The following is a 144179-nucleotide window of genomic DNA, read 5'->3' as shown; positions in this document are numbered from 1 at the left end:
CCAGAATCGCTTGGCAAATTGCAAAGTCTCCCTAACACTGGGAACAAAGATTGTTCAGAAAGTGGAGACTTACCCGAGCAGTTAATCAAGGCTGCACAGCTGGGGCGGCACAGGGTGGGGGTTCTCTCTACCCCTCCCTCCCGCTCCCCAACCTTGTGGTTCTGCTCCTGATAACATCTTAGGTCAAGCATGTGGCTAAATATAGCTGCTCTCCCAGCTGGGCTGTCATCAGCACTGTCAGTGATGTCCCAGGGTTTCAGACTTAGCGTCAGGCTGTGACTTGACAGCCAAGTTCAGTTATAGGGTCGGGATTTTGTTTTCAGGAGGCCTACCCTCCCTCCCACTCCAATTTTAGGCACTGGGATGGACCCCACAGAGAGGACTGGAAGGCAGGTGTGGAATGGGGTGGGGCTGGAGAGAGCCCAGTGGGCTGAGTCTTCAAGATCAAAGTCTCTGACTACTATCCCCCTTGGCCTTGGGCATACCGCTGCCTCACAGGAGCTGTAAGGCTCATCCCTAGGGCCAGGTACATCACTGTCTCACCGCCAGCACTGTGGGAACTGGGGCAGCCGTTGACCCTTTTGAACTACAGTGAACTCATGTGCACGAAGGAATAATGGTAACTTCGTGCTCGCCATCATGGTGACTGCAGACCAGCAAGTGCGTGCTGACTCTCTTGTGAAGCGAAGCTCCTCACACTGGTGGAATTGCTGTGTTTCCCATCTCTCCACCAGCCCTGCCATAGGGATACCCAGTTCAGCCCAGTTCAGATTTTCTGAGCGTCTCTGTGCGCTGGCAGCCCACGGCCCAGAAAAGTGATGCGTTCAAGGGCACACAGACCGTAAGCAGCAGAGACAGGATTGAAGGCTGGGTTTGATCGTGCCCAAGTCTGCACAATCCCTGTCTGATACTCCATCCTTCCTCCTCCCCAGGTGAGGATCACTTGAATTTTTCTCTGGTTTATTGCTCTGAGAATTCTTAAGAAGGAAACCAGGTGAGGGCAAAGGAGCACAGAGGGGTCTGGACAGGGCTGAGGGAGGGGGCTCAGTGGGGGCTCACTCCCAATGGAGCAGGTTGGGGGTGCCAAGGCTGCTGCAATGCCCCACCTGAAAACTCTAGGAGCACCCTATGCTGTATCAGTGGCATTCCCAGATTTGTGCAGCCCACAGCCTGTGCAGCTGAATGTGGTGGCCCCTCTGCAGCCACTTCTCTTCCAGGCCACCTTGGCCCCTTGGAAATATAGTTGGGTATGCACAAACTCTTTCCTCACTCCCCTGAGCCCCACAGGCTCCCAGTTTAGGAGGAGGAATTGAACTTAGCTTAGGTGCAGTGATTTATTTTCATGAGTGCCCACTGCCCCGTTCAGTGGTACAATGCAATATATAGTGAGTTTGCCTGGGTTTGTGGCCTTCTTTTATTCTAGAAACATTTGTCTTGTAATCATCATGGGCCAGGCAATGGGGATATAGCAGTGAAGAAGACAGACAGGGTCCCTGCTTTCCCAAAACTTAAATTTGGGGGTTAGGGTGGGAAGTTCGAGTTGAGAGTGTGGAGCCTTGGAGGCCAGGCACAGTGTTTGCATTTCATCCAGTGTTATGGGAAGCCAATGGTGGGTTCACTCAGGGGGCCAATAGGATCTGATGTGCATTTTAAAAAGATTCCTCCAGTTGCTGAATGGAATACAGAATGTAGTAGAATGAGACGGGGGCAGGGGGTCAGTCAGAGGGACATGTACAGGTCCTGGTGAGACAGACGGTGGCCCAGAGACTCAAGGAGACCAGGGAGGAGATCACTTGGGATAGAATCTGGCTCTGAAGGCTTGGGTGTGAGGGACGAGGAAGAAGAGATTCAAGCAAGCCTCCTAGTATTGAGCATTTACTCACTGTTTGCCATGTACATGTGGTATGTGTATGTTTTGGGAAGTCACCGTGCAATGGCCCAGTAGCCACGGTTAACAGGTGGTGACCATGTGTCTGTGACTGAGTGATCGCTATGTATTAGCTCACTTCAATAATCACAGCAATCCCATGAGAGAGGGGCTATTGCTATGCAAATAATTTGCTCTAGTCACTTGGCAGTTGGCTCCTCGAGAAGATTGGTCTCAGCAGTGGCTGTCAGCTTCTCCTTGGGCCACCAGCTCTGGTAATCAGCTGGAGCTTTGCTCACACCCATGGCTAAGCGGTCATGTCTGCACTTGATAAGCGGACATTCGCCTTCTGCAAACATAGGTTTGTAATTCCTTTCGTGAGTTTGCTGAGGGTTAAACGTGCCATCCCTACTCCCTGTCCCTCAAACAAGAGATGAGCCTTACCCTGGAGAAGGGGTCGGATGGCAGGGCTGCCTTGTACCTTCCAGGGGGCTGGGCCCCAGAACGATCTGGAGTCCCTGACCCCAGGGACCCCAGAAGCACCTTCGGGCCTGTTTGGAAGTTTCTGCACAACAGAAGGGCTCTCATTCAGGTGGCCCCCTCCAGACGCACACACGCAGAGGCGGCTCCGGCTGCTAGCCGTCCAGGAGAGCTTGTGATGTCGGCTGGAAGTTGGCCATGGCCATGCTGGTTAGCGCCACACGCTGTGGGGGAGAGGGGAGAAGTGCAGAAGCGGACGGGCACAGAAGCCCCAGGCCCCCGTCCTTTCTCTTACGTTGCAACTTCGTCCCAGTACATCTTTGCATGGATCATTGGGCCGGTTCCCCGGTCATAAGTGCCTGTTCTTCAAAGTATAGTGGGACGCGCCAGCTCGGAGGCCGGGACTGAACCGCTCCCTGTGAGGTTGAACCCACAGGAGGGCTGCGAGGGAGGCAGGATAAAGAGATTGGGATTTGGGGCATCCTTGGCAGAGATGAGGTGGTAGTGCAGCCAGAGATCCAAGTAAGGGAGGACAAGGGTGTTCCTCAGGATCTCAGGGCCATCTGTGAACTAGGTGCCACCATCTCTGTTCTCCAGAGGAAGAAACTGAGGCTCCGATTCACAGTGGCACCCCAGCCGGGCTCGCGTGGCGTGCCTCTTGCCGTTACCTCTTTGGCTCCCACACGGCCATCCATTGTGTTAATTGAGTGCTTCGCAGCGTTTGAAGGCCGGGTTTTGTGCTTGAATATATTGCCACATTAATAACTTCAGAACATTTCAGGCAGCGTCGAAATAGTAAATTAGGACACGACGGGCCATATATTCAGGGCAGAGAGCTGAAGTGCCATTTTATTACATGTGCCATGGAATTAAAGGCTTAATTTTCTTTTAAAAGATGGCGATGCATCATTTCCTGCAGCCAGGTAAAAACAGTTAGCAGAAATGATTTATCCTTCATTTCATTTAAAAATAAGAAACCGGAATCCTAGGATCACGCTCTCTGTTATTTATCTCTGCCTGGAGGGCACTTGAGACTTTGATCTGCCACCCTGGCTTGAAGGACACAGCCAAGCCCTGGGGGTGGTCAGGGAAGGGAAGTGAGGACAAAGCGGTGGCCGTCCTTATGGGTTCCTGGGCCCAGCAAGTCTCAGATGGCAGGTCGGAGACGGTCCTCTCCCAGATTTGGCCCCAGGTTGGCTCTGGGGTTGGGTCATCACCTCTTGGTGCCTGGTTTTCTCACCTACAGAATGAGTAACAGCAGGAACGACCCATGGGGGTGCTGTAAGGACTTTGCTGGAAGCAAAGTGGGCCTCTAAATACTCTTGCACAACTCTGATAGATGCAGGAAGAAAATTCCAGGATAGCTCCTTCATCGTCTGTAATAAAAGTAATACTCACTGAGGAGAATTTGGAAAATACAGAAAATACCAAAGAAGAAAAGAAAGAACTGGTGTCATATTGCCTAAAGACCATCAATGTGATTTTTTCCCTTTTTTGGCAGACTTTGAAAAATAAAATTGGATTTAGGTTTCCTGGGTGGCTCAGTCAGTTGAGCGTCTGACTTCGGCTCAGGTCGTGATCCTATGTTCCATGGGTATGAGCCCCACATTGGGCTCTGTGCTGACAGCTCAGAGCCTGGAGCCTGCTTCGGATTCTGTGTCTCCCTCTTTCTCTGCCCCTCCCCCACTCACACTCTGTCTCTGTCTCTGTCTCTCTCAAAAATAAATAAACATTAAAAAAATAAAAATAAAATTGGATTCACATACATTTATAATTTAATATTCTGATTCTCTGGCTTGATATTATGATGTGTACATCTGTTTCATCCCTGACAATTGTCCCTAAACTTCTTGTACCGCTGCGTACTATTCCTTTACAAGAACGCGCGTGACCTATGCCGATCTCCTAGTGTTGGATGCTTACATTCTTTCTTTTATGAACACTCCCTTTTTAGTCCTCTATAACTTGTAACTGGAAAGGGCAGATATTATTAACCTGTTTTATATGCCACTGCACTGCGGCTGTGGTAACAAATTATCACTGAATGGCTTGAAACATAGAAGTTTATTCTTTCACCATTCTGGCGTCCAGAAGTCCAAGATCAAGGTGCCTGGAGAGCTGAGCTGCCTTCCAAGACCCTACCGGAGAAATGTCCTGCCTCTGCCAGTTTCTGGCGGCTCCAGGTGTTTCTCAGCTTGTGCCCACATCACCCCAGTCTCTGCCCCCATCTTCACATGGCTTCACCTCTGTGTACGCTTCTGTCCTCTGAGTGCCTCTTGTAAGGACACTTTGCCACTGGCTTTAGGGCCTGCGAAGACTCTCCAAATAAAGTCACATTCACAAGTTCTCGGAGTTAGGATGTGGACATATATTTTAGGGGATACCATTCAGCCCACCGTAGCCAGGAAACTTGCCCAAGGTCACAAGGCTTTATAGGTAGAGGAGCTGGGATTCTAACCTAGGCATGGACCTAAGCGTATTTAATTTGTCTGAACATCTTTTTACCTACGTGAGAGTCATGTTTTAAATTTTTTGTTCTAAAGACCTCTTTGTCAGATGCCACTGGCTCTCTCTTTCTGTCCTTCCCAGGCCCATCCTGGGATGCCCATCTTCAGAATCATCCCTACCAGTGGATGGGGCCGGCCTGGCCACCTGGCCACCCAACTGTAGTCTCCCATCCTCCTGTGGGTGCCTGGGCCTTAGCATCAATTCTAATGGGATCCAGCACTCGCAGTTTAGCAGGCATGAGCTTGCCCTGGGATTTCTGTTGTCCCAACCCTCCGTCTACCCTACCAGATACCTCAGGTCTCAATAGCACCACCTGGATCCAGACCACCTTTGCCCTGACTGCTCCGGGCTTCTCTCCTTCTCCAAGGAGACCCCAGATCAGGTCTACTTTGCCTTCCTATTGAGGTCTGGGGGACACAACCCTCCTCTGCCACAGCACTGTCCCTAGACATTGACCTCCCCATGTGGCCAGAGCTGCTGAGAAGCTCAAACGGGGCAAGAGTGACACTGCCCTGTCCACTGCTTTGCAAATCTGATTAATATATGAGAAGACTTTGTGGGATTTCCTGAGGATGAATGAGAGGCCGGGGGAGGCACCTCTGAGAGGACCTGGCTAGCTGGCTTGCCCCCGCTTCTTACTGTGGCTCTGAGTACCGTTGGCTCTGGTAACCACCGAGGTTATTCTCAGCTCACGTTGATTTATGGCTGTCCACACCTGTAACCAGGTCTGGGTTCAAATCCTGTCTCTACCGTTCCTGACAAGGCTTGTTATTATGATAGTTATTAATGTGATGGGCCGGAGGGAAGACTGCTTGATCCCAGAGGCTCAGCTGCCTGGGTTTCTGCTTCCCGGCAGCCCCCAGCCAGAGGAGGAGCAAGTTTGGCTGTGACATAGAGGATGCTTTGAGGACCGGATGTGGTGGTGTGGGGGAGCTCTCCTCATTAGTCAGTGGAGGAAGTCTTGCTTGAACACAGATCTGGGACGTCTCTGAGAATGTGCCTCTCCAGCAAGGGCCCAGGGGGTGCTGTCCTGTAACCATGGTGCCCACAGTGGGAGCGGCAGCTGGGATTGGGGCCTGCTCAGAGCAGGTGCTCTAGATGTGCTGGTGCACCGCCTTCCTGTCCCACGGCCCCGGGGACAGACAGGGGGAGTGAACCCGCATCGCCTGGCCAGTGCTGAGCTGCAGCCATTAGAGTCAGACTGGGCTCTCTCACAGGCTGTTGGCCACTGCCGTTCCCCCGTGTGAGGGTCTGGGAAGAGCATTTCCCAAGAGTCCTCTGGCGGAGATGGAGGCAATGGGCACTCTCCCGAATGTGCGGGAAACACGGTGGCCAGCCACTCGCGAAGGTGGAGCTTCTCATTCCCAGCTGGACACAGTGGGGGCACGGCCCCTCCCTTCCGCCTCCCTCTTTACCTGCCATGCAGACAGATGTGTAAGAATATATGAGTGCGTGCACGTGGGAGTGAGCATGTGTGTGTGTGTGTGTGTGTGTGTGTGTGCGTGTGTGAGCATGAGTGCGTGTGTTGGGGCAGGTGCTGCTGTTGGCTCCGGGTCGGTTCCGGGTGTGTGAGGAGCCAGCTTCTGGGACGTGGAGGGAGTGGGTGCCACGACAGGCACCCTAAGTGGGTGGTGGAACTCTTCTCCGGGTTGTTTGAACGTGCAGGTGTGGGTCTGTTTCTCCAGGCTCAAGGTTGTAAGACAAATGCAGGTTCCAAACCTAAGCATTCTTAGAGACCCTCCTGTACTGCAGGCTGAGGGGCAGTGTCCAGATCCACCCAATCGCCCTGCTTTGTTCTTGGAGCTGCCTGTCGGGGAGACCTCCTGATGTGGGGTAGTCTGGGAAGGGCAGGGGCAAGGCCGATGGAGCTCTAAGAGGCTGTTCTGACAGCGTGGCAGGTGCAGTGAGGGTCTGACCTGAAGCAGCAGAGGGAGGAGGGAGGCAGCCAGAAGTCCCACAACAGGTCTTGACAACCAAGGGGACATGGGGGCCGAAGAGAACTGGCCGGCCTCATACCCGGATGCTCCAGAGAATAGGGGAGGTGGGGGGGTATGTGTGTGTGTGCGTGCGTGTGTGTGTGTGTGTGTGTGTGTTGCAGGGGGTGGTCAGGAAGAAGATCAAGTTCAGTTCTGTCTGAGTGGGATGATGAGCACAGCTCTGGACAGAGGAGTGATGGCGTCACCCTTTCTCCTGCTATTGGAAGAACTCCTTCAGCTGAGTGCTGACTTGGGACAGTCAGCACCCAGGAAAGGGAGGTAGAACCCATCATCCTTCCTTGGGTCTCTTGGGTCCTGAGCCCTCCTTGAGCCAGCTTGTGCTTGTGCCTGGGGCCTGAGCCATGCCACGGTGTTCATGCAAAGTGGAATTCTGGGTAAGAGGAGAGGGAGCAACGTAATGTTAACTGAGCACCTACTATATGGCGGTGGCTGACCAGGTGAGGAAAAATCAATGTATGGTCCCTCTGAGATATAGGCATAATTATGCCCATTTTAAAGATGAAGAAACTGAGAAAAAAAAATGACTTGGCCAAGGCCATGTACGTAGCATGGAGCACTGTCCCATGGCTCTGTGGTGGGGGGTGGCAGGTCCTTTTCTGTAGATACTCCCTATCATATGCAGATTCTGCATTTACTTCAACATGAGAAGGTCATGGCCATCAGACGTCTGCAGGAAAGATAGAGCTTGACAAGTGAGTGAGAAAGATACAGGTTTGGTCTTAGGCTTGAAATCCCGGTTCCCTGATGGGGACCAGCCGGCAGAGCCCAGAGTCAGGAGGAGAGAGTGGAGAGGGAGTCTGTGGGCTGCAGGTCCCACGTGAGATACATGAGCGTCCCCATGAGTGTCCACAGCAAACAGAGGCCAGTCCTGAGTACAAGGTGCTGTGCTGAGTGCTCCATGAGACTGGGTGCGCAGCTAGGATGGACTGGGCCCCGGAGGCTCTGGTAGACTTTCTCTGTCACACATACTGTCCCATCTAACCTCCCCAGCAGCTTGGTGGAGTGGGCCATGCTATCCTCATTTTACAGATGAGAAAATGAGGCTCGGAGAGGTTGAATGACTTACCCAGGGTCACACAGCAAGAAGGGGACGAAGCAGGGACTCAAGGCTTACTAAAGCTCGTGTCTTCCAGACCCAAGCAGGTGAATGTTTGCCCCTGTTCTTCCTCCTGCTGCAGCTACTCAGTCAGAAATTTACTCCTACAGGCGGAAGTGCTTAAAACGTACACGACTCGGAGATGTGATATGGTCACAGATGTAAACGAGGCAGGCCTCCTAACTGTGTTCGAGGCTGCTCCCGACATGGAGGAAAGCCTTCTGCTAGGAACCCTGGTGTAGGAGAGCCAGGCATCTCCCAGGCACAGGCCTGTGGGAGGGGCTGAGCGAGGCAGCCTGTGTGCCGTGACCTCCTCTGGACAGCTGGGGCCGGCACCCGCTGAGCTGAGAAAGGACCCTGGTCCAGCTCAGCCACTGATCAGAGTCTCTGTCCACCCACATCCCTGGCACTTCTGTGCAGGTTCCCACCCTCCGTGGGACAGCCTGGCTGGGACACCACCCAGTACGTCCCTCTGACGGGTCCTGTGAGAGAGTGGTCTTTGTAGTGAGAACCACAGAGGGGCACGGTCCCCACTCGTGGTGACAGCACTGCCCTTGAAGCAGCAGGAGTGGGAGGGGGGCGCACAACAGCCCACAGACGGGACACGGGCCGCTTGCAGGGTGCCTGCCCCGGGCGCTCACACTTCCTTTCTGAGAGCAGCAATGAGGCAACGGGAAAGAATCCCCTCCCACCCAGCCGGGCCTGCCCTTCACCCGAGACACCAGATATGACTTGGAAGCCAGCTGGACATTCCTGCGTTAGGCTGTTCAGAAATGGGCCACAGCTCCACTGCTCAGAGAGGCCCCAAGTGCCCCCTGCTCTCACCCGCTTCGGCAATGTCCCTTGTCCCGAGGGACTGGGCCTCTGACTTTGGTAAAGCCCTTGGCCAACCCCGCGCCTGCCCTCTGGCTCTATTTGTTTATAAATAGGCCCATTTCTCATCTTGCTCCAGCCCAGAGAGGCAGAGGCAACCTCGGGATTCCCTTTCCAGCCAAGGGCAGAGCAGGACCCGACGGGCTTGTGGGCCTGAGGGATGAGGTCACAAATTCTCCCACAAATAGCTACTTGCCCTGCACAGCCCCAAACACAAGCCAGACTGTGCGTTCCTTTCCCATGACCTTCCGAACAGATCATCACATATTCTCACAGTTTTGGAGGCTGCAAGTCCAAAGTCAAGGGGTCGGCCAGGCCACTCTCCCTCCCAAGGTTCCAGAGGGAGGATCTTTCTGTGTCACCTCTGGCTTCTAGTGGAGCCATTCACTCCTTAGCTGCAGACACACCATTCCGATCCCTGCCTCTGTGGCTACGTCACCTCTTCCTCTTCTGTCTTGAATGTCCCTCAACCTTTCTCTTATAGAAGGACACTTGTCTTTGGACTTTGGGTCCAGCAGGATACTCCAGGACGATTTCCTCATCACAAGATCCTTAATAGAAATCCCCAGAGAGAAATCTGCAGGGAAGGTTTTGTTCCCATTTATAGGTTCTGGGGATTAGGATGTGGACGTACCTTTGGGTACCAGCATTCAGCTCGCTGCAGCTTGTCACCAACAAAATTTATGGAGATGGTCATCAGGTCCAACGAGGAAGCCCAAGCGAGGAAAGGCATATGCAACAGAGGGCTGTGAGCACGGAGATGCCTTCTGGTCTGCTGTCTAGGGCACCCCCGGCCAGGTAAATCATGCTGATTCGGAAAGCAGTTCTACTGGTGAGCTACCTCTGGCTGAGCCGAGGACTCAGGAGAAGCCTGTGTCGTCTTCGGCTTGGTAGTCTGTGGGTCAGCCGCCCAGCCTCGGCTATCGGCTGGATTAGTAAATCGTCAATAGATCCGGTTGAGCTAAGACAGCTGGAATAAGCAGACCACACATCAGCGCTTGTTATTTTGGCTTTCGTGGTGATGCGGCTTGATTTGTAGTTTGGCACTCAGCCACTCCAACACTCACAAAGCCTGGTCAGCTGTCACCATGTCATGCTCTTTGCTGAGCGAAATGACCTGCGTGGGATTTCACGATGCACGGGAAGAACATGGTCTCTGGAGTCACTCAGACTCCCTGAGTCTGTCCCCCTCAGTCATCGCTGCTGGTGGGAACTTCTTGAGGCTCCAACAGTTTTCTCCTAGGTAAAATGAGGAGGGACAAACCCACCTGGAGACATTGCTATAATTATGAAGGTAGATTGTATTTCAAGGGCCTGGCATGTAGTAGGCACTCATTAAATGGTTGTTTGGATTTCAGGATGGGGACGGTGCCACCCTCTGGCATCCACAGAAGCCTGAACCTTTCCACTGTCTCCTCCCTTATCCTCCCCCCTCCCCTCCTCCCACCCCTCCTCCCTCTCTCCTCCCTCCTTCCAAGTTATACCCTGTCTTTCTTGCTCCCCTGAGTCCCTGCAGCAGCTTCCTGGCCACTGTCCCTGCCCCAGACTCCTCGGTCTAGGCCCGCCTCTCATGGCAGCCAATGCCAGGGACAGCTCCGGTTTTGTCACATTCCCCGGTTAAACGTTAAACGTGTTGATGATTTCGCACACTTGCTGGATCATGTCCCTCAGCATCAGCCCCACCCACGTGGTAGCCTCAGGGATTGCTGCTTCTCCTTCACTCCATGCACCCCAGACAGCTCTGAGCAGGGCTCTGTCTCCTCCCCAGCCCCCCTCAACCCTCCCTTCTTCTCTCATCCCTCCTCTTCCCCCTCATCTCTCTCCTTCTTCTCCTTAGCTCTTCTCCCCCCACTCCTCCTTCCCTTCCCGATTGTCCAGGCTGCAAGACATGTCCCTTCTTCTGTGTTCCTGTAGTGCCTCGCCCTTCCTGTAGCCACACCGCGGCTCCCTGGGCTGAGCACTGGGCTAGGTGCTGTGATTCTGCAGTGAATGCAGCACTCCCAGCTGGCTGTCCTATAAGACAAGGAGGGTCATGGTCCAGGGCCTCAGCTCTGGAGCCACAGTAGCTGGCATTGAACTGCCTGTGTGACCTAGGGCAAACCACTTTACCTCTCTGGGCTTCATTTTCCTCAGCTGTGAAGTTTTGGTGTCTTGGGTTGCTGTGAGTTAATACATGCAGAGCACTGAGAATGCTGGTGTTTGTTCGTCTGTGTGAGTGCTTTTCATCATGGGGTTTATAGCCCCGGGGGGAAGTTGAACAAGACAAACAGTCAAGGCTCCATTTGATAAGGGGAGTGTGGGCACAATAAAGGGACAAGAAGGGGTGCCTCACCAGCCAGGGGCACTGGATACGGCAACAGCCTTGCTCAAGAGGCCATGAGGTGCTCCGGGACCGGACTGTGTCATGCCTGTTGATACATTCCAGGGCCTGGCACCCCCTGGTTCCATGGTGTTGGATACCTTTCGAGCACCATGTCAATCTGATGGTATATACCTCACCCTCTGGTTCCTGCTGCCTCCGTCTGTGACAGACAAGCCCTGTGGGGACTGCCCCTCCCTTTCCTGGACCCCACACTGCATGCCTCTCAGTAGGGGTGTGTATACCCAGGCTACGTTTGCCCTGTGGGAAGAGGACAGACAAAAGTTGCGCTGCTCCCCATTTGAGCCCCAGGAGGATATCTCTGAAAGTCATTTAAAGAAGCTCTTCGGAAAGTTCTGGCCAGATGGACTACCACCTCCCTCGGCAGTAACCTGTCATGCATCCTTGACTTGCCTCTCATGTTTTCTCTGCCCAGTCCCCCAGTCCTACATTCCACATCCCTGGGAGTCTTCCCAAAGGCATTACGTGCATCAGCCCTTTGACTTGGTGTCGCTGGGACCACCCAAGGAGATCCCTAAGAAGGATTTAATAAGGGCTGACGGAACACCGCAGCCAGGAAAGCTGCCACAGCCCCTAATGCCTCTTAGTAGACACGTCCCTTTTGGTACCAAAGTGAGGAAGTGAGGAGGGGGCGCGTCAGGCTGGGAGAGAGACACTGGGTCCAGCCAAGGTGGACCTAGCTGAGCCCGGAACCCACGGCAGTGACTGGAGACATCGAGTCCAGATGGAGAGTGTGAGACACCGCCTCCAAAGGCCAGTTCAAGATCAGGGCCAGCAGGTAAGTGACAAGTAAGCCATCAGAACCAGGGAGCTCACAAGGAACACTGCCAGTCTCCTCCCAAAAGCTTCTGACTGACCCAGCTTCACCCCAAATCCCCCGAGAGTCTTACAGGACTGGCATCAAACAGAACCCTGCATCTGGCATTCAGGGACTCCCACTACCCAAGTAAGAAAGCAAGTCTTGAGAATACAGGTGGCATTTTCATCTTGCTGAAGGACCGGCTTTGAAAGGAGGGGAGGCCCCTGGAGGTGGCCGGCTGACCTCATAGATGAAGTTGTAAACTGGTCCGGTTGTTCTCAGCTTCCAGAGTCACTACAGAACCAGTTGGGCTCTCACAAGGACAGGGGGTGTGGCAGGATACAGTCTTCCTGATCCAAAAGGCTAGAAACTGGCAGTGGAGGGAAGAAAAATGTGTGCAGAGATCCCAGGTATTTTGAAGGACGGCTTCTCATACTAAGTGAAGAAGCAGATTTGAAGATGTGCTAGCAAATTAAGGGGGAAAAAAATCACATATGGCCTTGCCCGGCCTCAAAACAGTGAGAGTATAAGTAAAGTCCAAGTATACCTCCTGCCTATCCTTTTTGGTGATGCCTGTCCTATCTGGTCGTGGCTTTTATCCATTTTTTAATTGGATTATTTGTTTTTACTCTTTTTAATTGGGTTTTGATAATTCATTATATACCTGGATATAAGGCATCTGTTAGATGTTTAGTTTGCAAATATTTTCTCCCAGTCTTTCTTCCTCTTAGCAAAAGCTTTTAATTTTGACACAGCTCAATTTTCATTTTTTTCATTTTATGGATTGTGCATGTTATATCAAGTTTAAGAATTCATTGCCTAGCTCTAGAAACCAATAATTTTTTCCCTAAAAAACATTGATTGTTTTGGCTTTAACATTGGAGTCTGTGATCCATTTTCTGTTAATTTTTGTGTAAGATCTGAGACTTAGGTTGAGATTAATTTCTTTTGCCAATAGATGTTTAATTGTGCTAGCACTGTTTGTTGTAAAGGCTGTGTTTCCTCCATTGAATTGCTTTGATCCCTTTGTCACAAATCAGTAGGGCGGGGCACCTGGGTGGCTCAGTAGGTTAAGCATCGGACTCTTGGTTTCAACTCAGGTCACCATCTCACAGTTTGTGAATTCCAGCCCTGTGCTGGGCTCGACGCTGACAACATGGGAACCTGCTTGGGATTCTCTTTCTCCTTCTCTGTCTGCCCCTCCCCTGCTCATGCTCAATGTCTTTCTCTCCCTCTCTCTCCCTCTCTTTCAAAATAGATAAATAAATTTAAAAAATCAGTTGGGCATTTTAATGGCTGAATTATATCCCTCCAGAATTCGTATATGGAAGTCCTAACCCTCAGTATCTCAGAATATGACTGCATTTGGTGATAGGGTCTTTAAAGAAATAAAGGTAAAAAGAGGTTATTAGGATGGGCCTTAATCCACTATGCCTTGTGTCCCTATAAGAAGGAAATTTGGACACAGATACATAGAGAGGGAAGACCATGTGAAGACACAGGGAGAAGATTGCCATCTACAAGCCCAGGAGAGAACCCTCAAGAGAAACCGACCGTGCTGACATATTGTTTTCAGACTTTTAGCCTCTGAAATTGTGGAAAAGAAATTTCTACTGTTTAAGCCATTCAGTCTGCGTTACTTCATATGGCGGCTCTAGCAAGTTAAAACAGTGTGGGTCCGCTTCTGGGTCCTGTATTATATTCCACTGTTTTATTTTCTATCTCTGCACAAACACCACACTGGCTGTATTACTGTAACTCTGTTGTAAGACTTCATAGTGAGTAGAGTGATTAGTCCCATTTTATTCTTGTTTTTCTTTATGTTCAAGTTAGATGAGGGTTTATGCCTTCATTATAAGTTTTAGAACAACCTTGTCTACAAAATAACCTGCCTGGAATTCTGATAGGAATTACATCAGACCTATAATTTAATTTGGGGAGAAGTGGCATCTTTATTGTGTTGAGTCTTTTATTTATTTATTTTTTAACGTTTATTTATTTTTGAGACAGGGAGAGACAGCATGAATGGGGGAGGGTCAGAGAGAGAGGGAGACACAGAATGTGAAACAGGCTCCAGGCTCTGAGCTGTCAGCACAGAGCCTGATTCGGGGCTTGAACTCACAGACCGTGAGATCATGACCTGAGCCAAAGTCGGATGCTTAACCGACTGAGCCACCCAGGCGCCCCTGTGTTGAGTCTTTTAATCCATAAACATGGTATGTCTCCCTTATGTAAATTTCCTTTGCTTCTTTCCTCAGCATTTCATAATTTTAGCATACAGATCTCTTACATGTTTTGCCAAGTTTACACCTAAGTGTTTCATTTTCCTTGAAGCCATAGTCAATGGTACTGTTTTTAATTTTTGTTTCAAATGCTTTATTTGTGTATGTAGACATGTAACCTTGCTGAACTCGCTTATTAGCTCTAAGTTTTTGTGTGTGTTTGTGTATTTCTTGGAATTTTCTATGTAGACAAGCATGTAATCTGTAAAGAAGAAGAATTTTATTTCTTCCAATCTGTATGGCTTTTATTTATTTTTCTTATATTATTGCAGTGGATAGAACTTCAACTATGTTGAAGAGGAGTAGGTGAGACATTCTTCCCTTGCTCAGTTTTTCACTATTAAGTATGTTGTCAATTAAAGGCTTTTTGTAAATGCCCTTTATCATGTTGAGGTGGTTTAATTCTATTCCCTAAATTATTGGGAGCTTTTTTCCCCTATTATTATCATAGGTGAGTATTGCATTTTGTTAAATGTCTTTCCTATGTCAGTTGATATGATCATATTATCTTTTTAGTCTGTTGATATGGTGGATTACATTGATTTATTTTTAGATGTTGATTAAGACTTGCATGCCTGGAATAAATAAATTATGGTGCAGAATTCTTTTTATACATCATTGAATTAGACTTGCTAATACTTTGTTGAGGGTTTTTACCTGTAAATTCATGAAAGATATTTTTCTATCAGGATTTTAAGGCATTGTTTCACAACTTTTAGCAGCCAGTGTGGTTGATGCAATGGTTAGAAGCATGGATGGTTTTCCTTCCTTTATAGGTGACTCAATTTTATTTTTCCTCTCTGAAGACTTTAAGATATCTTTGTTTATCCTTATGCCAAAACCACACAGCATTGATGACTATCGCTTCATGGTGAGTTGTGAAATTTGGTAGTGTAAGTCCTTACATTTTGTTCTTTCTCCCCCCAAGATTAACCTGGCTAGTCTAGGTCCTTGCATTTCCATGTAAATTTAGGATCCCTTGTTAATTTCCACAAACTGGGATTGGAATAAATGCATAGATCAATTTGGAGCTAATTGGTATATTAAAAATATTGAGACTTTCCAGACACTAACAAGGTATGTCCCTTTATTTCTCTAGTTGTCTTTTATTTCCTTCACTAATATTTAATAGTTTTGAAAAGATATATATCTTGCACATTTCATGTTAGGTTTATTTATAAACATTTTATAGTCGGGTTGTACATGGGACTTTTTATCCTTTTCTATTTTTTTGACTGACTGTTGAGATCTCCCCAGGGCACTAGATACCCAGAGAGCCCCTTTGAAGTCTTGGGCAGTGAAATAGGTCTCACAAGGGCCTCTGGGACCTGGGGTTCCCTTGTCAGTTTAGCTGACAGCTCTTACGGATTTCAAGGAGTTGTGAGCAGGAAAGGGACATGGTCTGATCTAAGTTTGGGACAGAGTCTTCTGGCCATAGTGTATATGTTCAGAAGCATGGGGAATGGGCCCGTGCCAGAGGCAAGGACACTGGTTTGGAGAGCGTTGTCACAGGAGTGGTCCCAGACTGGATGGATTTGTAGTGGGGGGAGGGATCTCTCCCTAAGGAGACCATGTTCATGATCCTGACTGAAGTTGCTTTCCCAGCTGTAGGCACTAAAGGGCTTCCCTTCCCGCTTCCCTGTTGGAAGAGCAGGAGGAGGTTCTTCCCCACTAGAAACTCTGGAATGGTTTGTTTTCCATCTCCGATATGAGTCTTCATGATTGCCTCTTTCTCTTGCCCCCATGTATGTGGCCAGTTTGCCTCTCTTGTTCCGTATTCCCTCTCTGGGTCTCTGCTGGGGCCGAGGCACATTGGCTATATATCTGAACTTGGACTCTCACCACAGGCTCAGCACTGCTGCTCCACACAGCATGGCCGCTAAGTACTGATGCTGGCCATGCTGACATTGTGTTCATCATGTGTCCTTGGACATTGGGGATGCCGGCCTTTCTTGGAGATGCCCATTGGGAGACTGACCTCAGTTTCTATCAGTCATCACCCAATAGTTTGGAAAATTTCTGGAAATAGGTGAGGCATAGTTCCATCACGCATCAGTTTTCTGTTGCTTTTCTCTTCCTTTGGAGACGCAGAGAAAATAGAGAGGCATTGGAATCCACCAGCAAACGCCTAATTGTTCCGCCATACAGCCGAAGCTGCCCTCAACACGAACCGACCTGAACCGGTAGCAATGTTTAATCATTTTTCATAGTCACTAATGAAAATAGCTCTGCCTCTGGATGGGTAGTCCAAAGTGCCCAACAAATGAATTCTGAGTCCCAGGTGAGAACTCTAGATCTAGAAGGTCTTGGATCAACTAATGACATACCTTGTGCAAATTTTAAGCTTCCCAATAATGTCCGCGCATGTGCCCTAATGGTACTATAGAGATTTTAGGATTGGTACATATATTAGTCACTGTAATTAAAATCCTGGAGTTATATTATATCTTATTTGTATGACAGTTTGTGATGTGTTTAATGCTCCCAGTTTCAAAATTATTAAAGCTGCTGTCCCTGGGCTGGCCAAAGTGATAAGCAAAGTAAGAATGTGATCTTATTCCCTCTCGATGGGGCAGGCAGGGAGGAGGATGCATGTGGGATTTTCTTATAGAGACCAAATGCAAAATAAAAGAATTCCAGCTGTGCAACAGGAAAGTTGAAATGGTTTGTTAGGATCATTAATATCGCAATGAAAACTAATTAAACCTGGAGCTAGAAGGAGTTTCATCAGTGGTTTGGAGCCCAGGATTCTGCTTCTGCCGAGTTGGTTATAGCACTGTGGAACTTGGAAAGTTGTCAGCTGGCCTCGGGGTCAGGTGGCTCTTTCCTTTTTGTGGCTTCTGGAATTGGGCTTGTGCTAACTATAGGTACTTAACAGGCACGAGGCAAGAGATCTCCTTGCAATGTCTGAAGTATCCTCAGCTCCTGTCCCCAGAGGGGACCTGGACAGTGCCACACCTGTCTGAGTGAGTGACCCCTTTCAGGCTACGGAGAATGAGTTTTCGAAGCTAGGGAAGAAGTGTGCCTGTGTGTTGTGGGGGGGGGGGTAGTTGGCAGATTTTCTTTCAAAGCAATCAGAGGGGTTTTCGCATTGCAACGTGACTCGCTTCAAACCACTAGAAAGAAAAGTTACCCAAAGCTTCAACGGTGCTTTCATAAACACCCCACTTGCTATTCTCCCCAGTCCTCATGAAACGGCTTTATCATTTCTCTTCCCAAGTTGGTTGCCTAAGAAAGGGAAGGTAGTTTTTGTTGCAGGCTGGGTTTCCCAGGCAGCTGCCTCTGAGATGGGCTTTGGTGGGCAGGATGTCAATTAATGAGGGTCCTTGGGACCAACCCTCGTAGAAGGGAGGGGCTAGAAGCAGGTGTGGGTGGAGGGAGAATCAAGCTTTGATCCTGTCCAACATCTCTGGGAGCTTTGGGGCTGGAGTGGCCCCTCAGAGGTGTCCTGAATTGGTTGAGATAGCCAGTTCTTCATTCTTTGGCTTTGATCAGTCATTGGAGGGGAGCTGCTGAGATGAGACCTTGTGCCAGGTTGTTTTGCAGTGACATGGCCTGTGAAGGGGCTGACAGCTGAGACCCTCTCCCACCAGTACCCCCCCGCGGCTGAGGCAGCAAGTCCTTCTTCGAGGGGGATTCTGAGTGACACGTGGCAACATCCTCTGCAGTTTTGTTCATCAGAATCTCCCTTGCCTCTAACATAGTACTTGATACAAAGTAGGTTTCTAATAGATATTTGTTCATGTGTCTAGAATATTCTCTTTTTTTTTTATTATTTTTTTTAAATTTATTTTTGAGACAGAGAGAGACAGAGCATGAACGGGGGGGTGGGTCAGAAAGAGAGGGAGACACAGAATCTGAAACAGACTCCAGGCTCTGAGCTGTCAGCACAGAGCCCGATGCGGGGCTCGAACTCACGGACCGCGAGATCATGACCTGAGCCGAAGTTGGACGCTCAACCGATGGAGCCACCCAGGCACCCCTAGAATATTCTTGTTTCACACAGAAAAACATTAAGACTTAGGAAAGGAGAGTGAATGATGGAACTAGATTTAGAAGAAACACCCCTAACAGAATCCTAGCCCTGGTCACTGCCTCCTGTCTCTACTCACAGTGACGTACATGAAGGAGGACATCTGGGTGATGGTCATCCAGCCCCTGGTACAAACAAAATGAAGTTCATCTTGCAATGCCCAAAAGCCTTTCTCTCTTTTAAGTCTTTTCCCTGAATCCACAACCTAGGCTAGACTTGGGGGTGGAAGATTCATTGTTATGGTCTCAAGAGGAAGGACAGGGCTTGTCCAGCAGGCTGAACAAACTTGGCCTTGCGTTTGAGGACCCTCCCCACCCCATGAAGGATGGGTCCCGTTGTCCACACTATGGCTCAGCAGCTTGGGCCAGCTCAACGGGCTGCCTGGGGCTGGAGTCCTGGCAAAGAGGACGGAGGCTGTGGACACACAGGCCTAGACTTTCAGGAAAGTTTCTCTGACATGCTTTTGGATAGTTTGTTACGAGGTCCCCTTGTAACAGCCCTTTTGGGCAAAACAAAAGCAAACAGTAAATCTGATAACCAGACAAATACAGCAGAAATGTTTACTCTTCTTGATTTTCTGGCCCTCAAATTTGGCACCTCTCACAGTGCCATGCACAGGTTATAGAAGTGTTAACATACTGCTCCCTGCAGCCTTGGGGAAGGAGGGAGGCACAGGGAGGTGGGCAGCTGGGCACCTCTGATCACAGGCAGCCTCTTCTTTCTATTCCCATGCTACATGTGTGCCATAACCTAGGAAAAGGTGGGTTATAAGACTTTCAACTTGCCACTGAGAGCTCGCTTTGAGTGTTGGAAGCAAAACTTCTCCCAGAAGGAGATAAATCATTTTTGCCTTGTCGTAAGGATCTTTGTCAGTTTTCCAAGTCAAATCCCATGTCCCAGAGGAAATTGTCCTCTTTCTGCCAGGGCCCAGGACAGCCACGTGTTACCTGCCAGATCCATGAGATCCAAAGGCCCCTGAGAACAGCTCGCTCAAGCCCCTCATCTCGTAGATGAGGACACTGAGGTCCAGGAAGGTGAATGCCCGGGCAATGGGCATGGAAACGAGGTAGGCTTAATTTGACAACATTATTAACCCTGCTCATTATCCTGGAATGATCCCATAAGAGCTCGTGAAAAATGGTAATTATTTAATTGCACACTTTATCTACATAGTGTATTTTATGCATTATATAATTATCACCATCATAATTAATGGTGGTTAATTCTTCTGTAGCTGAAAGCAGTCTGCTGAAGGAAGTCTTTAAATATCTTTTCTTTCTGCCTTCGAAGTTAAGGCTAGACAGCCCATTGCTATTTGTTTAACCACAGCCAGCATGGAGAGGCATGAAGAACACGTCTGTGGGACATCACTCACACACCCCAAGTCTCGATGGTCAGCTATCATTTCCCACTGTGGTGGAGGAGCACACTTCTGCCACACTCCAGAATGCTCTGTGGTGCCTGAAGATTCAATCTGACTTTACTGGAGGCCCCCAAATTCCATAATTTCAGGGGAGTGGAAAATTCAACCATCAACTCAGAAACTTCCTGGTCTACCTTTCAGAATTATTGAGATGATTTGTAACATTTTGGGTTAAGTTCAACTGCAATAGAATAGGGAAATCAAAAATCTTGGTGGTTTAAAGACATTTGGAGCCGGGCAGCCCTGCAGTAGAAAGGCAATCTCCTGGAGTCACTGTGATGCATCCTGATGTGTAGTTTTCACCCTCCAGGGCATCTCATGGTCCACGTTGTTTGCAAAGTTCCAGCCATCGTGTCAGTATTCCAGGCTGGTGGTGGGATGGAAGGTGGAGGGGGGGGGGGGGGGGGGGGGTTCGGCGTAGCGGGGAGAGACAAGGCTGCTCTTCCCAGTTGAATAGATTTTCCAGCTTTCCCATAGAAAAACTTGTTTCTACTCCATTGGTCAAGATCCATCACAGACGACCTTTAACTGCAAGGGAGAGAGGTCAATAAAGGTTTTTGCTGCTGTGTTTTCTCCTAGCTAACAAACCACGGCTCTATAACTAAGGAGGACAGAAGGATAATGGTTGGGGTCGACAATCACTGTCTCTGTCGTGAGATTCCACGAGATAGCATACACCAAGCCTTAAGCACAGTGCTTGTGTATGATCAGGTAGTGGTTCATTTAGCAATCGTTTATGGAATGCCTCCCCCCGTTAGGGCAGAGTCTACAGAGAGAGAAGGCTGTCAGTGTTCCCAGGGAATTCTTTTTTTGATTTTTTTTTTAATGTTTGTTTATTTTTGAGAGAGACAGAGACTGAACGTGAGCAGGGGAGGGGCAGAGAGAGAGAGGGAGACACAGAATCCGAAGCAGGCTCCCGGCTCTGAGCTGTCAGCACAGAGCCCGATGCGGGGCTCGAACCCACGGACCAAGAGATCATGACCTGAGCTGAAGTGGGAGGCTTAGCTGACTGAGCCACCCAGGTGCCCCATCCCAGGGAATTCTTGATCTAGTACTCAGCACACAGCACACAGAGGCATGCACATTCTTCAAGCAGACAGAACCTCTTTGACGGGTCTGCTTTTGCTGGATGGCACCTCTGTGGTTTTCAAAGCATAAGCTGTAGAGCCAGTGGGTCAGGGATCTGGGGGTGGCTATGGTCTGCTTGAGTCCTGTTGCCATAAGAAAGTTTTGGGGGCTGCTGAAAGGGGCATGGTTTGGTGGGAGTGGTACAACTTGGGAGCCAGAAAGTCCTGGGTTCAAATCCTACAATGATGCTGGTGCCAACCGCCAATGTGCTGAACCTCAGGTTCCTGGTCTGCCAAAGGGGGGTAATGACCCTGGTCTGGCAGGACTGTCTTGAGAATTACATCTGGCCTGGTTCTTGTCAAGATGCTGCTGCTGCTGCTGCTATTAATCTGGAAGACCCACTCTGAGAACCTGTAGTTTAGGGAAAGTACCTAACTTCAGAAATCCCACTTTCCTTATTTGTAAAATGGGACCACAATTCCCACATTTTGGGCTGCTGTGCAGATTGAATGAAATGATGTGTGATGGGCACCCTCGAATAAGGATGCATACATGGTTCCCTTATCCTAAGCTCCTAGGTTATGCAAGGATGCATTTTTAAAAAAAAATTTTTTTTAACATTTATTTATTTTTGAGACAGAGAGAGACAGAGCATGAACGGGGGAGGGTCAGAGAGAGGGAGACACAGAATCCGAAACAGGCTCCAGGCTCCGAGCTGTCAGCACAGAGCCCGACGCGGGGCTCGAACTCACGGACTGCGAGATCATGACCTGAGCCGAAGTCGGCCACTCAACCGACTGAGCCACCCAGGCGCCCCAAGGATGCATTTTTTGACATCCCCAAAGCATGAGCTTAACATCCTCTGCTTAAAAACTTCTTAGGTCAGTATCTCCAAACGCAGACCCCAAGATGAGAGTTTGTTAAGAAAGTGTTCCCAGAAGACAGTGCTGAGGGAGTATAGGGAGGGCAGGGAAAGGGAGGCCAGAATGGTGTAATTTCAGGCAAAATCCCACAGCATTTAGCCTCAGACTGATTCCAGGGGGCTCTGGAAGGTTAGTTCTACCTCAGAGCTGTTCCAACGTATGACCAAGAGGATGGCTTCCAGACCCCGTACCTACCAGCTATCGGCTAAGGGACACTTCTGGCACTCGGCTCTGCTGGCAAAGGGGCTCCAGCAGCCGGAGGACAGTCTTCTTTCAAAGGGAAGGGGAAAGCACAACTGAGCTGGGGGAGAGAGCAGAGATATGGTCAAAGAGATCCAAGGGGACCTGGGCAGGGCACTGACATGTCCACTATGGAAAGTTAAATGCACTTCTCTGTCTGTGTCTCACACAAGACCACAACTCCACAAAGGGATGAGATGCACACATTCTAAAATGAAGTCTGGGACATAACCTCACATGGCCAACTACAACAGGGTCCCGCTCCTTTAGCCAACCGTCAGTCTCTAGTGCATGTTCAGGCTAGAATGGCTCAGAGTAAGGATTCTTTGACCAGGGGCTGGAGGTGATTTAGGAGAAGTTGGCCTGAGGGTCCTGGGGGGCAAAGGGGCAGCAGTGATGCAGAGGAGAGAAGGAGGGGAGTAGGAAGAGAAAGTTTATTTATTTACTTTGAGAGAGAGAGAGCATGCTCACTCACATGAGTGGGGGAGGGGAACAGAGAGAGGCGAGAGAATCCCAAGCGGGCTCTGCACTTTCAGCACATGGAGCCTGAGGTGGGGCTTGATCTCATGAACCTTGAGATCATGACCTGGGCCAAAATCAAGAGTAGGATGCTTAACCGACTGAGCTACCCAGGCACCAGCCGACCCCCCATTATACACATTTTAAAATGACACTGAAAAATTCAGTTTGCCATAATTTATTTAATTATTTCCCTGTTGTTGGGCATTTGAATTCATGTTTATTTTATTTTATTTTATTTCACTTTATTTTATTCTTAAGAATAATACTGCAAAACCTGTACACAACTGTTCCCAGCAGGCCCAAACTGGAAGCAACTCAAATGTCCTTCAGCAGGTGAACAACTAAACAAAACTGTGGTCCATCCATACCATGGAATCCTTCTCAGCAACGAATAAAATATTATCACATGGAACAACTTAGATGGTCTCAAGGGAATTATGCAGAGTGAAAAAAAGCTAATCCCAAAGGGTTATGCACTGATTCCATTTATCTAACATCCTTGAAATGACAAAATGATAGTGTTGGAGGACAGAGTAGTGATTGGGGTTAGGGGCTGTGGTAGGAGGGCGGGGGTGGGGCTAAAAATGTAAAGTATTCTTGTAGCCTTGTAGAGACAGAACTGTTGGTACTTTGGTTGTGTGTAATCTACACATGTGATGAAACTGCATAGAATTACACACACACACACACACACACACACACACACACGATTGAGAAATATGAATAATGATGTATCTCTTCCAGGTTCCTGGTTATACAAGTTGTTACTGTGGGGGAAACTGGGTGAAGGGTACGCCTGATCTCTCTATTATATCTTCTTATAACTGCATGGGAATCTCAATTATCTCAAATGGAAAATTAAGAAATAACATTTTCTAACTAAAAATTGTGAATCAGTGCAAAGGATGCATGATGTAATTAAAAGTAAAAGTACTTGGGGAAAAGATAATATTGTATTTATTGTTCCTGTACTTATATCTTGTGGCTCCTCTCTGATGATTTTTTCTTAGTATAGATTTGTAGAAATGGAATTATTGAATCAGAAGGTGTAATTTTTTAAAGGCTCCTAATAATGTTATCAAATTGTTTCCAGAAAATGTGTAGAATTTACACAACCCACAGAGTTTGTTTTCTGCCCATACTGGCATTAATTGTCCCTTTCAATGTTAAAAACAAGAATAAAAATTACTCCCTTCCTCATCGCCAATTCCACCTGCACGAGGACAATATCTCTTTGCTATAATTCTCATCTCCTTGATTACTGGGGGGGGTGGACATTTTTCCATATATTTATGGCATATTGGCCATTTTCCTTTATACTTAACTCATGTCTCTATTGGGATCTTGATACATTTTTCTTTCTGATTTTTAAAGAGTTCTTTATATTATAAGAATGTTAACCCCTTTGTCATATTTGTTGAAAATATTCTTTTTTAGCTTGTCTTGGCCTTTTATTTTTTAAATGTGGCATTTTTGATATGACCTATATATGATACACATTCATAGATCATGCAGTTTAATTTGTCAGTATTTTCCTTTGTGGTATCTGTTGTTGCTGATCTGGGAAGTGCCTCCCCATTCCAATATCAGTTATTATTGGCATGCATTCACCTCTCTTTTTCTAAGGTTTCATTATAAATAAAAATTCCATTTGATGACTAATCCATTCCTTTCCCCTTGGGGGTGATGTTCCCTTTTCTCATCTTCTCAATTCTTATATAATTTTGAGATTTCTTTCTGTGCTTACTTTGTCTGTTCCATTGATCTGTTTGAAATTCTTCCGCCAATAAAACACTTAATTGTTGGAACTTTAGAATACACTTTAAAATTTGGCAGAACAGTTTCCTCTGCTTTTTAAAAATGCTGCCAACCTTTTCCACTTGTTTATTTTTCAGATACTGTTTAGAATTATTTTATAAATATTCATCTTATGAAAAAATTCTACTGATGCATTGATAGTAATTGTATTAACTATTTAAGTGTAAAACAATATTAATTAATTAATCGATTGATTGATTGATTGATTAACTAATACCCAGTTATGGAACCCTATGACAACGTTGCAATATATTTTCTCCACTTATCAAAATATTACTTTATATATTTCAATAAACTCCCATGTTGACTACACATGTGTTGTAATAGTTACTTGTGGTTATTTAAAAAATCTATAATGGGGGCGCCTGGGTGGCTCAGTCGGTTAAGCGGCCGACTTCGGCTCAGGTCACTATCTCGCGGTCAGTGAGTTTGAGCCCCGCGTCGGGCTCTGTGCTGACAGCTCAGAGCCTGGAGCCCGTTTCAGATTCTGTGTCTTCCTCTCTCTGCCCCTCCCCTGTTCATGCTCTGTCTCTCTCTGTCTCAAAAATAAATAAACGTTAAAAAAAATTTAAAAATCTATAATGAAGATGTCATTTTCTTCTTATTCCTTTTTAGTAAGTACCACCAATCTTTAGCAATGTTCTTGATTTATGTTTATTTATCTTGCACCCAAGATCTTATTGATTTAAACAGTTTTTTGGTCAACCCTCTGGAGTCTTCTTAGTTTATAACCATATTGTCTGTAAATAACATGATGCTGCACTTTCCTGGAGTCTTTCCACTCATCAGGCTTCATGCTTATCGCACCAGCCGGAACTTGCCAGAGTTCACCCATACGGCTGGTAGAGGGCTTCTTTTGATGGGCTTTATTTCAAAGGCAATGAAGCTGCATATTAATGAACTAAGTATTGCTTTGGCTTAAAGTTGGCCTTTACCATTCAAGAATACACCATTCAGCTTTTAAAATGGTAAGAGTCATCTTCAGGAGCAATTTTCTCAAATGTCTTCTCAGTGTCTTAACACCATCATCTTACAATACATCTCATAGATCAGATTTCCTAACATTTAACCTTCCTTGAATCCTCGCATAAAATAGTCTTGATCAAAGTAGAGAATCTTTTATTGTACCAGCATACTTGATTTGCCAAAACTTTTGCCAGGACTGGCTATATATATAATTTGCATAGGTAAAGCTCAGTGTAAAGCAAAAATGTGGGGTCCTTTGTCGAAAAATTATTAAGAATTTCAAGTGGGTGACAGCATTAAATCAAGCATGGAGCCCTTCTGAGCACAGGGCCCTGTGTTATGCACAGGCTGCATGCCCATGATGCTGGCCCTGATTTTTGCTTTTATACTTATACATGAGGTTGAAATTGGTCCTGGTTGCTTTTCTGTGCTCTCTTGGTCAAGTTTTGATATCAAATTCATATTCATTTCAGAAAACGAATAGGGTGGCTCCCCATAATTTTTGTGTTCCAGTAGAGTGTATATACCATGGGGGTCAACTGGTCCTTGAGAATGTGCAGGGGGACACGCAGACATGGTCATTTGGCCATGGGGAATTCTTGAGGAGTTTTTCTGAAGTATTACAAAATTTTCAACATGAATATTGTCTCTTCTCTACTCCTCCTGCCCCAATTTCCTAGTTTTCTAAAGCCAGTTTTAATCCTCTGTTTTCTTCCAGAAAATTTCTGAACTTTGTCTGGATGTTTGTACCCTTTGGAGTAAATTTCAGTGTGAGATTTCATAACAATTTTTGCAATTTCCTTATCTCTGTTACATCTCATTTCACAGAACTCATATTTATTTGTCTAGCTCGCTCTTCACTTGATTATATTTGCCAGAGATTTCTCTATTTTATAGTGATTTTTACCACCCCCATACCCCGCCCCAACCAAAGAGCCAATCTGAGAAGGATTTATTAATTATGTCCTCTTAGGATGAGGGAATTTCTGCTTCTATGTTTTGTTTGTGGCATTGATTTCTGCTTTTATCTCTATTGTTTCCATCTATCTGTCCTAATTAGGCTTTTTTCCCCCTGCTAATTTCTAATGCGTCTGACTAATATTCATTAATATATATATATGTGTGTGTGTGTGTATTTAAAATATTTAAAGAGTATAGAAAATATAAAAAATATAAATGAGAGCACTTAAGATTATAAACTTGTTTCTGCTTCCACTTTGGGCCACATTATGTTCTTCGAAATTCAGCGATTTTGTTTTTATTGTTTCTTTTTTCCCCAAGAATCTGTAATTGCAAATGTGACCTCTACGATTCAAGTTAGTTAAGAGCTCTCTTTTTTATTTCCATGGGGCTACATATCATTTGTTTATTTAAAATTTGTCATCAACTCTGGTCTTGGTGTATTTTGTTTCAGACTATTGTATGTGTAATTTCTGCTTCATGGGTTTTTGTGTCTTCTTTCTTTCTTTCTCTCTTTTTTTTTTAAATGAAACTTATGGTCAAATTGGTTTCCATAAACACCCAGTGCTCATCCCAACAGATGCCCTCCTCAATACCCATCACCGACCCGATCCTCCCTCCCACCCCTCATCAACCCTCAGATTGCTCTCAGTTTTTAAGAGTCTCTTAAAAGGTTTGGCTCCCTCCCTGTCTAACTTTTTTTTTCCCTTCCCCTCCCCCATGGTCTTCTGTTAAGTTTCTCAGGATCCACATAAGAGTGAAAACATATGGTATCTGTCTTTCTCTGTATGACTTATTTCACTTAGCATAACACTCCCCAGTTCCATCCACGTTGCTACAAAAGGTCATATTTCATTCTTTCTCATTGCCAAGTAGTATTCCATTGTGTATATAAACCACAATTTCTTTATCCATTCATCAGTTGATGGACATTTAGGCTCTTTCCATAATTTGGTTATTGTTGAAAGTGCTGCTATAAACATTGGGGTACAAGTGCCCTTATGCATTAGCACTCCTGTATCCCTTGCGTAAATTCCTAACAGTGCTATTGCTGGGTCATAGGGTAGATCTATTTTTAATTTTTTGATTTTTGTGTCTTCTTTCATAAATGTCCCAGGAGGCCTGGTCACTGGGCGCAAAGTCAAAATTCTGGCTGCTAATCCAAACTTAGCCATTGTAATTTTCATTTCTATGTCCCTTGTTTTTAACTGCTTGGTTTGTTGAAGGTTAAAAGATGTATGTTAAGATCAACCGCAGTGAGTTTTCCTTCCATTATTTCTGTACTTCTTTCAGTGCTTTGTATCTGCTATGCTCTGTTCTTCTGAAGGTGAAGTTTCATGGGTGTTACGTATCTATTCTGAGTGGTTTCTTTTGTCCACTGCAGTGTTCCCTTCTAGAGTGGCTTTCTCTGAGGTGGGCACCCTCTGTTTTCTGCAGAACACTCCCTGACATTTGTGATGCATTCATCTGTCCCTGGTTTAGTTTCTTGTCGCCCATCTCCCCTTTACTCCTTATGGGTACAGAGCACCAGGTGCTGCCTGCCAGGTTACCGCTTCTTCCCTGTGGCCAGGCACAGCTCCTGGTCCAAACAATGCATTCAACAGGGGCACCTGGGTGGTTCAGTCGGTTAAGCATCCAACCTGGGCTCAGGTCATGATCTCATAGCTTGTGAGTTTGAACCCCGCATCGGGCTCTGTGCTGACAGCTCAGAGCCTGGAGCCTGCTTCGGATTCTGTGTCTCCCTCTCTCTCTGCCCCTCCTCCACTCGCTCTGTCTCTCTCTGTCTCTCTCTGTCTCTCAAAAATAAAAGAAAAGAAAACGTTAAAAGATAAAATAAAGTTTATAAAAAAATGCACTTGATAAACATGTTGTCAGTGAATGGGTAACAAATGACCCTCTCGGACATGTTAAATAGTTAAATGGGCTTTTCTTTTTTAACCCTTGCGCTTTATTTTATCTGGAAATAATCTGATCACTCTCGCTTTCTCTCCTCTTCTCGCCCTGGTCCCTGGCGGGAGAGCAGGGTCTGGTGGCCGCTTGCTCCTGGAACTGTAGCTGCCTCCTGCTGCACGAGCCTCACTGCCCACTCCCGTTTGCTCCCCTTCGCCTGCTGGCTCTGCTGTTGTCCCGCTGGGCCCTGCAGGCAGAAGGGCACAGCAGAAGGAACTCTGGGCTCGGAACCAGCGAGCAGGTCTCGAGCCTGGTTGGCCAGCTGAGAGACCTTGAGGACACTACTGAACTCTTTTGGACCTCAGGGTCCTCATCTGCTGTTAGTGTAAGTCAGATGGCGTGTGGAAGGCACTGACCCCACGCAAAGCTGATGATCCCCACTGCCTTCCAGTCCCCAGCTTTAGGGGAAAACAATAAAAATGCCACTGTCAGAAAGTTGCTAACTGATCTGTGGGTGGACTGGTGGTCTTGGGATTATTGGCCGTTAGATGTGTCAGGTGCTGTCCCTGGGCCCGGGGAGAGGGACGTTAGTGCTGTCCTAGCACCAGAGAATGGCCTGATACTGGGGTGCCATGGCTCACGAGCCCATTAGCTTGTCTGGGCATCTGCCCTCCACACAGCGGGGCAAAGCAACAGCGGTGGTTATCTGCATTTTATCGTTGGGAATGGGGTTAAGGGTTCATCCTGTGTCACACAGTGAGTCGGTAGGGAGTTGGGGTTATTAATACGTTCAATTAACTCAGTGCCTGCTTTGGAGGAGCCGAGCGCCTCATCTCGTCTAGGATTTCTTACCTGGATCGGCAGCATCACAAACAGTGAAGGGAACTTGAGTCACTTCTGATACTCACGTGTTTTGGGGAAGATGGTGGACAGGACTTTCCATCCCCCTTCTCAGGGTGAAGAAACCCAGGAAGGAACCTTGGGAAATCTGAGGTTTCAGAGGAGGGAGACAGTGTCAAAACTGCCTTGAGGAGACGTAGGGTCTGAGTGCCTGGGCTCCCCAGCAAGGACCCCTAGAGTAAGGAGCATCCTAACGCCCAGCTGCTAGGGGCCCAACCTGTCCTGAACCTCAGGCTCCTGGACCTGAGTCCCATGCAGCAGCCTCTCTGAAGGGTGAACTCCTGCTCTGACACCTGGGAAGTTAAGACTCTCCAGTTTCCCCAAGCCTTGCCTCCCTCACCACGGTCAGGGTATGCACTCTGCTTGAAAGGGCTTCTTCCTTCGAGGGCTGGTGGACTCCAGACCGTCCCTGAGGTAGGGGAGTCCCTGGACCTTGTGTGAGAGTGGTTGAGTTCAGCGTCTTCTTCCTGTAGCCACCCTGCACTATAATCACCCCTCCTTGACTCCTCCCCATCTCTGAGGCCTTTGAAGTGTCCAACCTACTCAAGGCCAAGTGCCTTGACAATAAGAAGCCACTGTGAATTTCGCACTCTCAGCTATGTTTACTCATTTTCCTGTGCCTCTCACTCTTCTAGGTCGTGCCCTTTAGCTCCAGGGCCTGACAGACAAATGCCCGACCAGAGCCCCGGGGAGCATAGGCTCACTCTTAGCCCCAGGCAGCTGGGCCCAACCTGGCCCAACACAGAGGGCTATGGCAATCCAAACTTGGCTTTGCAAGGACTCCTGGCTGAGCAGCCCCAGCAAATGTTGGATCTCGATTCCTCTCAAGTAAGAGGAATACTTTCTCACTTCCCTGGGGTGCCCTGAGAATGAATTATTTACTATTTGTAAAGCACTTTGTAGGGTTCAGTATCATTACACAGGGACCACAGGGCTCAAAAGCAACCCTGGATGCCTGACAGGGTGGTTGTTACTATTAAGCATTTATATAGCACTTTACATTTGCCGAGTGCTTCCCAATCATTTATTAGTTAATTCTCCCAGCACTCTGGAGCTGTCAGTGGACTTCAGACACCGTGTTCTCCCACCTGGAAGTGAGGTTGCTGAGGTCAGGAAAGACCGGCGGCCTTGCCCAGGTTTACCCAACACAGGTGGCTGGTGACTCAGGCCTCACTGTGCAGGCTGGACCTTGAGCCTGAAGACAGCTGCAGATTTCATTTCTTACAGCCTTGTCACCTACCCCAACCCACCCCAGTTCCCTAGTGGGGCCCCTTGCAAGGGATTGCTATAATTCATGACCTTGGTGACACTCTCAGAGTGCTCTCAATTTATGACCTACTGTACCATGAAGCAATGGGCACTGGCTTCAGAGTCAATATCTGCTTGTACAACTTACCGGAAATGTGACCGTGAACAAATTTCTTTAATGTTCCTGAAGCTTGGGGGCCTTGATTGTCAGTTAGCGATAGAAAAACCAACGAGGCTATTGTGAGGATCAGAAATATTTGATGGAGAGAACTTGGCATAAAATAAAGGTTGAAGACTTTGTCAACTCTGTCAAGGCAGAGGCGGACTTCAGCCTCAAGGAAGACACGCGCGAGCCCCTGGGATGTGCTATAAAGAAAAGTGTTGGATCTAAGAAGCCCATTCAGAACCTAAATAGTTCCTGCCTTCGGCTTAGGAGCCTAGGAGTAGCAAGGGAAGGAAAAGGGAAAAGCTGGAACTACTATTATTTCCACTTTACAGTAATAAATCACCTTAGTTTGAAGCCACACTATTCTTCAAAAATTTTTTTCATTAATAACAAATGGCTAAGTATCTGCTGTATACCCCAGGCAGTTTTCGGAGTGAAGGTTTGGCCATGAACAAGAGAGACAAAGTGTGAAGGAACACTGATCAAGCAATTAGCAGGGGGGATGGTGGAGTAGAGGGAGGGAATGGTATGTGCAAATGCCCTGGGGAAGGGAAGACCTGAGAATGCCCAAGGAACTGAGAAGAACACTGAGACTGGGGTAAGGCAGAAAATGGTGAGGACATGAGCAGGGTGAGGACAGCAGGAGCAGCTCCTATGGAGCCCTGAACCCCAGGGTGCGGGATAGGCTTTTATTCCCCATGCAACACTCTGAGCAGCTCTAAACAAGGGGGTGACATGATACTTCAGGTTGCTGGGTACATCATCACACAGACAAGAAGTGGAGAACCCATCTCCATCAGACTGTCTATCTCCCAGCTCTAAGAAGTCCAAGGTGTGTGTGTGTGTGTGTGTGTGTGTGTGTGTTTGGTGATATAGACTGAATGTTTGTGTCCCTCCCCTGCCCCCCAGTTCGTATGTTGAAACCTCATCTCCAGTGTGATGGTATTTGGAGGCGAGGCCTTTGGGAGGTGATTATGTCATGAGCATGGAACCCTCGTGAATGGGATTAGCGCCTTTGTGAAAGACACCCCAGAGAGCTCCCTTGTTCCTTCTGCCATGTGCGGACACAGCACCAACACGATCGTCGATGAACCAGGAAGCAGGCCTTTGTCGGACATCAAACCTGATGGTGCTTTTTTGATCTTGGGCTTCTCAACCTCCAGACCTCTGGGAATAAATGTTTGCCCGTTTATAAGCCACCCAGTCTGAACAGACCAGCCACTTCGAGCATGTCCAGAACAGCGAGCCCAGTGAGGAAAGACCTTCAGATGGGGGGCTTCTCACCTAAACCCTTTGACACCAAGCAATGATCATTTCGGGGGTGGCCTTTGCAAAGACCTCGCATCCACGATCATCTGTTAATTCTCATAAAGATCCAAGAGGCTCAGTGGAAAGTAGAAACCCACGTGGACACCACAGTTCCCAAGCGCTGGTACCAAGGCTGACTCCAGATCCCGAGACTGAGACTGAGACACTCCTCTTACTGCCCTCGATTGTCTTTTCCTGCCTCCCTTTGTGCAGTTTGCCCACCGACTAGTGGGGGAAACCTAGCCATCTTTCTTTCCTTCCTGCTGGACTGGAGGAACTGTGCCACCTACCAAAGTACTTCCTCATCTCAGAGCTATGATAGACAACTGTGGGTCCCCGATCCTCTTCCTGAGATGCTGGCGTAGAGTCTCCTGCAGGACCATTTGTGTGGGAATGACAGAGCTTTCTAAGAAGGCTATCCTGGTCAGCTAGGAGCTGCAGTCTGGATAGGGAAACATGTCTTAGAAATTGCATTTGTGGAGTTGTAAAATGCTATGGCTGCAAAGAATCTTATCATCTTCTGGTTGCTCAAGATAACAGCTGCAATTACCAGGTCATAATTAGTTACTGGATGTGTCATCCTGACGATGTGTGGTTAGGAATCTGTGCTGAGCCTAACGGTGAGTGTCCCTGAAGCCTCAGCAGTGGGGAGGCCACGGCTGAGAAGCTTTTGAGAAAAATAAGGCTGAGGTCTGAGGTCACAAATGAATCCACGAAGAACCGTAGATACATTTTTTTAACCTTCAATACGATAAAACAAAGGCGGCATACTAAATAAAGGCAAAAGCATTGGCCCCTTCTACAACATAAATTTGTAATAGCAGGAAGTTTATAATTAATTTCCATTTACCATCCCTTCCTCTCTAGAAACTTTTGATATCTCTTCCTCCCAATTGCAGCAAGATGCTTGTACATTCCCTTGGCTTGCACTCAGAGAACATGTTTAAAGGCGACAATCTTTCTGAAATATTTTCATACCCCGTGACTCTTCATGCCCTGGGCTCCCCACCTGTGTTGGACAGAGTTCTTACCAGCAGATAACGAAACCCATAGTAGTTAGTTCAATCAGAAAAGGGGATTTAAAAATCATATTAGTTTGCCTACGGGATCTCCTGGGAAACCAGGGAATGAACTTGGCTGCCATACAGCCAGAAAAAGTGCCCAAGCATCCGCAGGACTGTTCTAGCAAAATACCACGGCTACCACCACCCACTGCTTGACACCTACACCACCAGGCACTGAAGATCCCATTTCAGCTGCTGGGAAGAGCCAGTTCCTTCCACAGTCAAGTTTTCTGGAAGATACCATGTCCTGTTGTGTGGCCAGAGACTCTTGTGGCTCACTTCTTTTCCCAAATCTTGAGTAGGCATGTCAGCGTGGCGGATGCTAGGTCATGTGTGGAACTCTATCTGGACATGTAGTGTCTAGCCTGTGGACTCTACAGAACAGGAAGTCTATGAGAATGGAGTTGGTTGACTTCCTCCATCGTAGCAATAGGCTTCAACGCTTCTGATGGAAGATGGATATTAGGTAGAACACCATGTAGCTACTCGGCTATGGCTTTTCAGATTGAATGCGTGTTTTTAAAGTCTCTAGCAGGGCAATAGTCTTGAAATCCAGGATTTGTAGAGAGAGATAGCTTCTTATAAATCCTTGAAGCTCCCGTTAACATGTTAGCAGCCAGGCTGGGCCAACATTAAGGTAACTAAAACATGTGGGGTGTGGAAACTCATGCAATAATATAATCATAGACTCTGCTACACAGGAAAAGGAAATAAAAAGCTCACCCCTGCCACTCTGGTGGGTTGTAGAAGGAGAAGAGAGAAAGAGGTAGGACAAATTGGTCAGATGCAGTCTCCGTCTTCCCCCTTTTGAAGACACAACTGTGAGCTGGTGAACAGCAGCCCCAGGTAGGGACCCGATTGGCCAGGCTGCAGCAGAGGGCAGTGAGGACTCAGCCTAGGCCCAAGGTCCCCTCTCCCCTGCTGCCATGAGGCCATGTGAGTCTACCCCATGCCCAGATTCCATCTTGGTTATGAGGGGATGGTCTGTCTTTCACCTCCCCTCTCCCACCCTCCTTTGGTTCTACTTCCTATATAATCGGGAAGCGAAGGAATAGCTAAAGGAAAGGGCAAAGTTCTACATAAGTGATGGGTAGTGTGCCCTCTATTGGGCATTGCTCTTGCTTCTCTGGCTAGAATCCCTGTTGACGAATTTGGTGTGATTAGTATCCACATGCTGGTGTGTGTGAATTCTCTGAAGGCCTCTGTCTGCAGAGCCTTTCCTGAGAGAGGAAACCCAACTCTGACACAGTCTCCTTCATCTCTCTCCTTCAGCTCCTGCAACTATGGTTTCCTCCATTGCCCCTAGCAGCTGCTTGTTGCTGACACCCCATCTCATGGTGGGTCAAGCTTGGGTGGTGCATCAGCAAGACAGCTCAAGCCTGTTCATCTTTAGGGGGCCTTGCTTGACCCACAGAAGACTCGCACGTTCTTGCTACTCAGCTGATAGGAGCGTGGGCTGCTTTGCTGTCACCCTTCTCTTGGCCGTTATGCCTTCCTTGCATTCCATTTTCTCTGGCTTAGAGAGGTGTAGGGTAGACGAGCAATCCCAAGCAGGTGAGAGGAAATGGAAAGTCAGTCATCCTTCTTTGGAGGTACCTAAATCCTAGGAGATCTTCTCACTTACTTGGCCTTGGAGGTAAGGGAAGGCAGATTCCTCCTAAGTCCAATGATACATGTCTTTCTTCTCCCTAGTCCTTGTCTTCTGCTTATATAAACTTTATTGGGGTTAAGGTAGGCTAGAGTGAGGGTTGGCATGTTCAACAGGATTCTCCAGAGCCAATAAGATGTGTGTGTGTGTGTGTGTGTGTGTGTGTGTATACACATATATATGTATGTATGTGTTTGTTTAAAATTTTTAATATATATTTTTTTGAGACAGAGAGAGACAGAGCATAACCAACTGAGCTACCCAGGCACCCCAATGTGTATTTGTTTATTATAAGAGATTGGCTCATATGATCAGGGAGGCTGACAAGTCCAAAATCTGCAGGGGTGTGCTAGTAGGCTAGGGACCCATAGAAGAGCTGATGATACAGTTCAAGTCTGAAAGCTCTCTGGGCAGGATTCCCTCGCTCAGGGGAAGTCAGTCTTTTGTTCTGTTTAAGCCTTCAGCTGATTTGATGAGCCACCCACATCATGGAGGTAAATCTGTGTTATAGGAAGTCTATTTATTAAAATATAAATCTCCAGTCGGTTGAGTGTCCGACTTCAGTTCAGGTCATGATGTCGCAGTTTGTGAGTTCGAGCCCCGCGTCAGGCTCTGTGCTGACAGCTCAGAGCCTGGAGCCTGCTTCAGATTCTGCGTCTCTCCATCTCGCAGCCCCTCCCCTGCTCATATTCTGTGTCTCTCTGTGTCTCAATAATACATAAATGTTAAAAAAATTTTCTTAAAGCCACATGGCTTCTTTAAAAAATATATATATTATTATATTATTATTTATATATATAATTTATATAATATATTTATATATTTAAATATATATTTATATGTAAAAATATAAATATATATGTATTTATAAATATATATTTAAATATACATATATATTTATAGGCACCATATATATTTATTATATTTATTTAAATATATATATATAATATTTAGGCACCATGGCCCAACTAGGTTGACACAAAATTAATCATCGGGTAATTGGGTGTGTTTCATCCTTTTCATTACCTCTGAGGGAGTAGTCCGTCCCCAGTCGTTAGCCATTTCTTTGTAAGTCCGTATTGACTCTTCAGAATGAAGGACACTTCGCACTTCTTGTCTCTAGCTTCTGTCCACAGTCACAAATTTGGGGGGAATAAAAACAAAGTTGCAGTAGAAACGAAACAAGCACTCTCTCTGTGTAATTTCCCAGAGGTAACAATTATAGATGGTTGATAGCCCTTCATATTGTTAAATGACATATATTCTCTCCTCTCTCTCCCTTCCCTGATTAAGTCTATATCTGAGTCTCTATTTATTTTTTGTCTAAACAGCTTTACTGAAAATAATTCACATACCATACAATTCACCCATTTAAAGGGTATATAGAAAAATATGTGCGATCATCACCACACTCAATTTTAGAACATTTTTATTATCTCAAAAAAACCTCCTATCCTTTAGCTGTTACTTCTCTATTTCCCTGTCTCCATTCTCCACCCTGAGCAACCATTAATTTACTTTCTAGCTTGCTAGAATTCTCTATTTTGGACTTTCATGTGAATGGAATCATATAGTATGTGGTCTTTTGTGACTGGCTTATTTCACTTGGCATAATGTTTTTAAGGTTCTTCCATGTTGCGGCACATATCAATATTTGATTCATTTTTATGGATGAATAATATTCTATTGTATGGATGTACCATATTTTATTTATTGATGAATCAGTTGATGGACATTTGGGTTGTTTCCACTTTTTGACTATTATGAATAATGCTGCTATGAACATTTATGTGCGAGTTTTTGTGTGGACATATGTTTTTATTTCTCCTGGGTATATTCTTAGGAGTGGAATTGCTGAGTCATGTGATAATTTCTATGTTTAATCATTTGAGGGACTGCCTGTCTGTTTTCCAAAATGGCTGCATCGTTTTACATTCCCATCAGCAGTGTGTGAGGGTTTTAATTTCTCCTTGTCCTTGATCACTGTTGGTATTGTCTCTAGCCATCTTAGTATGAAGTGGAGATCTCATTATGGTTTTGATTTGCATTTCTGTGATAACTAATGATGTCAAACATATTTTCGTGCTTGTTATGGAGAAATTCTGGCTGGAGTATTTGGCTGCAGCTAAATTCTGTTTAGCTTTGCTAGAAAAGTCAAGGGTAGAGGTAATGCCTGGAGTTGAAGGGTGGGCTTGGCTGACAGAGACAGCTTTTCCCTTTACTGCTTTTCCTATAGAGATCATTTGTCTAGAACCTCAAGTCACCTGGCTGGGTAGAGTGGCATCCCCTGAATTTGCCGTAAGCCCACGGCCCAGATCTCTCCTGCGGTCCCCTCCTCCACCTGCTTTGGAATGTTTCTTCAGCTCCCTAGCCTGGACTTCCCAGGCTTCCTTCCATACCTCAAGATGGCTGGAGCCCATTAGCAATATCAGAAGATCCAGTTCCATTGTTGTGGCCATAAAGGTCATTCTAGTAAGGGCTGAGTGTGCCTATAAACAGATTATATGCAATAATGTATGTTGGAGCCAACTGAAGTGCTCTTTTCTTATATATACCCCCTTGCTGCCTTCTAAGAAGCATGGATGTGCTAACTGGAAGTTCTTTTGTTTGCTGAGTGCAAACAGTTATCATGCTCTGTGTAATGGCTTCCATAGGCTTGAGTACAGTATTGATTCGGGTGTGTAAGGTTAAAGGCAGAAACCAGAAAATAGTCAATTGCTCTCCTTAGTAAGGAAGGAGTGGCAAATTGAGTGGTCCTAAGGAAAATCTAGGAATTAGAGGTAGTGGTAGAAGAGAATTAGAGCAGAGGTAGGCACACTTTTTCTTAAGGTCCCGATAGTCAATATTTTAGACTTTGTGGTCCATTCAGTCTGTCCCAGCTACTCAAGTCTGCCATTGTAGCTCAACAGCAGTCCTAGACTGAGAGGTAAATGGGCAGGTAAATGTGGCTGTAGTTTGCTGGGCCTTGGGAGTGTTGAAGAGATAGGAGAGAGAGAGAGAGAGAGAGAGAGAATGACCTGACTAGTAGCTGAAATGTGACTCCTAGGAAAAGAGACATGACTAATAGAAAATTTTCAACTGCGGTGGTGCTTACAAAATGCTTTTGGTGTGGAAAGATTCTTCATGATGAAGGCAAGAAATTGCTGAGTATGGCTCCATAGTCAGTGAAGGGTGAACACAGAAGCTGTACCTGGGGCAGCCGACATAGGGGTTACTAGCAGAAAGCGCTGCCTACCCAAGCTCTTGGCGCTCAGGAAACTCTCAGTATAACATTCAGCTGACCCTGAGCAGAACCAACACTGTGATCCAGGTGGCGGAAGTCTGCCTTGGTCTCTGGAAGGCCCTGTTGTTGCTGGAGAAGGTGTTTAACTTATGAAGCCTCTACCGTCTGCCCACCACAGAACCCCATTGGACGGAAGGCCACATCCCCTGGAGCGGGTGACCTGGGTGCCAGGGGAGGGAGGGGCACCCACTGGCTGGTGGTGCAGCCTAATCGCACATCACCTACTGGATGCACATGGACAGATAATTGGGACAGTGGGGGTGTCAGACCCTGGTGCTCTTTTCTACCATAAGCTCAGGCTGGTTTATGTAGGTAGAAACCCATCCCGGGAGAAATAGATCTTCTTTTTTCCTGTGGGGAGGTTGTAGCACCTTTTTTTTTCTTTTTTTTTTTAATGGGTTAGACTTATCTGGCGACCATTATGTCCTACTTTTACTAGTCATGAGACTATTAATTTGGTTGTTAAGGAAACAGGACAAAGACTACATCAGCTATTTTTAAAGGTGGTTATTTTGATCATGAAGACACAGCCAGGACCTTTGGTCTGTTTTGCCGTCTTTGGAAAATTCTCTCAGGAGACAGTCTTTCATACTATTTTATGTTCTAGATAAATATAACTATCTTGTTTTCTTTTATTTATTTATTTATTTATTTAGAGCATGGGGGTGGGCAGAGATAGGGAGAGAGAATCCCAAACAAGTTCCACGCTGCCAGCACAGAGCCTGATGTGGGGCTTGGTCTCATGAACCGTGAGATCATGACCTGAGCCAACAATCAAGAGTCAGATGCTTGACCGACTGAGCCATCCCGGTGCTCCTAACTATCTTGTTTTCTAAATAGGTGACTGCCTTGCCAGGATGTGGAGCTCGTCTTACAGAGAATGTGGTATGTGGTATGCATAATGGCTATCTATGTCTAGCCACTGTCTAGCCAATGTCTAGTTCCTTACACATCCTTCCACTTAAAGTGAGTTTTTCAGGAAAAACATTTGAGGCAAATACGATATGAAAGGTAATACCTTTATTACTTAAAGAGCTCATGACGAATTTGAAGACCATGAAGGTCCCAATACAGGGATGGAGACAGAACACTCACAAAAGAGGAAGCAGAAAGATGTAAGTAACCCAAGCCCAGGACCAGTAAAAATTTAATGCCAAGTCCCAATGCTTAGTCTCATAAAATGTAAGTTGGTACTACTTTTTGGAAAGCAATCTGGCAAAATGCTTCAAGATTCACAATCATGTCTAAGATCCAGAAATTCCACTTCTGGAAATCTTTCCTAAGAAAAGATCCCATATGTGAAAAAGCATGATATATTTGAGTCTGCCATTCAAGCAAAGCAACAAGTTCAGCAACAGGGAAATGATTTAATAAATTATCTGGCCCATGAACTAATATGCAGCCACTGAAGAGCCAATTGGGAAGACCTTGGTAACTTGAAAAATGAAAGAGTCAGGATTTGAATCATTTGCACAACAAAATATATGCATCACTCTAAAGACTAGATGGGAATATTCAAAAATAGTATTCCTTTACAGTCTTTGGAGAGATGCACATGGAATTAAGAATGCCTTAAAAATGTTTATATTATGAAAAATTTCAAACACAACATGGAGGCAAAGAAGGTAATAAACTCTCATAAACCGACTGCTTAGATTTCAGTTACTAACCTTTTTCAATATTTGCTTCATGTGGATTAAAAAATCTCTAATAAACAATGATTTTTAAAAAAAGTATAACCAACATGACATTGTCACTACCACCAAATAAAATAATTTTTTTGTGTGTATGACTTTTTAAAATTTTTGATATACTATTAGATGTATAGAAAATTCAAAGAATTTCTATAGACCCCTATTCTAAAGTCTCCAAATGTTAATATACCTCATTTGTTCTGTTATCCTTCTCCTCCATATATACACCCATTTTTTTTTTCTAAATCCTTGATCTAAATCTGTGCAGGCTGCTATGACAAAAGTACTATAGACTGGTGACTTAAACGACAATTATTTAGCACAGTTCTGGATGCTGGGAAGTTCAAGATCGAGGTGTTGGCAGATTCAGTGTCTGGTGAGGATCCATTTTCTGGCTCGTAGACAGTTGTGTTCTTGCTGTCTACTCACATGGTGGAAGGGGCAAGGGAGCAATTTGGGGTCTCTTTCATAAAGGCACTAATCCCACTCATGAGGGTTCCACCCTCATGACCTAATCACTTTCCAAAGGCCCCACCTCCAAATATGATCGCATTGGGGATGGGACTTCAACATATGAATTTTGGGGGAAACAAACATTCAGTCTATAGCACCATTTGAAAATAAGTTGCGGATATAATTCCACTTTATTCCTAACCACTACAGACTGTACTTGTTAAAAAGAAAGATGTTGTCTTGCATAACTGGAGTCCACAGATTACAACCAGGAAATTTCCATGAAATCATGGGTATGTGATCTGTGCAGTGGGTGCCCAGCGGTGACTTGTCTACTTTTAAATTTTATTCTACATTTATTAGTTGGTCTTTTGCTGTAAGGAAGATCTTTTTCTTTCCATTGATTGATTGCCCGATTGACATCAGCATGAATTTTCAGATTCTTAATTTATTCAGTGGATTATTATCCGTTATGCCATTATTTATTTTGATGTTCTAAGTGTCCCATGTTTGGTCACTGAAAGCCATTCACATTGAATCCTGTGTCCTTTTGACATATCCATAGTATTTTGAGCACTTTCTAATTTTCTGACATAACAGTATATTCCAGTTTGATTCTGTGCTTTTCATAATCCAGCCTTGGAATCAGCTATTTCACCAAGGAGAGGTGGCTCCTTTGATTGGAGATGGTATTTAGAAACTAGGATCCGGGTGCTAGGTGTGCGGATTACTTTTGGGGTATCATTTCTTTTGGGCTTTCCCAGTGGGCGATGCTAGGATATATGTGTATGCACACACACCCACATCCACTCATACACCCACATACATGCATGTCTTTATATCGGCATAGCTGTTTTTTTACACATACACTGTTGTATACATAAGTTTACACTGATACCTCTAAGTCCAATCCCGCACCACAGATTTCATTTATCTTTCTCACTTGCCATATTTGTAATCCATGCCTCTGACCATAATAATAAATTTAGCTCCCACTGCCTATGATACATTTACTATTTAATCAAGTAATCTGAAGTTGCTGTCTTCTAATTCTATGGACAGTATGGGTTTTGTGAAGTTTTGTGTAGTGTTATTTTTTCCTTCCTCCCTTCCTCCTTCCTTCCTTTCCTTCTATTTGCAGGTTATGTTGGGAGATTTAGATTTAATCATGTTCATCATCTTGGCTACCAGTGATAATTTCTTAACATTGTCTAATAATCCCATTTGTGTTCAGTTTCCCCTGATTTTCTATAAAGCGTCTTTATAGTTGGCTTGTTCTAATCAGGATCTAAATAAATTTCACGCTTGCTGTTTGGTGATAAATCTCTTAAAGCTATTTATTTTTCATTTTATTTTTTAATGTTTATCATTATTATTATTATTACTGTTGTTTTTGAGAGAAAGAAATAGAGAGTGCAAGAAGGGAGGAGCAGAGAGAGAGAGGGGAACAGAGCATCCGAAGTGGGCTCTGGGCTGACAGCAGGGAACCTGATGTGGGGCTTGAGCCTGTGAACCATGAGATCATGACTTGAGTCAAAGTTGGATGCTTCACTGACTGAGCCACCCAGATGTCCCTCTTAAAGCTATTTAAATAATCCAATAATCCTTAAAAGTACCCCCTTTGCGTATCATTTGTTTGTGGAAGAACTGATCATCTATCCTGTGAGCCTTCTACATTGTGGATTTGGTTGATTTTATCCTAAAGATAAAATGTGTCATTTAACATGTTTGTCTAGCCCCCCAATTCCCTTTAACTGGCAATTACACCTAGATTCTTGCTCATGTTCAGGTTCGGTTTTGTTTTGTTTCAGAAGGAATCCTTGCTAGATGATGTTGTGTTCTCCCTATCACATCATATCCTATCACTTAGGGAGCACCATGTCAGTGGAATCACTGTGAGTGCTGATTGATCAGTCCCCACTGACGAGTGATGTCAGCTTCTGTCATTATCAAGTTCCCTGTCCACCTTCCACGTAAGGGACTTGTAGTCATTGACGAGTGTTGCCTAGACTCATTGTCTTGGGAGTGACAAAACTGTGACTTCCAATTCTCTGTGAATGGCACTTTATCTCCTCCCACGCTTGATGTCACGTTATACTTGTAATTAAAAATATAAATACATAAGAATAAAAGTTGATACTAATAGCAGTAAGCTGAGGCCAAGTGGCACTCTCCACGTGAAAGATTTTTAATTTAGTTTCCCAGATAGCATCTTTACTGTTCCTCTCGAGAGCGCACTAAAGTTTCCGAAGGCTGAGGGGTTTATTTCGGGAGAATGTATGTGGCCAGTTAAATCCTTTCATAGAAAAGAAAGGAATTAAAGCGCACATACCCTCTCACTCGACAATTCCACTTTGGTAGTAGCCCCTGTGAAATAATGATCTTCGGGTAATGGTTTCATAGCCACAAAGTGATTTGTTGTGTCAGTTTGAAGGTAGAATCCGGGAGAGTTATACCAGGATATTCATTGCAGCACTGTCTGCAGTAATGACGCACTGCAACAACCTAAAGGTAGCACGAGAGGGGGAAAGGACAAATTAAATGTAACCCGTGCAGATGTGAGAACGCCGCACGGCAGGCAGAAGTCACAGATTTGAGCTATTGAGTTGATGCGGACAAATCTTAAAAACCTGATGTTGATTGAAAATAACCAAGTACAGAAAAATCCATTTTCGTGTCCGTTACCAAATAGAAACATGCCAAACACAATTATTTATCTTTTAGGGGTATATATGTATCTATGTAAAACTGTAAAAGTGAGTGGAAAGCAATGTGAAATTCTGCACAGAGGTGGCCCCTGGGTTGGGGTGAGGGTAAAGGGCCTTTATTTTAGCTGACATGCTCTGATCTTGGTAAAAAAATAAAAATAAAAAGAATTAATATAGTACTCGTGCAACTTTTTAAAAAGTATTTCAGCACAGAAAAAGACAGAGAGGAAATATACCAAAATAGTCACGATGGTTAATTTTAAGAGTTTGAAATACCATATCTCATTGTTTTTTCTTTGTATTTTTTTGTATATGTACTTACTTTTTTATTCCAAAAATTAAAAAAGAAGGGCAAGACTTTGCCCAGTAGCAGCAAAAACTTGTCCCCAAAGTCATGTGCAGCAGGTCCCCTGAGGGGTGAGGACTCTTGCTGCAGTGTGAAGGCTCTGTCCCGACTGGTAGGTGTCACTGGAGTGGGCACCAGCCCTGGGAAGGTGGCATCTCCTGGGGGCAGAATGCGCTCCTGCAGTCTGAGGCTATCTTGAGCGCCTCTCTGATACAAATCTCTCTGCCCTTTTGTCATTGGCAAAGACCTAGATTCCCCAGCTTCCTTCTCCGTCTGCAGAGGCAGACATTGCTGTGTGCTGTGACGCCACGTCCTCACGGCTGACCCCCACCCCCACCTCTGGCTCTCCCTCCCATCCATGGTGTGTAGGATTCCAGACGGCCTTCCCAAATGCCACTGCACAACTGCCATCCTCAGGTATAAAGATTCTCCGTGATCACTTATGGAGGGCGGGACAAAAATCAAAATAGCTTAGCCAAATAGTTGGGGTCATTTCTGAATCTGAGCCCAACCTTCATGTCTTCACCACCTCCCCATCCCTCTCCTTCCCTTTCTCGCCCCCCATCCGCCACTACCACCTGCAACTCCCTTCTCCTGACAAGAACCTTTTGCCAGGGCCAAATAGTCCACACAGTGTTTCCCAAACCTACGGCACACCTCCCCACTCTGGGTCTTAGTCGGGGCCATCCCTGGCCTGGAATGCCCTCCGCATTCTCCCGACTCTGATCGGCTCCCCCGTGAGCCTCCCCTTGTGCTCGGTAATCTATCTCCCCTCTGAGTTCCTGTGTCATGAATTATCCGTGCCCCACGCATTTCTTCCATACCTACCATAAAATAATAATAAAGTAATAGCTACTGCTTATTGAGTACCTCGATGTCAGGTGCAGACGGAGTTATTAACCAAAGCCATTAGTTTGATGGAAGGCCAGGGGGATGAGAAGCCAGAAAAGGGTTGGCATGGTCCCAGGCATGAAGCGATGGCTAAAGATGGGCTTTCTTCGGCCTGTGAAATTCCTTGGGTCCCAAAGAGCCAAACAGAAAAGGGTCTACTTGAGACCACCAGGGGAGCCAAGGTGGGGAATACGGGAAGAGGTTCCTTTCAGATGTCTAGAAGGGGGCAGGTTTGGGACATAGCCGGTGGCTGTAAAGGGGCCCTCTTGACAACCGCTTTCACGCTGACCCATAGAGGGTCCAGGGCTCCAGTGACAGGAAGGGAGAAAGGAGCAGATGCCAGCTTCGCCCCAATTCTCTCTCCCTGGCTACATTTGCCTGTCTGCAGGGTCAGGGGACAGGCCCTGGGCTAGAAGCCTGAACAGGATCTTACTTAGGGCCCCGTTGGCTCATGCGGCCCAAGTGTCCTTCAGGGCAAGAGCTCTGAGTTCTCACCACCAAACATCCTCATAGAAAAAAAGCAACAGCACAATTCCCACATAAAGGCAGAGGATGGGGCCGTAGCCATAGGTCAGGGGGCCAAAGCCAGAGATCCCCAAGGAGGCTACGGGAGCCGGTCTCGGAGGGCAGGGGCCACCTGAGGAGCAGGCTCTCGGCCCCAGGGTGGACGTGTCTCCTTCCAAATGCCCAGCCTCCTGCCAGCAGCCAGTGGCATGAGGCCCTTACCGAAAAGCCTTGGGAAAGGCGGTGCATTTGAGGGAGCGTTAGGAACGCCGTCACCTTCCGGAATGGATGACGTGGAGTTTGCACACGGGTAGTTTTATTTTTACCCCATGTTTCTAGAGAAAGCCTAATGGCTTCGAGTGCTCCTCTCAGATCGTGAAATTTAAAAGGGGGGAAAAAAGAGAGCACATAATTATGATCCCACAGCAGGGCAATTGGCTTGCCTCTGACTATTAGGTCCCATTAAAGATGTAATATCTGTGGTGTCTCAGGAGAAATTCCTACTTATTTATGCTTAGTATTAGGGCAAATATTAGTTAGCATCAAAACAGGATGCAGTTAAGTCTAATCTGATGTCACCAGCAGACCTTGCCTTACAAACAAAATAAGTGGCAATTACTTTCAAGCTGAACTAATAATTTTTTCAAGTGATTCCATTTTGTGTTCATCAGAAATGCCCACCAAAGGAAGGTGTGTTTCAGGGAAATGTGCAGGGTATGCTTTTTAATCACACTTTATTTAAATGTACAAATGAAGGCTGCGGGGCTGGCTTCTTTCTCTCTCCTTCTCACTAGGTTTTCCTCTGGGACAGTAATTAGGAAATACGACCCAATATAGGAAATGAGCATTGCTGCTTTTATGGGGATTTTAAACCAAATGGCCTTGCTCCTATGACTGAAGGAGCTGCTCCCTCACAAGCCCTGCAGGCCAATCCATGCTACCTGGTACTTCAGGCCTTTTGGAAAATGACTCCTTGGCCTCCTGGAAAGGCATTTCCTGAGAGAAAGTTGGGAAAGCCCCGCGGTGGGTCTGAGGGCAGGACCTCTGGGTCAGGAGCAGGTCGCAGCACTCAGCCCGGCCGCAGGTGACCAGACGGGCCCTCCAAGGTAGCAGTTTGGGGGCAAATCCTCTCCCTTCCTTTCCACATTGTGGTTTTCCTCAGCAGCTAATGGCAATGGCTGCACACGCTACTTCTTTACCTCCGACGTCAGCGGCTGGGTTTCTAGCACTTTCTCCTGAGGCTAGAGGGTCCTTGGCTCAGGCTTGTTTGCCAAGAACTTTCTCAGGTTCCTCCTCCCAGGACTCCCCCTGTGCCTTGTCAAATATGCCCTTGTAGACTGAGCACATGCACATAAGCACCCAGAGATACCCACATGTCAGGTGGGAGGGGATCCCACAGGACAGCTCCCAGGCCTACTGCCAGAGAGAGCTCTAATCACTCTGGACAGATAGGGCCAGAAGTCTGTCCATGCTCCCAGGAGGGGCAGCTGCTCAGACTCTGTGGTCCCACCCAAGGGCACTTTCTCTGGAGTGGAAAGATGCCCAAAACCTTTCACTGGTCGGCAATGGGGCCCGTGAATCCAGAGCTGTATGTGGAACTGAGCGCTGTTTCCCATGGGACCCTGATTCTATGTCCACACCTCTGCCCAGGACTGGCCAGGGCTGTCCAGGGCACTTGAGCACTTCAGATCTTGGGTCCCATCCTCTCTTCATGTACCCCCTGCTGTTACAGCAACAGTGAGCATTTTCCCCGTGTGAGGGCTGGTGAGGCCCAGTGACAGACAGATTCAGAGAAGGAGGCCCAGGTTCTGCCTACAGAGAACCTACAATTCTAGTTGAGAGAGTTGGTAAAAGGTAATTTCCTAAGACCACCAGACTGAATAAGGTAGGTGCCATATGGTATTAGGTAGAAGGGGGTCTAGGGAGGGATCATATCCATTGGGGAAGACCAGAAGACCTTCAGGAAGGAGGCAGAGTTTGAGACCTTAAAGGTTGGATACAATCCCCCCACTGGGAGTGGCTTTTCCAGGGATAACATCTCAAGTAGAGGCAGCTGCCGGCAGTGGGAGGTGGGGGGGAGGCACTTGGACAGTGCCACGTTGGTAGCTGAGTTAGTTAAGTTTCTTTCATTCAAGCAGCAGAAACTCAATCTAAGCTAGTGACACAGATTAGCATATCAGCCATCATGGGCAAAGTTGGGGTACAGCAGCACAGGTGTTGAGAGGGGCAGAGGTCCAGGTCATGGGGTGCCCTCAGAGGGCAGACCTTTCACGGGGCACTGCTGGGAGGGCCTCTGAGCTGTCAGGGGAACAAGCAATCATGAGCAGATTAGCATGTCAGGTATATCCCCTGACCAAACCCACCAATGGCTTTTCATTGCACATAGGAGAAGTCCAAATGCCTTTGCTTGGTGTACCCCAAAAGTCTATCCCCGAGCCACCCCTTCTCACCTTCCATCTGTTATTGCTCTTTAGAAATTATTTCCTTTGACTATAGCAGACCCTTCTTGGAGGGTCTACAATTCTTTCTTCTCTAGGAATACAGATACCCCAACGAAAACCTGCCTCCATGGTCCATGGGGAAGCACCTGACCAAGTGTCCAATCATATTCTTTCTAGGAACTCAGAGAAGGGCAGAGGCTTATGCTGGTCCCATAGCTGGGCTCCAGAGGAAAGGCCAACGAGGTTCTGCTGAGCCCAGGGATGCTGCTACTGGCCAGGTTCCTGTCTTCTGAATCCTAGTTGATCATGTCTTTCTCAGATTCCCTGATTTCTACACATATATATTTTTTACCTCCTATATTGAAAATAAGCATTTAAGTGCTGATTGCATCACCAAACACTCTGCAAGATGTCTTCTAACAATGAGTCTAAAATAGGTAGAAAAGTGTTTCAAATAGTGCAAAAGGACTGGGGTTGGTGTAAAGGCCTAGCCTCTGGAGTTGACTCGTTGCTTCCCAGGGCCAGTTGTTGAGTCTCTGCTTACTTATCTGTGAAGTGGGCTAAATGGAGCCTCCCTTGACCCATGGAGTGTCATGGAACCCTGATGTTAATGTCACTAATCCACAGGAGCTGGTCGCATGTTGCTGCTGGCTGCCAAGTTCAAGCCCCACCAACTTTCTTCCGTAGACCACGGGTGGGAGGCACCATGTCACCATCCTATACTATCAAAGAAAGAGAGTGACCTTGTTAGGTTAAGGAATATGCCCAGAAAAAAATCTTGTAAGAACTCCCGTACACGGTCATGCATGTGTGGAAATATTTTCCATGCCACATTGGGTTGTTAGAAATAGAATGTAATGAAGCAGCAGAAATCCGTGGATTTCCACAAACATATCACAGTCAGCAAGATAGCAGGAGATGCGATGCTGATAAAGAGGAAGTGACTCTGTGGATCCGATGCTCTCCCAGCCTCGACGGAGGGGTGGGATCCCGGAGGCCGAGTTGGTGAGAAGTCCTGTAGGAGACAGAGATGGGCTCTCTGGGGCAGGCGGGGGCACACACTGAGGGGGCACCGAGCCTGCCAGCTGGAGAGGGTCCCGAGTAGGCGCCTGGCTGTGCCTCCATCACGGTCATAGTGATCACTGTGTTTGCTGCATGGAAGGATACCGGTGCGGGGCTGGCAGCGCTCATTTCCTTGTGGCTCCTCGGAGCTGCGTTCCTTGCCAGCTACAGGGGTGGCCTCCTGCCTCTACTCCTCTTTGCCTATCCTTTCCCAAGGGAGCAAGATACAGAAGAGGCCCCTAGCATCCAATTGTATCACTCTCTTTACCCTTTGCCTTGACATGTTTGAAAGTGACAGCATCTACTGGAGAACTATTTTAAGAGCCACGTGGTGTTATCAGAAAGCAACAATAACATAGTGGAATTTGTCCTGTGTCTGTCTGGAAGCTGACCTAGGAAGCATTCCAATTGGAGCCAATTTGTCATAGCTCACGGGCAGGAAAGAGGACAAATAAGCAGGCAAGCGCTTTTAGGTTTGGTGCTCAAAGCTCTTTGACTAGAGGAAAAGAAACATATGTTTTCAAAGTAATATTTCATGGGTCACTTCATTTTAAGACTAGAAACTGCTTTGTTTTCAGAATCACCTAATCACAATGGGGTTCAGAGAGGGGTATTGGTCTGCTTGGAGCCACTCAGCAGGCAGCAAGGATTCTGATCCTGGTTCTACATTCTATGACCCCAGTCCATTGCTCACCTATTAGTTCACGGGTCTGGTGTTTGTCATGTCTCTCCAGGAGGGAAGTGACAGGTCCTCGGGAGCAAACATTACATCAGATGTGGCTGGAAGGTCTGGAGAGACTAGTTGGCCACCTACTCTATTTTACAAATGAGGAGGGAGGTACAACAGGCACACAGCATGTCAGGAAACCATTGCACTAATGATGAGCAGAGGACACTCTTCTCATGAGAAACAGCACCCTGGGGACGGGGTGGGGGACAGGTACTAGGTTGGGGAGATGATGAAGACCTGCCCATCTGCTCTGGACCATCCTGAGTTGGCCTCTCTTATCTCCCCCATCTCTCCAGGTCTGCATTCCCCTGAGAGTCCTTCCTGAGCCCATCTTCCTGACCTTGGCCAAGAAGTTCTGACCCTCAGGTTCCACCTTCACTGGCCATCTGGTGCTCACTCTCAGCCTCCTGAGCCTGGGTGTTATGTGAGAGAGCAGACAGATATTCCTATGCTGGAGAAGGGCATGGAGCATTGGGATCCAGAAAAGATTTTGTATCACAATGCAGGTATCATGAAGTCACCTGCACCAAATGACAGGAGGCCCCATGCCAGCTCCATCAAGGAAACAGGCATAAGTCAGAACAGATGACCTTAGGGGAGGGCTGAGAAATGATGACCTAATTCTTCGCCCAAGATAAGGCACTTTGCAAGAATTCCAGAGTCCAGAAGCTATGGAGTGGGAAACCCTGCAATATCAAGGTTCTGGTCCTGGCTTCCCACTGGATCTCCCTGTAGCTACTCTGATGGGGGTGGGTGAGCAGGTGGGAACTGCAGCCCATCCTTGGGCTAACTGAACCCCCCTCCCCACCCAGTGTTATCTGGAGTCTGTCCAGTGTACCAGTCCCTCTGCCCATCCTACATCCTCTCTTACACCCACTTACTTACTCTTACTTACATCTTTACTCTCTATCTCTCTTTTTTAAAATGTTTATTCATTTTTGAGAGACAGAGACCAAGCACGAGTTGGGGAGGGACAGAGAAAGAGGGAGACACAGAATCTGAAGCAGGCTCCAGACTCTGAGCCATCAGCACAGTGCCCGATGCAGGGCTCGAACACGTGAACCGCGAGATCATGACCTGAGCCGAAGTCGGCTGCGTAACCAACTGAGCCACCCAGGCGCCCCGTCATCTTTACCCTCTCTTACTCAAAACCTTATTGTTTTTGACATTCCAGAGCTTTATTTGTTGGGGGGTGGGTGGAACGTGCAGGATGGGGGCATGACTCTGAGTGACTTATAGCATCACATAGCCCTGGGTTCAAATCTGGCCAGACTGTGGTGCCACTGTTTGACTTGGGCAATCAGTAAAGCCCAGAGCCTTGGCTCCTCTGTGTGCAAATGGTGGTAATTAGAGTACATTGGCCCATAGTGCACTGCCACAGAGCAGGGTGATGAGTGTGAAGCCTGTGGTACTGCCTGCTATGGGGTGCAGGGCTCAGCGACCACAACAATTTCCACTACTCACAGGCGGTCACATGGAAAAGGGCAAAGAGGCTTTAGAATCCAGAAGACCTGAGGTGGATGCCTGGGTGGCTAAGTTGGTTAAGGGTCCGACTCTTGATCTCAGCTTAGGTCTTGATCTCAAGGTCATGAGTTTGAGCCCTGCACTGGGCTCCATGCTGGGTGTGAAACCTACTTAAAAAAAAAGAAAGAGGAAAAGAGTCCAGAAGACCTGACATTGCGTCCTAGTTCTGCCAACACACATTAGCTGTATGTCCTTGGGCAAATCACCTTCCCTCTCAGCCTCATCTTTCCAACATAACTGACATTTAGTTGGCTAGTTGGCCAAGTACTTTACCTACTGCAGGCATTCTCCAACTTAGGAGACACTTGGAGGGTTGATGATGTGAATACATAGTTTAAAACCCTCCCTTTATCTTTAGTTTTGTGAAACTTGATGCCGATGTTAATATTAGGTAAGTTTTGGTTGACTAAAATCTAAATGCTAAAGGAAACACATTTGCCTCGTGTATTTGGAGATACTCATTCAAGCTCATCAATGAAGCTTTTTAAACTCCGATTCATCATGAGTTATGTTGCGATTTATTTATTTGTTTGTTCTTGGTTCCTGAGGTATGATAAATTAGGAATTTCAGGTTTGATCATTGTGGAAAAAGAAATGCCACAAAGAAGACCTTGCATAGTGTTGTGGTGATCATTTTGCTAGTATATACATGTATCAAATCATCATGTTGTACACATTACACTTATACAATGTTATATGTCAGTTATCTCTCGATAAAGCTAAAAACCATCAAGTTTGAATTTTATACTGAATGGATACCATTAAAGGATTTTCTGCTTGTGTCTTGACTGAGGGTCATGTCTTCTCTCTCCAAGTGACCCACTCTGCATGACTACTTCTAGATTGTTGTAACTACTTCATTATTTCCTCCCTGGTAGCTGGTGATTGGTAAAAGCGTGGAAATACTGGTGTCATATCCTATTTTAGCCAACTGGATGGTTTTTTTAATCTGTTGTTCAGTCTCCTCCTCCTTCTTTCTACTGATTTTATTTTCCGCTTGTTTTGTCAGTTATTTTGGGAGATGTTTTAAAATTTCCCGCTATGATCCTGGATTTACCCGTTTCCATTTGAGTTCTGTCAGCTCTTCTTGGATATATTTCGAGGCTGTCTTGTTAGATAAAATGTTAGGATTATTACATCTTCCTGGTGAAAATGTTCTTATTATGAAATGTTCCTCTTTATTTCTAATACCGCTTCTTCCCTCAAAATCTGATGTAAGATGGCCACCCAGGTGTCCTTTTAGTTGGTGCTTGCATGACATATCATTTTCTATCTTTCCACTTTCAACTGTTGTGTGTCATACAAAGTGTGTATTTTGTAAGCACTGTGGTCTTGTCCAGTCTGATGACCTGTGTCTTTTAGTTGAAATATTCCTTATATGTACACTTACTGCATTTACCCATGTATTTAGGTTTATAACAGTCCTCCTGCCGCTCCTTGTGGCCATCCTCTACTTGTTTTGCCTATTCTACGTTCCTTTGTCCTTTCCTTTCTTGTCTTCTTTGGATTAAGTTTTTTTTTTTTTTTTTTTTAAATATTCTGTTCTTTCCCCCTTGTTAGGTGGTGTATTACATATCATTTAACTGATTTGGATGGTTACCTCAGAGACTGCATTTTATTTATGTCTACTCCAGATTGATACCTTTACCACTTCTCAGACAATGGAAGGATCTTACTCTTTCACTCCATAACGCCCTCCTGACCTATGTGTTTGTTGTCGTGCATTTAAATTCTATACTTATTCAAGTCCCATAGGCAAGATTATTATTATTATTTAAATTTTTTAAAACATTTATTTACTTATTTTGAGAGAGAGAGAACATGAGAGCACGAGTTGGGGAGGGGCAGCAAGAGAGAGAGAGGATCCCAAGCTGGCTCCACGTTGTCAGCACAGATCCCCACTTGGGGCTCAACCCTGTGAACCATTTAATCATGTCCTGGGCTGAAATCAAGAGCTGGATGCTTAACCGACTAAGCCACCCAGGTACCCCTTTATTTTTTTATCTTAGAGAGAGAGAGAGAGTACAAGGAGGGGAGAAGGGAAGAGGGAGACAATCTCAAGCAGGCTCCACACTCAGCACAGAGCCCCACACAGGCTCAGTCCATGACCCTGGGATCATGACCTGAGCTGAAATCAAGAGTTAGATGCTCAACAGACTGAACCACCTAGGTGCCCTTCCCACGGGCATTATTATTATTGTTTTACACAATCAAGAGTCATTTATGTTGACTTACATTTTTTTCTTTCTGTTGCTCATTATTCTTTTTTGCATATCTGCTTCTATCTGGAATCATTTTCCTCTGTCAAAAGGAAACCTATTAATACTTCCTTTAGTGATTAGTCTGCTGGTGATAAATTACCTATTTTTGTTTGCCTGAAAATATTTTTATTTAGTTTTTATTTTTGAAGGATATTTTTGCTGGGTATAGAATTCTAGTTCTGCAGTTGATTTTCCTTCAGGACCTTGAAGGTATAATTCCCATTATCCTCTGGTTTCCAACATTTCTGTTGAGAAATCAGTGCTTGGTCTTATGATTGTACCCCTGAAAGTAATGTGTCTTTTTCCTCCTCAGGCTTCTTTATATATTTCCTATTTGTCTTTGATTTACTATAGTTTTACTTTGATGTGTGTAGGTGTGGGTTTCTTTGTATTTGTCCTGCTTGAATTAACCCCCCTTTTGAGTCTATCCTTATTGTTCTACTTTAGAGGTAGGGAAATTGAGCCAGAGCAAGAATGAAGGGTGGTTCATGATAACCCGTCTTTTGGTATTTACCAACCACTCACGGACAACATCACATCCTTCTCTACCCTCCACCCCCACACCATGAACTTCAATCTTATCCCAGAGGTTTTAGTAGAGAATGTAAACATTGATCAGATTGTGAAGAGTTTGAGTTGAGAAATGTTCTTCCAGATCATCACCATGCTCAGGCTGGTGTGATGATATCAGACATGGCACCCCAGCCATTTATTGATACCCCTTTTCAGAGATAGTTTAGAATAGCAGTTAAGATCCACCTTCTAGACCAGACTACCTGAATTTGTATCCCAGCTCTGCCACTCCTTCCCGCAGTAGCTGTGTGACCTTAGGAAGTAACTTCTCTATCCCTCAGTTTCCATCCGTAAAATAGAGGACACTAATAGTGCCAGCTCAGGATGATACTACTTCATAGAGGTTTTTTATTTTCCATTGAACAGGCAAATTAATATCAAAAAGGTATCAGAACCGTGTCTGGGACAAAAGCTTTCTGCAGTTATTACTTACTGTGTTTATTATGTGTAAGAGCTGGTTCCTGCTTTCAAGGTATACACTTTCATGTGAACATTGGGGCTGGTAAACACATATAATGACAAACAGCACCACAATACAGGAAGCCTACAGTGGCAAAGGTTCAAAGTGGAGCATCCCTAGGGTCTCTGTGACCTGAGTTTGGCAAAGTGGTCTCCACCCTCTGGACCACATATGTGTGCAGCATGTGTGGAAAGGCAGGGTCCTAAACTAGCTTATCAAACATGTTGGGGACATACTTCCAAGGAAATAGAGTTATGCTTTGTCCAAATGAGATCATGGGACCAGGGGTGTGAGCTACTCACAGTCTAAGCACTAATAATCTCAATAGTGATTTGGCTTCATTTCTATATCCAGCAGACACTACAACTCTCATTTTCCCCTCCAGCAATTAATAGAAGAGACATGTAGAGCTATTTTCGGAAATGTGAAGAGCCACTCAAAGTGGCCAAATTGTTAGCAGCCATGCTTGGAAACACAACATAGAAATAATGCTTCATTCCAAGGCAGACGCCCTTCCTGAAACACCAGGAAACAGACGTTATCCTCAAGCTAACCCTTTTGCTGACTTTACCATTAACGTTTCTCCTTTGGAGAAATATCATGTTGTGAAAGGCAAAGATTTTGGAGACAAATATGCCTAGATTTGGATTCTGGTTCCCCTTTGGGTTAACAGTGACAAATCCCTAGCCCTCCCCACCATACCCTTGAAATCTTCAGTTTGTGCCTCCCAACACTATAGGAGGGACTTCAGGGACTTCAGCTGGTCCATGTGGGGAAGAAGAGCTCATTCCCCAACTCCACCTGCCAAGAAAGCTTTGCATCGTTTCTGGTTCTCTTTCTTTAAGCTTACAATGTTTCAGTAAAGAAAATGAACAGAAGGCAGGGTCAGGACTATGCACAGCAAGGAGAGAAAGAAAGAACACTTTGCAACAAGGATCCTGAGCGACAGGTAGGATGGTGAATGGCAAACCTGAGAGCTATTTTGTCATTTCAGATACCTCAAAGCTTCTGGGTGTGACATCTGTGGAGTGAAGTTGTGGGGAATAGGCTGATCATAAGAAGGTCATAGGAAAGATTCATCTAACCTCATCACCTTTCACCTGTGACTGCTCATCTACTGTTCTAGACTTGGGCCTAGGTGAATTTAAGCTCTCTTCCCAAATCAAATTCACTTCTGGAATTTGCCTCCTTTGAAGAGAAGCAGAGGAGATCAGATATACGATCAACAAGATATGGTGCTAAAAGAAGGGAGGCCTGAGCTAGGCCACCTGCCGACTCAGTGACATGGGTGGGTTCTTTTACGCATCCAGGCCTCATCTGCTCCAGGTAGGTGGACTTAGGCATCCTGCAAGGTATTTCCTGCCTGATCAGTCTGTGCATCCTCACCTGGGAGGGATTTCATGAATATCAGTTGCCTGGGGGATACACAGCCCTTGGGCACCGTGGCACAAAGAAGACATTCAAGATGGGGCACCTGGGTGGCTCAGTCGGTTGAGCATCTAACTTTGGCTCAGGTCATGTTCTTGCAGTTCGTGAGTTTGAACCCCACATCGGGCTTGCTGTTGTCAGCTCATCAGTGCAGAGCCCCCTTCCAGTCCTCTGTCCCCCTCTCTCTGCCCCTCTCCCAGGTGCATCCTCCCCCGCAATAAATAAATGTTAAAAAAAGAGAAGATACTCAAGGTGTTATGACAAGATGGAAACCAATTTGTAGCAAGAAATACTTTTGAAGGTGAGGGATGGAACACATTTGAATGATCAAGAGCTTTTCCCTAACCTCACCCAGGCTTGAGACCTTGTCACCTCCACCCTAAAGTAGTGGGACCTTCATATTATCTTTTCTTTAGAACCACACCCAGAATCCCATGTTGTTCTAACCAGCTCTCAAAGAAACTGACCCACAGAATTCTGACTCCTCACTGCCCACTCTCACACATGCATTTCTTCTGATGTCAAAGTCCTCTGTGCAGTGGCTCTTCAAAAAAATCAGAGGTAAAGACGTATTAGACAGTCCAGGTAAGTCAATATGGTGGATACGATGATGGTTCCTTTTATGAAACGCCTTTGAAATGCTAAATAACTTTCCAGTTGTGCTTCAGAAATCATCTGCTCCCTGTAATCCCAAGCCACACTGAAGATCACAGCTTATTTGCCCTTTAGTTTAAATCCTATCATGGGCTTGTGGCTAAAAGCAATAAAATCTGCCCCAAGCTGTAAGCCGTTTATACAGAGAACTGTACAGATACACTTCTTTTTTTCTTTTGTATAATTTTGTATATGATGAAAAACAATATGGTGAAACAAAATTATTCTGAGCAGAAGCTTGTATTAAGTCCATCCTGGAACTGTTATCAATTTCCTTCCTAATGGAGAAAATCAATTCTCAGGAAGGCTGTGAGGCTGTGCCTGATAGCTTCCCTTGGTATTGAGAACTGAACTCAGGTCTCTAGTATTCTTGTTTATACAGCCTTCTGCCCAGTCTGAGATGATTGACTCCAAACCTGCTAGGCTGTCTCCTGCCTTTGAAATGGAAAGCAGTTTCTACAGACCAACTCAATGACCATTGGATAAAGTGATAGCTGAGACAATCGTGAGGTAAGCTAGTAAACTCCCTCTCCACCATTAGCAAATCAGGCTCATAGCCACTGTTTCTGTACCATGTCTTCTCCCAGGAAGAAAGGCCTGGAAAAGTCCACACTGAAAACTGCTGACACATGACCTATGCTGCATGAATGGCTTCAGGCCCTGGGAGGTGCATACGTGATCAGAGGAATTGCTGTAGGAGTAATATCCTCCAGTACTGCCCCCTCCAGGGTACTCTCCATTGATGAGGGCCTGGTTCATGAGGCAGAGTAGACTAGAGATTTTCTTCCATGAGAGCTGTGTGGAGGATGATGGATGTGCCTCCACGAGGTTTCCTGTCTCCCAAACAGCACCAGATGGTGGCAGTGGCCATATACTATCTTTTAGTTTCTACAGGTATTTTTAATGCTTCACTGCCCCACCAGGGGGCATTTGCATCAAAGCTACCAAGGAGGAAACCCACCCAGGACAGACTGGAGGATGACATTTCCAATCCAGAACACCGGAGAAGAATTTCCCTCCTAGGTTTTCTACAGGGGGAGGAGGAAGGAGTGCAGCACTAGTGGAACCCAGGGTTTTCTCCGGGCAGAGGAGAGGCCCCATTTTGAGTGTGGTTGCAAAGCTGGGAGGGGAATCACTTTGCTCTTCAGTCTTCCAGCTTAGTGATGAGGCTGGCCAACAGTAGCCAGACAGAGTCTGAAAGCCACTCCCTGTCCCAACAACAGTGCCCAGTTGCCATGCTTTAGTCCAAGTGGCCATTCTGGGCTGAAGGCTATCAAAGTCCCTGGATCTGCCTTCACGAATGGGCTCCGAACTCCCCTCCAGCAGCACTGGGGATCGTTCGTGTGAGAGGAGCACACAGGCTTGGGAGTCAGCAGGCCAAGTTCCAGTTTTGTTGACCCTGGGCTCAACTCTCTGAGGATCAGTTTCCTTACCTGGGAAAGGGATAGCAGGGCCAGGGGCTTTACTCAATACATTGATAATAGCTACTATTATAAATGATGCTTCTGAGGAGAAGCAAAGAGAGGGAAATGTGGGGTTCCCCAGAGGAAGAGTTTCTGCCACCCAGGCCCTGAGGGATGGAGAATCTTCTGTATTAGTTCCTGTGAAAGCTTTGAGGCCCGAGAAAAAAATCTTTCTAGAATGTTCTCTCTCACCGCAGCCATTCTCACAGGAAGGGCTGTGGCTTTGTTGCGGCTCCTCTTTGAAGGCAGCCTGTCTATCAACAGGGGATTCCACCTCCTTCCCCGGCTCAGTGTCTACATGGGCAGAGCTAGAGCTGCCCAGCTTGGCAGGGTGGGAGCACACGGGTGGGCTCAAACCAGACACGGCTGGATTTGGGGCCAGAAGGAACCAGGAGGAGAGAAGCCCAGATGTGCCCTGCTTCTGAGGCAGCCGGAAGTCCGCGAGGACTGAGGTCGGGGAGACTCCGTGTGAAGCTGAGGTGCTCCTAGCGTGGGCCAGAGAGTGTTCTGGGTCTGTGAGTGAACATCGACGTGTGGCAGGTGCAGTCCTAATTGCCTTAGCGTGTCAGCTAACTCTGACCATCGTCCCGATGTTACAGATGAAGCAACTGAGGCCCCGGGAGGTTATGGGTCTTGCCTTAGGTGACACTGTGCCTGAGTGGGGATGTGGAGGCTGGGCCCCAGACAGCTTGGCTCTAGGGTGGAGCTCCTAGCCGTGCACGAGGCTGCCTGCCTTTTGGGGCTGGTGCTGCCTCATGACAACCCTGTGGAACAATCGTGATTCATCCTGCTTCACCTAGACACAACTGGTAAGGATGGAGCCAGAACTCAGAGCTGGCACTTTCTGGCTCTAAAGCCTGAGACCCTTCTTTAGGCCCCAAGAACGGCCTGGACCCCCAGGGTCTCAACCCCAGACACTTAGGTTACAGCTCAGCTTCCTCTATTTTTTCTTTTTTTTTCCAGAGAGATGTATCTCTAACCTAATCATGCGCACTTCTTCCTGCCTGTCTATTTTTGACTGTGGGCTCTGCATCCTCCCTTAGTGTCCCCCCAACCCCCAACTTTAATTAGAGCTCACAATTGACTCATGATCTTGTTCCTCCCATCGGCTCCCCTGGTACAGACTACTTTTGTCTCTTGGTTCCTCACAGAACAAATGGCGCAAGGAGAGGGTCCGTGGCTTAGAGCTCAGGTAATTGGTGAGACAAACCTCCCAGCAGAGCAAAGGATAACGCCGCCCCCGGAGCCACCCGAGCCGTGCTAGAAGATGATGTTTGACACTGGAGAAAGCTCTTGCCAACTGCTCAGAAGCAGGTGGAGCTCAGAACAGGATATGATGAGAGCACTAAATTCCAGTGGAAATGACGGAAGGATGCAGTTAAGTGGTAGATAATTGTCCCAGTTGGGATCCAAGGCAGAAGTTTGAAACAAATGGAGCCTTGGTGACTTGCAGAAAATAAAATGGAATAAAATCTTGAAAGTAAAGGGGAAATACATGAAGCTTCATCCAGCTTCATGCCTTAGAGCTGCTGTACATTGTCAATAGGGTTGGATTTGGGTGTTTGTGAGCAGCGGTCACCAGGTGGGCGGTGGGGCGGGGCGGGGGTTGCTGAACACAGGAGGCAGTTCTCCTGTGAACACTTCACTAAAAATTCTCCTGGGAATCTCCCCCCGGGGAAAACCTGCTTGCCGGTTGGGCCTTTGGGTTGGCAGGCGTTCTGTGGCTACCCATGTGGACTGGGCTAAGGGCTCTTTCAGAAGTGGGACACCTGCTGTGGCGTTGATCAAAGTTTGGAAAATACAGAAAAGTTGAGAGGAGGAGACATTGGTTCTCCTGTAGGCTTATAGTCCAAACACAGCTGTTCTTGTCATTTCGATGTTTTATGACAGTCTTTTTCTTCTTTAAAAATTTTTTTAACATTTATTTTTGAGAGAGAAAGAGAGAGAGACAGAGACAGAGATAGGGTGTGAGTGGGAGAGAGGCAGAGAGAGAGACACACACAAACAGAAGCCGAAGCAGTTTCCAGGCTCTGAGCTGTCAGCACAGAGCCTGATGTGGGGCTGAAACTCACAGACCGTGAGATCATGACCTGAGCTGAAGTCGGACGCTTAACCGACTGAGCGACCCAGGTGCCCCATCTTCTGTGAGTTTTTATAATCCTGCTGTGTAAACAAATTTTGTGTACTTTCTCCTCAGATGGGCTTTTCCACCTTATGACTGTATAAAAATTATTGTTATTAGTTGCACTATATCCCATTGAGTGTGTGTGTTCTGTTTTGATATGGTCTTCTTTGAACATTTGGGTTATTTTTCATTTTTCATTGTTAGAGGACACATTTGTGCATAGGGCTATTTTCCATCTTTGAGTTCCTTTTCTTAGAAAAGAACTCCAGCGGTACAGTTTGCAGGTCAAAGAGCGTATCCATCGTGAAAGCTTTTGTAAGACTTACCAACTGACCTCAAGGAGGCCCCCCCAGCTTATCCCGTTTACCATCCAAGGGTGAGCCCTGAGTCTCCATCAGATCCCACTTACAGCAGAGGCTTTGGCTTCTCTCTGCTACTTTCTGATCCTGTTCATTTGTTCGTTCATCCATTCATTCACTCATTCAACAGTTATTGAATCTCTGTTGTAGTCCAGGAATTGCTGTGCATGTAATGAAAGCAAAAATGGATCTGACACATCCCTGTTGCTCAGAGAACTCATGATCTCCAACAGAAGGCAGGAAATGGACGAGCATGGTCTGTGGAGGTGGAGGTGGAACCGGGTGCCATGTTTTCCTGTGTCTGCTCTTGCCTAGTCCATCTCAGTTCTGCAGCTCTGCTCCCACCAGGCTTAGGTTCCCATTCCCTGATCCCAGTGTTCCCTGGGGCGGCTCCCATGCCTCTCCTTTCTCCAGAATCCCTCTCCTTTTGCCTCCATCCCAGTGCTCCTTGGACTCTCCTATTTATACCACGGAACTCTTAGCTCCCCTGAGTTCATAACTGTGCCTTCAGCCTCCCACCCAAACCATCCACCTTCTTCAGACTGACTGTAGTTGGATCGTCTAACCCATTTTATCCCATGGGGCTTCTGACTTTATTTTTCGGCAGCCTGGGGACTCCTACATAAGCTCCCAGTGCCTCTGGGCTGCTTTCTCTATACATTTAAGCCTGTGCTGAGTCCCCGGCCTGGGGTGCAGAGGGGATATTTGGGTAGAGGCAGCAACAGAGTAGCAGAGATATGCAGAAGCCCTTCGAGCATTTCCGCCATCATCATGCCACTTGGATGGGCTTCGGGAAAAGATGTGGGCAACAGCCCTTCAGAGAATTCAGCAAATGTGGATATTTCAGGGAACGGAAGATTGCTTCCTTGCAGCTTCATCAGGTGCAAGCTGTTGCCCTGAAGTTTTCGTGTTCTTTTCATTTTTTTTCTGTGTCATAACCTGTTTTGAGATAAGAACTATTCATTCAATTCAATTCCCCCCTTTTTTTCTTTTTGGCCAACTCTTGTACAGAGGCAAAGTTGATAAGAAAGTAGTTTCTCCCCAGTCCCAGAGGACTGTAACAGTAACGCTTTAGCTTGCCTCTAATTACAGCCACCATGACAGTTCATATGTTGTAGCAATAAAAATAACCATAAACCTTACATAATCATTAAAGTTAAGCAAACAGCCCCTCACTGCATCATAATGTACAGGTAGTTGCTAATAATCCAGGAACAGCATTGGGGCATTCAAGGAACATCTTTCCTATCTCCACAGTTTCTTAAACAACTTTAGAGACATATTTTTATTAAGTATATGCAAGGCAGATGATCTTAAACCTCAAGAAGAGTGTGCATAATAATTGTGTACTCTTCTAATGCTCTCCAAAGACCTATTCAGAGTCCATTCTGAAAGACAATAATATATCAAGAAGTTCTGCAAACTTCCTCCTAATGAAGACATGCCAATTTGAGACCAAGAATGTGGCCTCAAAGGACAAAATAACCACCGCTCTCAGTCTCTCGGTGTTTTGCTACTTTATTTCAGAGTGATTCAAAATCTAATTAAATTTCTAAACTCTAATGAAATTACAGAAGAAAAATCATTTAGGATTATATTATGTACAATTACTCACAGCTGAAAATTACAGTTACCCTTTTTCACCAGGATGGAGTCTCTGGGGAAAATGCTTGTTATTTATCCACCATATAAATCTGACACTTCTTCCACTATTTACAGGTTGGAGGTAAAGCTGAATTAATTAAATGTATATATCCTGAGCTGCAGCAGATAAGTGGGGAGGGAATCAAGAAAGAGAGGGAGAACATGTTGGCTGATATTCTCTTTTGCAAGAAAGTCTGGGATTGGATGAATAATGACTGACACTAGATTCCTTGTGGTAGAGGAGATGCTCAGAGTCTGGGATCTCTTGGGGGAAGAAGCATTGCTCATCTAAGAGGAGGTCAAAGCTTTAGATGATGAGCTTAGGGTGTGAGATGTTCATTTCAAGTTCCGGTTGGCTGAGAATCCTAGTGTATTTGTCTGTGGATAAGAGAAGACCTTGCTACCAGAAGTTTGCTTAGGGATGGTGGCCTAAATTTCTATTAAATCTTAAATTAAATCCTGAGTTTATCTTAAACTGATTTAATCTATTGATATTAACCTGATTAAGTTTAATCAGTCAATGCTAATGTAAATAATAAGACTCTTTTGAGTCTCCAGCAGCAATTTCATGATATTCATCCACTCAAAGTCTTTAGTCTCTGTGAATAGAGAGCTTTGAGGAGGGTGCCTCCATACTCACAAGTATCATCTTGTATGACAACAAGTTTGGCTTTGGAGGAGTTGGACTTCTGGGAATATAGACTAAGTAATTTGGATCTTTCCTCTCATTAAGAATGAATGGAAAAGCTAGACAAAATAGATACTTTTAAATATCTGTTGAAATTTATCAAAGAGGTAAAAAGGCAATGAAGAAACATAAGAACAAGATAAGGGAAAAGAAACTCCAAATTAACCTGGAATTTGAAAAGTTTTTCTTCCAGAGGCATCTTTCCATCCCAGAAGAGATGGCTGAGAAGCTGAGAAGTGAGACAAGCTCCCAGTAGCTTTGAGGAAATAGAACTCAGAACCTATTAAGGAAGCTTCCTAACTTTTGAGTCGCAATTTTGAAAGGCTAATCCCTGGGAGAAATGGTAAACCAGAAATAAACCGGCCCTCAACAAGACTGAAATCCAGCCTTCATTCATCTTAATCTCTGGCACTGTATTTAGGTGTTGCATTTTTTGCTAGTAAATCCTGGAAGATTTTGAAAATCCATATGGGGGAAGATAACATTACCCTATGCTTACAATTTTATTTCTCTAATTTTTCATATAAGGACTTAATAAAAAAATGGGCATATGAAAAGATAAAATACAGTGGAAAGGATAAAAGCAAGAGAAGCAATAGGCAGTAGAAACAGACCCATAGAACAGACCCAGGAAATGGAGCTATCAGAATATATAGAGTCTGAAAGTCTATATTCTTTACTTACTCTGTTCAACAAAATAAAAGATACAATTGTGAATTTTGTCAGAGAACTAGAAACTATAAAAAAGGGTCAAGTAAAAACCGTAGAACTGAAAATTACAATAACCCAAATTAACTCATCAGATTCACACATCTGAAGAGAGAGTTGGTGAGCTGGAAGATAGTTTTGTAGAAAATACCTATACTGAAGCATGGGAAGATGAAAGGATGAAAAGTGTGGAAGATATTATAACAGACATAAGGGATACACTGAGATATTCTAAAATATATGAAATTAGAGTGCCAGAAGGAGAGCACAGAGAGAATGAAACAGGAACAATATTTGAAGAGATAATGGCTAAGCCTTTTCTAAAACGAATGAAAACCATCAAGCCACATATTTAAGAAGTCCTAAAAACTCTAAGCAGGATAAATCAAAAGAAAACCACACTTAGACACAATAGAGTAAAACTGGTGGAAAGGAAAAAAACAAAGGAACCTTCTTTGAAAAAAACAAAGGCAGCAAGAAAAAGAAGAAAAGAGCAGCAGTAAAATAGATTGCCAGGGATGGAGTTCTGTGACACCAGTGAACTTAAAACTCCAGGCTCCTCACTCTCTTTGGTCCCTTCTGAGGCATCTATTTACCTGGTCATAGGTTGTTTTTTTTAAACCTACTAGTAAGATAGTGATTGACTGCTCTTTTCCTCTCTCTAATTTTCCTCTATATGCTAGTTGCCATAGTGGATGGTGTTAGAGTCGTTCTGGGGTTTTTGGAGATCAAATCAAAGGGAAGGTGAGTTAGGAATTCATCTAGTTTTGTTTAATAGAATATAATTATGTGGCTTGTGGTCACTTTCACATATACCATTGTAATGTATGAACAGTTTTCAGGAGTACTGTGTCCTTCTGATTATGACGACTTGCCATGACACAAAAGTATATAAGGTTAAAGGTTGCATCTTAGCATAAGCATATGCTTATGGTGGCCATGCTGGAAGTGTACGGGTAGTAGAGAAAAGCAAGCAAGCAGAAACAAAAGATTTGAAACATATGGAAGCCAGAAACAAGTCTATGGGAAATTCTTCCAAATCATAGTTCATATATGAAAGACACTTGATGTGGATTTTCCCAATTTTGACAACACTCATAAACTTTTTTTTTTATTGCATTAAGAATAAAGGATGATGCTAAAGAAACTTCTATAAACAATCAGTAACAAAAAATAAATTTCAAACACGCTAGAAGAAACTTTTCTCTTAAAAAGTATTTATATGCAGAGATATCCAAGAATTTACAGCAAAAAAAAATGGCGGTAATAGTATCATTTTGTTTCTCTAGATTTCTGATGCTTATAGTATTTTTAGATTTTATAAATTTGAATGTTTTGTGATTTATTCTCTTATTCTAAATAAATATTCATTTTTGAATCTATTTTGTGTTAATGATGTTATATTCTTTTTTGCTTAAAGCGCTCCTCAGTTTTATAAGCTTCAGATAACATAAAACCTGGATCTTTTACTGCTGATAGTCGACTTTTAAGCAAAAATAATGTAAGTCAATACAATAATATTTTTCAAATAGTAAAAGCAAGAATGATTATTTATCTAAAATTCCAGCAATACCTAGCAAAAAATATCTTATAAAAAGGAAAGTGACATAAAGGCCTTTTCAGAAAAAGCATTTGTCATTAGCAGACCCCCAATGAAAAGTATACAGAGGGTGTTCTTTCAAAGGGAAAATGATCCCAGATGGAAGCTAAGAGATGCAGTAAGGAATGAAGGACAATGAAAAGGATGTTTGATTGTATAGAAAATTCATCACCATCATCATCATCATCATCATCATCATCATCATCTTCTCATTACTATCATTCCCACTTAGTACGTGTGAGTATCTGTCAGGGCAAGTTTCCCTCCACCAATAACCCTCATCCTTGCTCTGCCTTCATGTGTCCTTTTAGCAAAAACCTCTAGCTATCCTTGGGCTTATATTTTTCCATATATGTTTTAAAGTCAGTATGCGAAGCTCCTAAAAACTTTATCTGGAATTTTTGTACTCTTCTTGAGTTTACACATTAATTTGCAGGCAATTGTCATATTTATAATGTTAACTTGTCCCACATACAACCATGGTGCTCTTTGCATTTATTTGGTTTTCTTGAATGTCCTGTACTAGAGATATATGTCTCCATAAGTGAGTTGTACGTTCTTTATTAAGCAGGCTTTTAGATAATCTATCATTTATGTTGCTACAATGAATGGTATCTTAATATTTGAATGTATTTTTGAATTTATTTTTGCTGCTATAAAAGAAAGCCATTGCTTTATACAGTCACTTTGAATTCAAATACCTACCTTAGCTCCTTTATTAATTTCCACGATTACACATTCTGTTGAGGTTTTATTCAGGTAATCATTTCATTGGGAAGGAATAGCAGTTTTATTTTTTCCTTTTCAACATCATTTTTTGTTGTTGTTTTTAAAAACCATAACTAGGTGTTGGACTTAATTAAATTCATTTGTAAGATCTACTCAGATCATGTAATTTTTCTCTTTTGACCCACAAATACAAAACATTGCATTGACAGATTTTTCTGATTTAAATCATTCTTTAATTCCTTGAATAAAACCCTGTTTGGTCAGAGTTTATCAGTTTTTTTAAGGTAAGAAGTTGAATTTTATTTGTGAATATTTTATGTAAAGATATATATCTATATTTATATATGAATGCTCTTTTTATACTTCCATTATCTGATTTTGGGATCCAGGTAATAAGAGCTTTTATTAAAATGAGTAGGATACATGTTACTCATTTTTTTTCTGTAAAAATGTATGTAAGAATTATTTATTCTTATAAAATTTGGTGGAGTTCACTTACAAGGTCATATAAATATGGTTTTTAAAAGGAAGAATGTCTTTGATTCTCTTTTCAATTTTTTGATGGCCATTGGTATCTTTATGTATTTCTTCTCATGTTAATTTTTGCATTTTTAAATTTTACCCATTTTTGTGCATTTTTTGAGGTTTTTGATTTTGGTCATATAGGCCTTTTTAAAAAAAATTTTTAATGTTGATTTATTATTGAAAGACAGAGAGAGACGGAGTGTTAGCAGGGGAGGGGCAGAGAGAGAGGGAGACACAGAATCTGAAGCAGGCTCCAGTCTCTGAGCTGTCAGCATAGAGCCCGATGCGGGGCTCGAACACACAGACCGTGAGATCATGACCTGAGCCGAAGTTGGGTGCTTAACCAACTGAGCCACCCAGGTGCCCCAGTTATATAGGTCTTTATAAAATTATTATTTTTTAAATGTTTATTTATTTATTTTGAGAGAAAGAGAACAAGCCGGGGAGGGACAGAGAAAGAGCGAGAGAGAGAATACCAAACAGGCTCTGCACAGTCAGTGCAGAGCCCCATGCAGGGCTCAATCTCAGGAACCATGAGATCATGACCTGAGCAGAGATCAAGAGTCAGTTGCTTATTTTTTTTTTTTTAAAAGAGTCAGTTGCTTAATCAACTAAGCTACCCAGGTGCCCCTTTATAATTTTTTTTTTAAAAAACTATCAATTACGTGATAGTATTTTATTTATTTTTATGTTATTTCTCTTTTCCCTTTTCACAGATCTTGTTAGAGGTCTATTGTATTAGTAATTGTAATGAACCAGTTTTGTGAATAATTTGCTCTGTGTGGCTTTTTCTCCTCCCCTTTACCTTAGTAATAAATCCCTCAATTTTATGCAGGACATATGCATTTAGACGATGTTTCTCAGCCTCTTTGCTGTTAGTTCTGGTCATATAATTAAGATGTTGCCAAAAGATGTGAGTAAAAGGATGTGTTGCAAAATTTATATTGTGTCTTTGTTGAGTATAAATGTATTAGTATGAACTTATTTATAATGTTATTCAAATTGTTTCCTTCTTGCTTATTTTCGTCTACTTGATCTCTCAGTTTCCAAAGACATGATATTCTCCACCTATAACTGTTTATGTCTCCCTGTGATTCTTTCATTGGTGCTCTATATATTTTTAGATCATATTTTTAAGTTCCTACATTTGTATTATCATTTTATTTTCTTACCCTATTTTTTTTTTTTACCAAGATACGTAATATCCACCTTTCCTTCTTATGTTTATTTAACATCTTAAATTCTGTTTTATTCAATATTGAAATGGCTACCCTGCTTTTTGTATTTGGCTGCTATTTTTTTGTTTCTTATATTCAACTTTTATGAATTTCTTTTTAAAATATGTCTTTGTTTAACATCAAATAGATGACACGGAATTAAAAAAAAATCCAATATTAATGTTTCTGTCTTATAGTTAGTGAGTTGTCCCTATTTATATCCTTAAATTTGTACTGAAGTTCAATTTATATACAGAAAATGTATATAGATCAAAATACAGAGCTCAAAGAATTTCATAAAAAGAACACATCCATGCAAAGCCCCCAGTTCTTTATCAGGACCCCAGAAGTTCTCTTGTGTTCCCTTTCAGGCATTACCCCCTGCAACAGAAAACACTATCCTGACTTAGGAAAGCATAGATTAATTTGACCTGTTTTTGTACTTTACTCAAATGTATCTGTCTTTTGCTTATATTAGGTTTGTGAGATCAGTCCACATTGTTGTGTAACTATTTTGATTGTTCAGGTTCACTGCTCTATAGGCTTCCATTGTGTGAATATACACTATATCTACTTAGTTATTAGGCATTTTAATGATTTCCTTATTTTTGCTATTATTATTTGGACGGCCATGAACGTTCTAGTGCATGCCTTCCGGTAGACACACGTAAACACATATCTACATTTCTCTTGGGTATATTACCTAGAAGCAGAATTGCCAGGTCATAGAGTATGTATATATTTAATCTTAGCAGATGCTGCTAAGCATGTTTTAGTTGTACAAATTTATACTCCCATCAGTGATATATGAGGGATCTGGAGGCTCTACATTTTCACCAACCCTTGGCATTTTCTGCTTTTATCATTCTAGGTGGGTGGGGGGTAGCAGAATTATGCTGAAATATTACTTTGTATTTCTCTGCTAATAAATTTAATTGAGCATCTTTTTATATACTTCTTGGCCATGAGTGTTGTTTTTTTATTTCTTTGTTTGTTTGTTTTTTGTGAGTGTGAAGTGCATCCTTAAGTCTTTGGTCCATTTTTTCTATTGAGTGTTTGTGTAGTTTTACCAATTTATAAAAATATTAAGGCCTCGAAATGAGAACTGTGTCAAATACATGCATTATCAGTATCTTCTCCCCTTCTGCAAGTTGCATTTGCGCTCTGTTAAATGATGTCTTTTGATGCATGAAAGTTCTTAGTTTTCATAAATTACAATATATAAAATTTTCTATATTATGTTTTGTGTCTTTTTTTTTAAGTTTATTTATTTATTTTGAGAGAGAGAAAGCAAGTAGAGGAGGAGCAGAGAGAGAGGGAGAGAGAATCTCAAGTAGGCTCCACAGGAACAGAGCAGAGTCTGATGCGGGGCTCCAACTCATGAACTATGAGATCATGACCTGAGCCGAAATCAGCCACCCAGGTGCCTCTGTTTTGAGTCTTTTTAAAGAAATCTTAAAAAGATTTCTGGGGCACCTGGGTGGCTCAGTCAGTTAAGCATCCGACTTCGGCTCAGGTCATGATCTTGCAGTCCGTGAGTTCGAGCCCCGCGTCGGGCTCTGTGCTGACAGCTCAGAGCCCGGAGCCTGTTTCAGATTCTGTGCCTCCCTTTCTCTCTGGCCCTCCCCCGTTCATGCTCTGTCTCTCTCTGTCTCAAAAAAAAAAAAAAAAAAAAAGTTAAAAAAAAAAAAGAAATCTTTGTTTTACTTCAAAGTCACAATGTTATTTTTACACATACATTTATTTTACTTATTTTGTGATTGTTTTAGGTTACAATTATTTCTGTCCTATGTTTTTACCATTTCCCTTCACTTTGTTTTTTGTTGTTATTTGTTTTTTATTCTCCTCTCTCATATTCCATTACAATAATTTTTCTTCTCTTCATTTAAAATTCACATAGTCATGAGCTCCTGGGTGGCTCAGTTGGTTAGGCATCCAACTTCAGTTCAGGTCATGGTCTCATGGTTCATGGGTTCGAGCTTGGCCTTGGGCTCTGTGCTGACAGCTTGGAGCCCGGAGCCTGCTTCCAACTCTACATCTCTCTCTCGTTCTCTGCCCCTCCCCGACTCGTGCTCTGTCTCTCTCTCTCAAAAATAAATAAACATTAAAAAAATAAAATAAAATAAAATTCACACAGTCTATTTTTGTTATTCTGATGCTTATCCCTAAACCTCTCATGATTATCCCTATGATTTTCTCCTAATTTCTTGAGCTTGTCAATACTTGTCTTCCTGGGAATAGGTAATTACTTTAGAGTATGCTTACTTCCATCTGATATTCTCCCCATCTTTATCTTCACTCTCCCAACCCCACCCCATGCATATCATCAGAAATTTTAATTATTAAAACATGTGTGTATGTGTGTGTGTGTATGCATATGTATGTGTGTATCCTGAATTATTTAAAAATAAAAAGAGATGGAAAATGAAGAATGGAGAAAAGACATTTTAAAAATATACATATTTAAAATGTGTTTATATATATTTATATTTCTCTCCATTCTTTTGGTAATTCCACATTTGGGCAATAGACTTTTAAAGCATTTTAACCCTAACTTCCAGTATCTTTTATTGGCTTCTTAACTATTTCTTTTTGCTGGAGTATTTCTTGTCAGTGTTTTGAAAGAGACTGTGAAGTTTTACACTACTGAGAATATCCTTACTTTATCTTTGCATTTAAATGAGAGTTTAGCTGGATATAAAATTCTTGATGTAAAGTCCTCTCTTTTGAGTACCCCATTTTATTGCTGCATCCATTGTTTCTCTTGAGATATTGGCTATAACCTGATCTGTTTTCCTTTGTCAGTGATGTACGTTTTCTCTCTGGAAGCTCTTAGAATTTTTTATTTTTCCGTGAAAATATTTAATTTCAATAAAACATACTTAAGTCTTTTTTCTCCCTTAAGACATCCTTCTTAACATTCTTTGAGCCTTCTCAGTCTGAAACCTTTAATCTCTGTATCTGAGAAAATTAATGTGTCATTACTCCAAATATCCGCTCAGTTTTTTTTTCTCTTCATTCAATACTCCAATTAATGGATGCTGACACTCTCATTTCTGTCCTTCAAGCTTCTTAGTATCCATCTTATTATTCTTTTTGCTCTTTCTTACCTTTTCAGAGAGACTTCCTAAACCTGATTTTTCAAAGATTGCTGATTGCTTTTCCTGCTGTATTTTCCTTCTACTCATCTCCTTTCTAGTGTTCCTTAATTACATACTTTCATACCCAGTGATTTCATTTTTCTTCTTTTTCATAACTGCTTGTTTCTGCTTAATGTTTCCAATATCCTCTCTTATCTCTTTGGGTATGTTTTTTATGCTTATGCTAAATTATTGTGCTTTTTACTGTTCCATTAACTCTGATTCTTCTGTCATCATATGTTTAGCTTTTCTGCTTTTCATACTTAGTTCTTGTGCTGTTCAGATATCTCATTACTTCTCCCTGTGAACGTATGACCTCAGGACGACCCCCTGCCCTGGCTTGTGACATGAACCAGAGCAGCAACACAATCCCAGCTCATGTGAGCCTCTCTGAGAGAGTTGAGGGCAGATTAGGTGGGGCTGCTTGGCTTTCTGACCTGGGTTCAAGCACTCGTTTGCATACCTCCCCTCCTCCTGAGCCACCAGGCTTAGCAGCCTTCATGGGACTGCTCAGTAACTTGGCTTGCCTTTCAGTTCTAAGAATCATGTGGCCTCCATGATGAAGTCTTTTGTGTATAGAGGGTGAGGAAGGGGTGGAAATAGTGTTAGAATGTGTAGGCCCGTCAACATCCACTGCTGTCACTGGCACCCTTCCCTTTAATGCAGCACTGATGACAACTCATGACTCTGGCTGGCCCTGCTGTCTTTTTGTTTCATCTGGGCAATTTAGGGGAGGGTAGCTCAAGTAAAAAGCTCCCCACCAGCCTAAACTGGGTCTGGGGTGCCCAGACCTTTCATTTCACCATTTCCTACATGCACACCCTGAGACTTCTGTCTCCACGAGGTTTCCCCACAATTTTCACTTTAGACCCTTGGGATTCCCTAGTCTTCTCACTTTTTTGTGAGAAGCCCTGTCTGGTCTGTAAGGGACCCTATGCTAATCTATGAGGGAATGCAATAAGTTTCCAAGTTTGTAAGTCCCCCATTGTACAGATTTGTAATATTTATTTTATAGCTCACTCACACTTGAGTTTACTCTTTGTAAGTCAACATTACAAAAATAACAATAACATCGACCACTTACACTTACAATGTGGCAATCATTTTTTTAGGACGTTCAGATATATTAATGCATTTACTCCTAATAACAACCCTCACTCCTAATAACCACCCTTATAACATTTTTATTTCTCTTTTACAAATGAAGAAACTAAGATGCAGAGAGGTTAAGTTCAGGGTCAAGGTCATCTGACCTCAAGTCTGTGTTCTTAATCATGACATTTATAGCTGACTCTAAATTTCTTTTTTAAAAGCCTGACTCAACTCCAAATGGTTTCTCCAAAAATTTTGTCTCCTCCATCCCACGTCTTAGTGCTTTAATTAGCAATATCCTTGTGGGAATATTCCCCAAGAAGTTAGATCTCTGGGTGTGTGTTGATAAGAAGAGATTTTTCACGTAGGTCACATTTTTGGAATCTTTATTTATATGGTGACATTTGTTAATACAAAGAAAATGGTGTTTATGTTAAACTCTTGTGATTCCAGGACAGAATCCCATCTGCGAATTGGGACTTTGTAGATGACTCAAGGCTCACATCCTAGGCAGGGAACCTAGGAAAACACTTAATTCCTTCTGAGAAAATGAGGCAGAGTGTGAGATGTTTGCTAGTGTTCTTCAAGAAGCTTCACGCATCGTCACCTGAGATGCCCAGATGCTAGACAATCCTCTACTAAAGGTTGAAGTCAAGAAACAGGGCGTCTGGGGGGCGCCTGGGTGGCTCAGTTGGTTAGGCGACCGACTTTGGCTCAGGTCATGATCTCACGGTCTTTGAGTTCCAGCCCCACGTGGGCTCTGCGCTGACTGCTGAGAGCCTGGAGCCTGTTTCAGATTCTGTGTCTCCCTCTCTCTTTTGGCCCCTCCCCCACTCAAGCTCTGTCTCCGTCTCTTTCAAAAATAAATAAACATTAAAAAAAATTTTTTTAAAGAAAAAAAGAAAAGAAACAGGGTGTCTGAGTAGCCTGTATTTTTGCTGATTTTCTATTTGATAAATTGAAACTTTTGCAATTTTGTAAGACATATGGGCTGAGAATTAAGTTCTTTTCAACAGTGTGGGAAATACTGCATACACCATAATGTCCTAATTCTCACACAGGCTGCACATGGCCAAGTATAAATGAGGTTGGATGCTCAGCCTGAGAAAGATGATCCATTCCCTGAGCTCCCTTTGAGCTGGGATGTTAACAGGCCATTCCTAGATTTCTTTGGCCACGAGACCCTGAGCCAAAGGGACTTCCTGTTGTTGAACATGGCTTTATTCCCCAAAGTTGCTTTGGTGAATGTCCAGCTCCTTAGCTCCCATGGGGCACTGGAGAGAAATTCAGAATGAAAGTTGCTTTTAGTTTTGGTAGTTTCATTATTTCAAGATCGATTACTTTAATAATGAAATTTGCATTAGTACTTTAATGGACTTTATACTTTTTATCATGACCTGGCTGTATTCGAGAAAATTTAGAATTACAATATTATTCTTGGGTCAGCAACAGACCTATGTACAGCCATGCAAAAACAGGGGAAGAAATTAAGCCATATATATGTAAAGGCATAAATATAACTTTTATAATCAGGAAATAATATTAAAACAACAACAACACATGTAATTACTTACGGTAAGATGGGATCACGTTTATGTACAGGATTCCCTGTAGCCAACTTCCGAATGCACACATCTCTTACTTTACCTTATTACTTCTGCTAACCATAGTCCAAAGTCGTGCTGTTCTTTATTTGCACAAAGTTTTGGACAAGTGGGCTGTAACCACTGGCCATGTTTGTCTATAATCTTTACCGTCCTTCTTTCCCTGGAAACAGATACATATGCAAATTTGCTTAGCAACTCAAGCCAGTTGATGAAGGTAAAGGTATAAGTTTACCGCTACACGCTATCCTGTCTGCTATTTCGTTACGTACATGGACCAATTTAGGTTGGTTCTTGTCTTTATTTGTCGTTTGATTTTTAATTTTCGAAAATTGTGTGGTGAGCACCCTTATTTACACATCCTTCGTTTGCTCAATTATTTCCTTCAATATGCTTTTTAAAGTGGGATTAATGTGTCAAAACTTGTGTAAATTTTTAAAGCTATTGACACTTATGACCAGAATGATTGAAATAATTTAAATTTCTATCAAAACAATTCTTCTAGCATTAATATTTTTAATTACATTTAAATTATGGAATCTTTCAAAAATAAACATTAAAAAAATTTTAAAAAGGGGGGGCATCTGGGTGGCTCAGTCGTTAAGTTTCAGACTTCGGCTCAGGTCATGATCTCATGGTTTGTGGGTTCAAGCCCCTGTGTCAGGCTCTGTGTTGACAGCTCAGAGCCTGGAGCCTACTTTGGATTCTGTCTCCCTGTCTCTCTGCCCTTCCCCCACTCGCACTCTGTATCTCTCTCAAAAATAAATAAACATTAAAAAATTAATTACGGAGTCTTTAACAAGGAGTTATGAATAAAGAGACCATATAATTTATGATCTAAACTTTTTGGCCTTTGTCAAACCTTTGGGAATGAAAGGAGGGGCTATTATAGCCGCACCAAGATAATGCACATAAACCAGGACTTATCTGGAAAAAACTCGCATATAATCTTCTACTAACGAATCATAATAATAACACAAATACCCATGCACCCACTCACAGTTAAAGAGCTAGAATATGACCTCTGTATCCTGCTGCGTGTTCTTTCCTTATCTACCCACTCTTCTGAATTTTGTGTTTATCATTCTAATGATTTTAAAAATATTATTTAATGAAGAAAATGTATGTATTCCTTAAACTCTCTATTGTTTAGTTTTGCTTGTTTCTGTGCTTTGTAAAAATGGTATCATTCTAATTGTCACCTTTTGCAATTTGATTTTTCACACAATACTATATTTCTAAGATTTATCTAAGTTGTCCATGTGGCAGTAGTTTATTCATTTTTATAGCTATATAATAGTGAACATTTGCCCATTTTTTGTTGATGGGTTTCACGGTTCTTTCGAGGTCTTTTTTGCCATTATAAACTACGCTCTATAAATGTTTTGTTCTGTATGTCTCTGAATGACAGATCTTAGAGTGTCCCTGTTTATATCTCCAGCAGCAGAATTGTTGAATCCTATGATAAACAAATCTTCACCTTTCCCAGAGAATAGAAAATTGTTGACAAAGATTTCATATCCTATTTTTTCCCACAACCTCAATTTAACTTTAGCATTATCGAAGATTGTTTCCCCGTCCTTACCAAGGTATAAGTGACAAATAAAAATTTTATACGTTAATGTTTTGATATACATTGTGAAATCATTGCCACAAAAGAGAAACTTTACTTTCTGGTTTATTCATTTCTGCTTTCATATTTATTATTGCCTTTCTCCTGCCTTTTCTTAGGTTTATTCTTTCCAAACTTCTCCACTTGCTTGCTTAGCTCATCCTTTTCTCAACCCTCTTTTCTAAGTATTTATATCCTTTCCTTCTAGTTATTATTTTACTTGCAATCTACACAATCAGATATGAAACATTTTCAGTATTGTTAGGTTCTAGCTATTTTTAACTTTCACTGTAATTTTTTATTTGACTTCTGAGTTACTTAGAAATGTGTTTTTAAGTTTCCAAACATAAGGGCACTACATGTATTTTTTTGTTACTGTCATCTGATTCGATTGCACTGTGTCAAAAAATGTGATCTGTATGTCAGCCATTCTTTGAATTTTTTGAGAGTTACTTCATGGCCCAGATGTAGTTGTTGTTGTTGTTGTTTTCTTTTTTTTCTTTTTTGTAAATATTGCACACATGCTTGAGAACTTGAGAATAGCTCTTTTTTAATTGCTGGGCGAAGAGTTCTTTTTAAGTTCGATAGATCAATATGTTTCCAATCTTCCCTGTCTTTAATTTTTAAAAATCTCCTGTAATGATGGTGGATCTGATGGTTTTTCCCATCTTGCACTCCAGGCATCTGGGGTGCAAATTGTGTGCTCTGTGGCAGGGGGGAGGATAGGAGCTTCCAAGTTCTGATGGTGACCACGTTGGAGGAAGGGCAGCACCCTGAGGAATATCAGAGCTGAGCTCTCCTTCTCTTTGGATTGGCAGAGTAGGTTACCTCCTGATCAAGGCAAGGTCCACAACCCTCTCACTCACAGGCTGGGCTGTCTCAGCCCGGGTGTGAGCTAAGCAAGTAAACTGATCCTTTATTCAGCAAGCATCACTGAGACCTTGTGCTGTGTCCATCACCGGACTAGGTGATCTGGCCCCTGCCTTCACAGGCTCCTGGTCCAGGGGGGTTATCCCAACCGCCATGACAGGAGCAGACTCAGGTTCAGAATGAGGCATTTGTTACAAGAGCATGGGGTGGGGTACCCACTCTGGTGGGGTGGGGGGCATCACACCCCACTGAGATCCCCTTCATAACCAGGTGCACTGGCTAGGTGTCAGGTCTTTTTTTACGGATTCTAGCTTATGGGACAGTTGAGTGTCTGTATTTCCTACTTCTCCATGCAAGTAGGTAGCAGACACTGACTTTTCCGGTCTCAGGAGATTGTGGCAGTGTAAAAAGCAGAAGTTGCCACAGGAACTTCCTGTCTTGGTATATACATGAGAGGTTGAGTCCTGGAAGCACTCTCAAGAAGTATTTTAGAGGTGAAGTTACATACCAACATCTGGTTTGACCTACCCACATGTAAAAAACATTTTAAAATTAGTACCAACATTTACAAATATGATTTCACAAAACATGGACCTCTTTGTGCACCGGGAAACCAAGGCCTGCTTGCAGCTCCCCTGATGCATCTCCTGCAGTCCCCCAGCCCCTGCCTATGACTTACCATGTCTACACTGGCATGGCCTTACAGTTTGCTTAGGAAGTGAAATATTTCTTCCACCAACATCTCCATTAAGCAGGATGAAAGTTTTAAAAGTTCACACGTCTCATGGAGCACCTGGGTGGTTCAGTCAGTTCAGCATGGGACTCTTGATCTCAGCTCAGGTCTTTTTTTTTTTTTTAATTACTGTTTTTTATTTATTTTTGAGACAGAGAGAGACAGAGTGTGGTGGGGGGGGGGCGTGGAAAGGCAGAGAGAGAGGGAGACACGGAATCCGAAGCAGGCTCCAGGCTCTGAGCTGACAGCACAGAGCCCGAGGCGGGGCTCGAACCCATGAACCATGAGATCATGACCTGAGCCGAAGTCGATGCTTAACCGACTGAGCCACCCAGGTGCCCCTCAGCTCAGGTCTTGATCTCAGGGTTGTGAGTTCCAGCCCCACGGTGGGCTCCTTGCTGGGCATAAAGCCTACTTAAAAAATAATAATAATAAAAAAAGTACACACGTTTCAGGAGAAGCCAGAGGGAGTATGTTTCCTGGCATCGGTGAAGACTGACCCAAAGTGTTTGGTATGAAATAAAGTGTGCCTGGATAGAGGGACGGAACCTTAAGGCACCAAAGCGAAGAAAACTGCTTTTTCCGGTGAACGGCCCGCCCTGCTCATGTCCATCGTTTATGTGAGACTCAGAAGGACAAAAGTGCCCCGTGAGTTAGCTGTTTTAGGGATTTGGCAGAGGAAGCTTGAGAATGACAAAGAGGTTAACTGCTGTCTGCCCCTTTGGAAGGGGCTCAACAGTTGTCATTAAGGGGCTTTGCATCTTGGAAAGTGAGATATCTCGCATATTCGAGCTGGAGGCTTGCACAGTCAAGCAGGTGTCAAGGAGATGTATGGAAACACATGGCCCCAAGTCTGCTGGTGGAGCCTGTGTTGACAACCAAGGGTCTTCCAGCGTTGGGTGCTTACCGTGGGCTCTGTGAACGTGGATGGGGAAAACATCACATCTCAGGCCCCTACCCTCTCATGGAAACGTAACGGTCCTTTCCAACGTGAGGATAGCCAATAAACCACAGTGATATTACTGCATGGGTGCCTTCACTGCTGGTAGGAACTGCAGATATTTTCATCCATATATTTTTTTAATTTTTTGATGTTTATTTATTTTTGAGGCAGAGGGAGACAGAGTGCGAGTGGGGGAGGGGCAGAGAGAGAGGGAGACACAGAATCTGAAACAGGCTCCAGCCTCTGAGCTGTCAGCACAGAGCCCGATGCGGGGCTCAAACCCATGAACCGTGAGATCATGACCTGGGCCGAAGGTGGTCGCTTAACCAACTGAGCCACCCAGGCGCCCCTATTTTCATCCGCATTTTAGCTGGTGCAGATAGCTCTAAATATCCTTTACCTTTGTCCTGATGTCAGGATGGTGGTAGTTACTGCGCCTGAGCTAGACCTTGCTGTTGACTGTGCAGATAAAGAAGCACCTGCATTTCCATATCATAAGTCTTTTTTATAAGTATTTCGATATTGGATAAATATTTGGATTCAGCATAACTGGTTTCTTTTATGATCCTAGCTACTTTATTTTGGACATCAAAAATGGTATTCTGAGAAGAGAGTCATAGGCCTCCCCAGACTCAGAGGTGTCGTCCCTGACCCAAAGCCGCGGGGGTTTCTGCAGGACCCGGACATCCAAGTTGACCAACTTTGCCCACACCCCCCTCCCAGACTTATCGGCCTGGGTCTGTGGGCAAGATTCTGCACCCAGGTGCCCTTCTGTTCCTGTGCTGTGTGTGTGTGTGGTGGGGGGGCAGATCACAGGAGATAGTGTTGGGTGATAGTGTTGGTTTTTTTAAAGTCGTCTTTAGTTCTTAAAAAGGCAACAAAGTACCCCAGCGTGCCTCAGTGAGCCCTCACCGTGGGCTTGCTCCCTTCCACCGACTGACAGGGCAAAGGCAACACGCACTTCCCTCAGCCCTGCCCTTCGACAGAGCTGAGAGGAACTGAGCAGCCTCCCCACTGCCGCCGTGGCGGCAGCTTCCGCCTTGTCTGTCACGCGGAATGTGGCTTCTGTCCCTCACAGCCTTGGGTCAGACAGCCACAGTGCTTGCTCAGAGGGGAGCCAGGAGCAGAAAGCCAGCATGGGCTCTGGGGCCAGCATGCTGAGAGCCCTCCTCCTTCTCCTAGGTGAGTGAGGAATGCAGAGACAGGGTGGACGTGACTCGTCCATGGCAGGGGTGCCTCAATGAGTGGGAAACTGGGGGAGCATTAGCTCACTGGGGCTCAGTCCCTGAAGCACAGATGAGTCCCTTTGAATAGACAGCTTTTCTCAGTTTGAGACACAAGGCAGTGAAAATGATTTTTGTTTGTTTCCTTCCAGCTGCAACTTACAAAGGCTTCTTCTGGGCCAGAGGGGAACAGGAAAGGGTCATGTGGTAGAAAGAGCTTTGGGCTTGGGACTTAGACCAACCTGGCTTTAAATCATGGCTCCATTGGTACCAAACGGCAGCAAGCTTCTTAGACTCTCTCTCAGTTTCTGAACCAGTAAAATGGGGGGTAATAATGCCTAGCTTCCAGAATTGTATGAAAATTAAGCTCCATTTAATTAAGTCAAACCGAAATAATTACATAAAATGAGAAAATGTGGGGATGTAGGTGCTTCTTTATAGTCAGTGGTGAATCAGTCTTATTAGGGAGCGGAGTAGGCTCTTAGTCACCCAGAAGTATCCTGGTTTTTTTAAAGTCATCTTTAGTTCTGTGCATCAAAAGCAGGAAGAAGGGAGAAAGGCAGGGACTAATGGAAAAGTAGGGCCAGATACAGAGGGAGAGATAGAAGACCAGAGAAGCAGACAGGGAGGAAAAAAACAAGAGAGACAGGGACGGAAGCATAGAATGATGATTAGACATGAGATATGTGTAGACAGAGACAGGGTTGAAAGAGCCATGTGATTTTGCAAAATTCCCTTTGACATTAACTGTTATCTCTTAAAAAGGCAACAAAATAGTCCCTCGTCTCCACAAAGATGCTGTTTCTCAGAACTTGCACTGGGTCAAAACTCAAAGGCAAGCAGCCTGTCTTTGGATCTAATCTTCTGTCGGGGAAGCAACAGTCTGTATCCTGGACATGGGCAGTGTTATTCCCACGTCCCTGAAGCCTGCACTCAGCCTGGGAGCGAACACAGACTTTGGCTTTCTGGGAGCTAGCCTGTCAGAGAGCCTCAGCATCTATCAGTTTACACATGGAAATGGGCACATGTAACGAGTGGCAGTGGCACTGAGGGGGTGGCTAGAATCAACAATCGAGAACTCAGAGTGTATAGGGCAGAAAATGCAAAGTGTGCTCCGTAAAGCGGCAGAAGGTGGCAGATGTTCTAACCCGTGTCTGCTTTTGACCTTACCTAGATATGCAAACCAGTGGGTCCTGGGGGAAGGGAGAGGAAGTTAAATTTAAGAAATCCAATGGAAAAAATGTGTGTATTATACAAACAGGCAGCTTGCTGAAGAAATCCAAACAAACACTAGACCTTGAAAATGCTGAAGGTCGCAAATAGTAAAACAAATAGCAACATTTAACATTTTGAGTGGACTCGATAGGCTGCATACTCCCCTAAACACTCCAGTTAGCTCATTCCATCCCTACGACAGATTTATGAAAGAGGTCCCACCATGATCTGCACTTTATGGAAGGGGTTTTAATTCGTTGGCCGAGACATCACAGCCGGTTAGTGTTTTCACATATTATTAGTAGAGAAAGTAGCGTTTTGGAGTGTGTATCTAGCTCTACACCTGCTGAATGTTAATCTTTTTCTGCTATTTACCAGTCCCGGGATGTGAACGGGCTGTTGATCCTTTCTGCTCAGTTTTCTCATCTGTAAATTGGGGATAATGATTGTCCCAATCTCATAGGGCTATTGAGGGAACCCAAGTCTGTTACCACATTTAAAGCATGTACCTGGTATCTGCCATGGGGTGAGTACTCACTGTTGGATATTTGGAACACTACTTGAACCGATTTTCTCAGAAGGCAATTTGACAATACGTAGCAAAGTGTAAGCTGTTCACAATCTTTTATCTGGAAATTCCACCTTCAGGTACTTATCCTGATGAAATAATAGGATAAAACCTCCCCAAAATATTTAATGGGGTGCTCTTCAGCACTGCTGACCCCAGTGGAAACCAGAAACAAGTGATTTTCAGTTGGAATCTGGCTAAATCAATTATACTTGAATGTTTCTAATGATATCCAATATGTTTACATAAAAGACATAATTTCCTCGGAACTGACATGGACAGAGGAGAAGTGACAAAGTGACAGTTACAGAGTTATCGTTAGATAGTTATATTTTGCAATATGTTTGCTTGCCTCTCCAAAAATTGGCTGGAAGTAAATACAGCAAATTGTTAATTGTTTCCTTTTACTCTTTCTAGGAAATAGGATAAGGAGGCATCTTTTAGTTTCTTTGGATTGAAATTTTTCATAATGATCTTATATATACTCTTAATACCAAATAAATTTCTGTGCAACAAAAAATAGCATGATAGCCTGTTGAAAGTTGTAAGAAATAGTGGAGACTTTATGAGAAGCTGGTGAAAGAGATCTTGAGGATTACTGAGTGACATCCTGTAACTGAGGGCAGGTGACTGACCAGGCTGGCCACCCCAGGATGTGTGGGAGAGCTGTGTGTGAGGACTTCTGGGGACATGGTAGGCATCTCTGCCTGTACACTCCAAGGCTTGCATGACTCCAAGGTCAAGGCTTGCATGATCCACTATTCTCCGCCCCCTCCCCCCCAAGAGTAGCTGCAGAGTTTTGGGAAAACCAATTTTCAAGTATTCTAAAACTATTTTTAAAACTGAGATCCATGTAATGAACATATGGACTCAACACCTTGAATTACACATTAAAAACCTCAGCTGGTTGTTTTCGATACATGGATTTGAAGGGAGATAGGTAAATCAACGCATCCATCAGAGAAACGGAATGTCACAAATGGAGTTAATGCCCTTTAGGCTCCCCTCCTCTGTCTGGTTTTCCTCTCTCCTCCAGAGGAAACAGCACCTCTGTACTTCCTTCCTGTGCTGCTTTCTAGGTGTTCAACTTGTGACCTGAATGTCACCACAGCATACTCAACTTGCTGCCTTAGCTCCCCATTCTGATCACATACATCTGTTTCAACTGCCCACTGGATTCTGATGCAACACTGTATCATAATTTAGTCATACATTCTGGTACTGACAGATTTGGGTTGTTTGTAACTTTTTGCCTCCGTAGTCGATGCTGCAATGGGCCTTTCCATCTTCTAGAACCCTCATTCTTCTGGGAGACAGTCTGGGAGAGGTGTCATTGTCATGGGGATGCGCGATTCTCCCTTTATTGGATATTGCCAGATTGCTCTCCGTTAGTGAGATCTGGACATCTCTGTCCCTCTACAGATTTAGTAAGATTCAGTATTGTCAGACTTTTCATTTTTTTGCCTATCAGAGTTGTAAAATACTATCTCCAAGTTTTTAGGTTACATGTTCCTGATCACTAGTGAGATTATGTAATGTATGTTTACCAGAGAGCCAGGATTCTTTGTTCTGTAAATTTCTTGTTATTTTTCTTTCGTTATTGGTCTTTTACATATTTTTCACAAATATGCTGTCTCAGTATATTGCTTATCTTTAATTTTGGTGGCGCACTTTGCTCTGCGGAAGTCTCTAAATGTGATACGATCACATTTATCATTCTTTGACTTTTGGTGTGTTTGGTTTTTCTGTCTTGTCTAAGAATTTGGCCTTTTTTTTTTTTTTTTTTTTTTTTTTGAAGCAGTTGTTTTTTTCACAATTGGACTTTTAATTTGTTTGGAATTTATTTTGTGTGTGGCCTAAACAAAGGATCCAGTTTTACTTTTTGGGGGGTATAAAACATCCATTGTCTCAATATCATTTATTTAACAATCTTTTCTTTCTCTCCTGCTTTGCCATGCTTCTATTTTACACCCATTTAATGAGTGAACTGTTAATGGGATTCCTATTCTGTGCCACGTTTTGCATCTGTCTGTGTTGAGTCATGTCACACTGTTTGATTTACTGTAGCTTATGAATCTTGGTAACTTGTAGGTAAGATCCCTTCTCCTCCTTCTCCTTCATCTGTTTCCCCTCCTTCTCCCCCCTCCCCCTCCTTTTTCTCCCTTTCCCTCTCCCTGGCCCTTTCCCCCTCCTTCTTTGGCATTAAGCTCAGCTCTTACTATGTCTTCTCCCTTGCATGTAGAATGCTTTTCTGGAAAGCATCATAACGACCCACTTCCTGAAAGCTGATTCTGAGCATGGTGCCTCGCCCAGCACTGCTATGTAGGTTTCATTTGTTTCTCACAAATAGCCCACAAAGCAGATGCTCTTATCAGCATGCCTATTTCACAGATGAGGAAACTGAGGCTCAGAGTGATAAAGTAGCTTACCAGAGGTCACCACAGCAGGTGAGTGGGACTGCTGGAATTCAAATGCAAATATTTTGATGCCAAAAAGCTGTATTTTTAGCTCTAATACCAAACTGCCTCCCAGCTGAGAATAGAAAGTAGGAGTGTCATCATGGAAAACTGACATGACTTTTAAAACTGTTCTTTCAGTCTTCTATTTCAAGATAGTTTCAAACTTAAAGAAAAGTTGTAAGAATAAATCATACAAAGAACACCTATATGATTTGCTGACTTCTTAATCAAATTACGATTTGCTTTATCTTATGTGCTGTCTATAGAGAGATATGTTTATATAAAACAAATATATATTATATATGTTTATGTGTGTATATATATACACACACATATATATGTATATACGCACACGCACACACAGACACACAGACACACAGACACACACACACACACACACACATATATATATTTAGAGAGAGACAGATCTTTTTTTCAGAGCCATTTGAGAGTAAGTTGTATATATCATATTTTTTTTAACTTCTAAATACATCAGTGTGTATTTCTTTTTTTTTTTTTTTATGTTTTATTTATTTTTGAGAGAGAGAAAATGCGAGCAGGGGAGAGACAGAAAGAGAAGGAGACACAGAATCCGAGGCAGGCTCTAGGCTTTGAGCTGTCTGCCCAGAGCCCGATGTGGGGCTGGAACCCAGGAACTGTGAGATCATGACCTGAGCCAAGGTCTGACGTCCAACGGACTGAGCCACCCAGGCACCCTGTCAGTGTGTATTTCTTAAGAATAGAGACCATCTCTTGCATAACCACAGCATAGTTATCAAGGACAGGAAAGTTAACATTGACACAGTCCTTTCAAGACCTCAGTTCAGTATTTCAGTACACCCACCAATGCCCTTTGTAGCTTTCACTGAACTCAGCAAAGGACCCAGTGGAGGGGAAAGGTGTTACATTTGGTAACCTTGTTTCTTTAGCCTTCTTTATCTGGAACATCGGCACAACCTTTCTCTTTTATGGTTGATATTTTAGAAGCTTCCATCTCCTTTTTTTTCATAGAACATTCCTCATTTTTGAGTTTGCCTGATAGTCTAATGATTTCAGTTATCCATTTCGTGCTAGAAAAAGCATAACTGCTCTTGGGTCCTTCTCAGGGTTTTGCATTTGGAAGCATTAAGATACCTATTTGAGAAAGGCTCATGTACATAATAATAAAAGACTTACAACTAGATTTTGGATTATGTTTGTCACAATTCTAAATAAATTATTTGCCACTTAATTACTAACTGATCCATATTGTTAAATTTTGCTAAAATATTGTTCTAAGAATAGCTATTGATAAGATCTGGTGAAATTTCTAAGGCATTTTCTCAGAGGTTTGCACCTTCCTCTTTAAAAGGCTGCCATATAAAATATTCCTATGGTCTCCAATTCCAACCAAAACGTCAGCCATCTGTCTCTGTTTTAATTCTGTTGGAAAGCACCCGCTGAAATCTATGTATTATTATAATCATGATAATAAAAGAAATACAATATCACTTTAATTATGTTCCAGTGGCTAAAACATTCTTCACTGAAAGAGCCAGAGTTATTGAAGAGAGCAGAGGCTTTCCCCCCCTTAATTTATAATGAAAAGATGGCAGAGGCCTGGGTAAAGAGAATTAAATTCGTTTTTATCTTACAAGTCAAAGTCATCACTTTATTCCTTGGCTCTTAGTCCCTGAGATCTTTGTAAAAATCTTTCCTGACAGCTTTTCCCCTGTTTCAGATTCCTGCCAACACAATGTTTCAGAGTCGAGCAGTGTGTGGATTCCAGGTCGAAAGAATTCTTCACTGCTGGGTTTCTTTTGCTGTGTAACAGTTTACAACAAATGTAACAAAAGAAAACAATACACTAGGGTCATTCAGAAAGGCAGCAGAAGGTGAAGGAAGAAGTCATGACCCCAGAAAGGCGAGGCAAAATGTCTTGATTGAGCAAGAATTCTCTGCATGACTTTTGCCCATTTTCTAACTGGTTTGCTTGGTTTTTCCTTTTCTATTGAATTTTAAGAGTTCTTAATTTGTCTGAACATGAGTCCTTCGTCAAACATGCAACCTGCAAATATTTTCTCCCAGTCTCTAGCTGATCTCTTCATCCTCTCCACAGAGTTCTTCACACAGCGAAAGTACTTAATTTTAAGTAAGTCTAATTTACTGATATTTTTTCTCTTATGGATCATGCTTTTGATATCACATTTGAGAAGCTTTCACCATGCACACCCTAAGTCTCCAAGACTTTATGTTTTCTTTTAAAAGTTGTCAACTAAAAAATAGAATAGAATAGAATAGAATAGAATAGAATAGAATAGAATGAAAATAAAAACAAAAATAAAAGCTTGATTCGGGGCCTCAGAATTGCAATTCAGGAAACACAGGTTTGGGCAGCAATCCAAATAGCTCCCCTCCAGGGGACAGAAGTCAAGGGTGTCTAAAGACAAAGGGAATGCTTATATGTTGTTTACAAAGAACTTCCATTGCTGTTGGCAATAGAAAAGTACTCTTGACTGAATATAATTGGTTACTAAGGCTATCGCTGAGCAATCTCTTACCATATATAGCAGGTGGGTAGGTGTTCAGGCTGAGTCCTTGCAATATTTGCAGCTTGGCCCAATTCAAAAGTTCATGGTTCTACCCGGTGAGGATGTACATAAGGCCCATCTCCTTCATGGCCTTCTGGTTCCCTTTAAAAATCCCTTGACATAAATCACCCCATTTCCACTTCACCTTTCACAAAGTTATATAGTTTTATATTTTATATTTAAATCTATGGACCATCCAGAGTTATTTGTGAATTTAGCTCAGGATGCTTAATTGGTGTTGTTATTGCTGCCTGTAGATATTCAATTGCCCCAGAACTATTGGTGGGAAAAACAATCCTTCCTCTGTTGCATTGATTTTGCTCCCTTGTCAGAAATCGGTTGATCATACTTCTATGGACTATTTCTGGGTCGTATTTTCTTTTCCATTGGTATATGCGTCTGTCCCTCTGCCAATACCACACAGTCTTGATTTCTGAAGGTGTATACGTTTCAAGATGGTAGAGTGGTCCCTCTTACTTTACCCTTACTTTTCAAAAAAAAGTTTTTTAGCAATTCTATTTCTTTTACCTTTCCATGTAAATTTTAGAATAATCTTATCTATTTCGACAAAAGAATCTTGCCAGGATTTTGATAGGAATTACATTAAATCTATAAATCAATTTGGGGAGATTGGACATTTTTATTATGTTGTGTTTTCCATGAATTCGGTTTGTATTTCCATTTGTTAAGGTTCTTTATTTCTCTCATTACTGTTGTGGATTTTTTTAAAAATGTTTATTTATTTATTTTGAGAGAGAGAGAGAGAGAGAGAGTGAGCTGGGGAGGGGCACAGAAAGACGGAGAGAAAGAGAAAATCCCAAGCAGGCTCTTTGCTGACATCAAGGAGCCTGACGTGGGGCCCAAACTCACTAACCATGAGATCATGACTTGAGTTGAAATCAAGAGTTGGACGCGTAGCCTGCTGAGCCACCCAGTCACCCCTGTTGTGGAATTTCTAGTATGTGAGACCTGTACATACATTATTAGACTTATACCTAAGTATTTTGGGGGGGAGTGATAGTAAGTTGTGTTGTATGTGAATTTGCTCTTTCTATGTGTAATTGTTGATATGTAGAAGTGTAATTGATTCATGTATGTCGATCTCGTATTCTGCCACTTTAACGAAATCTCTTATTAATTCTAGGTGTTAGTTTTTAGATCCCTTGCAAATCTGTATATAGATCAAGATCTGCAAATGGTCTTATTTCTGCCTTTCTGAATGGTATGCTTTTTGTTTCTGTTTCTTGCCTTATTGGACGGCCGGAACTTCCAGTCCTTTATTGAACAGGTGGGGTGATGGCAGATTGTTTGTTCTTGATGTTAGTGGGAAAGCATCTTGCTTCTCACTATTAAGTAAGATGTTACTTGCAGGGTGTTGTTTTGTTGTTGTTGTTTTTGTTGTTGTTGTTTTTTTTATAGTTTCTTAGTTAAGTTGAAGACGTTTCCTTCTCTTCCTAGTCTTCCAAATATTCTTTCATGAATGTCTGTAGAACTCTATCAAATACATTTCCCACATCGCTTGACATGATCATGTGATTTTATTCTTCAGTTTGTTAATATGGTGCATTACATTGGTGGATTTTGGAATATCCAACTAGCCTTGCATCCCTGAATAGACTCCATTTGGTCACGATGTATAGTTCCTTCATTTTGCTGAATTCTACTTGATAACATTTGGAAAGGCTGTTTGAATCTATATTCATGAGGGATACTGGTCTGTAGTTTTTTTTTTTTTTCCCCCGCACCATTTTTTCTCTGGTTTTAATGTTTAAGTAATGTTGTTTCATAAAATGAATTAGGAAGTGTTCCCTCCTCTTCTATTTTCTGGATGGGATTTGTGTATAAATGATGTAAGTGTTTCTTTAAATGTTTGCTAGGATTCTCCCCTGAAACTGTCTGGGCCTGCAGATTTCTTTTTGGGGGGTTGCAGATTGTGAATTCAATTTCCTTAATAGTTACAGGGCTGTTCACAGTATCTGTTTCATATTGGGTGAGTTGTGACAGCTTGTACTTTTTGAGGAATTAGTCCATTTTATCTAAGTCACCTAGTTTTTGTGTGTAGAGTTGTTCACAATATTTCCTTACTATCCTTCTGATGTCTACATGGTCTGCGGTGATATCCCTGTTTAACTTCTGATACCGGTAATTAGTGTCATCCCTCCTTTTTCCTTTGTCAGCCTTGCTGGAGGTTTGTCAGTTTGTCAAAGAACTGTTTTTGGTTTTTTTTTTCCCCCATTGATTTTCTCTATTATTTTTCTGTTTTCAATTTCACTGATCTATTTTTCTAAAATTTTTTTTTAGTGTTTATATTTGAGAGAGAGAGACAGACAGACAGAGCGTGAGCAGGGGAGGAACAGAGAGAGGGGAAGACACAGAATCCGAAGCAGGCTCCAGGCTCTGAGCTATCAGCACAGAGTCTGATGTGGGGCTCGAACTAGTGAACTGTGAGATCATGACTTGAGTCAAAATCAGACATTTGACTGAGCCACCCAGGTGCTCCTCAATCTCATTGATTTCTGCTCTTATCTTTATTATTTACTTCCTTCTGCTTCTTCTAGCTTTATTTTGATGTTCTTCTGGTTTCTTCAAGTGGGATATTAGATTATTGTTTGAAGACTTTTCCTCTTTTCTCATGTAAACATTTATAATATAAATTGCCCTCTCAGCACTGATTTAGCTGCAACTTACAAGCCCTGATATGTGTGTCTTCATTTTCATTTGATAAATAAATATTTTTTTAATGTTTATTTATTGTTGAGAGTGAGAGAGAGACAGAGCATGAGCAGGGGAGGGGCAGACAGAGAGGGAGACACAGAATATGAAGCAGGCTCCAGGTTCTGAGCTATCAGCACAGAACCCAACGCAGGGCTTGAACTCACAAACCGTGAGATCATGACCTGAGCCGAAGCCGGACGCTCAACCGACTGAGCCACCCAGTCGCCCTGGTAAATAAATATTTTGATTTCCCTTGGGACTTGCTTTTTGACCCATGAATTATTTAAAGTATTGTTGGTTTCCAAGCATTTGGAAAATTTCCTGTTATCTTGCTACTGTCAATTTCTAGTTGAGTTCATTGTGATCACACTTTGTATCATTTAAATTATTCTAATTTAGTTGAGGTTTGATGGAGAATATAGTCTAGATGTCTTGGTATATCTTACATAAGGGCTTGAAAGAATGCCTATTCTGCTGGTGTTGGGTTCTATTGTTTGATAGTGTCGTTGAATTCTTTTCACATCATCATTAATTTTTTGTCTAGTTGTTCTACCACTTGTTGAGAGAGGGTTATCGAAGCCTTGATTGATTGATTTTTAATGTTTATTTTTAAGAGAGAGAGAGAGAGAGGGAGAGAGAGAGAGAGAGACAGAGTGTGAGCAGGGGAGGGGCAGAGAGAGAGGGAGATTCAGAATCCGAAGCAGGCTCCAGGCTCTGAGCTGTCAGCACAGAGCCCGATGCGGGGCTCCGACCCACGAACCATGACATCATGACCTGAGCCGAAGCTGTATGCTCAACCAACTGAGCCACCCAGGTGCCCCGATCGAAGCCTTTAACTCTAATTGTGCCTCTGTCTATTTTTCCTTTCAGTGTTATAAGTTTTTGTTTCACATATTTTGTAGCTCTGCTGTTTGATTATAGATATTTAGGATTACTATGTCTATTTGGTGGATCGACTCTTTTATAATTATGTAATGTAATAAAATGTCATGTAATATCTCTGGCCCTAATAATTTCCTTTGCTCTGAAATTTATCTGATATTAATATAACTGATGCCTCTTTTCTTTTTGCTAATGCCTGCATTTCTTCTGCCATTCTTTTACTTTCAACCTATCTATATCATGTTTGGGGTGAGTTTCTTGTAGACAGAATATGGCTCAATCATTTTTTATTTAGACTTTCTGTTTTTAACTGGTATACATTTACAATTTACACTGTTATGCTATAGCCTTCAGTCTGCCACTTTACATTTCGATTTCTCCTTGTTCTCTTTGTTTCATTTCTCTTTTCCCTACCTTCCCATGTGTTACTGGAACATCTTTTAGAATTCTATTTGATTTGTCTGTAGTGTTTTCGAACATATTGCTTTTCATAGCCTTTTTAGTGGTTGCTGTAGGTATTACATTATGTATACATAACGTATCACCATCTATTGTTGTCAACATTTTCACAGTTCAAGTGAAAAGAGGCAATTGTGTCTCTGTCCCTTTCTTCAATATTTCCTCTACAGACACTGAGAACTATAATAGACATGTTATTTTTTAGCCTGAACTGTCACACATAATTTAGAAATCTTAGAGGAGAGTGAAAGTCTGTTTTATTGACTCATATTTTTAGCAGCTGTGGCAGCCACACTGTGACCTCAGGCCACATGCTGTGTCCAGCGGGGCTCCCAAGGTCCTCAGCCACTTTGCCTTCTTCTCTACACCTTTTAGGATTTTCTTATGTTTGTTTTCGTGTAACATCTAGGCTTTAAGCTATACTTAGTGAGAGGAATAGGGAAAAGTAAGCCTATTCTAGTTTGCATTCCAGAGATGGGGGCCTGAAATGAGTTTTTAAGAGGCCTGGCAGATGGGTGATTTGGAGGAAGCTCTTTGGGGAGGGGTCTGGGATACTTAACATCTCTCAAACATGCGGCACTGATCTAGGGGATCCTGAGGGGAGAAACATGCCTCATGGGGTAAGGGCGGTTGGGGTGACCTCAGCACAGTGCCTGCTGGGAATTGCCCGTGGTCCTTGCACCCTGGACGGAAGCTGGCCCGGCTGGCACACAGATCAGCAGACTTTTTCACTCACTTCCAAATTAAACCACTTGTGCTTCCTCCTTAAAGTCACTGTAAGCATCTCTGTCACATCCAGACCCTCATTTATCCTCCAGAATTGCTTGAACTGCTCCTTTTATTAAATTTGATTCCATTAAATAAGGGGCTAATGGTTCTCAGTAAGATGAACTGGCTTTCTCTCTCCTGCTCATCTGAACAAAACGGATGAGCAGCTGGGGAATTTCTGCCTGGAATCTGGCTGTACCCCCTCAGAAACCTAGGCAAACCTTTGGGCCGTGTTGTCAATGAGCTGCTGTCCAGGGGAAGAGGTGAAAGGTGTGGAGCTGGGCTCCTGGGCCACCGTGCTGTCCTGGGACACATGGACACTGGGGCTTTCTCTTTCATTAAGCAAATATTGATTTCTGTCAGGCTCTGCTGCAGTACAACGTCAGGCCACTATCTGAAGGAACTGACAGTCTATAGGAAGGACAGTCGCAATGTGGTATGTTAAGTGCTGAGATGAAGGAAACATGGAGGAAACCAGAGAAGAAGCCTCTGATCCAAACTGGGGTGTTGGGAGGCTTTCCTGGAGGAGGAGACTTACTGAGTGAGAGTTGATCGTGTACGTGCCTGCCTGGCTAAAATCCTTTAACAGATTCCCCCTGCTGCCAGGACAGGCCCAAGCGTTTACTGTGTCCACAGGCCCTCCTCAGCCCCATCACGTGAGTCACCCTGTGCTTTTGCCCCCCAGCCCCATGGGATATCTGTCAAGTTCCGCTCTTGAAGCCTCCTCATGAGTCACCTGCTCTGTGTGGGATTCGTGCTGCTGCTCCTAGAGCCCCGGAGATGCTCCCTCACAGATCTCCTCACAATCCTAATCGCATATCTGCCTTCCTATGTGCCTGTTTGGGATCTCGTTCCCCGCGGTGCTCTGACTTCTTTGGGGGCAAGGATCTGGTCTCTCCAGGCCACCGCCCAGCACATGCCCCGCACCAGCACTTGTTGGTGAGTTGATTGGTGCATGAGGCGAAACTTCAGCTTCCAGGAGCCAGTCTGCAGGAACTGGGTGCAGGAACGGGGTGCGGGAACCAATCTGGTTGGGACAGGAAGGATGGAGCTCTGAGAAGAGAGGGCAGCCCCTGCTGAGGCAGGAGGGGGAGGGCAGCTTGGCCTGGAGGGGAAAACTGGGTGAGGCTGAGCAGTGAGCACAGGCTAGTGGAGGAGGGCTTGGTGAGCCCCGGGGAGGAAGGTGAGGCTTATCTCGCAGGGCATTTGCTGCAGCTGGAGGAAGAGCCTGCCGGCTACGGTGCGGCGGGTGGGTCGGCTGTAGGCAACCGTCCTGGGAGAGAGAAGACAGGCTGGATTTGTCTCGGGCCACACCAGCAGGGTCTGCCGGCTTGTAGGCCACATTGCACGCCTCATACCCGCTTCCCCATTGGAAGCAGCATGTGACCTGAGGTGTTGGCGTCCGTCATGGCTTGTGGCTGGCCCATGACGAGCCTCATAGAAGACAATGTTGGCGGGAGCTGACCCAGAGAAGGCTCTGGAGGTACTCAGAGAACAGAGATTCCCCCATACCACGGATGAGCCCTACTCATTGAGCCACACATGACACGTTGAGAAACTGTCCAGCCTGTGTGCTGGTGTAAGTCCCTTTCCTGGAGCCAGGCTGACCCAGACTCAAACCCTAAGGCTCTCCTATTCAGTCATGTGGCCCTAAGATGACCCCTGACCTGCTGGGGCTTCCTGAAGAAATGAGGGCCATGGACCCCAGGAGTGAGGTCCCTGTCCCCACTCTGGCTGTAAAGGGCCCCCATATCACACATATATCCAGATACAAAGCCTTTTTTTTTTTCTTCTTGGTCTTATAAAGTGTTTTCAAAGTTCAGGAACTGGGTCAGCACACATTCATATGGGAGGGGGACTTGTGTGTGCACCAGGCGGCCCAAAGGGGGTTGTGGTGTGTACAGAGAGGAAACCTAGCCTTGTGGGGGCCTGGAAACCAGACGGCAAGGGAGGGGCTGCTTTTATTTCAGTGACCAACAGGCACTCCTTGGCGGATAACCAGGAAATCTCACTTCCTTCTTCCACTTGGCAAGCTAGTTTGGGAGGCATGCCTCAGTGCTGGCCAGAAGTCCAGGAAGGAAAGCAAGGTGTTGGGGAGGAGGCCGCTGGGAAGGCTGACTGGGCCAGGCCCTGTCATGAGTCCTGCAGGGTCCTGGCATTGCAGGAGGCCCGGGCCGGGCCCCACATCCTTCTGTTCTGCCCAGAAGACCAGCTAGCCTTCAGGCCCTCAGCAGGGAAGCGCTTTCCCCTGGGAAAGGTAACCCATGGGGAGTGGACAGCAGGACCCTCAGGAGCATGTGGGTTGGGCCATGCGTGGCTGGATCTTGAACTCTTAATTATTTAGACTTGTGGCATGCCCTCAGCCCTGCAAATTTTAAGGAGTTTTCTTGAAAAACAAATGCCCAGCACAGACCCTGGCACACAATAGGGCTCAGAGAACCTCTGTCCTGGTGGATGGAGGCAGGTGGTGTGGTATTGCTAAGCTCCTGTGGCTCCTGTGTTGCTTGGGTGTTGCTGTTTCTGCTGCAGTGTCATGGCCCTTTCCCCGTGGACCAGGCCAGCTGTCGTCCCACACCCCGCCCCCTGGGCACACGCTTCCCTCCGCCGGGTCCCTGAGGACTGCGGAGCAGAGCTTCTCAGAGGCTGAAGAGCACAGTATGAATATTGCATGAATAATAATAACCCCACCACTTAGCGGTTATGCAGCGTTTTCCCCGTCCACAATACTTTACCATCATTAATTAGTTATTCTGTGCTGCTTCCAGCCTCCCCGCGCTCTCTGAAAAGGCACTCTTGCAAACGGGACTTCTCTGGTCCGAAGCCCCAAGGTTGAGTGGGTGGGCGGTCCCCCACCTGGAATCATACAGCCTTCTGGAGGCTTCTGCTCGGCTCTCCCACTCCTGATAACGTTGATGGGGACGACAGTCTCCTTTCTGACCTGAGTTTCTGCCTAGAGCTGCTTTCTGGTACGCCCTGCCCCCCCCCCCCCCCCCCCCACCATCTCCCACAGCCTCTAGGAAAGTCGAGAACCCCATCTCAAGTGGGTGGCTGAGGGCCTGTGCAGGAAGGCTCCCTCCTGCACCTCGGTTGGTGCCCACACACCTTCAGGGGATCCCTGCAATGCCCTCTGTGTCGTTCGGCAGGCTTCCTGTGGTCAGCCCTGTTGCAGAGGGGCCACCGAGCTGGGAGTCAAATCACGCCTGGCCCAAGGCCACTGGCTGAGCAGTAGCAGAATGGAAACTCCGATTTTCTGGTTCCAAGTATCATTCCTTTCCACCCACCATGCATTCAGTCATATGAAGCTTTCGTGCTCCCACAGAGACATTCAAAGATGGACCAACCCCCTCAACCAGCATGTGTAGGGTTAGCTGGGTGTTCCCACAGTGGGCCCCCTGGGCCCGCCTTCCCCGGACAACACCACCCACCCCACCAGGGCAGCCTGAAGCTCCTCCTGGCTTCCAGCACTTCCGGCTCCTTCAGAGTTTCAGCAGCAACCCTGCCTGGTGTGATAGTGTTTGATGTCACCACTTGCTGGCCAGCATGGACTTGGGACACCCTGGGGGGCTTGCCCCTTTGGGAGTGCTTCTCATTCCTGGAGTGCCCTTGTCCTTGGTTCTACCTTGGGCCGAGGCCGGCTCCCGGCCTCCAATCCCTCCATTAGCCTGGAAAGGTATTGATCAGTTTGGTTTCTTTAGCTGAGTGTTTTAATCCCCGTGTGTGAATCTTTAAGAATTAATTAGCAAAGATTGCTCAGGAAAAACAAAGTAGGCACAAGTTTCGATACTGTCTGGTCACCCACCAGTATTATTTTCCTCTTAATTAGGATGCTATTTCTAGAAGCTGGAGGTATTTTCCCTTGTGTTTTGTAGCCTCGGGTCAGCCCCTCTTTCTTCCTGTTGGCCTCCAGACTCTAGTTCCTGCTCATGGTGGCTTTGTCCTGTCCCTTTCTCATCCTCTGGAGAACCCCGAGAGCCTCAGTTTACCCCCTTGCTGCTCTGACTCGCTGAGCTGCCTTCTCCATTCCCAAGCCCTGGCTCCCCCTCCGGCCTCTTGTCCTTTGCTGGTGCCTTTTCCTCTGCCTGGACACCTTCCCCTTGCCTGGTTCCACTACACGGCTGCCCCCACCCCCAGCCCCTGTCTTCACTAGGTCTTATTTGTCCTTTCGTTTTTAATTTAAATAATGCGTGCTCCAGGGGCCTTCTCAGACTCCCCTGGGCTGGGGTAGACCCCCCCTTCCTCCCCCGCCCCCACGCCCCCGTGGTCTGCCTGGATGGTTGTGGCTGCTTGCTTCCTTGTGTTCCTGGGACCCCACGCGAGGAATTCCCCACTCTGCAGGCGCCAGGGCACACGGCTGCAGCCTCAGTGCTGAGCTGGGTTTGCTGAGCTGGTGGTCTGACTCCTGTGCCCTCTGGTCGTGGTCAGAGGCCCCCCTTTGGAGCTGTCTTTGCTCAGCTGTCCTCTCTCCCCAGCTTTCCTTTTACTTTCTATCTCTGGAACCTGCAGGCTCTGGCAGGTGTGGGCTCTGCCCCGGGTCTGGGAGCTTTCATGGGAAAGGAGGAACGCTTCAGCCCTGGGAGAGGAGCGGCCGAGTCCTGATTACCTGGAGCTGGTAGCTGCAGTCAGTCTAACAAGATGGGGAAAGGGTATCGAGGAAGAGCAGTTTCCGGTGGTTCCTGGGCTTGTGAACAAGGAGCCTAAGGTTTCTGCAAATCCAGAGCTGTGTCAGAGGAAGGCTCTAGACCCCAGCACACACCCAGCCGCCACCTGTAGCTGGAGTGCTCCACACCCAGGCTGACCCAAAGCTTCTCTGGTGTTCCGTTTGGGAGAGGACAGAAGCCTTCCTCCCACATTCAGACCTCATGTGCTTAATTCATAACGTCAAACAGCCCCCTGGAGGAGCGAAAGGGCCAGGACCACCTGCCTGGTCTTTCTGAAAAGTGCACCCATCCACGAGCTCTGTGGAAGGGAAGGGGTACCAAACACCCACAAACACCGAACCAGCTCAGCTAGAGAAACACACCTTGTGTTCTGCGGGGGCCCCCGAGATCAGCTTACATTTCAGGGAGGCTCAGAACAAATGGGCAGAAAGAAAGAAGCTGTCTCACTGAGTCCTTTCTACACATTCGGGTCTTACGTCCCCATTTTTGGATGAGAAAAGGGAGGCCCAGGATCAAACTGTGTGTGAAAAATATTTGGACTGTTCCCTTTCCATTTGCACTTCCAATTCCCGTTCTGACCCTTTCTCCCAGTGGGATCCTGGCTGCACTTTACTTGGTCTGGGATCTCGGGCAGGAAAGACAGAGGCATCCACAGCAACGGCAGCCATGTGTGTTCCATGTGTGTTCCACATATGATCTCTGTGTTTCGTGTCTGTTCCACGAGTGTTTCCCATCTCAGGGTTGCAGGAGCAAAAGTCACTTGTTTCTCCTTGGCTGAGCGTTTCTTCCCTCTGACCCATCATTATCACTTAGTACCAGATACTCAGTCTTATCACTTGAAGCTACTTCTGGTTTCATGCTCAGTGGTTTTGAGGGTCACTTCCCAGAGAGCTCAGAGTTCTCTCCTTCCATCTTCTCTCTGCATCTCACAGGAAGAGAATCTGAGTTCCGAGGAATCTCACATACCATCCTGAAGGGGGTCCTTTGTTGCCACAGAACAACCTGCTGGGCAGTGTGAGTGGAGCAGGTGCAGAGGTGTGACAAGGTGGCAGAGGTGATCCTGAACAAATGAAGAGAATGGGGACTTCCTGAAGAGGTGGCTTTGTGCTACATCTTTTTTTTTTTTAATGTTTATTTATTTTAGAGAGAGAGAGAGGAGAGAGAGAATCCCAAGCAGGCTCCAGGCTCCACACCATCAGTGCAAAGCCCGACATGGGGCTTGAACCCACAAACTGTGAGGTGATGACCTGAGCCAAAGTCGGACACTCAGCCGACTGAATCACCCAGGCGCCCCTGTGCTAAGTCTTGAAGGATAAGTAAGAGCATTCCATGGGAACAAGGAAGGTGTTGCATCAAAGACAGCAGCATGTGCAGTGGCTGCTTTCCTTGCTGATCCTGGTTGGGTTTATTAGAGGCTGGGGTGTGAGCAACTTGTTCACCGCCAGCCTCCTCTACTCGCCTCCCTGCCTTGCCAACCTGATTTCCAATGATGCTCTATGAAGGACCTGCCACCCCAGTCATCAGGAGTCTTCTGATGGCAGGTGACAGTTACTTAGCTTGGATTAGATTAAGATAAAGAAAGTGTTTCCTTACTGAGGTGACTGAAAAGTCAAGAAGAGGTGTTTCAGGCACAGTTGGATTCAGGCCCTCAAAAGATGTCTTTAAGACTTGGTCTCAGCTTGACCCTCTTCTGTGGGGGCTTCAATCCTAGCAGATTCTCTCCATCCAGTGGGCCCCCCCTCAGCCCCACAGTTACCTATTCCAGAAGGTACTCCTGTTTCTCCATATTTCCCTCCAAGTCCCAGAGCTGAGTCTTACTGGCCTGAAATGGTTCACCTGCTCCACCCCTCAACCAATCACTGCTGACAGGAAGATGGAATATGCTAATTAATCAGGTATGTTCATGCATCCATCCTGGGGCCAGCCCTGGGCGAATCACGTGGAGGTGGTTCCCAAAGGAACGCCGAGGTACTGCCAGCAGCCGAGGGGTCGGAGCGGGGGTGTGCAGGTGACACAGCAGGTGTCCATTCTGCACACCTCCATTTAGACTTCTAGCTAGTGGAGACGGAGGTTTGCAGGAAGTGCTGGACATCGCCTTTGACCCTCCGATTTTTCTTTTCGTCTCCCTCGTCACTCTGTGAGCTCCTTTATGGGGCACAGGTGTCTTGGGTTGCTCTTGGATGCCCTACCCAGAGCAGACTGCAGGCACTTCATGCCTATGTGTAGACTGTGTTAGGAGATGATGGATGCCTGTCTCGACATTTGAAACCCCTTCCCCTGGCTGGGGATGTTAGAATGAGATCTAAAGTTAGGAGCCATTCTGCAATATTTAAGTTCCAGGATGAAAATGACCAGGCATCCATTGACAAACACTGAGGGCAGCTTCTCTCTATTTTTAGTTCAGTTACTTATAGAACAACATCTGAGTTCTCACACGCCCACTACTCCACAATGGGAACCACATAGCCTGATCCTGCCCAAATAAGGGTGGTGAAGAGTGCCAGCCCCCACTGAGGGCGGGCCCAACAGGTGTCATGGACAGCGCAGGAGGTCTGGACATCAGGGACGGGCTCTCAGTGGGTCAGATTCCAACTGAATGGGGCAGAGCCTTGCTGTGCCCTTAGCTTACTCTCAGAGAGCAGCCCTCTTGCTGCCTTCCCCTGAAGGCTCCCCTCTCTCGTCCCAGGGGAGGGGACCCAGGGAGCCTCAAGGTCTCAGGACCATTTCCTTCCCGTTTGGAAACCACTTGCAGAAGCAGACCGTGCTCTGCATGTCTGAGGTGGGATGAGCTGCAGAGAAGAGGGCTGGAGGCTGGCTATTTCGGTGGGGAGGGATATCGTCCTCCAGAGGCATGTTCAAATGGGGCAGGCGGAGGAAGCAGGGACCTGGACAAGTGTAGCCTCACATGTGTGGCTTGGCAAGAGCGCCTGGGCACACAGGAAGACTGTGAGGGTGGAGACCCATCTAGAGGCAGCCCCCTGCTCTCTGTGCTAGGTGGCAGCAAGGGCTGGGCTCCGGGACCTCTGCTCCTGACCCCTGCGCCTGCTTCAGTGTGGGCAGTCCCGGGAGTGCTGGCAGTCAATTCAGGTGTGGCCAGCACTGTGCCCACTACCGCCTGGCAAACCGGTCAGCACAGCCCCTGCGTGCCCCCAGGGAGACTGGCCTTGGTACGGCCAGCCCCTGCTCAGCCCCCTTGGACTCTCCCCTGGGTTGGAGAGTCGGTCCTCTGGATGCTAACCTTCCTCTTCCTGCTTGCAAGAGAACCCAGAGAATTCCAGCAGAGAATGTGCCTGGCAGCTTCCTCCTGGGGCTCTCACAGATCTCAACGCAGGGGCACGCCGGAAGCCTCTGGCTGTGCTGCTAGGCCCATCCATCCTCCAGCTGCTTTGCAGAGTCAGGGGAAATTAGCACTGGGGGCTCACCCGGGGTCTATGGCCCAGGAGGGACTCCTCTAGCTCAAGACCCTGGCAGGAGGCGGGTGGTGGGGTCAGCTGGGCTAGTGTGTTTATGACAGATCCTCACCCAGGGGCTTGTTAGCGGGGCAGAGACATGAGCGGAGCATGCAGGGGGAAGGCTGCAGGGAGGGAGTTCCCTCCCCAAGGAGGGGAAAGGCTGCCGCCGAGTGGCCATCTGGCTGGCTAGCAGGAATTACTGGGACCGGATGTGTCCACCGCCCGGGTTCCTGTGCCTGCAGGTGGAAAAGCAGTGGCCCCATGGAAGGCATTCTCTCAGTCCCTGACCTCAGTCCCTGACCTTGGACGTGGTAGAAGAGCCCGAAGCCCAGAGAACCAGGGCAGCACCTGGCCTTTTGTGACATTAAATGTTCTTTCTCCTTTTTCCTTCTCAGCCCTGCTGTCAGAGGTCTGAACTCCTGTGGCATAGGCTCCGGGTGCCCATGCGTGACCATGTCTCTGTGTTTCTTTCTCTCTGGCTCTCTGACTTTTTCCATCTCACTCTGTGTTCTTTCTTCCTTCTCTATTCAAGTTTCATCTCGGGCTCATATAAAGTTTTTACGCTGCATGCTCTACGTGGAGAGGGATGGTCACCAGGGGAGGAGCCAGGAAAGACGTTCATGTTCAAGGGGGTAGGGGAGAGACTGTCCCCTTTGTGGGCTGGCCTCGCTTGCTGATGCCCTGCCCTGCCCTGCCCTGTCCCCTGTCTCCTGTCCATTTATGGCAGAGGGGGGGCCAGACCGATGTCAAGAAGGGAGCCAGGGTGAGCACACAGCATATGCAGCTCTGAAGTTTGGGCATCAACCTGGAAGTCAGCTCCTAGCCCAGCCCCTCAAAACAGCCCAACCCAGCCATGTGCAAAATATAAGATTTTGTCCCATCCCTGGAATAGTTTTCAACCTAGCTGGAATGGCAGGATTAATGTAAGGAATGTAAAGAAACAACGAAGCTCAGCCAGAGTTTCAGAGGATGGACGAGACCAAGGTCATATCGTACGTGGGGGTGTCTGTGATGTGTGTGTGTGGATGGGCCTCACGTAGGGGCACGCATTTCAGAAGAAAGGCAGAAGTCGTTGAATTTCCAAGACAAACTGTGGTTAGAGCAAGGCTGTGTACCTTTGCTTCACAACTTCCCAGCTTTATCCATCTGCTAAGTGAGGCCAGCGGAAAAATCCTAACCTCCTTTACGATGATCCTTTCCCCTCCAAACACACACAGAGCAAGAGGTCAACCCAACACATCACCCCAGGCAGCACTGACTGTAGTCAGCAGATGTGGTCCTGTGGGGAATGTCTTTACTGAGCAAGTGCCTCTGCCATCTTTCAGCCTCCCAGAGGTGGGGGGTTGGGAGGTGGATTTGTCTTGGAGCTAAACTGGGGAAGATCCAGCCCCCAACCCCACAGGTGTGGTACTTCCGGCTTCTCTACCTTTGCCTGGAAGCTTGCACCTAGAACCAGGCTTGGGTCTCATCACCCCCAACCCCAAACCCCTCCAGCCCTTGGTCTTAATGGGTGTGGGGTCATTCTGTTAGCTCCCTGGGATTCGACCTTGCAGGACTTCCGGGGCCTCTCAGTGCAAGTCGCATGGCTCAGACTCTGCGTTCCACTTCTCTTGGCCTTTGGGCCCATTGTCAAGTCTTCAATGCCTTTGGTTCCTCATTCATCAAAGGCAGGTGAGAACAGCTCCTATCTCTCACAGTTGTTGCTGTGAGTATTAAATGTGTTAATGCAAGTGCCGCACCCAGTATTGTCTCAAAGTAAGTGGCCAATTAATGAACACCTTCCTCTGCAAGGCCTACCACTCTGCCTTAGATCTTCTGGGCCCTTCTGCAGGGACAATGGCCCCCACCTGGAAGCCACGTCTCCTGATGGCAGGAGTCCTCCTGGCTCGAAGAGTGAGGCACCCCTGCCGCGTGCTCCGTCACCGTTATTCACCCATTCGCAGAATGTCTGTTAATACGTCCTTCGTACCCGACGCTGGGTCGAATACTGGGGGGCAGAACCCCCCACAGGGCATGCAGAGCACAGTGGGGAGACTGGCCAGAAGATGCAGTCTGTGGATTAATTAGCTGAGAGGCTCTCAGGCCGCAGGGTGCCTGGAGCGCGGCAGCACTCTGTAACATTGTTAGATAAATGCTGTGGTCGGGTATGAAGGCTTCACAGGAGGGGGAGCAGGTCGTGGGGCAGCTGAGCCAGGTGTAGGGGCTCGGGAGGAAGTAACATGGAACCGAGGTGAGGAGAAGGAGGAGAAGCGAGAAGATGGGGCCAGGCAGAGGGGGTGGCCCGGGGACAGCAGAGCCTGCGGCCTGGGTGGGGACTGGAAGCAGTGCAGTATGGCTGGAGTGAGAGGGTTTGTGGGAACGACAGAAGAAGCTAAAGCGGCAGCAAGGGTCAGAGTTTGGGTCTTGGAGACCATATTAGAGAGCTGGCTGAACCCCGAGGGCCACTCGAGGGAACCCGGCTCCCCGTGTGGGTTCGGGGGAGGGCTCTAACATCCCTGCAAGGTTCCAGGACACCCCGTGGCAACCAGCAGCCTGCCTCTGTGTTCCTGAGGCTGGGGGCCAAGCAGGAGGGCCTTCCCGGATGTGGGGGAGGGAGTGGCTGGGGACAGGGGCCGGCCCTCCACCCCTGGCCTGATCACAGCCAGCAGTTTGGTTCTAACCAGAGTCTGGGTTTTCTTTCTTTACAGATGTTGGAGTGTTAGCAACGGGCAAGTCTGCTGGGGCCGAAATTGGTAGGTGGCTGTCCTGCTTCCTCTGCGTGCAGGGCTGAGGGGGCAGGAGGGGGACACTCCAGAAGGCCTGGGTGGGTGGGGCGTGCAGGGTGTGTGTGTGGCTGGTTTCCTGCCTGTCATCCCGGAACAGGGGCCGCACTCACCTCCAGACCTGCCTGAGGAGCTAACACAGCTTTACCCCAGGGGCATGGGTCTGCTGGAGAGCCTGTCCTCAGAGGGGTATGAGTCACCAGTGTCGCCCCTGTCTGTTCTCTGTAAGCTGAGCAGCTCTGGCACCTACAGGACCTTGCATTCTGCCATGCTTCCCTGCCCCGCCCCGCACCTGCATGGTTGGTCCCAGCTCCTTTCCACCTCAGGGGCTTGCCTCAGCAGGCACGGTACAGTCTGCCTACTCCGGGAAGTCTCCCGGCTCCCACGCCAGCACAGCCCACCCCTGTTACCTGGCATTAGGGTGAGCTCCCAACTGCCCCAGCTGACTCCCCTCAAGATGGAGTCTGATCTTTGCCTTCTGCTCACCACAGAGCAGGCAATGAACACGTATGTGATAAATGAATCAATGAAAAGATAAGTGAGGAAGGAATACGGGAGGCCAGAGAAGTGAACCATCCGCCGCTGGGGAATGATTCCCTCAGCTGAAGAGAGCAGGATGGAGTTCTAGGAGGAGGGGATAGGGTGTGGGCGAGGGGCAGGGAACGAGTGTGCCCCTGGGCTTCAGCGGATCGGAATGTGGAATTTTAGGGTCCTGCACACGACTTTGGACTTCACCCAGATTGTGAAGGGAGCTGCAGAAGACCTCTGCAGGATGGTGACTGGTTGATGCCCGTTGTTCAATTCCTCCCTGCCCTGCAGATATCAAGTACGCCATCGTCGGGACGGCTGTGGGCCTTGCCATATCGGCTGGCTTCTTGGCCCTGAAGATCTGCATGATCAAGAAGCACTTGTTTGATAATGACTCCTCGGACCTGAGAAACTCAACCCTGGGCTTCAACGGTAAGGGAGCAGTGACCTCCGCCCAGCCCAGCCCAGCCCAGCCCAGGATGGTGAGGGCAGCCTGAGGCACCGGGGAGCTCAGAAACTTGGTTGGAGAAAGACTGAAAACCTGGGTAGAAAAGAAACGCAGTGAGCTCTCTGTGTCTCTGTTGATCTCTCTCCCTACCCTCTTCTTTTTCTCTCTCGGTACTTTTCCATTCCTAAGAATCAGATTTCTTGGAAAAAGGTGGAAGGGGAAGGGGGCTGAGTTGGCTTCAGACAGAAACGTCTATTCTCATATCCAAAAATGTGACCAGATAAAATTGATCCCAGGAGGTGATGAGGCTGGGTGGTGCTGTGAGCTCAGTTGATATGGGCCGAGTTGCTCATAAATTGGTCTTGCTTGGAGCTGTGCTGGGTCCTCTTGATCCAAACAGAGCTGGGCATACATGAACTCTGGCAGGTTCTCGGTGTCCCACAGCATCTGCGGGCAAGTGAAACTCACAGACACGGGGCAAACAGTTTGTGAGTTTTGATAGCAAAATACAACAGTGATTCGCATCCCCTTTCTCCCAAGTTGGGACTCGCAAAAATCATTCCCAGTCTGCTTCATGAGATGACGATGCAGTTTTCCATGAGGTTCTCCCGGGGACGAGGAGGAAGGAGCCTCACTGTGTCTCTGCAAAGTGCATTTACTATCTGCGAAGAGAGGCAGAGGGGGAAGTCTGGGCCAGGGAGAGGAGACACAGCCTTTGGGGGCTTCCTGAGATGCCAGCATGTCCAACTGAACAAGGGGTTTAATTGGTCACAGGACTTTGCTTACCATTGCTTTTGTATCCTTAGGAATAGGCAGGGAGAGGAAAAACCCTCTCCATCACAGAATGGGAGACGTGCTGGATCCCTTTAGGGCAAGGGGGTCCAGGAGTTGCAAGTGAAGGGGGATAATGGGGAATGATGAGGGTAGGAGGGCCCTAGGGAAGGCTTGGTTCTACTTATGTGCCCAACTAAGGGGGCTCTAGATGAGACCTGGATGGACAAACTCCAACAGAGCCAAAGGGGAAGGATGAAGAACACTCAGCCCAAGACCACCGCCCCCCGTGCCCCCAACCCAGGGAGCCCTTCAGAGCTGCCTGAGTCAGACTGGCTCTGACTCGCTCCTGCTTGCCTGACACTGAGTGAGCTGCACCACAGGTCACAGTGTCTCCTTCCTAATGCTTTTCTTTCTCTGTTTAGATTCGGTCACACTAAAGAAGAGAGTCCCAAGGTAAGGTCACTACCGTGGTAAGTGAGGGTATCATTTTTCCTCCTGTTTTATCCATTGTGCTTCCTTGCCTGTCCTCCTAGCCCTTCTATCTACTCCAAAGTGCTTCCAAGGAGGCCAGAATGCACCCCAAGTCTCCTCTTCCCTTCTATGGTTCAGTGGGTAAGAGTCATGAGAGTGGGGGGGGGGTGGCGCACAGGGTACAGTAGCCAAAGGGGACTTGGGCTGGCCTCTGCATACCCTCAGTTACCTGCCCCACCTCCCACACAGAATCCCTCAGTGCATCCCCCCAACACTCAGAGAGAGGTCCCTAGCCCTTGCCTTGACCCACTTGGGAAGCCCATGTGGCCTACTCCAGGTTAACTGGCTTCCCCACTGGCAATGAGCCACACTGTTCTTCCACATAGAGACTATGTCCTCTGAGACAACCCTGCCTCAGGACCTTTGCATATGCTCTTTTCTGTCATCTGGAATGCTTTTCTTCCAGATAGCTGCACGCTTGGCCCTTCACTTCCTTCATATCTCTGCTTCAGTGCCATCATTTCATTTTAGATGGCCTGTTTGAAATAGAACCCCCTTCCCCTGATTATTGTCTTCCCCTTCCCTAGCTTTATTTTTCTTCATATTACTTTCCATTCACTGACATCATGTGATATATTTCTTTTGGTGGCTGTCTCCCCGAGATGTAAGGTCCTTGAGGGTGAGGTCTTTCTTTTCATCTCTGTAGCCCCAACACTTAGCACAGTGCCTGCAACAGAGTGGGTGCTCCAAGTAGAGGAGGTGCTCCGTGAGGGCTGGCATGCAGACAGAGTCTGGGCTGAGTGGGGGGGTGGGATTTAGAGGGGATCTGGAGCATGGGGTCACCTCCACTTCTTCCCTGGGACCTCGGACTCAGTGGGCGCTGTGTCGTGAGCATGGAAGGAATGGTGGATTTATGTGTGAAGGAGACAGACGCGTGGCTCACTGTCACCAGGGTCACGCCCAGGCGGTGAGCTGCAACTGGACTTTCTCAAGACGTTCACTTCCTGGAGGACCTCCCCTCCTTCAGATGTTCTCGTTTCTGGGCCCTACAGTGCGTTTCCTCAACTCTACCTCCAAGCATTAACCCCTCTCCTCCTCTGACTCTCACTGTTTCTCTGTCTCCCTCTCTCTGTCCCATCGTCTCCCCCTCCATTTGGCCACCCTACAGGGGCCTCCCCTGGGGGAGCTGAGTGTGATTAGGGTGACCATTTACCTTATCATACAAATCAGGACTTTGTGAGGGTGGAGAAGAGGCACTGCTAATGACTGTGTGTGATAGTTGTAAACCTGGGTGGTTCTAGAACACAGGCGCCTGTGTTTAATGGGGTTCACCCTGCAATTAGTGCGGCCATAAGGCAGTGGCCTCCAAGCCCTGGGGTGGCCACACAGTTCTCTTGCTGGCAATGTCACCTCCTCTGCATCTGGGGTTCTCATGCAGGGGAGGGGCAGTCCCAGGGAGCTTTTGGAAATGTATGGTAGAATTAGGGGCATTTATGGGCTGGGAGACAAGGCCATGTGTCCCATCTCACATACACATGTTCGTACACACCCAGACCCACACTGGCTGAGGTTGGCACATTCCTCTTTAGAAAAGAACACGTTACACACCTCCCAAGTGCCACCAAATCCCTGAGACCTCTCGTGCAGGAAAAGTAGAATTCCAAGTTGGCTGGCTCTCGCTGCCCTGTCCTTCCCCACCCTAAGGGGCCTTCACACTGGGGCAGCTCTGTCTTCTTTCAGCCCTCGGGGGATTGGCACAGTGATAGGTTCCACTGAAGGTGCAGCTGTGACCCTTGTCAGGAGGATGTCCTTGTCCTGGCTCAGCCAGAGGCAGCACTCCCACTGCTCTGGGCTCTGTGCTGACTCAGGCTCTCCCACTGTAGAGTCAGGGCAGACAGACCTTCATCAGGGCTTCGAACAGGGCTTTGGGCAGACGCAGGTATGGGAGGCCATGGACTGAGTCTAGTAGGATGAGAAGGATTAGCTCCTGATAGTAGGGGGAGAGGGGACCAGGAAATGACTAGATGAACCCCAGGCATAGAACGTGCATTGCCTTTGGGGGTCCAGCTGGTCTCTGTGATGGAGAGTACAAGGTAGGAGTCAGTTTTGGGGTAGATGGGCTATGTCTGCAATGATGAAGAATCTGACCACAGCATGGCTTCCGGGGACCTCTGCTGGGTGGCTGACACACCCTGGGTATGTGGCTACAGACTGTTGTGGCCAGCTCGGGCCCCATGTCATGACGGAGTGGTCCTAGAGATCTTCTCCCCACCCACGGGATCGGGCGTGCTACCTTGGCCATCGAAACCACCCACACGCATGGAGGGGAACTTTGAGTTAGGGTACCTTGCATTGGAAACTCCAGTGCCTCCCAGAAGTTTCTGAAGACCCTGTTTCAGGGATATCTTAATCATGGAACTCACAAAAATGGCAGATTTCACAAATCCTAATTTCTGGTCCTGGTACATGCGTGTGTGTGCATTGGAGGGTGAGGGGGTGGAGAAGCTCTGATGTCTCGTAGCGAGTGACTGACACGTGTGTGTGTGTGTGTGTGTGTGTGTGTGTGCGTGTGTGCCTGTGTGAAGACTCTGCTGTGTGCAGTACAAACAAACCACTTCAAAAGCCTTGTTGAAGCAGCAGTTGCTGTGGCTTTCTGTTCCCATGTATGATCCTGTCAGAAGAACATCGCGGTTTTGTGTGCATTTAGAAGTTCTGAATTATTTTGAAACCTCGGAACTAGAGGAGGCCATTTTCGTAATCCTGAAGAGGTGACTGTAATAGTCATTCAAAAATAAACATGGTACAAGTGAAGTCCAGGAAAGGGAATGTGAAGGAAGCAGGGGGAAAGCAGGTGGCTGGATGAAGAAAGGAACACATGAAGGGCAGGGGAGAGTCGGGCGGCTGGGTGGGAGTCCTCCCCCACCCCGGGGATATAGCCCTGCACCAAGTTCAGGGAAGTGTTCTTGGCACGTAGCAGACCAGAGCTCCTCCACAAACAGGGATTTTTGAAGAGAAGGGAGGCACAATTTAAGTTTCCAAAACTGACACTAGATGGAGTCAGGCTGAGTCAGGAAGAAGTTAGACCCGAAAGAAAAAGTTAAGGACAGGCAAGCCGTTCTCCTGGAGCAAAACTTTGCATGTGCTTTTTGTCATGTAGGGATGAGTTAATGAACACCCGATTCTCCTGTTTTGTGGGTCACACCTCAGTTTCTCCGAAAGGTGAGTTGTAAGAGTGGTCACTTGCTCTGAAAGGGAGAGAGAGACAGTGGCTCTCCGGAGGTGGCCCCCCTGCAGGATGGGAGGGAGTTGCTAGTCACGACTGCTTGTGCCAGGATGGCTGGGAGACCAGGAATCAATCAGCAGAGTGGTTTTTTTTTTTGTCCCTAAAAAGTCAATATAATGGTACTTCAGCAAGATTTAAAATGAAGCTGTGGGACATTTGCGTAAGCAGAGCTGAGAAAACAGGATTTTAGAAACAAGATCGTTAACTTTCTCGTACTTATCAGTTTTTTCCCTTGAAAGGCCAATCGAGCCATTAACTAACCACCTTGGTCACACGATGAAAAAAAAACTCCAAAACTGAGTCATCAAAACTATTGGTTTGGCTGAAGCGTCTGTTTCCTCTGTTGCTTTCAGGTCTCAGTGTGGGCGTGGCCTGGGCTTGTGGGATTGGTCAGAGTTCATATTCCCTGGGTCCTCTTGCCCACATCTCGTGCACCATCGATGTGCTCTCACCTTCCTTCTTTTGGAAAACTCTTCAAATCCACCAAAAAGTTGAAAATACCGTGTGATAAAAACATGCACATCCTTCACCCAGATTCACAAGTTGACATTTCCCCCATTTGCTTTACTCTGTCTACATACATTTTTTTTCTGATTCACTTAAAAATTAGAGGCAATATCACCTCTAAGTTAGCAGAGATATTTTACCCCTAAATACGTAACCGGGCGACTCCTGCATAATCACAATACGATGACCACATCTGAGGAAATGACTGAGAAAATTCAATAATGTCACCTATTACACAGCCCGAGTCCAAATCTCTCTGATTGTTTCAGAAATATCTTTTATAGCTCAAGCCTCCCAAACCAGGATACATGGTATTGATTTTGTCTCTGTTTAGTCTCTTCTTGTGTTGGACAACTCTGCCTTCTTCCCCTGTCAGTATCGAAGTACTTTTGTATGATGTCTTATCTTCTGGATTTGGCTGACGGTTTCTTCCCGAGTAGATGCAGATTGAGAATTTTGTCAAGAACACTACGGAGGTGACATTGTGCATCGTTTATTGTCTTACATCAGGAAGCACATGATGCCAGGTTCTCTCACTGTTGGTAATGCTGTGTCTGATCACTTGGTTAAGGAAGCGACCGCTAGACCTCTGTGTTGGGGAGACCAATTTTCCTCTTTGTAAGTAGTTGATAATCTGAAGGGTGGTATTTTGAGACCATGTGAACATCCTGACCCCCACTGATTCTTTGCCCGATGATTTTACGTTTGTTCACAACCCACGTTTGAATCAGTTATTGCACTGGGAGTTACAAAATGTGGAGTTTCTAATGCTGGCATCTCTTCTTATTCTTCTAGAAAAAAGGACTTTTTCCTTCCCCCTTTTCTCTTTCTCTTGTTGAACATCATTACTGTGGATTTCAACATATTATAATTCATTACCATCATAGATCTTTGTGACGTTCAAATTGTCCTCAGTTTGTCCAGTACCAGTCACTTCTTGGTGGTTCTTGGCCATTTCCTGGGCTGACACGACACAATATCCCTGTCTCACCGTGTACTGTCCCTGCTCAGACCTGGAATCACCCATGTGTTCCTTAGAGATCCCCTGTTTTTTCTTTTTTGATGTGGCATAGCTTTTAGAAGGCAAGATCTGGACACAGTGTGTACTCGTGTGGCTCCGGAGACATCATTCCTTCTAGGCCCTCTCAACACACAGACTCTGGAAATGTATATTTGAGCCACAAACTCAATACCAGAAGCCTCTTCTTAAGCTTTCCTCACTCCATATTTCTGTTTTGCCTCCTCCAAAGTGACAGCTCTGTTCCACATAAATGTTTTTACCCTTTATCTATCCTCCAATACCACAAAAAATACTTCCAGAATCATAACACTATACAACTACACATTTGCAGTAACCTGAAGATTTCTTTGCAATTCTTTTTATTTAGAATTTAGCCCTCCATATATAAAGAGTATTATATTCCTTTTTAAAAAATTTTTATTTAAAAAATTTTAAAATGTGTATTCATGTGTGTGTGTGTGTGTGTGAGAGAGAGAGAGAGAGAGAGAGATCAGGGGAGGGGCAGAGAGAGAGGGAGACAGAATCCGAAACAGGCTCCAGGCTCTGAGCTGTCAGCACAGAGCCCAATGCGGGGCTCGAACTCACGGAATGTGAGATCATGACCTGAGCCGCAGTTGAACGCCTAACTGACTGAAGCACCCAGGCGCTCCTAAACAAGGATATTTAGAAAGCCATAAAGGTGGCAAATAAAACGGAGGAAAGTAATATTTTCCATAATGATGCTGAGAGAGATTGCCACTTGGGAAAAAGAAAAAATTGGATCCACATGTCATACTATGCACCACAATAAATGTCGAATGGATCAGAGATATAAATAAAAAACAAAACCTTATAAAAACTAGAAAAAATATATGTGTGTACATATGTAAATATGTTTTAATTTTATAGAAACTGTATACAGATAATTTTAATTAAATACAGCTTTGTAAAAGGAACACAGCGAGATAAAGCAGAAACTATTGAAAATTAAAAAAAAATGATAAATATCCTGGTTTATTTGGACTATTTCTGGACTTGGTATTACTTTCCGTGGTATTTGTGATTATTGGTGTTCTGGCACCACACTCCGACCTGTGAAGGCTTTATGGCTTGTTCCACCATCTGGCGTGCTCCCATTGTGTTTCCTATTCAGAGGCACGTTTCTGCTATTCTCTGTTAGCCATTCTTGCGTATTTGTTTTTCCCTTTGAACTTCAGAACCAACTCCATGACCTATCCACAGAACAAACACCTTGGTTTTTTTGTTGGGGTTGCATCATGTATGTGTATTAAACTGAAGACGATCGGCTTCTTTATGACGTTAAGCAGTCCTTCGTGGAAGGGGACTTTATTTGCAAGTCTGTGTTAGTGTGTCTTAAGAGAGCTTTTGGCTTTTACTGTATGGGTTTTCCACATTTCTTGTGAAGTTTACTCCGAAATATTTTTATGTTTTTGTTACTTTTAGAAATGGAGTTTCCCATTATGTCTTCAACTTAGTCATTGATTGTTGATGGATTGTTTTTGGTATGTTAATATTATAGTGGCAGCCTTATCGAAAGCTTTTCTTGTGTGTGTGTTTTTTTTCTTCTTGATTTCCTTGAGTTTTCATAACAGATCTCCTTTCCCAGTTCTTATGTCCCTAATTGTTTTCTCCTCTCTGACTGCATTGGCTAAAGCCACCAATGTTTTTTTTTTTTTTTAATTTTTTTTTTAACGTTTATTTATTTTTGAGACAGGGAGAGACAGAACATGAACGGGGGAGGGTCAGAGAGAGGGAGACACAGAATCTGAAACAGGCTCCAGGCTCTGAGCTGTCAGCCCAGAGCCCGACGCGGGGCTCAAACTCACGGACCGCGAGATCGTGACCTGAGCCAAAGTCGGCCGCTTAACCGACTGAGCCACCCAGGCGCCCCTAAAACCACCAATGTTAATAGCGGAAACAGTGCACGTACAGCCTCCAAAAGTCTCTTTCTCGTTCTCTAGATACCCAACCCAGGTCTTCTGCCTGATTCACCTGCTAATCCAGCCAGCAGCTGCTATCCCAGCCTCTGCCCAGCTTATCTGTTCTTGCAGTTCTTCCTGGCTCTCTGGGGGCTGGTGACACAGCTGTATGCAGAGGAATGGCTGCCGTGCTGGAGAATAACTTCCTCCATGGAGATGGAGTAGCTCACAGGTGCCACTTCCCCAGCTCAGGGTGATCGGGAGTAGGAGGAGCCTGCGTTCCTGGTTTCCCCCTTCTTCTATAGACACCTGTATCCCAAGGGCAAATGCTGCATATATCCAGCTACTTCAGATCCTCTTCCTAACAACACCAGAAAGGGTCCTTTGAACTCAGGACTTGTTAATGGGGTGATGAACAGAAGGGGATGAACTTTCTGTTGAGCCCATGGACCGCTAGACCATCCGACTCAAACTTTGGACCCACCATATTTTAAAAGAGAAACACAAAAATCTGACAGCCATTAGACTCTCTTGGAATCCCGTCAGACTTCTCTGTCACCATCCTTGCTCGTTTCCAATTTGTGTGTCTTCCATGTTGGTTCTGCTGCCATCAAGCTCTGCAGTCCTGACCTCAACCTGTGTCCTTAGTCCTCCACACATGGGGTAGGTAGTATTGCCTCTTTTATGGCCTTTGGCTTGGCTTATCCCATCGATGCTTAACTCTGCCCGATCTTCCTGCTATTGCTGTCCCTTCTTCCATGTTAGATATCAAGATATTGAGACTGAGCATGAATGATCAAAGGACATAAACAAGTATGCAACATTCAATGTAAACATAAATATGTCATTCCGTTATAATTACAACTATTATGTGAAACTACAGTGAAGCGTTGGTATGAATTCAATCTCTGTGCATGGAAGTGTTGGTGAGGCCTTTAGCTGAGAGTGGCCACAGCACGGTCTGTGTCCTACTTTCAGCCTTAGCTTTATTATCCTGGGGTCTGGTTTGGTGACCTCATCTTTTCTTCTGTGTTCCTAATTTTATATACATATAGATAGATCGGTATAGTAGATACACTATGTGTGGATAAGACTCACTCACCGTAACAGCTCACGGTCAGGCTTGAAGGTATCTGTTTCTAGTTACATTTGCAAAGGTCTGTCTACCTTGTTCCTTGTAACATCTCCCCAGACCCATGAAGTCTCTTCAAGCACGTGAAGTGGCATTTTCCTGCAGATATGCCTCTTAACCTTGAGGAATGACTTCTTCCCTTTTTGCCACGAAAGTGGGTGAGGTTTTGTGGCTTGAGGTTTGGCAGGCAGAAAACATTCTCTCAGTTGAGCTCTATCTGAAAAACCGTCCCTTTACCTAGAAGCCACTGGTCTTCAGGTACTTTTCTATGTTGCATGAGGAAATGTCCCACTTTGCTAAGATATGCTGATGAGTTCTTTCATACCTACTTAACTGTGTGCGCTGCGTAAGCATATGCCGTGATTGGTCAGAGCATAATCACTTTGTCAATAAGTCTTCCAGATGGTTCTCTTCCTTTCCAGAGATGCACGAGTGATTGAACTCTAAATGAGTGGCCTCTTCAGGAGAAGAGGTTGGGAGGTCTGGAGAGCTGCCCACAGCATCGGTCTCAGAGATGTCTTGAATTTGACCTTCCAAAGCTCTTGAAGGATCTTCATATGGAACTCAATACCCAGGGCAAGTAATAGATCTATAGTGTCTCTGTCTTGAGGGAAAATATCGATTCTCTTCCACAAGAAGCTGACTGCATAGAGTGAGGCACGAGCACTTTATCCAGAAGTAAGAAATATGGAAGTCAATAAATCTATTCTGCCTATCCTGGTTCTCCATGGAGGAGCTGTTCATGCTTCTATGATAGCATTGTGTCCATATCAATGGAACCTACCCATAGCAAATGGCTTATGGAAATGGGGACCAAAGTCAAGACACAGCCTCCTTAACACCTCCATCTATCAACAGGTATGCATCATTTTCTAGAACTGTTGGCCTCAACTTCTCAGTTGCCATGAGTCCCTCTGCAAAAATTCAGGGGTGCTGAAACATGAAGACCATGGGGCTATCTCCAGTCTTATAAATGAAAGACTGACCTTCTACCGGAAGAAATGGAGGGCTGGGCTGGAGAGGAAGGTGTCTCAGTGACCGTGGGATGGCCTGCAGCTCTGCAGCTCTTTGAATGATGGAACCAACAATGAAAAAGCTGATGGTGTGCCTTATAGGGAGCTATACAAATGTAGGGGATTATCATTATGCTTATGGCATTATCTTGTGGTACAAATGTGAGTGACTTTTGCATGGAGGACATGACTCACAGAGGCTTAGGAACCCCCCGTCTTTTTATTATTGCCATGAACCTAAGGTTCTGTGACACAGGCCCCATTAACATTTCTCTCCCCCATAATATTAACATTGCATTTCTGGGGCTGCACTATGGAATACTCTCTGCCTTTCCAATTCAACAGAAATCTGAGTGGTTGTGTCGACTGGTTCTCATTGGATTGGGTTACTCTCCTTGTGTGTGATGAAAGATGAGCAATATTTCAAAACAAAGTACTGTGTTGTAATAATTTGCCTGGATTCCCAGGGTGTCTTTTATCTGACTTGATAACAACGTAGTTCATTAGCAGCCTTTGTTAACTGATAACCTAAAGCGGTAACATGATACTCATAAGCAATTTTCTGTGTGTAAGATAGAATAAACCATCTTGTAAGGTATCTGTTAATTGATTTGCGTCTTTTAACAGCATTTTAATTAAGACTTCTGGTTTGTGAATGGCAGAAACACTTATAAACTGAAGAGGAATGCTTCAGGATTCTCAGCAATCATTTTATTTTCTATAGATACGACAAAGCCGTGGGGTCCTCTCCTCCATCCCACATCGTGATGAATTTCCCCAGTGCCATTCCTGGGCTCTGGTCCTGTTTTAGCCCCACAAGAGTTTCCCGGGTGAAGAACACAGAGAAGTATGCTGAAGGCCAGTACTCTCTCCTTGGGTTTTAAAGGCTGACATGCCGTGGGAGGCAGAATGGGACTCTTTGCAATGGGTCCCTTTGGCTTAAACCCCAAATTCAAGCTCAACGGGTTCCTTCTGTGGCAGTCCTCCTGGAAGCTCTATGAAGCCCCTCTTGACAACCCCTCTCCTTGGGAGCAGTTCCTGGTGATGGAGGTTCCAATAGGCAGGAGCTTGTAGAAGTGTTTGGAAGCAACCACAAGAAGTCACTGTATGTGTAGGTACAATGTCCTGAGTGAGGGTCATTCTGACTGCCTCACCCAGTGATTTGGAAGTATGGTAGCAGAGGCCAGGGGTTAGGAGAAACCTCTGTCTTCCCAGCTCAGTAGGCTCCAGGGCCCCCTGAACACATGCAGGTCCTGGAGAGCCCACCTTGGCAGGTAGAACACCTGCCCAAAGAGAGGGGACAAATGACACTCAAAAACAAGGAGGAAGAGCCATCCTTACATGGGCGGAGCAAACTGCAGATGACACCAGCCTGCCAGGATCTATGGGAATAGCTGTGTTTTATTGCATCCAGGACTCAGTACCCAGAGGAGGAGAAGGTGAGACGGGAGAGGGTTATCTGGCAAGGTAAACAAACTTAAAATGTGCATCAGTCTCTTTCTATCTCTATAAATTAAAAATATGTTTACATTGAATCTATAAATTAAAATCAATACATAGAAAGCAAACATATATATATATATATATATATATATATATATATTCCTCTAGGTGTGTTCCAAGGTGTATATATCATAGAATTTTAAGAAATATATGGGGGTTTGACTAAGTTAATAAGTGACACTGCTTTTCATTACCCAAGTTTGGAAATAGCTGAGAGTGGACAGACAAGCAGACGGAGATTACAATATGAGAGTTATTGTGATTTTCAAATGAGTCACGACACGTCAATATCGCGCTGGGGCCACAAGAGTGCGGCTTGGTGTTCTCATCCCAGTCCAAGTAAGAGGCGAGCGTGGCTTGGGCTGGGGTGCTGGAGGCAAGGATGCAGAAGGTAGTTGCACGGGGAGGGGGTTTAGAGGCGGAGATGTTAAGACTTACTGGTGGGTAGATTTGATCGAGAGGGAGAACGTGATTCAGCATTGCCTATAGCAATGTGGAGGACCTGGGGAGTGCTAGCCTCGGGAAGGCTCTGCAGCCGGTCTCGGGTCTCTCGTAGCAACTATCAGGGCACCAAAGAATGAGCTGCGCTTGGGGAGAGCAAACCCCATGTCCCCACAAGTGTTCAAGCTTGAGAACTGGAATTAGAAACACACATGCTGGAAATCGCTCCAGAATGTGCTCTGGGATCCATTAGAGAAAGCAGGGGAGGGTCAGCCTGGAGGAGTCATAGACTCCTTTCCCGTGAGATGGAGTATGCGTAGGGTTTGCTGAGACAGAGTGAGCCTAAAGATGTGAGCAGAGGGGTGGTGCCTGTGATGTGAAGTCTAAAAGGGGCCGGGTCTAGGCTGTGCTCAGGGCCCATCCGGCTGACTGATTCTTTTCCCTCTGAGTCATTTGTCACAATCTTGGACTTGTCAGATAAATTAATCATCCTTCAAAGAATATTATTTTCCATGTGTACGTTATCATCGGATGACAAATGAGAGGCACATCTCTACACAGAGTGCAGGCAAGTTGCTCAGGCCTCAAACATCCCAGACTCGCTTATCAGCATAGTTGGGGTCTGAGTGTTCATGGGTCTGGAATTTCCACTGACCTATGATTTTCTCATCATTTGTGATCTCTCTGCACAGTGTAGGGGTGTAGTAGAGTATGTAGAGTCTGGCGCCAAATGCTGCTCTGTGGGCTGGACGAGTTGTTTCACCTTGCCATGCCTCAGTTTCCACATCTGTAAAAATGGGCTAATAGTTGTCCTTACCCTATAGGATCTGTGTCAGCCCTAAAGGAGGTAACACACGAAAGTTCTTAGAACACTGACATATAGGAGGCACTCAGAAAATGTGACCTATTATTTATAATTAGTTTTGGTCAACTCCAAAATTCAGGGAAGGTGAGATTAAGGAAGTTTTCATTTTTAGACATTAATTTCTTTACACATATTTTTGAATAAAGTTTTATTATTTTATTTTCTTTTTCAAGTTTATTTATTTATTTATTTATTTTGAGAGAGAGAGAGAGAGAAAGAAAGAATCCCAAGCAGGCTCTGAGCTATCAGTACAGAGCCCGACACAGAGCTCGAACCCACGAACCATGAGATCATGACCTGAGGCAAAGTCGGATGTTTAACTGACTGAGCCACCCAGGTGTCCTTAAAGTTTTATTTTATTTAAAAAAAAAATTTTTTTTAACATTTATTTATTTTTGAGACAGAGGGAGACAGAGCATGAACGGGGGAGGGGCAGAGAGAGAGGGAGACACAGACTCGGAAGCAGGCTCCAGGCTCTGAGCCATCAGCCCAGAGCCCGACGCGGGGCTCGAACTCACGGACCGCGAGATAGTGACCTGAGCCGAAGTCGGACGCCCAACCGGCTGAGCCACCCAGGCGCCCCTAAAGTTTTATTTTAGAATAGGGTCAGATTTTCCTTACAGTTGCAAGGCTATGTCAGAGAGTTCCCATATGCCCCACACCCAGCTTCCCCTATTAACACCTCATATTAGTATGGTTCATCATAATTAATGAGCCAATTTGATAGTATTATTGCCTGAAGTCCGTATTTTATTCATATTATCTTATTATTATTATTTTTTTTTTACCTAATATCGCTTTTCTGTAGTAGGACCCCACCCACAATGGCACATGACATTTAGCCATCACGTCTCCTTAGGCTGCTCTTGGTTGTGACGGTTTCTCAGACTTTCCTTGACAGTTTTGAGGAGCCCTGGCCAGGCATTCTATCGACTGTTCCTCAACTGATAGTTTGCCTGAGGTTTCTTTTCATGAAGATAAATTTCTTCGAAGCTAATCTTAACCCACAAGTGGTGATAATCATACAATAAACCAAGCATTCGCTAATGTTTACCATTGTTCCTACGAATAAAATTAGCCAGATTGCTGACAAATCTCATTGAAGTCTGAACTGGTAGGCTCGGTAAAAAGGAACATGCTCTTTTTCTTTGTGTCTTGTTTTTTTAATTACACTTTCCTTTTTTTAAAAAACATTTTTTAAATGTTTATTTATTTTTGAGAGAGAGACAGAGAGAGAGAGAGAGTCCAAGCAGGGGAGGGACAGACAGAGAGGGAGACACAGAATTCAAAGTAGGCTCCAGGCCCTGAGCTGTCAGCACAGAGCCTGACGTGGGGCTGGAACTCACCAACCACAGGATCATGACCTGAGCCAAAGTCGGATACTTAACCGACTGAGCCACCCAGGTGCCCCAGAACACTTTTCTTTTTCAAAGCAAAGCAGGTGTCTCTAGTTAGTGTGGGACCGCTCAGATTCACATTTTACAACCACTGCACACATTAGATCAGCCCCAGAGACCAAGAGGACTCAGCCCCTTTTTTCGGGCAAGTGCAGATTTGACCCCGCTGTCTTCTCTTCCCCAAGGAAAGGTAAGCCCTCCTTCACTCATTCTGTGGACAGGTAGGAGTCCTTAGTGGTGTGGCCTAAGCTCTTCAGGGAAGTGGCTCAGAGCTGCCCATTATTTGGGCAAACAAATAATGTTTGTGAAAACAGAGACCGACAAAAAAGCCTTACAACGTGGTTCTGATGTTTTGTCCTTTCCTGAGTTTAAATCAGAAGGTGGTTCTTATGTAGTGGCAACAGATTTTGAGTGAAGTATAACTGTTGACCAAAAAGGAAATAAAACGGTGTCCAAGAGTTGCCCCCAATGTGTTCTGACGGGGCATTTACAGCTCGCAGCAAAGACTCCGTTCTTTGGCTTCAGGATACTCACTCCAAGCGGAGACTGTGTGGCTTCAGCCACGTCATCCAGAGGGTGCTACCTGCCATTGTAGAGGACGCTCCTCTCCCTTTGTCAGCTTTCTGGAGGAGTCGGGTTGAGTTGATGACTCCTACACCCCTAAAAGGCCTTGATCTAGGTTCAAATTACCAGGGATTGAAAGCAAGCACTTTACATTTACTGACCCCAATGAAATCTGAAAAAAAAATGTTTTTAATGCTAGCACAAAAATATTTCTTAGCGTCAAAATCTTAAAATACTTCAAAAAATAACTCCAAGGATTCTGAAGCTAGATATGACAGAGTAGTGTATCTAACCCTTCTGCCAATAACACCACTAAACTCAGTACAAGATACGGTAAGACAACCATTTGAGGCAGTGATGAGCTGCTCAAAGCAGGCCTCAGCCCAGAGGGAAGTTGATTTTTGAAAGAAGACAAGTCAGGTGAGCTCACATTTATTTGGCTCTACCCATGAGGACACGTCCAGTTTAGATCACACACAGGGTAAGTAGAAAGTGGCTGTCTTACTGGGTTTGGAAGACAGAGGGTGGGGCTTACATAGTGCCTAGAAGTTTTGGGGAACAATCCTAGAGAGAAAGCAGTCTTAGAGGGGGAGACCGAAACTCTGCTTTAGAATTTCCCTTAAATCCTTGGCTAACTTCTAATTTTTTTTTTAATGTTTATTTTTGAGAGAGAGAGAGAGAGAGAGAGAGAGAGAGAAAGTGTGAGTAAGGGAGGGACAGAGAGAGAGGGAGACACAGAATCCAGAGCAGGCTCCAGGCTCCAAGCTGTCAGCATAGAGACTGACGCGGGGCCGAACCATGAGATCATGACCTGAGCTAAAGTCAGGTGCTTAACCGACTGAGCCACCCAGCCACCCCTCCTTGGCTAACTTCTAAACTGGACATGAACAGAGTGAAATTCAAAGGTGATCAAGTGGAATTAACAGCGGGAAGGCTAAAAGGAGCTGAGCAAAGATTTCAGGAGCTGCCCTGCAGTCGAGAGACAGTTCTAAATTCACATCTTGCCAAATCAGAGGGTCATGGTGTGATGGTTCATTTTACATGTCAACTTGACTGGGCCATGGTGCCCGGGTATATGGGCAAACATTATTCTGGACATTTCTGTGAGGGTGTTTTTGGATGAGATTAACATTTAAACAGGCAGACTTTGGCAAAAGCAGATTGCTTATCATGATGTGGGTGGGCTTTACCCAATCAGTTGAAAGCCTACATGGAATAAAAGACTGTTCTCCCTTGAGCAAGAAGGCATTTTGCCAGCCAATAGCCTTCAGATATGAACTACAACATTGGTTCTTCTCTGGTGTTTAGCATGCCGGCCCACCCTGCAGCTTAGGATTTACCAGCCTCCATAATTGCACAAGCCAATTACAAAACATAGTATATATATACTATGTACACACACACACACACACACACACACACACACATTGGTATAGTTCTCTGGAGAACCATGCCTTATACACCTGGGCAACATATCTGGCTTCCCATGGAAATCAGGTCTAGAGACAAAACTAAGATAAGCCCACTCAACAGACTCTAGGACCAAAATTCTACAGAATGAAGGTGAGTTGCAGTCATTTAACTTGACAGACTCATGACTTTTGCCCAGGCCTTAATTTATAAAGGTGAATAAGTGACAACACAAAGAGCTCAATGCCATTTAAAATTAATTTATTGCTTACACTTCCAAAGAGAAAGGGGAATATAAATCCCATGTCATGTGGGGCCATAGTGGGGAGCACCACTTTGGTCAGAAGGTAGGAGAAGTGAGGGAAAACATGACCCAGAGCCTTTACAGTGTTTTCCATAGGAGAATGCCGGGCAGAGAAATCAGCTTAGGATTGGCTAGTTTGAATGATGTTGATGGGGTCTGGGCTATAGGTGTGGTCTCCAGCCCTGAATTGATTTAGGGCAGGGGCAATATTGGTTGGTGTGTAAGAGTTAGACAAAGAAGGAAACGGACTCAGGATTAGCTGGAGCATTTATAATATGATTTTCATTTGCCCACAAAAGCTGGATTGCAGGGAAGGAATAAACAATTGTGGCTGTTACTTTGCCTCTATGATTAATGGATGTTAAATAGACAAATACAGAATCTAAAAACAAGCAGTTAGAAACCAGTATTCTTCAGAGGAAGATAACAGAATCCTGAGTCTCCATAATGTCAACTATTCAAGGGGACAATACCAGGTATTCAAAGAAGCAAGAGAACCTGACTCTTAGTCAAGACAAGCGGACAATAGCAATGTATCTGTGGTACAAAACAAATGAGCAAAGGGAAAGAGAGATAGAGACAGAGGCACAGCGAGAAACAGACTCTTAACTATAGAGGACACACTGTGTGTGTAACACTGATGTTTACCAGAGTGGGGAGGGGGGGATGGATGAAATAGGTGATGGGGATTAAGGAGTGCACTTGTCATCATGAGCATTGGGTAATGTATGGAATTGTTGAACCACTATATTGTATACCTGAAGCTAACATTACACTGTATGTTAACTACGCTGGAATTCAAATTTTTTAAAAGGTAAAAAACAAAAAAGTGGATCCATAATAATCCAGATGTTGAAAGGTGAACAGAAGGAAATCCTCAGCTGGCAGGTGGCAGTGCTAAGAAAGAGCCATGTGGAATTTCTAGATGTGAAACATGTCCCATCTAGCCTCTTTGCATTGCCGTTTCTACTGCCTTAAAGAGTCTCAAAAGGCAGACCACTTCCTCTCTCTTTTCAGAGCTCTGCCCACACATGTTCCTGAAGAAAGCCGTCCCCAGGGAGCACACCCAAGCACCTACTTGGTGCTTAAGACATGTGTTGTTATTGACCCACAGACATTGATAAAAGAGTATTAACAATGAATATTTTTATAGAATAAATTTGTTAAATTTGAACATCTAGATAAAACGGATAGTTTTCCCACAAAATTTAAATGACTGTGCTTGGTTCGAAAAGAAGTTGGAAAACTGAATAGGCTAGTTGCCATGGGGGGGGGGGGCGGAATTGAAAATAAAAGTTGTAGTTACTGTAGTTACCACTTAAATCTGTTTCAATGAGTCCCTATCAAGTCTCCAACTCACAGTGTACAAGCAGGATCTTTTCCCCACAGGATCACCAACGCTTTTTGCCTTTCAAATATTTTGCTATTTTTGTATCGATTGGAATTGTTTCCGATGTTTTACTTTGTTTTTTAATGTGCGCCGTTTGTAATTTTTTATTACTATAAAGTGCACATAATGAAAATTCTTGGGTATATTCTTTTGGCACAGACAAGAGAGTTTCTCTAGGGCAGGGGGAAATTTTATTCTTTTTCAAATTATTTATATTCAAGTTAGTTAACATACAGTGTGGTCTTGGCCTCAAGAGTAGAATTTAGTGATTCATCTGTTACACACGACACCCGGTGTCCATCCCAGCAAGTGCCCTCCTTGATGCCCATCACCCATTCTACCCATCTCCCTACCTCCTCTCCAGCAACCTTCAGTTTGTTCTCTATTTAAGAGTCTCTTACGATTTGCCTCCCTCTCTGTTTTCATCTTATTTTTTCTTCCCTTCCCCTGTGTTCATCTGTTGAGTTTCTCAAATTCTACATATGAGTGAAATCATATGATATCTGTCTTTCTCTGCCTGACTTATTTCACTTAGCATAATACCCTCCGGTTCCATCCACGTTGTCACAGATGACAAGATTTCATTCCCTTTGATCACCGAGTGGTATTCCATTGTATATGTATATACCACATCTTCTTTATCCATTCATCAGTCAGTGAACATTTGGGCTCTTTCCGTAACTTGGCTATTGTTGATAGTGCTATTATAAACACGGGGGTGCATGTGCCGCTTTAAATCAGCATTTTTGTATCTTTTGGACAAATTCCTAGTAGTGCAACTGCTGGGTTGTAGGGTAGTTCTGTTTTTGGTTTTTTGAGGAACCCCCATACTGTTTTCCCGAGTGGTAGAAATTTTAGTCCTAAAACCACGGTGTGCCTACGGCATGGCCATTGTGAAAATGGTGTGAGTAATAATGTTATGTATTAGGGTTTTATCGCTGGGTGATTGACCCTGATGTTGGAATGGGAGCATCTTCTCTGGCTGTGTTGTCCAAGTTTTGGCTCTGATGCCATGCTGCCCTTGGAGGGAGTGAGAGAGATAAGAACCACTCCTGCCAGCCTTAGGGGGTGGCTTCAGGTGCTACTGGCCCAGAGAGTCCCCAGGTGGGGGGGGGGACAGAATGAACTATAGGGCTACTATCACAGGAAGGACAATAACCGGGTAGAAACAGGATTAGGGGGGCCGGGACAGGCCCGGCCTAGGTGAGGTGGAGGGTAAGGATGGGGATGCTGTGGGGACAGCTGCAGACAGGGACATGAGGGGGACCTGTGGGTATCAGGAGAGGCAGAGTGAGTAGCAGGTGAAGGCGGTGCTCATTCTCCGATGAGCCGATCTGGGACAGTCTTAAATCAGTATGGGAACCTCTAGGAGTGACGGCAGGCACCGAATCCGGACACTCTCACCTCTTCCTGTGGCCATGGATCTGGCCTGACCCTGAAAGAAGGATTGAAGTCATAGAGGACAATGTGGAGGATTTGGTGCACCTGAGTGGTGGGGGTGCCTCCCCTGGCAGTAAGTCCAGGTTGAGGGGGCTGACTCCACTTCCCCAGAGAGGGGGTGGGAGGAAGAGCAGGGCAGCAGGAAGGGGAGTCGCTCTAGAAGGGAGAGAAGATTTTCCACAAGTGAAAATTGTGAGAGAGGAAACAATGTCTAAAAAGAAGTTCTCAGCAGTTTTGCTAGGAGAAGCCTCCGGTGTCCCCGTGAGCAAAGATGATGGGGCGGAACAGACAAAGGGGGATTAAGAGCACGCTTATCTTGAGCACTGAGAAGTGCGTAGAATTGTTGGATCATGATATTTTATATCAAAAACTAAAATGACCCTGTATAATAATTATACTTGAATAAAAAGAAAGAAGAAAAAATATACAAAAGGGAAGATGAAGGCTAGCTGGGAAGGGCACGATGTGGCTTCAGGCGGGCTAAATTCACCCCCTTCCAACATGAGGTTGGTGATGGCTCTCCTGGATGAGGGAAGTGACAGTAATAAAGGGGAGGAGGGACAGACAGGACACCAGGGCTGTGCCAGAGGCAGCTCGCACCTGGAACCTGCAGCGGGGAGGGGGTTAGTCATGCTCTCAGACGTCATCTGGGGCTTGCAGGGGACCCCTCCACTGCCTCCCGGTTCTCAGTGGGAAGCCTGAGTCTGTGCTCTAAAAGCAATGAGGGCAAACAACAAAAGGTCATATTTAGGCCAAGGCCAAGGCCAAGAGGGAAACCGTAAGTGTAGTGTAACTTCTAAGCCTCAGCTGTTGTTCATGAAATCAGTGTCTCCCAAAGGGAAATGTCTCTTTAAATTAATGATAATTTATAACATGTGCTTAGCGTTTGCCTGGCACAATTTTAAATAAGCGTCGTAGAGCTGCCTTAGCCTTGTCAGGGTGGAGATAATGCCAAGCCCAGTACTCACGCTGGCTTTGTAAGGGGCTCAGGTGATCAGGAGTGGTGGATGGCAGTGGGCGGAGGGGCTGTGGGCTGGGGCTGGGGTCCAGAGGGGCAGGGAGGGCTGTGGGGAGGGCACTGGGAGGACTCCGGGGCATTGGTGACAGCCCGGCTTGCCTTGCTCTGCAGATGGATGTGGGCCCTACCTGGTTCAGATGTCCGCTCTGCAGCTCAGCAGCTATTTGACCTTGGGCAAGTTAGATGGCAAAAGTGTGAGTGGATTGCTCCAGGACCACTAGAAGGATTAAATGATGAAATGAGATGCCCTGCTCTATGCCTGGTGCACCTGTTGGTGACAGATGCTGGCTCTTTACTGTTCTACAACCTTAGGGTCCAGAAGACAGAAATCTGGGTGGACCTACTCCCCCTTGGGGGCAACTGGAACCACTAAGTTAGGCCTCACAGTGCCTGGGGCCCATCACACCCAGCTTCCCCCAGCTGTGTTTGTGTTCCAGGCCCTAGTCCCTTGGGCAGCGCCCACAGCTAGAGGCTGCCCTGCCCTGTCCCCAGGCTGGCCCAGGGAGCCTTCTACCCTGCTCTCTTCCTTGCAGCCAAGCCAGCTTGCCCAGCTGGCTTTGATCAGGCTCTCACTGCACCACATTTCTCTGTCTTCACTTGTCCCTGTTTATGTTTCCTTGCAAACAAATGTCATGTCTTTCCCACGGGGCTTCTCTCTAGCCAATGTATTTTAACCCCGTGCAGACAGGGGCGGGTGTTTGCTCTTCATCCCGGTCCCGTTCGCTGCACCCAGTGAGGCAAGCGCTACTCTGACCCAGAGGCTGATGCTGTCCCCAGGCCCCAGCACTTGCCCACTGCCCCTGGTGTGGAGTGTCCTAGGGATGGATGGGTGGGAGGCATGGGGTTTGCAAAATCTTGCTTGTGGGCCTGCATTTTGTTTTTATTTCACTAGTATTTAAATAAATGTAGAAGTAATTGCTTGTTTTCTTAAATGTTTATTGTGCACAAATTAGAAAATAGCGAACAAAAGGATGAGGGAACCGCTTTTCCAAAGATGTATGTTGCTCCCATGTGGTGTGGATCATCCCAGACTGTACATGTGTGTGGGCACGTATACATACATGTACTATATTTTATATAACTAGTATCATATGGTATATGTTTTTACTTACTACATTGTGAACATATTATTTTGCTTTCTTCTTGAACTGCATTGTATTTCTTTGTTTAGTTGTCCCATAATTTATTTAATCCAAAGGTTCTCAAACCTTATTAGGTGCCCAGATCAGCCACAGGCAGGCCTTATTTAAACACAGATTTCTGGGAGTGCCTGGGTGGCTCAGTTCGTTGAGCATCTGACTCTTGATTTTGGCTCAGGTCTTGATCCCAGGGTCGTGGGATTGAGTCCCACATTGGACTCTGTGCTGAGCATGAAGCCTGCTTAAGGTTCCCTCTCCTTCTCTAGCTCTCCGCCCTTGCCCCACACGCCCTCCCTCTCTCTCTCTCTAAAAAAATACAAAATAAAACACAGATTGCTGGCCCACATTGGAGTGGAGCCCAAGAATTTGTAATTCTAACAAGTTCCCAGGTAAGGCTGACACAACCCAATCAGTTTAGCCCACACTCCTTGCTTGGGACACAGGTCTCTTCTGAGTTTTTGAGTGTAAGTGACCCTGCACTGAAAACGGGCTAGCAAAATCCTGGGCACATCCCTCCTGAAGGATAAACCTCTAGAGGCAGGGTTTGCTAAGACAGACAGTATCACAGGCTTAAAGCTATTGCTACATGTTGCCAGCAAATTTGTTTCATTTATTTTTCCACCAGAGTGTACCGGGTTCGGGACTTTGCATTATTCCTCCTCCTCTTCTTTTTCCCCTCCCCCTCCCTCTCCCTCCTCCCTCCTCCTCTTTTCCCTCCTTCCCCTCCTCCTCCTCTCCCCTCTCCTTTCCTAAATAAAATGTGCCTACCACATGTAGCTAAAGACTCAAGAAAGCTAGGTTCCTATCCCACAGACTGTGTGAGTCTAGAAAACCTTCCTTACTCCTCTGAGGCTTGGTTTCTTCATCTATTTGAAGGGGAAAAAAATACTCTTTTGCCCCATTCCTGGGTTGCTGTGAGAACCATAAAATGATGAATGGGAGTGCCCTTTCTAAATTGTGACCCACATGCAGGTGGGAGGGTCCTGAGCACTTCCCTGAAGGGGATTAAGATACCTATGTATATCCTATGTATATGGGTCTATTTCTGTTTTTTATTTGTTTTGTTTTGTTTTCTTTTTTTTAGATACCACATAAAGTAAAATCAAATGATATTTGTCTTTCTGTGACTTTTTTCACTTAGCATTATACCCTCTAGGTATATCCATGTTGTCCATCTTGAATGGCAAGATCTCTTTTACTGCTGAGTAGTATTCCATTGCATATATACACCATATCTTCTTTATCCATCAATGGACACTTAGATTGCTTTCACATCTTGGCTGTTGTAAATAATATTGTAATATACCAGAGAACAAACTGGTAGTTACCAGAGAGAAGGGAGTCAGGAGATGGGCAAAATAGGTGAAGGGGATTAAGAGGTACAAACTTCCACTTATAAAATAAATAACTTATGTGGATGAAAAATACAGCATAGGGAATCCGGTGAGTAATATTGTAATAACTTTGTATGGCAGCAGATGGAAACTATACCTGTTGTGAGCATTGTATAATGTATATAATTATTGAATCGCTATGTTGCACATCTGAAACTTAATATATTTTATGTCAACCATACGTCAATAGATAATTACTTAACTGATTCATTTTAAAAGGATACAGTCTGTATTGTGGAAACTTCTGGAAAGTTAGAGTTACTGGGGGAAAGTTGCCTAAGGGGCTTGTCTTTAGAGCCAGAACTTCCACCAGTTGCCTGCAGTTGCCCCAGCAGTATGATGGTAAATGTTCAACAACCCCCTCAGGGACTGGGGTGGCGGAGGTGTGGGGTAGGAAAGGCCTTGATTTTAGCCTTTGCCAAATACTATGGTGTAAATACTCCCTCCAAGCCCTCTTACAAGCTGCCAGGGTGTCATAGGATGTAATAAAATAGGAATTGATGAATATTAAGTATTACTTTGATGTTTCCTATATTTATTTGTAAGTTTATTTTTGATAAGGGCCATGCTTAACAACTGGCTTGCACGAAGTTCTTAAAAAATTTAACAATTGGCTCTCACTAGCCAGTACGAGGTGGCTTCAGCAGACATTTGATGCCTGTCTTGGCCACGAACTTTGTAAAAATGTAAGTCATTTTTTCACCTTTATGGAGGAATAATGCATATTTATGCTGACTTCATCTTTTACATTCAACTGAGGGCTACACCCTGGCAATCTGAATTACTTTTGGTTCCAAACGTTTGGCATTTATATAGGAAAATAGTTCAGTACTGGGTTTTGCAAGGATTGAAGTTTGGGGTCCCGCTAAGGCACCTATCTGGCTCTCATGCAGCACAGCCAAGCTCCCCCTGCACATGTGTTGTGCAGAGAGAAAACCAGTAATTTGGGGCAAGCGTGCTTTGTTTCCAGAACCTCATCAGTGAGGTCTTGAGAGATCAATTTTCAATTGCTGCTATTCTCGCCTTTTAATTATCTTAGTTGGGCTTTATTGTGATCAGTTTAATTTGTTGTGGGTTGAATGTTGAGTCCTCCAGTATGCCTACCCCTTATCGCATTACTGATGTTCGTGGCCCATAGTTTTCCAATAAGCGAACTTGAATTTGTGTATACTTTGTGGTTCAAATACGAGCCTTCATATCTCTTTCATTAAGGCAGGTAAACAATCTAAATTTTTTTTTTGCCTGTAAAGTGATATCTCAAAATCTATCATGTGCCACTGCCTGTGAATTTATGCTATGTAAATAGCTTACTAGGTGCCGTATCCAATGAAATGATAACTTTGCTGGGTTATCTTCAAGTTTTGGGGAGTCGCTTTAAAACTATAACTCAAAATTAAAATAATACGCATATACTCATAGTGTTCTCTTATAAATAATAAATAATTCATATGTGCTCGTGTCTGATCTTTATCATAGTTGCTGAATTTCTGGCAGCCAGGGTGGACTTGGGATGGCTTCCGAGGAGAGTGGTCTTTCCCTTGGGAAGTGAACCAAGTGAGGCTGACCTCCTTCTCACCAACACGGGGCAGGCTCCTCTCTCCTCTCCAGGAGTGGGCGCTCACGGTGTCCTTGACGCTGGCTGGTTCACACGACAGGGGGTCAGGCAAACGTCTCACGGCGCCAGCCACCTTCTGTCCATTCCCCGTGTGCTGTGGGTGTGCTAGAACCCAGTTCCGCCTCACCGCAGCTAGTCCCCTGCCTGTGACCTCCTCCCATTTCACCAATCCGAGCACGATGGTCACGTGGAGCAAGGGGAGCCATTAGAAGCAGACCTCTCTACGTGAGCAAAGCCAGATGGGGTCCTGGGAGTGCAAAGTGCAGTTCACTATTTTGGAAGTCCAGGAATGTAATACACGACATTAAGACAATGAAGGGAAAACGTCTCACACAATCATGTCCATTGATGCCGAAAAAGCATTAGACAAAAATCAACATCTTTTCATGATGAGAGCACTTTGTAAACTTGGATTCAAAGGGAACTTCCTCAAGATGAAAAAGGCCATTTATAAAAGCCCACAGCTAACAACATTCTCAATGCTGAAAGGCTGACACTTTCCCTGAAGATAAGGAACAAGACAAGGATGCTGGCCTTCAACACTTTGATTCAGCATAGACTGAAATTCTTGCCAGGGCAATTTGGGAAGAGAAAGAAACAAAAGAGATCCAGATTGTAAGGGGAGAAGTAAAACTGTATTTGCAGATGACATGATCTTATAGAGAGAAAAATCCAAAGAAGTTCGGGAAAAATGGTTAGAATTAATAAAAGTCAGCAAAGTTGAACAAAAAAAAAAGTTGCATTTGTGTACAATAGGAACAATCTGTAAGATATATTAAGGAAACAGTTGCATTTACATAACTTCAAGAAGAATGCAATATTTAAGAATAAATCTAACCAAGAGAGGGCAAAAAGAGTGAAACTGAAAGCCCCCCAGCCCCATGTGAAGGGGGGCTGGAGCCAGGCTCACTGCCCAGCAGGGGTGTGGCTGGTGGGTGTGGCTGAACGTACTGCCTCACATTTGGGCCCCTAAGTCTTAACCCCTCAGGTTCCTTTCCGGGGAAATTTCCGGTAGGGCTTTCACGCAGCCTAACTCAGCCTTCCCAGAAGTCATTCTGGGCGGGCCTGGGATCAGCTACAGGGCTGTGGGTGTTGTGTTGGGGAAGGGACAGTGGCTGGCCTCTCCTGGGACACCTTTACCATGCATTATGCAACTGTATCATGTCACAGAAGAGACACTTTCTCTGAAGGACTGGAGGGGAAGAAGCCAGTCTTAAGATGAGGGCCTGCAGTAGAGCTTTTAATTGTGGGTTTGGAAATAAATCATCCCAGGTATCTGTGAGCATACATGCTACTTTCCAGTGGGGATTTCAAATGCTTTGGATGTGAGCTGAAGGCTGAATGGGAGTAAGCCAGCATGTTTAGAAATTGTGGTTAACTTGCTATTGGCCTTTGGGGTTCTGGGATCTCACCTTTTAAGTTGGAACCATGCTTCTAGAAGGTTCATTCAGTATGGGTTAGCAATTGGTGGCCTGAGAGCTGTGTCCAGGGTGGCCTATGGCCAGCATATTTTGGACAAAGAGAGAGGGAAGACCCAGCCCTTTCCCCAGAGCTCCCAGTATGGCTGTCTAAGAACATGCACCGGGAGTAGCCAGCTGCCAGGATCCTGGAACTTCTGGGTCATCATGTACATGGCCTCCAGCCGGGCTGTCCTTCCTACCGGCTGAAATCACCCTTACAAGGAAGCATAGGTTGGAAGAAGACACTTCTGCATCCAGAAATCTCGCTGAACATTCGAGATCCCCGGAACCGGAGCTAGGCAGGAGGGAGGCAGGACTCTGGGCCCTGGAGCACAGCCACAGACACACCCCAGCACCCAGCCTGAAGGGTGTCCCCCTCCCTGCTCTCTGATGACAGAGGAAGCCTAGGCTATTTGTGTGGGCTCCCTGAGGTTAAGGTCAAAACCCTGAGACAGCTCCAAACAAACCACGGAGAAGCAGCAGCCTGTTATTAAGGCTGAAGGGAAAAAAAGCAAAGCTCCCTTCCCCACTTGCTTGGAGAGCCTGAGGAAGCATTCTTCATATTACATTTCTCTGTGGCTGAGTTTTTCCTTACATGGTCCCCTGACTCACTTCTTTTTAAATAGTTACAAGAAGCAACAGAAAATGGACCAAAAAGAGAGTTCTTCTTTACTCTAATCCTCAAATTGTCTGATACCTCCTGGCACTTTCTCTGCAGCATTGGCACAAGGCTGAGGTCATCAATAATTCCTGGGGACTGACCTTCACTGGGAGAAACTCCCCACTCTGGAGCCCACCCTGCACCTGGCCAGCAGCGACCCAGGCAACTCACCACTCTTCTCCCTCCCTCGGGTGTTGAGTCTGATTACAGGAGTTCTTTGCAGGGCAGTGGTAAGGTGGCTGGTACTACCTCAAGGAGCCCTATTTTCTAGTATGAAGAAGAAGAGTATTGCCCACCTAAGACATTTTAAAGTTTATTTATTTATTTGGAAAGAGGGAGAGAGAGAGAGAGAGAGCGCGCGCTCGCGCAAGTCGGGGAGGGGCAGAGAGCAAGGGAGAGAGAGAGAGAGAGAGAGAGAGAAAGACAGAGAATCCCAAGCAGGCTTTGCGCTGTCAGCTTGGAGCCTGATGCGGGGCTTGAACTCCTGAACGGTGAGACCATGACCTGAGATGGAATCAAGAGTCAGATGCTTAACTGACTAGAGCCACTCAGGCGCCCCAAGACATTTTATATAGCAGCTCGGCCATAAAAATGTCAGGACTGATGCACCCCTGTAGGCAACATCAGGTTCTTGGCCGAGTGGACAGGCACTTTCTGGAAGCTCATGGGCTCTGGGGTGAATGAGCTGACTCTCCCGGTAGCATAGCTTGTGGCACGAGCCAACCTCTGGAGTTCGAAGTGAAGGGAAGCCAGAAGTGGCATCTCCGGTTCCCACCGTGCCTCTGGCTGGCTTGTTTCCTGTTAGCCTCTTCCCGGCTGAGAAACACAGAGACTGGGCAGGGTAACTTTGGAAGAGAAGTTAAGGCTGGAAAGCACCCCAGGCCTTCTTGATGAGGCTTAGTGTTTACATGTGATGTGTGAGCTGAGCTGAGCTGGCCGGGAGTCAGAGCTCCAAGAAAATGCTGTGTTGGTCCTTTTGGAGTTCTGCACACCAACCCTGTCGGCCACAGCAGTGGAGCACGGAAGTTCTTGGCAAAGCTGGGGAACCAGCTGGAAAACTTCAGCGCCTGGGACGCAGTGGGCTGGGCGGGCCTGGGCCTTAACCATTCTTCCCTCCTTTTCCCGGGGGGCAGGGGAGGGCAGGAACCCTGTATGGGTGGCCTTACTTAGCTAAATATCTGCAGGGAGCAAGGGGAGGGGCTGGGAAAGAGCACCTTCTTATGGACAGAAGCAACCCAGAGTCCACATGAGGGAGAAGGATATTTGCACATCTTTGGTGGGGCTTTGCTCTAAGCTACTTGCTGGGAAGTGGCCCACAAGAAAGAGCATCTGGGAAGCATGGAAAACAGCCCTGCCTCTGGGTTTGGGGTATAAGCACCCCACTTCCTCCCTCCTACCTGTGCCTCACCTCACCCCTCTGAACTTCAACCTCCCCCTATAAAGTAAGGTTAAAGATGCCTATGTGGCAGGGTTGTTGAGCATACATAGATTCTGGAGGAATAAAGGAACGAGCTCATGTGACTTTGGAAAATAGGGTTTTGACCAGAAAATGCACGGCTAAACACGAACGCAAGGGTATAGGAACACTGTAATGTAGTTAGTAAGGTAGTTTCCCGGAGGGGTACAGATGGACTATTCTGAAACTGGTGTATATGAATATTTTGAGCAAACAAACACAGGAAGGGATGATGGGTAGAAGGAGTCAAACTCCCCATGTTGTCCTTGGGGAACCACAGGGCCCCACCAGGACTGTGCACTACGGTGTAGACACTGGCCAATGAGCTGTTGAACTAGAACATATTTAAACATGACAGGTAAGATCAGTCTATTGAATTACTATGGCTGCATAACAAATTGCCCCCAAACTTAGTGAGAGCTGGATCTTTCACTACGCTCACAGTTTCTGAGGGTCAAGAATGCAGGCAGGGCAGATAGCTGAATTCGGAGGGGATAGCTAGTCTCTGCTCTGAGATATTTGGGGCCCCAGCTGGAAGATTCAAAGACTAGAAGGCGGAATCATCCAAAGGCTCATTCACTCGTGTATGGGCTGGTCCTCTGGGGACCTTTGCCAGGGCTGTTGGTTGGAACACCTCCATGTGGCTTTCTGTGTGGCCTGGGCTTCCTTACAACATGGTGGCTGAGTCCAAAGGAAAGTAGAAAGAGAGACACAGAGAGACACACGAACACACAGAATACTCTAGTATTCCACAATTTGGTTGTGTAGCAATTTATGTAACTACCTCTTTCTTTTGATGGATCTTTGAAATGTTTCCCTTCCCCTCCACCCCCCATTATAAATAATACTGCAGCATGCCTGGGTGCCTCAGAAGGTTGAGCGTCTGACTCTTGATTGAGGCTCAGGTCATGATCCCAGGGTCGTGGGATCAAGCCCCACTTTGGGCTCCAACCTGAGCATGAATCCTAGTTAAGAGTTTCCTTCTTAAGTAAGAGTCTCCCTCTTTCTCCCTCTCCCTCTCTCCTTCTGCCCCTCTCCCCCGCTCACACACAGGCTCACGCTCTCTCTCAGATAAAAAATAATAAAAAATAAAAAAATAGTTCTGCAACCAACATTTCTCTGTGTGTTATTTTATGCACATAGTACAAAATGCGAATGTTTCCTGGGAAGGAGACGGATGAGTGAAAGGCTGAGTGAAAGAACAAGTCCATTTTTTGTTGTAATGGACACTATCAAGTTTCCTTAGAGAAAGGCTCTGTGACCAAGAGAGTATGAAAGTACTCACTTCCTTACACCCTCACTAGCACCGGGTACTATCAGTCTTTTTCATCCTTGCTTGTGTTACGGGCAAAAGCAATACACTGCACATCATGTGTTTTTAATTTGTAGTTTCCTCATTATAGTTAGGTTGAGCTGGGCTGAACATCTCATACGTTTATCAGCCATCTGTAGTCCTTCTCCTGGGAATTGCCTGTTCATTTCCTTTACTGAACTATTCATTGCAAGTTTCACTAAAAAGCAAAGAAATGCAAATTGAAACAGCGAGGTTTTGTTTTCCGTTTTGTTTTGGTTTTTTTAAGTGACGAAGTTAAAAAAAAAAGGTGACAAGGATTCCTGATGCTTGTGATGATTGATAGCACAGAAGTTCAGAAAACCACCCTATCATTAATTAGGGTATTAACTTCTATTTTCTTTCTATGCATTTTTAATTAAAACACAATCCTAGCACCATATGAAAATATTCCAAGTTGTTTTATACGAGATGAGACCAATGTTGATTTAAAAAAAATGTGAATAAAAATTTTCAGCATCATTTATTGACCGAGTCTTCTTTTTCTAGCAGACTTTTGTTAACTTTATCTGTTGAAAATTAAGATATATAATGTGATGTTTTTCTGGACTACTTTTATCTTCTATTGATCTACTTATTTTTTTGTGTGCTGGCATCCCCCCCTCCCCTTTTTTTTATAAGGCAGGTCTCTGGATTTATTTGGTAAGAGAGAGCACAACTTACAGTTTTTCCTGTCTCCACCAGGGAACATTGTCTCTTTGTAGGTGCAAGTGTGACTTTTCATCACTCCATAAAGCTCTGTGGTGTTTTCCTTCATGCAGTGGCCTTTCACTCTGGAGAGGAGTATATTTTCCTAGGTGCTGGCTGTGTGGACAGTGTTGGGGTTACTTTTGGAATATCCGTCACCTTTTTGAGCTGTTTAGATTCGGGGATGCAGAGGAGTAGAGTTAGTGACACTGAGCAGAGGTGGGAGGGACATGGAGAGAAGTGTTTTGGAGGAAGTGTGTTCCAACACTGAGACCTCCAGGAGCAGAGAGAGGCGGCAGGTAGGAAGGCATGCCAGAGTGACTCGGGGCCCGAACCCAAGAATCCTGAGATCATGACTTGAGCTGAAGTCGGATGGTTAGCTGACTGAGCTACCCAGGTGCCCCAGTAGGCCCATTTTGATGTTGGGCGATGGCAGTGTGTGTGCAAACATGTGTGTAGTTAAGGGAACATGGTGTGAATTGTATGTATGCGCGTGTGAACAGAAATGTGTCATTAGGTAAATGTGTGTGTGAATTTGGGTGTGTGTGTTAGTTTATATGTGCATGAATGTGTATGTGTCTGTGTTTGTGTCTGTTTATGTACATTTAAGTGTATGTGTGTCTGAGTATTATGTGCGTGCCTGCGTGAGGATATATGTATTTATATATGTATAAGTGTCTTTGTGGGTATGTTTAAGTATTTGTGTCTCTATGTGTGTGTAAGTGTTTATATGTGTGTGTGTTTGTGTTTTATGTTTGCGATCCTGACAATAAACAAGACAGGAAAGGGTCCCACTGAGAAATGAGATCTTGGTGAGAAGCCTCTCCTCCTCTCTAGACTGGGTCTCAGTCCTTGCCATGGGTCACAGAACAGACCAGTGTCATCGATGAGGTCACAGAATAAAGCCAGGATCCTAGTAACCACAGGGAGCCCAGCAGCCACTTGGGCTGGGGCCAGCGGAGGACTTCGGCACAGCCCAAGCCAACCCTCACTAAACAGCTGGAGTGCTGAGTCCCCTGGGCTCTGGTGTCCAGTCATGAAACGTCACTTCACAGACCACAGGGGAGAACAATCACCAACAGATGGGACCAGCCTCAGCTTGGCCAGCCCAGAGCCCACGGGGGAGAGTGTGGAAGTGTGCTGGTCAGGTAGGTAAAAAGAGAGAGGGTTGGTTCCCTAGGAGGGAGGTCCTGGAGGGTGAGGGATGGGCACTGGGTCACCCTTCAGTGCTGTTGCAAAAGTGTATTGGCCATAAAAATGGACCAATGCCTGAGGCCATCGTGAGTACACGAGGTGATTTCAGGAGGTACAAGGATGAAAACGTAAAATGTTAGTATATATTTTAATACACGTCGGAGAAGCAGAATTGGCATGTCAGCCCTGTGATTTCAGAATAATATAAAAAGTCCCTTATAATAAATTGATTAAAGTTAATTCAGAACATCAATTTGAAGACCACTATGAAGTGACCATGGGCAGCACCTAAGGGTAACACCAGCTCAACGGTTAGTTAAACTCTGTGCCTCAGTTTCTTAATCTGTCAAAGAGGAATTGTTACAATGTAATTTTGTAGGGCTTTTTAAAAAATATTAATGGAGTTAAAACATGGCAAGCACTTATATGTGATGGGGTTCAGTGAATGTTTAAGGAGAGGGCGAGATGTTCCCCAGGTAAGAACAAGATACATCACAAATGCTGAAGGTTCTAGAAGGGGGTGCTGGATGACCTGGCCAAAGCACTTTCCATGCTTTTTTAAGTTAAGCCTTTTAAAAAATTTATTTTGAGAGAGAGGAAGCATGGGGGAGGGACAGAGAGAGAGGAAGAGAGAGAATCTCAAGCAGGCTCTGCACTGTCAGTGAGGAACCCGATGTGGGGCTCAAACTCATGAACCATGAGATCATGATGTGAGCCCAAACCAAGAGCTGGATGCTCAACCGACTGAGCCACTCAGGTGATCTCGCCCCTCACATGCGTGGCTTTTTAAATTGGCTTTACTGAGCTGTTAATTTACACATGAAAGTGTCATCAGTGTGTACAATTTGAAGAATTTTTTGTTAATGTACATTTGCATAACCACCACCATGGTCATGACCTGGAACATTTTGATGATCCCCAAAGGTTTCCTTGTGACCCTTTGCAGTGAGTTCTCCTGCCACCTTCAGCTCCTGGCAACCCCTGATCTGTTCCCCCTCCCTATAGTTTTACCTTTCCTAGAATGACATCTAGAATGTCATCGAAGTGGAATCCTACAGTAGAGGGTCTTTTTACCCTGGCTGCTTTCATTTAGAGTAATGCATTAGAGATTCATCCATGTTTTAAAGGCATATTTTAAAAGTTCTTATTTATTTATTTTGAGAGGGACAGAGGTAATGCAATGGGGGAGAGACAGAGAGAGAGAAGGCGAGAGAGAATCCCAAGCAGGCTCCGCACTGTCAGTACAGAGCCCGATGCAGGGCTTGAAACTCACAAAACCAGGAGATCATGACCCAAGCCGAAACCAACAGTGGGCGCTCAACCCTGAGCCAGCCACCCAGGCACCTGGAGATTCATCCATGTTTTACATATATCAGTAGATCATTCCTTTTTTTATCCATGAATAGGCTTGCACTGTATGGATGTACCCTAATCTGTGTATTCACCGGCTGATGGTCTTTTTGGGGTTTAGTCAAGGTTTTGGTGATTCCATTCATACATTATTTGATCCTCACCTCATACCCCCAGGAGGTAAGCATCCTCATCCCCATTTTACGGGGAAACACAACACAGGAGCTGATGGTACCTGCCCAAGGGCTCCTGAGCCTGCACCCTTCCGGAACCCTGGAGGTGGGTTGTGGCACTGATCCCTGCGGGGACGCTGATGAAAATGTCCTTCCATTTCCCAGGGACGGTGGAGAGAGAGGAGACGCCTTCACGGTCGGGGCCGGCCATTCCCCAAGAGGAGAACGTGTGCTTGGCCCACAGGGCTCCTGCGATGCTGAGCTGGAGCGGCTCCTCGTCCTCCCGGTCCTCCTCCGAGTATCAGTCTTACTCCCAGTACCAGTCTTGCTACTCCTGCCTGTACGACGACGAGGACGCGGCCCAGCGAAGTGTGTGCGCCTTCTACACCCACGTGCAGACGGTGCAGGGCGTGGCCGTGGCCTGGGAGACCGAGTCGGGCTTTGAGCCGGTCAGCCGGAAGCCCCGCATTCACGAGGCCGAGTTCGTCAAGAGGCAGAGGAGGAAAGGCTCCTCCTTTGAGATGGCTTCCAACAGCGACCTGTGCTGGGAACTGGAAGCCAGCAAGAGCCACTGCTGCCCAGAGCAGGATGACGCGGAGCTGCTGGGGCCTCTGGAGTGCTGCCCGCAGGAGCTGCGGGACACCCCGGACTGGCTGGTCACCACGGACTACGGGCTGCGCTGCGTGGCCTGCTGTCGGGTCTTCCCCACGTTGGAGGCTCTGCTCAAGCACGCCCAATATGGCATCCAAGAGGGCTTCAGCTGCCAGATCTTTTTTGAGGAGATGCTGGAGAGAAGGCGGGCCCGGGGCCAAGTCCGGGAGCAGAAGCTGGAGGAGGAGGAACAGAGCCCTTCAGAGGGCAGTGAATGTTCGCGGCCCCAGGCCAGGGCGCTTCCCTCGTAGCGGCAGCAGGAGCAGTGAGCCGGAGGTGATGTGCCCAGCCCTGCCCTCACCTCTGGCACGTCGGTGGCTCCTTCCCCAGCCAGCAGGACCAGAACTACCCCGGCAGAGGGGAGAAGAGGAGAGCCGGGGGGAGAAAGCAAGTGGGAGCCAGAGCTGGCAGGGCCGTGACAAGGGGGAGAACTCTTCCAAAGGGCACAGCGTTTCAACCAGAGTCCATTTCGAACCTGAATCCAAAGAGGGAGGGCTTCAAGTGTTTCTGACGATGGGCACAAGATCTGAAGCCCGCAAGCGTGTGGCCACAGAGATTTTTATTTTTTGCTGGTGGATCGAGCAGGTCATGACCCACAGGAGAGCCGACTGCAAATGAAGCTTCTGCCCTATATTTTTCATTGTTAGGAACCTGCTATATGCCCTAATTCTATGTCTTATTTTAGTGCGATTAAACTTGAGTAACTCAAAACTTAAGGCAATAGCTAAAGGGGTGAGCCATGCTATGAGGTTGGGGCCATAGGAAATTGCCATTTCTGTAGGTTACACACCAGCACAGACACCTGGAGACAGGCAGGTTCCCAGAGGTAGAGATGGGGTCTGGATAAGTCCTGCTACCTATGAGCTCATAGGTCAACACTATGTTTTAAAATGTTTCTACAATATTCATCTGCACCCTCCTATCTGTCCCCAGCTCCGGGGGCTGCACTGATTCAAGAAAATACATGGATGGCTCCCTGTGTGTAATGCACGCTGATGAAACATGTAGCCCAACCTTCCAGTGAGAGGCAGGACAGGCAGTCGCAAGACAAGGGAATGAATCACATAAAGGAGGTTTGGGAGCTCAGCGGAGGGGCCCCAAACTCAGGCTGGTTGATGAGGAAGCAAAACTTTCCGAAAGAGGTGATGCTCACCAAGGCTTAGAGGACAGGTAGAATTAGTAAGACTAGGGCTTCTCACTCCTGGCGCGGTTGACATTTTAGACTGAATAATTGTCTTCATGTGTCTACTGTAGGAGGTTCAGCAGCATCCCTGGTCTCTCCCCACCAGATGCCCGTAGCATCTCCTCCCCTGCAACTGTGACAATTGAAAATGTCCCAGACATTAACAAACATTCCCTGGAGGGAAAAATCACTGCTTGGTTGACAATCACTGAGCTAGACAAGAATGAGGATCTTAAGAGAAGGAATGGCACAATATGTTTGGGCAATTGCCAGCCACTTGGCCTGGCTGGAATGCTGGAGACATTTCTCCTCTCCAAAGCTCCATAAAAATTTAGCACCTGCTATGTGCCAGGCACTGTACTGGGCACAGGGAACAAACAGTGAATAGGCATGGATGGTTCCCTGTGTAGCTTGCAGAAAGCTGGCAAAAATAGACTGTATGTATACATATTTAGAAATAATTACAGAAGCACTCATTTCATGACCTTCTAGGCCCTCCATGGCCCGGGCTTTGCTAACTTCTCCGTCACCATTTCTTGGCATTTGCTGCTTCCCTTGCTATGCTCCAGTTCCGTTAGCCTTCCTTCTTTCCTTAAAAGCTCCAGGCTTTCATACCTCAGGGCCTTTGCACTTGCCCTCTCCTCTAAGTGGAGTGCAAACCCTTCTCTGTCATTCTTCTGGCTGACTACTGACCCTTTGTTCATCCTTGAGGCTTCAGCCTTGTCACTTTTTCAAAGGGGACTTCTCCAATCATACCACCTGGTGCGTGCCTCATTCTAAGTGCAGATGATTTTAAAAAAAGAAGTGGCATGATCAGACTTATGTCATTCTGGTTGTATGTGAAATATGGATTGGTGCAGCAGCAAAAGAAGAAAGGATAGAGTAGTAGCCAGATCACTTAAGAGGCAGTTGCAGAAATCCAGATATAAGGGATAATGTGGTCTGGACAAGGCTTGTCACAAGCCAAAAGGAAGTGAATGGATGCATTCAAGATGTATTTGGGGAATAGATCCAAAGGACTTGGGGATGGGTGGATGTGGGGGTGGGGAAAATGGGCTTGTCAGGGTAGACTCCCAGGATCACAGCAGGAGCAAATGGTAGATGGTTGTCCAGTAAGTGATATGAAGAACTTTGGAGAAAGATCGGCTGTATGGGTGTGCTTGTGTGTGTGAGGATGTGCATGTGTGCATGTGAGAATGTGCATGTGTACATGTGTATACATGTACAAGTGTCTGCGTGTGGATGTACATGCCTAAGTGCTGGGGCTGGTGGCTGTAGAAGTCAATTAGGACAAAATCAAATCTAAATACTAATGACACATCCAAGCAGAAATGTTGAGCAGGAAGTGATTTATGATTTAGAATTCTGAAGACAAGTCTGGATCAGAAACAAATTAGAAAAGTAACAGCACATGGATGGTACCATATTTAAAACAACAACAGTGGATGGATGAGGTAAAGTAGGGAATTGGGGTAGAGTTACATTGTAAGTGTGGTATGTGAAGGAAGGAGAAATCAGATGTGGGATACATTTCTTAGTTTTCCTCAAAGTCAACAAAACACTAAGATTGTTTCTGGGAATGGTGAGCAGTGTTAAATGTGGGGGAGAGTGGGAGTGAGTTGAGGATGAGACATTTTTCATTTCATCTGGCACATGGAGGTTGCTGATGGCTCTGATGAGAGCAGTCTCGGACCAAGTGGGGCAGAGGCCAGATGGGCATGGGCCAGTAGTGGACATGAGGCCAACCACTGGGGAGGAGTATTAGACAACTCTACTGGCAAAATTTTTTTTTAAAGGGAAAGCAACTATGGCTGTAGCTGGACAAAAGGAAAGATGAAGAGGGGAGAGAGCAAGTTTATATGCTAATGAGAATGATTCAGTAGAGAGGAGGAGACAGAATGTAAGAAAAGTGGGGAAATCCTAGAACAGTGGAGCAGGTGAGAGAGGGCTGCATCCTGAACAGAGATGCAGAAGTGGGCCCTTGACAAGAACATCTTTGTGTTCATCGTTGTACCCAGATGGGCAGTTAGGTCAAGTAGGGCTTAGGAGAGAGAATTATAAAACTTGAAGCCCACCCCACCTCCCACTGAAAACTGCAGGGAGCTCTTGAGGAATTGTCAGCAAGTCAGGTTTGCATTTACGAAAGATTACTGGTGAACAGGATCGAGAGTGGATGAAAGAGAACATTGCTGGCAACAAGGACTGCAGTTAAACCACTGAAGGCAGGATGAGTTCAAGAGATGTTTGAGAGATGGAAATGATTTGGGCTAGTGTTTGATGAGGGTGGTAAGAGGAAGGCGTCCAGAATGACTTCCAGGTTTATTTTTAACTGGGTAGCTGGTGAGTAAAGGTGCCATTTCCAGATAGTGGAATACCAAAGGAGAAGATTTGCTGGGATACTAATGAGTCCAGTCTCGAATAAGCTCAGCTTGTGATAGAAACATTCAGAAGGGGGTTTGAAGGATCTAAAGTTTACAAGGGATGGCAATGGATTTCACCAAATCACTACCTAAATTAAATCTACAAGCGTATGGTTAGCTAAGGCCATGGTGGTTTATGTGGGCCTTAAGTGAGATGCATTCTCTCTGCTAGCCGCAGTGCAACAGGAAGTCATGAGATCATCTTAGAACGGACATCGACCATGGGGTTGGTGTCTTATCACCACTTTCAAGATGTGGCAGAGTCATGGACTTCCTAAATTCACTGTGAAACACACTGGAGGATCTTCAGAAAGGAAAAGGGGATGGGACAATGGCCCAATTTTGTCAAGCTCTTCTTGGAAGGGCTATCTGGTGTTTGAGGGAGGCTCGGTAGGCAGGTAGAATCAAAGGACAATCTAAGAGAAGGAGAGGCAGCTGAACCAGAAATAGTAGAGCACTAGTGAGGAGAACATTTCTATTTAGAAATCAGGGAAATAAAATAAGCATGGCATGTAAGCTCTGGAATTTCAACCTTTAAAAGACATGGATAGCCTTGGTATTCTAAGGGCCAAGAATTGCTCTAAATGCCTTCTGGATATTAAGTCATGTAACACTCTCGGCAATCCACTGTGGTGGGTCCTGTGATTAGCTTGATAGGTGAGTAGGCTAAGACCTTACCAAGGTTGTACAAGCTGGCATACAGCAGAGTCAGGCTTCACACCCAGGCAGTGTGTGCTCTATGCTCTAATCTTCACATGGAGAAGAAAATTTTAATGTAAAGCCAGATGCAAGGTATTTAGAAAAGCAAACATGTCAACTCCACAGGTTCTATTTTCTTTAGATTAAGTAGCAGCAGCTGGAGATCCCAGGAAAATGATGGGCGTTCAGAATAAATGAAAGATGACAGGAACCTTGGGTAAGCAAACTTTTAATGTAGAGGATAACTTAAGCTGACATGGACGGGGGAAGGAAGGGATAAAATTGTTCTTAAGTAGTGACTTGTTCTTAAAATACAGCCTAAACTCAGCTGAGTTAAGTATTCATTTGTGGTTTAAGCTCATCACTTTGCAGAAGCCTGGGACTGCCACCAAATAAGGTAAGTATCAGAGTGAGTAAGGAGAACCCCTCCAGGGGGCTTGAACCACTTAGATCTTGAACCACTTTAGACCTTTTGTTTTCCCAAACCATAGAAAAAGATGCGATTCATTTTATGATACTTATAGAAACCTGAAAACAGTGCCTGACAAAAATGGCAGTAAAAAAGTAAATATATCAATGTCACTTATAAACACAAAATAATACCTAATTAAATTTTTTTCAACTAGGGTGCCAAGATAATTCAATGGGGGAAAGAATAACCTTGTCAGCAAATAGTGCTGGGACAACTGGGTATCGATATGCAAAAGAGTGAAGTTGGATCCCTACCTCACACCGTATGTAAACATTAAAATGAAAAAGACCTACTGCAGCAGTTAAAACTATAAAACTCTTAAAGGAAGACAGAGATGTAAATCTCCATGATGTTGGATCAGGCAATGGTCTCTTAGATATGACACTGAGAGCACAAGGAAACAGAAAAATAGAAGTTGGATTTCACCAAAATTAAAAACTTTTGTGTTCAAAGGACATTATCAAGAAAATGAGAAACAACCCACAGAATGGGAGAGAATACTTGCACATCCCATATGAACTCTTATAATAAAATACAAGCATTCCAATTAAAAGATGAGCAGAAGACTTAAAAGATATTTCCTCAAAACAGATACACACATGACCAATAAGCACACGAAAAGATGCTCAACATCATTTGGCTGTAGGAATGTACAATGGTGCAGCCACTTTAGAAAACATCCTGGCAGTTCCTCAAAAGGTCAAAAATGGAGTTACTATATGATCCAGCAATTCTGATAATTGAAAACAGGCCCACACAAAAGCTTGCACTTCAATATTCATAGCAACATTATTTCTAATACAAAAAAGTAAAAACAACCTACATGACCATCAAATGATGCATGGAGAAACAAAACATGGTATATCCATACAATGGCATATTTTACAGTCATAGAAAGGAAAAAAAATAAGATGAAGGTCCCATGCTACAACACGGATGAACCTTGAAAACAGTATGCTAAGGAAAATAAGTCAGACACAAAGGCTATATTAATGCATGATTCTATTTAAATTTTTTTTAATGTTTATTATTGAGAAAGAGAGAGAGACAGAACATGAGCAGGGGAGGGGCAGAGAGAGGGGGAGACACAGAATACGAAGCAGGCTCCAGGCTCCGAGCTGTCAGCACAGAGCCCGATGCGGGGGTCGAACTCACAAACTGCGAGATCATGACCTGAGCCGAAGTCGGTCGCTCAACCAACTGAGTCACCCAGGCGCCCCAATGCATGATTCTATTTACATGAAACATCCAAACAGGCAGATTATTATAGAGACAGAAAATAGATTAGTGGTTGCCAGGGATTTAGGGGAAGAAGAGGAATGGGAAGTGCTTGCTAATGGATATGAAGTTTCTTCTTTGGCTGACAGAAGCATTCTGGAATTAGATGGCACTGATGGTTACACAACTTGGTGAATTACTGTAAACCACTTAGTCATATGCTTTAAAAAGCCAAGTTTTATGGTATGTGAATTATATCTCCATCTAAGAAGCCATGTAATACAACAATTATTCCTATATTATTCTTAAATTAAGGATAGAAATTTTCTTCAGATGATATAAAGTATCTCAAGCCAGGTAGCAAAATAATCTGCAGGTCTTTCCACTGATACCAGATAAAATATGTCTATTACAGTTTTTACTTAATATTGTTCTTTAAGTTACAGCAAATTCAATAAAACACAAAACAAGTGTTATAAATAATAGAAAAATCTCTCCGTTTTCAAAATGACAATGTACTTACCTTGAAAGCTCGAATGAATTAACTCAAAATTATTGAAAAGAAGAGGTAAACAAAGGGTTGAGGTAAAAGATGGATGTCAAAAGCTTTCTTGTGAATTAGATGTGACTAATTAGGAAATAACACGGACAATACTCCATTCACTAGAGAAACAGACATTTGTGGAAATATTGTTAAGTGGGATGAAATGTCAGAGTGATTATCTCTTGTTGATAAGTGTTGATAAATTTTGTTTTCTCTGTAATGTGCACCATTTTTAAAGTTTTCTAAGGGAGGAAGTATGGCTTTTACAATAAAAAGACAAACATTTAATCACACCTCACCTCAGGTTAGAAGTGACATTTGGGGCCTTCCAGGTCCACATTTGTGGTCTATGTGCTTGGAGAACCCCAGCTTCTAACATTGTACTTCTTGGTCCTTGTGAATCAAATTAGCTCTGATATTAAGAGTACTTTGTAATGGATGAGGATCCAGCCAACTCAAGAGACTCGTTACAGAGCCCTTTTTGTGGTATGCCCTCATTTCTTACGAAAGTTGATGAAAGCTGCAAGTAAGAGGGAGATCTTGAGAGAGAACTGAGGTGGGAGCTCAGTTGAGAGAAAGAGCAAAAATGGCGAAGCTGGGAAAGAAAACAAGATCATGCAAACAGGGCCCTGCAGGGAGACCCAAAGGCAGTGCAGGAGGATGAAGGAAAGAGGAAGTTGGGGAAGGGAGCCGGAAGGGTTGAAAGAGAGGAATGGCAAGTATAAGGAATACCTTGACTGAGGAATTTGATATCACAAAGGGGGTCCAGGTAGGAGGCTGGTGGGGAAAGATGAAGGTCCCATCAAAGATGGCAGAACCCTGACTGATAGGACTCAGCAGTCTCTGAGGTGGTCAGTGATGGATGCTAGTATGGGCTAAATTGTGTACCTCCCGAATTCGTATGTTGAAGTCCTAACCCCTAGTACCTCAGGATGTGACTTTACTTGGAGATAAGGTCTTTAAGGAAGTAATCAAGGTAAAATGAAGTCACTAGGGTAGGCTCTAACCCAACATGACTGGTATCTTGATAAAAAGGGCAGATTAAACACAGAAGGAAGATCATGTGAAGAAGACATAGGGAGAAGATGGCCATCCACGAGCTAAGGACAGAGCCTCAGAAAAACTGGTCCTGCACACACCTTGATCTTAGACTTCTGGCCTCTAGAATTGTGAGAAAATAAATGTCAGTTGCTTGCACCCCGACCCACCTTCTGCAGTATCTTGTCAGGTAGCCCTAGGAGATAATATAGATGCTGAAGAGGAGGAGCCAGAGGCAGGAAGGCAGCAGCCAGCAGGTCCATGCTTCCAGTGGGGAGGCTTCAAGGTCCCAGGTCCTTAGGAGAGCAAGCACATAGTGAGCGCTCAATCAATGTGTGTTCATTTGAATGCCCGGAATGGCATAAATACATTTGGGAACAAACCGGCTGACCTCTGACAAACGCAAAGTGACCCACTGGCCCCTAGGACTCATAGTGCTTTGGGCACCCGTCTGAAGGTTTTGCAGGAGGAATCTGGTGTATGAGCGCACGGTGGGGTGGGGATTAGTTAAGACAGCACAGTACGTTTTCTCTGACTTTCTTCTAAGCCTCTAACGCTTCCTCTCCCTGTGAGACCTAGCTGAGGCCCCAGCAGCAGATGAGCTTGGCAGAGGGAAAATGGGGGCCCGGGTGTGCTGAGGTGTAGGGGAGGTGGAACAAGCAGTTCGTGCAAATGCTACCTCTGGAGCTCAAAGCCTGACACCAGGAGCCAGACCCTGTGTGTACCTGACGTGTGCGTGCAGGTACGAGGATGTGAATGTGTGTGCGCGTGTAGTATGCACCACTCTGCACTGGGCCGTGCTGTGCCTGGCTTGGGGCAGAGCACAAGGACCTGGTGAGAAGGCCCAGGGGTAATTCTGACCCCCCGGAGGGCTTGTTGGGGCCCAAGAGTACCCACCCAGGACTTTAGCCTGAGGTACCTTCAGTCGTGGCAGAAGGGAGTAAGGATACCCCACAGCAGCGTTGCTCAAACTTGAGTCCCATCCTTGCCAAGCACAAAACATTCTTACGGGCCTGTGTCGACCGACATGATTGCTGCTGCAATGACTTTACTCAAATGTAAACAATCAGATGGATAGTTGTTCATAAGTATAAAATAAACACAAATTTACAAATTAAACACAAACACCATTACGCCAGTCATAAAACTCCATCTAGCAGCATTAATTTTATGCGACTGTTGAGCTCAGTGTTTGTAAAACCCACTTGCTTCTGGAGTATGGGAGGGACGCAGTGGAAGGCAGATTGCACTGTGGGAGATGGGTCCTCACCGCCATGGGCCGAGACGACATGGTCTCCCAGCGTGGATGCTATGGATGTGTAAAGTCATACCTCTTGAGGTCACCCTGATTGCCAGACTAAATGCAGACAAGGTGCCCCCAGGTGCCACAGAGATTTATAAGGTATTATAAAGTATTCATGTGCTTTAAAATCTTTTCCAGGGGCGCCTGGGTGGCTCAGTCGGTTAAGCGGCCAACTTCGGCTCAGGTCATGATCTCACGGTCCGTGAGTTCGAGCCCCGCGTTGGGCTCTGTGCTGACCGCTCAGAGTCTGGAGCCTGTTTCAGATTCTGTGTCTCCCTCTCTCTCTGACCCTCCCCTGTTCATGCTCTGACTCTCTCTGTCTCAAAAATAAATAAACGTTAAAAAAAATTTTTTTTAAAAATCTTTTCTAGATCTTCCTAAAGTTTCCAGGATTCTATGAGGGAGTGAAAGCTCTCTCCTTTCCTAGGAGAAAAACAGCCTGAGAGCACTCATGTGGAACATCCTTCATTCCACAGACATTCACCCATT

The 144179-nt window shown here is 45.4% G+C and overlaps 2 protein-coding genes across 2 annotated transcripts; both read left to right on the top strand.

The window, feature by feature from the left end:
- Nucleotides 1-77387: 77387 nt before the first annotated feature.
- Nucleotides 77388-111948, top strand: TMEM273 (transmembrane protein 273). The gene is made up of 5 exons (XM_049645350.1): nucleotides 77388-77705; nucleotides 100180-100224; nucleotides 101074-101214; nucleotides 102427-102457; nucleotides 110760-111948. The coding sequence occupies exons 1-5, from the start codon at nucleotides 77660-77662 to the stop codon at nucleotides 110782-110784; spliced, it is 288 nt and encodes a 95-aa protein (XP_049501307.1). The 5' UTR covers nucleotides 77388-77659; the 3' UTR covers nucleotides 110785-111948.
- A 20399-nt stretch (nucleotides 111949-132347) lies between these two features.
- On the top strand, nucleotides 132348-135529 carry FAM170B (family with sequence similarity 170 member B). The gene is made up of 2 exons (XM_049645349.1): nucleotides 132348-132593; nucleotides 134328-135529. Exons 1-2 carry the CDS (start codon nucleotides 132482-132484, stop codon nucleotides 135062-135064), a joined length of 849 nt encoding a protein of 282 aa, XP_049501306.1. The 5' UTR covers nucleotides 132348-132481; the 3' UTR covers nucleotides 135065-135529.
- The last annotated feature ends 8650 nt before the right edge of the window (nucleotides 135530-144179 follow it).

This window comes from Panthera uncia, chromosome D2 (genome assembly GCF_023721935.1).
Source record: "Panthera uncia isolate 11264 chromosome D2, Puncia_PCG_1.0, whole genome shotgun sequence".
Classification (NCBI taxonomy): Eukaryota; Metazoa; Chordata; class Mammalia; order Carnivora; family Felidae; genus Panthera; species Panthera uncia.
The sequence above is the reverse complement of the archived record's forward strand: the minus strand, read 5'-3'. Positions and strand labels throughout refer to the sequence as shown.

What these genes read in the sequence shown, in the direction of transcription:
- TMEM273 (XM_049645350.1), top strand. Translation starts at nt 77,660, where the DNA reads ATGGGCTCTGGGGCCAGCATGCTGAGAGCCCTCCTCCTTCTCCTAG. An exon ending in CTCAACCCTGGGCTTCAACG is followed by an intron (nt 101,215 to 102,426) that starts GTAAGGGAGCAG and finishes TTCTCTGTTTAG; the next exon opens with ATTCGGTCACACTAAAGAAG. An exon ending in CTAAAGAAGAGAGTCCCAAG is followed by an intron (nt 102,458 to 110,759) that starts GTAAGGTCACTA and finishes CTTCCTTTCCAG; the next exon opens with AGATGCACGAGTGATTGAAC.
- FAM170B (XM_049645349.1), top strand. Translation starts at nt 132,482, where the DNA reads ATGAAACGTCACTTCACAGACCACAGGGGAGAACAATCACCAACAGAT. An exon ending in TGTGGAAGTGTGCTGGTCAG is followed by an intron (nt 132,594 to 134,327) that starts GTAGGTAAAAAG and finishes TCCATTTCCCAG; the next exon opens with GGACGGTGGAGAGAGAGGAG.